The sequence below is a fragment of the Lygodium microphyllum genome, chromosome 12 (assembly GCF_053477565.2).
Source record: "Lygodium microphyllum isolate KBCC chromosome 12, Lygodium_microphyllum_v1.1.10, whole genome shotgun sequence".
Classification (NCBI taxonomy): Eukaryota; Viridiplantae; Streptophyta; class Polypodiopsida; order Schizaeales; family Lygodiaceae; genus Lygodium; species Lygodium microphyllum.
Genome location: NC_141146.1, coordinates 90215424 through 90359602, shown reverse-complemented (window position 1 = coordinate 90359602; position 144179 = coordinate 90215424). Strand labels below are relative to the sequence as shown.

At 42.5% G+C, this 144179-nt stretch overlaps 1 protein-coding gene and 3 pseudogenes across 7 annotated transcripts; all 4 read left to right on the top strand.

The window, feature by feature from the left end:
• The first annotated feature begins 26621 nt into the window (after positions 1-26621).
• Positions 26622-141674, top strand: LOC148028027 (alpha-taxilin-like protein). 7 transcript variants are annotated; one of them, XM_087689723.1, is made up of 15 exons: positions 26622-26779; positions 27004-27224; positions 27336-27410; positions 27513-27593; positions 62486-62592; positions 76733-76838; positions 76945-77033; positions 77117-77194; positions 77474-77538; positions 87738-87804; positions 87900-88082; positions 120806-120862; positions 131388-131483; positions 140766-140942; positions 141043-141674. In XM_087689723.1, the coding sequence occupies exons 2-15, from the start codon at positions 27011-27013 to the stop codon at positions 141049-141051; spliced, it is 1404 nt and encodes a 467-aa protein (XP_087545849.1). In that variant the 5' UTR covers positions 26622-26779; positions 27004-27010; the 3' UTR covers positions 141052-141674. The 7 variants fall into 7 exon arrangements, with proteins under 7 accessions (XP_087545849.1, XP_087545846.1, XP_087545848.1 ...); XM_087689722.1 differs by having other exon boundaries at positions 26623-26779; positions 27495-27593; XM_087689720.1 differs by having other exon boundaries at positions 27004-27410.
• On the top strand, positions 68142-70148 carry LOC148028030 (uncharacterized; annotated as a pseudogene).
• On the top strand, positions 93490-105065 carry LOC148028029 (uncharacterized; annotated as a pseudogene).
• LOC148028028 (uncharacterized) lies at positions 114530-116767 on the top strand (annotated as a pseudogene).
• Positions 141675-144179: the final 2505 nt, after the last annotated feature.

Below are 144179 nucleotides of genomic sequence, written 5' to 3'. Positions count from 1 at the left end.
TTTCTTGGCAGTGATTGTGATGCAGAGGTATGCAGGTTCCACGGTTTCCTCATTTTCATCGCCAATCTCTATGATTGTGGCTACCCGTACAGCAATTCTAACATTGGTGGTTCGTACAAGGAATGAGTGGGGGGATAATACTTCTTGATGCGACTACTACCATTGAAGAAGCCTACGCCCTCGCCTTCCAAAGTCTTGAGTTCAACATTGCTGGTTCGGGTGATGATATGAACCTTGAAGGGCCCTAGACCTTTAAACTTCATTTTCTGTTTATGCCCCTTAACGGAGTACGCAAGCACTAAGTCGCCTTGTTCAAAGTCACGCTGTTTGACATGCTTGTCAAACCATCTTTTGAGTCGTGCTTTCTTGCATATGAGTGCATGGGTAGCTAGGAAGCGAGTTTTCAAGAGGCGTTCGAGTTCAATTAGACGTTTTGTCCATGCTTCCTTCCCTTCCCATATTTCATGAAGTATGATCCTCAGGCTAGGAATGAAGAACTCTACATGTAGAATTGCTTCAGTTCCATAGGTCAACCTAAAGGGTGTCTAGCCTACAATCATTTTGTAGGCTGTGCAGTAAGCCCACAAGGCTGCCATCAGCTTGTTATCCCAGTCACTGCACGAAGCAGAGACTACCTTGGTCATGACATTTACTAGACTTTTATTGGTGGATTCCACCTGGCCATTTGCCTGAGGATAGTATGGCGGGAGGATTTCCGATGGATAATTAGAAAGGTGGATAGAAGATGCACGATCACTTCATCAATGAAGTGTGTGCCTTGGTCGCTAACCAGTTCGATGGGGCAGTCAAATCGTGAGATTACCTACTCCCATAGGAACGTGGTAGTTGTTCTCGCATCATTCTTTCTCGTAGCCCTTGCCTTTGCCCATTTTGTTAGATAGTCAGTGGCTACAATGATATAATTGGCATGAAAGTATTATGCCGCAGGACTAATAGATCCTACAAAGTCAATTCCCCACTTCTTGACGGGTTGTCATGCAATTATCAGGGTAAGCTCCATCTGATCCTTGCGAATCGGGACCTTTATCCATTGGCACTCGTCACTGTGCTTAACAAATTGTGTTGCATCGTGAAACAGTGTGGGCCACCACAGTTGCGATTGCAGCACTTATGGGCTATTGTTTCTCCACTGAAATGTCCTTCAATGAGTCCACTGTGTGCTTCGAGGAGCACCCCGTGCATCTCGTACTCACATATGCATCTGCGCAACAATCCGTCTTACCCTAGCCTATAGAGCTGACCTGCTATCAACTGATAGAGTTGGATCTTGAGGATGAGCCATCTAAGTCAGGCTTTCTCTATTGGTCGTTCAGGTAATCCATGCTCAAGCACTTGGACTATGTTGTTTTCTCAATATGGCTTCAAGTTGGCTTGAAATAAATCTCTCTCGCTAGACAGGCAAAACAAGTGAGGGTCTAGCAATTCATCCACAATGCCTCGCCAAGCGGCCTCTCCCATGGGGATGCATGACATGTGGTCGGCCATGTAGTGATGTTTCCCTTTTCATACAACCACGGAGAAATCGAATTCCAAAAGCAGTAGGAGCCATCGAGCTATGCGGCTTATAGCACAAGGTTTGTTTACTAAATATAGCAAGGCTTGATGATCCACAAAGAAGGTGAAAGGAGTGGCTAACAAATAATGTTGAATTTCCTTCACGAAAAATACCATGGCCAGACCTTCTCTTTCTATTGTCGAGTAGTTCATCTTTGTACAAAGGTCTAGCAATCAATGCATAATTCAGCACAAACCGTTGATAATACCCTGTATGGCCTAAGAAGCATTGCATTCCCTTATAGTTGGTTGGGGTGGAATATCAACAATAACCCTGACTTTCAAAAAGTCCATGGCAATGCTGTTTTTTGACACCACGTGCCCTAGGATACATCCGTGGTTTACCCAGAACTGGCACTTTAAGGGATTCAGAGAGAGCTGATATAGGCGACACCGTTCAAAGACTGCTCGGAGTCTGTCTAAATATTCTCTCCAGGTTGAGTAAACACACACATTGTCTATGATGGCCTCTAACTCTTTCCTGAGCATGTCTTTAAATATAGTGCACATAAGGCGTTGGAAGGTGGCTGGAGTGTTTGTCAACCCGAAGGGCATGACTATGTAGGCAAAGACACCCCACTCAGTGGCAAATGCAATCTTATGTCTATCGTCAGGATGCACCTACACCTGATTGTATCCAGAGAAGCCGTCTAGAAAACTGTAGGCCTCTTTGCCCGCTACTCTCTTGAGCATGTGCTCAGTGTACGGCAATGGGTAGTTGTCCCTCTTAGTTGCAGCATTCACCTTCTTGTAATTGACACACACCCTGATCTTTCCGTTCTTCTTCATCACAATGACTATGGGTGATACCCACTCTGTGTGCTCAATTTCGTAGATAAACCCTGCTCTCATCAGCTTGTTGATCTTTTCCTTGATTCCATGAGTGTGTTTTGGATTCATGGGGTACGGTCTCTACTTTGGCCCGGTATTGCATCTGGCATCATGGGTATGTTATGTGCCACTACACTTGGATCTACCCCCTTTCTTCTAAGGACTTGGCGAATACGTCTATATACTCTCAGAAGAGGACAACGAGATGTGTCTCCTCCTCCTTTGTCAGGTCATCGGCAATAAAGATAGGTCGGGGTGTCTCCCCTTCTTGGGCTAGGTTCACCTCCTTGACCTTGGCGGGTCCCTCGATGGGTTCACTTCTTCGCCCTTGACGTTTGGCACCTAGCAAGATCACTACCCTATCGCCCTTTTTAAACTTCGTAAATCTCTTGGGGAGGTCATGTGGTTTTCGTTGTTCATCTGCTATTGCATCCTTAGACTATTCCGTCCCTTTCTTCTTTCAAGTGTCTATGCCTCAAGTGGATGGGAAGGTCTCCCTTGGTGCGTCTAGTCATGGGATGCCTTAGTATTTCTGGGTCACTTTCTAAACTCACTTCCGACGTAGAATCGAACTCCCCATGTTCTCTAGATAAGATAGTCTCCCCTAGTGGTCGCAGCTCAGAGGGTGACTCTATTCTAAACACTGGCATGTTACTTAGTTGGGGTAAGCCTGCTTGCTTCATATCTATGGCTCTTACCCATTCCAACCAAGCATAGTCACAATTCACCTGCATGACCCTTTGCTCTATCTTGAAGGTGTTCTTTCTCTTTAGCTTAGAATCTGCCTGTATGTGCTCTATCACTCGTCCTTCGGTGTCATATTCTATGGTATCTATCTCATCCTCACTCTCATCACTGCAACAGCGGCAATCCTTGTATTCATCATTGGAAGCATCTTTGTCTGACCACTCATCGTTTCCTAGGTCTTGGTATGTCTCGTGTATTTGATCGGGGACCAAGGCCCAATTGTATCTGAGGTTTAGGTCATGCACCCTGGCCCATTGCCACCTTGGTTCATTTAAGAGATCTTGGAGTGGCTTGAAGTTTGCTACTGGATTGCCTGCTAGCTTGCCAGTCAAATACTCTAAAATCCCCTCGAGCTCCCTCTAGTTGGTCAGCACTTGGAAGGTGACAGGGTTGGGTCTTTTGCAGAAGTTTCCTACCATCATGCAGATCATACTGAGGGTGCACCCTTGGGCTCGCCGATCATCTTAATGGCTTGTTCGTACTCCTCATCATCCGAGAACGATAGGTCAATGGTAGCAAGGACATGCATCCAGTCTTGCTCATCTTTAGGACATGGGATATACTTAGTTAGGGGCCCATAGGATTTCTTGATCTGGGTATCACCCTTGAGCATCGCAGAGATGGCATCGAGGTCAACTAGTGCAGTTTTCCAGGAGTCCATCTCTACTCTTATGGCTTCTGTTCTATTTCCTAGGAAGATGAGACCATTTCCCTAATCTTTGATCACTCTGGCATTGCGCATACAGGATCGGCCCAATAGGACATCGTAGTCCACTCCGTTCATGACTATAAAGTCAATTGAGAATTGGACTCTAGCAAATTTCACTGGTCAATTTTTTAGCACCCCAAATGGCTTCACTTTCATTCCGTTAGCTAATGTGACATTGAACCTAGCAGTCTCGACAGGTGGGTTGCCCCAAGTCTGGAGCACTGCATGGCTCAGTACACTAACTCCCACCCATGCGTCTATAATCCCTTTCCTTGTTGTGTCATCTAGGGCTACCGGTAAGACCGCGTGCATCTCGATGCCTTTCCAAAAAGCATTAACGTGCAAGGATTTAGTCATGGAGTGCAACGTCAAACTCGATATCTACGTCTCTGCATCATGTTCTTGCAGCCCTGGAGCAGCTTGCTCTTGTGACCCTTTAACCCACTACTTCAAGTCCCGCCATAGGATCGGATGCTTCCTAAGCAGATCTCCCAGTCTTAACGTCACCGAGGTGGTCACTAGAGTGGTAAGGAGGTCGTCGACTGCTCATTTTTCTCCTGTTTCGGATTGTCCTAGCCAGTGGTCCTAACTGGGTTGTTGGCCTGCAGAGTTAAGGCTTTGCCTAAGCGATACTACTTGTGGCACAGTCGCATCTCTGGATTTCGATAAAGGGGGTGAGAGTGGCATGCCGATGCTGGAGAGATCCTCAATCTCATCCTCTAAGATGGGATCAACATCTTTTAGGTGTTCCTGAGCCTCCTTTACCCACTCCTTCACCTTCTCGATGGCCTCTAGTTGGCACTTTGGATTGGGGTACTCCCCTATCCTAGCACTTTCCTTTTCAACTGTCTTTGGAGCTGATGTCTCTGCCTCAGCGTCTGTGACTTCCTTTCCAGTAGGTAGCATTGTGGCACTCTCAGTTTTAAGCACGACTTTAGCTTTGGGTCTCTTCTTACTTCGTCTATGGCTCTTATTCCATCTCGAGGTTGCATCAAGATTGCTAGGACCTGGCAGTGATATGCCGGCCCGCTTCATTTGTGCACGGGTCATGACATCCAATGGGATAGGTGTAGCCTCCCCGTCCAAATTCTCGACATCGAATAGCCCCAATGGGACGGATAGCACATTGGCTGAGCTCGAGGATGGTTTCTTCTTTGGTGAGTCAACGAAGAGATGAGTGATTCCACACTTAGGACACCTTAGGTCAGTCTTGTCTCTATTTTCTTGCTCCCTTTCGGGACAGTGTGATGAGATGTATCCCGAGTGACTACAAGTCCAACACATGATTGGATCTTGGGTCTGCCCTCCTAGGCCTCTACCTCATCCCCTACCTAACGCCATCACTGATACTGGTCGGTAGTCCATAAGGATTGTATTGCCCTCATCGTCGTAAGAGATGTAAGGGTATATGTAAGGCTCTTTCTCATTTGGCTCTTCCACGTAGTGGATTGGAGCATTGCTGGAGGATGTGTCACATAAGGACCAGGTGGTCTGGGTATTCCAGTAGGATTTATATCCATTTTGGGAATAGCCGACTTAGCATCGTTTGACGCAGGCAGGGCCAATGGCGCTACCCTTCTGAAGAATTATTGCAGCATGTTCGCCAAGTAAGGTTGACTATATAGTTGTGAATACGGAAGTCTCCTAGGAAGTCTACAATGTGCACCATCATGACCAAACCTACCGCAATTAGCACAAGGTCGTGACTTGGGGTCTTGACACTCAGCCGGCCAGGTGGTTCCCTCCACAATACATGCATTGGACATGTGGTCACATTGGTCGTCTTAGCATTTCCTGCATCTTGGTTATTTCCATTTTCATGTCAGCCAATTCCTGGTTGGTGTCTGCAGCCTTTCCCTTATCTTGGGTATTTGCACCGAGCTGGATGCTAAAGCTCTCTTCGAACTTCTTGAGTTGGTCTCTTCTTGGTTCGAGTTCCTAGAGCTCCTCTCCTTCAAGTGGTTGTCAACTCAAATGGCCTCTTCGAACGCCCTAGCTAGCACATCTTGCTGCAAGCTCCAGTTGCCTGCCAAGGCTTTATAAAGCTCCTCATTTCGTATTCCACTAATGAATACCGTCAATACTGCTCTTTTGGTCGGTCATTTGCCTGTCGGGATTCTCTTGAAGAGACTCCTCACGTGGGTCACATAGTCGCGGATGTCCTCTTTTTCCTTTTGCTTGATGTTCATAAGTCATACTAGCAGGTTATCAAAGTATTTGGACTCAAAAAATCTCTTAATGAAGAGGTTTTTCAGTCCATTGAAGTTCGCTCACTCTGTGGCATCTAGACTTGTGTACCAAGTCCGACCCTTGTCATCAAAGTAAAGCCCAAATGCTTGAGGGTGTTGAGTCAAGTCAATGAGACCGTTGACCTCGCAGACTTGCTCAAACTACTCTATAAAAATGTGCAGATCGTCTTGGGGCTACTTAGCCACAACTAGTATCTTAGGTTGGCTCTTGGAGCCTTGGTTCACCCCTAACCCTACTAGTAGTGACGTGACTAATGCTGCAATGCTCTGCTCTGCTGCCATGTTGTCTAGCAATCTCTTCATGAGAAGCTCACTTAGCATCAAGTCTCCTTCTAGCGCTCTCTGATGGTTAGTTTGATTCCTGCCCTCTAGGTTCAGCACTCGTTGTATCTCTCACATCTCTTTGTTCTACCTCAGGCTCCTAGTTTGCTGGTCTTGGTTGTATTCCACTATGCCTTGCAGTGCTTTGTGGGCTAGTTTCCTTTCCTCCTCTAGGTCAGCTATGATGGCTTCCACCACTCTACCGCGGTGCTCATACCGAGTGTGAGAGTCGTAACTACTCACCAACTGCTGGATTGCTTCTGGAAAAACTCCTAAATCAAATTCCTCGTTCTCCCTGCGGTTTGAGCTTTCCTCCAACATGGTTGTGTTCTCTTGCTCCACCAAGCTATCGATAAGGTTAAGAAGGTCAAGTAGATCCACGTCTCTATTGCTATTCGCTTAGTCCTACATTGGGCTCCACTTGCCCATCTATGTCTTGGGGTCTCCTCCTATTGCTGGGTTCCTTCACATTCTTTTATCTGAGCGAGTTCCTTAATTATTGCATACAATCCTCAAGTTACCTCCACTTAGTAAGTGTGTTCTTTTCCGTGCACTTGTGCTCAATCAGGCTTTCGGCTATTTTTAGGTCTACTTCAAGTGTTCGAAGTCAAGGTGAGTGCGAAGAGCAAGTGTCTAAGCGGCCTGTGCACTCTCATCTTGTCTTAGGCCTAGTGGGCTTGTTCGATCAATTTCCAGCCGTCTTGGTAGGTTTTAGGGTTTCTTGATGTGCGGTCTTACTCGGTTTAGGTCCATTTAGGGTCTAGGTCTCCACTAGTTGTCATTAAGGCATTGACTCTCTCGACAACCTACCCAAGCTGCTAAGCAACCGTGTCTTGCAAATTTGCCTATTCCCTGCGCTAGAGTTATGGGTGTCAAGACGGCTCACAAAGGTTGGCACCGTTGAGATCTAGCTGGGTTTGGTGCAACTTTCACAAAATTCACAAAAGTCTAACTCGGCCCACTCGTCCGAATTGCAGGGGCCGAGTGCCAAGTTGGGCCGAATATTAAGTTCCTCCAAGTGGTCGATTCAGACGGGCCGAGCGATGGGTGTCTGAGTCAAGTGGTCAGAGTGTCAAGTGGTCCGATTTTGGGACTCGGCCCAAAACCAAGCCACTCGGACGAGCTGAGTCACACTCGATGACAGCCGCGTTGGGGATGATCTCATTGAATCCAATGATCCACGCAATCATCAAGCACGCGGACTTCCAGATCACAGCAAATACATAGGAGGAAGATTCTGATATACGTGAATCGTGCGACGAACTCCCCAATGGCAAGATCGAACCGAATCAATGATGGAAACTCTCTCTCTCTCTCTCTCTCTCTCTCTCTCTCTCTCTCTCTCTCTCTCTCTCTCTCTCTCTCTCTCTCTCTCTCTCTCTCTCTCTCTTTGCTAGGGTGAAAAATGAGCTCTTCTATGGTCTCCTGGCCCTAAAACCCCTTCCAAGCAAGGTCTTGCTTTCCCCAATCACTCGCTTGCCAGCATTAATCATTCCAACCACTCTTTTTTCCCATTTACCCCGACTTGTGCCTGTTTTACCCTATTTCACAACAGTAAACTCTATGCTTTTCCAATCTGATTTCTTAATCCTAACCTATGCTAAATGCAACAAGAATCAAAAGCAAATAATTGAAATGATCTCCCCTTATTTCCCAATTACTAAACAACCAAAATACTTACTTGTATCGAAGATCAAAAGCCCTAACTTCCTACTTATCTCAAGCTCCAGTTCAAGGATGAATCCCTTATTTCGATGCTCGATATGAGGTGCCCAAGTGCTCAAGCTTGAATCTGTTGGTCCCAGCAAGCAATGGAACCAAAATGTAGAGGCAATCAACCACCAAGATCCATGGATTGTTTATTGCTTCAAGCGTTCCAAGTCGAGCACTAATGGCTACCTCTCACATAGCCGATGCGCCCTCGAACCTACAAATGTAGTGAGCTTACCTCGATGTCGAAATGAGTTGCATCTCCCTTCACACACGTCGGTCCTAGATGCTAGCTCAAGCCTCCTCCATCAAGCTCCACCCTTCATAATCGTATGAGTGCAAGAAAAGAGAAGAGAAGAGAAGAAGAGGAGAGGAGATGGTGAAGAGATTCACCCTCTTAATCCCTCACTCCCACACTTTCACTCCCTCACACTCTCACACTCCCTCTCTCAAGAGCACACACAAAAACAAAGAGAAGAGAAGAAGAGAGGTCTCTTATTAGCCACACACCAAAGAATGAGCTTCCATTCACTTTTTGAACTTTATATACAAGCCCTAGATTTCCATGGGCGCCCATCCCTTTTTATATGACCAACCTTTGTGGCAAGGTCCTTTTTCCTATTTCCCTTTTCTTGCCTCATGCCTTAAGCCTACACTTGTCTATTCCTTTACAAGTAAAGACGATATGTTGTAGTGCCAAGCCATATAGACATGGAATATAGACACCATGTCTAATGTAGATCATTACTTAAGTTTCTTGCTTAATTTCATGGTTCTCATTAAAATGTTAGTTATCTTATTTTCTAAACAAAATGATTCCTCAAATACTTAAATGTAGCATTATAACAAAGATGGACTAGATTTTGAACTTTGTAGATGGTGCAACTATTGCTAGATACATGTTAAAACTCTATTGCTAGATGCATCTATTACATGAGAAAAAATACACCACGTTATTTCATTTTCTATCAATAAAACTAGTATTTCAAGGAAGAATATATATATATATATATATATATATATAAACAAGAAAGAAACACAAAAATTTACCTTTATATCCATATTAGATTTCTTCGCTTAGAATCCATATTTAATAAATATCTATATACCAATGCCAACCTTTCTAATTACAATATAAACTATTTACACACCAATGCCAACCTCTCTAGTTACAATATAATATTGCTACAAGTAAGCATTCTATTGTATATATTTATGGCAACTAGCCTAGATGACAAGAACTAAGAACATCAAAGCATTTTGAATATAGATATGCATATGGCCATAACCAAAGGGTCATGGACTTCGTCACCTTTAAGTTTGGGATAGTTAGGATAAGAACAACTAAAAGCCTTGAAACATTGATAATAGAGACATTTTGTTCTAGCCCAACTAACTATGCATGTGTGGTAGCTAAGCAAATTTATAACAACTATACAAATGTGGTACCTAGGCTAGGCTAGGTTATAACAACTAGAGTCTTAAAAGCAATATCAATAGAGACTAAAATAAGGCACATAATGAGCTTCAATTTTACCATTAAGAGTTTCTTTGTCTTAAGGAGCATTGAGGGTCACCACCCTTGAGTGGGAAGGAATAGAATAAGACACTGAACTCAAGACCATAAACTAGCATTGGCATTCTATTGACCACTAGGAGTTTCTCTAAAGTATATATGCCAACATACACAAGCGAAATCTCCATCTCAATAACAAAATTTTAGTTAATGACATCAATTCAAAATTCTCAAGCAAGAAAGAACCATTCATACATAATGAGATGCACAATGCACATGCTTAACCTCAACTTCAGTACTACATGTACACTAGTATTGGAGGAAAGGTGGATCTTGCAATAAGAAGTAAATTGCACTATACATTTCATGTCCATACCAATCACAATTGCAACAAAGGTTAAAGATATATGAAAAAACAAACCTAGTTGAGTCAAGTATGAGATCATTAAAAACATCTTGTTTTCTTCATATCAAATTCAAGCAATTCTAAAGCACTGCAATGAAGGGTGCCATCCTTGAATGGCAATGCAACAAAGAAAACAAAAAACTCTAAATCCTAACATATCATGCACACCTGGTTGACAACCAATAGATTCTCTAACTCAAAGAGAAGTGAGGGGAATCACCCTTGACAACAAACATATAAAAGAATCTACCAACTAAGATCATAAATTAACATGACCACTAAGATTTTCTCTAAAGCATTCATACAAGTTCAAAGAGAAATATTGAGATACAATTTTCATGTCAATCATAAAATGGTGGCTAATAACTATGATTTAAGAGACACACCACATGCACATGCTTAAACACAAGCTCACATATGCACTAATTTAGAAGTTGAGGTGGATCTTGCAATAAGAATTAAATAGTACTATACCTTTCATGCCATCCTAATAATAAAGGTTAAATATATAAACAGAAATAAACCCAGTTCAAGTAAGTATGACATCATAAAGAAATCTCATTTTCTCTTAACCCAGTTGTGGGCTAGAACACTACATGAGGGAAACCAATGAACCAATGAGCTATTACAATGTCATTCGAGACTATGATCCTTAGATTAGGACAAGCTTGGTAGGAAATGAGGAGAAATTTGGAAAGGTGGTTCTCACTTCCAATTTGATAAAGCAAGCTTTAGGTCTTCACCAAAGGGAGGGGAAATACGTGCACATCTTCAAAGACTCCATTGTTGGTAGCCCAAAAAACTGTCTTAAAATCATGAGGGATTACTTTTTAGGGAAATACAAGATGAAGAATTGTTGATCATGGCACAAGTGTGTCATTACTTGTTCACTTACAACAAAACTAGTACCTAGCCATTAGACTACCAAAAGGTCTCAGGGAGGAGATCCTTTTAGAGGATATTGTCAATCAAAACTTGAATGATTTGTTGATGGAAATAGTATGTGAGCCTCTTGGCAAGGCTCATAAGGCACTTCATAGGGCCTTGAAGAGAAACCTTATGTGGCTAAGCCAAAGGAGAGCATAGTTAGCTATGATAGTGCACTATCTAAACTAATTGTTGAGGATCTAGGACTTACAAAACATGCCATTGGTGTAGTGGAAATCATAGCAACTCCTACCAATCTCATTTAGTAATGCAAGCAAGTTCCATCTAGAGCTGAGATTCTATCACCACAGAGTAGATTGGTGGCACCTAAGTTTCAACTAAAGATGATGGTCATGCACACAATAATGGAAGGCAACAGTATAGTTGAGGATAGTGGCAGAATGATTTCAAGGCACCATAGACAAAAGGTTATATAAGGAGCAGTATAGTCAAGGATAGTGGTAGAATGATTTCAAGGCACCATGGGCAAAAGGTTATATAAGGAGCAGAGAGGAATAGTGAGGTTTAGGGATAGATAGTTACCAAGTTACAAAAGTACACACAAATAGTTACATTATCACGTTGTTATTGCAACATTAGTTATCTAGCTTGAGCCTTGTATCTTGGAGTAGTACTCTATATGGTTCTTATGGTCAACCCTTGTATGTATTCATTGGTCTGAGTCTTGCCCGTTTCAAGTGATTTCATATTAGTACGACTTACATTGTAATGAGTGGCACCATCCTTGAATAGCAAGGGAGCAAAGAAAGAAAAACACTCAAGACCATTAAAACCTGGCTATGGGGCGTGTACATCGTATGGAGCATTAGGGACTTGGGCCACTGGAGCATCAACCCAATGCAAGCTCTCTATGTGGCTATACAATAGCATGAGGCTCCTCCTAAAATATCACCCTTCATACTTCAACAACATACTTAAGATGCTTATGCATTTTCTCCTCACCGAAAATAACATCATGGCTGCAAATAACCTTTTGAGCTTGTGAATCCCATAGGAGATAGCACATCTCACGTGCATCCCCATAACCAAGAAAGACACATTTCCTAGATTTAGGATCTAGCTTATTACGCTTGTCCTTGGGTACATGGCAAAAAGCCTCACAACCAAAGACATGTAAATGAGCATATGAGGGGGGTTTTCCATACCATACCTCTTTTGCAACCTGATAGTCAAGAGCAGTGCATAGGGACTCCTGATTTATCAAGTGTATGGTAGTAGTAACTACCTCAACCCAAAAATGTTGTGGTAAGTCTGCTTGGCTAAGCATACTGCGACTCACTATTGAATTGTCATATTCATGCGCTCAACCATACCATCTGGGGTAGGGTGTATAGGGTGGTCGAATGACATTTAATACCCCTCTCATCGCAAAACTTCTCAAAGGCTAACCGATTTATCAAGTGCATGGTAGCAGTAATTGCCTCAACCCAAAAATGTTGCGGTAAGGCTGCTTGGCTAAGCATGTTGCGGACTCACTCTTGAATTGTCATATTCATGTGCTTAGCCATACCATTCTAGGGTGGGGTGTATAATAAGGAGGTCAATTAACACATAATATCCCTCTCATCACAAAATTTACCAAAGGCTTTAGAGACAATTCACCCCCATTGTCTAACCTTAGGTATTTTAGCCTATACTAAGATTAGTTCTTAACCAAAACAAGCCAACATTGAAATGTAGCTAAGACTTTCGATTTCTACTTAATAGGACATGGTTAAACCTTATGCATATAATCATCAATGAAAGTAATGAAATACTTCACACCACCTAACGACTAGTAGGGCATGGGACCATATACATCTGAATGAACAAGAGCCAAAGGCTTGCACATGCGTATCAAACCACACTTTTTATGCATATTGCATGTTTGCCTACTATATAAAAAAGGATCACAAGACTCAAAACATTTATAGTTAAGGAGTAGAAGATATAAGTGCTACCTCAATTGTTCGATGTCTCACATGTTACAAAGAGGTTTGCAAAATCTCAAGTGTATCTCTTCATCTCAACAACAGTTCCTCTAGCATCAAGGCTGGTGACATAATCATCTCTGTAATATCCATTCTTCATAGCCTTTGGATCCCAACATTTCTCAATCCAAATGAAAGGCTAATAGCCTCAATGTATGGCATTGATTGTATTCATTTTTTCCACCAAAAAAAAAGAAAAAAAAAGAGAAAAAAAAGAAGGAAAAAAAAAAGCACACACGATCATAGCACCGCACCTAGGGGTCCTCAAATTAGGTACGTCCAGTGACCTTGGTCGGATGGCTCCGTCCCTAATCCCCTAGCCCTTTGTACATCCCCCACAATTGTTTAGGGCACATCAAGGGCAGGACATACCTAGGGAGCTTGCCTCGCCTATGGTTAGACCTGTCACCCTGAACCACTTGCACAATTCTTTTGCACTCCATCTCAATGCCATTACAATCAGCAGTGGTAAGCAAGGCATGAAAGACAATGGAAAAGTACACCATACTTTTCAAGCACTACAAGTAGCCACTAGCTACCAAAAGCTAAGACATCAAGGAGCTCAATTATGCTACATTGCATCGACAAGACCATAATGATGTCTCAAGCAATCTTCAAGTGTACTCCTCGTCTTCATCGACAAATTTTTCCATCAACTTAGCCCCTTGCTTCACTGACCCATTGCTTTACAAGGAACCAGGCCGACAGTCTTCTAACTAAGTAATACCTAAATACGCACGTGTACTCACTTAATATTCACACTATAACCTATACACGGTTTGGGTCCTCAAGTGCAGGACAATACTCTAGGCTTGCTTAGAGTTCGACTTGTCTCCCAAACTAATCAAAATATGTCTCGTGCACGATAAGAAGACTAGCAGTACCCCTTAGGGAGAGACCACATAAGAGGTTTTCCAATTGCAAGTATTAAAGACTCCAACGAAAGCGCCGTCAACTCTACATCAACACTCAACTCTAAACTCTTGTCCTTTACTTCATCATGCAAGACCACCAGAGAATCATCACGAGCAAAATCCACCATGAGCATCCCAAGAACACCAACACCCGTGCCAACTATGAGTGACCATTCCCAACAAAGAGTAGCCCTATCGCCACCTACAACAATCATATCACTAGCCAATCAAAATACCAAAGTGCCACCAACGACCTTCATCCGCACCAACATCAGAACTCCTCCAAGGCAAACCATAGTAGTCCCTTTCACCTACGTCTTCGGTGCAAGCTCTGCATGCTACCTTTGACGCAAAGTGCCATGGGACTGGCACTCATCTAGGGGGGGAGGGGGGGTAATGTTAACCCCAACACGAAGAAAGAAAAAGGAAATAAAAAAGACGTAGGGCAAAGGTGGAAAAAAGGTAGCCCGACTGAAGAAAGAAGGGGAGAAAAGGCCAAAAGCGCAAGGGCAACCTTAAAAGTCCAAGGCAAATGCAAAAGGGGAAAGGTGCATTTTAAAATACAAAGGCGCACCTTGAAATCTTGTAAAAGAGTGCGAGGCTCTCTCCTGTGCAAATTGTAAAGATAGACGAGCAGTGGAAAAGAAGCAAGAATGATAGGAAGGAAATAGGAAAAGAGGGCCAATGGCCGGTCATGTAAAAAGGGAATGACCGCCCAAGGAGGAGTAGGGCATGTATAAAAGCCAAAAAGTGGAATGAGAAGCTCATTCTTGTGTGTGGCCAAAAGTAGCTCTCCTCTTCTTCTTCTTCTTCTTCTTCTTGCTTGCTTGAGCTTGTGCTTGAGAAAGGGAGTGTGAGGGAGTGAGTGTGTGAGGGTGAGGGACCTTGGGGTGGAGAAGCTCTCCATCTTCTCCTCTCTTCTTCTCTTCTCTTATCTTGCTCGCAGCGATGGAGCTTGGAGCTTGGAGCGGGAGAATCGAGCTTTCTTGAAGCTTGCACTTGGATCGTGGAGTTACCGGACTGTGCGGGAGAGGATGCAACTCGATTGGCATGAAGGTAAGCTCACTACACCCGGTAGGCATGAGAGCGTGTAGGCTATGTGAGAGGTAGCCATTAGCATTCGACTTGAAACGCTTGAAGCAATAAGCAGTTCGTGGGTCTTGGCAGTTGAGCGTGAGCTCCCACTACAATTGTTGTTGTCCTATGAAAAAGGTAAACAAAGAAGAGACGAGACACTTCCACTACAAGTGGAAGCAATATTAGCTTGAAGGGAAAAAGGGAGGAAACATGCAGCACCAACAAGGGGAAGGAGAAGATAGTTGAAAATCCACCAATGACTGATCAAGGAGCCTTTCAATAGCTAGTTGCAAAAATCCAAAACATGTAGACCAAGTTCTTGGAGCTAGGAAGAATAAAAATCATAGAGGAGTTCACCATCACTTCATAAGGAGATAGGAAACACCCTACTAAGTCTACCATGGGCCCATAGGAGTACAATTTAGTGCCAAGTATAGTAGGTGGCTTGAATGCCCTAAAACAACTACATGTGAAGAGCTTTGTCAAGACAAGATCAAAGCAATTTAGGGTAAGCAAGAACTCCATGTATAATTGGATGAGACCCAAGAGGTCAACACAATATTTATATGATAATCCAACCAACAAATATACGACCTCCAAGCACCGTTAAAGGAACACGGCCCGAAAATGAAATTAAAGAGGCAAAAAATAGAACTATCAAAAACAATGCGAGGAAATTAAAGCCCAATTGACAGACCTTATAGTCCCGTTAGAGCAAAAGAGGTCCAAGAATACAACTCTCTAAAGAAGAGAACTCCAAGAAAATTGACAAGCTCAAGGACAACTAAGAGTAGCCTACATAGGTCTACAATCTACAACAAACTACTGAACCAAGTCTGATTAGAGCTATCAATTTTGTAGAAAGTGAAACTAAAAGAACTTTTGGAGAAGAACAAATGATACTAGCTGATGACTTGGCAACATCACTACATAGACAAAGTCAACAACTCAAGGCTCATGTGGACATTTATAAATATATGATTGCATTGCAAAGTTCTATAGAAAGGCCATCCTAATATCTTTCACTACTAGTACTAAGGATGTAGTAGAATTGAAGGCTTGATTAGGTTTGGCCATCATCATATTAGAAGTCTAGAACAAGGCCAAGAACTAAATCTCTTGACTCCTACGCCAACAAAAGCAGCTCTCGTATATCACTTACAAGGTATCAACTACAATGACTAGGATTTAGAAGTAGAGGGACTCTAGTAATCAGAGCTTCCTAAACAAGCACAATCTACATATTTGGAGCCACCAAAAATCATGGCAACTATGGCAGACTATGCAAATCCCCTAGAGTGTAATATTTCCACTCAATTAAAATTTAGTTGGTTAGTTCAAAAGTTAGTTAGTCAATTAATAAGCTAGTAAGATTAACTAACATTAATAATTAATGCTTTTTATTTAATTAAAATATATATATTTTAAAAATCAAGATTCATAATCCAATATTTTTCTCGGATTGACAAGGACTGCAGCCACCCTTCACGGAAGTTACAACATGAATGAGAGATATGAACCATATTAATCACTACTGTTAATGTGTATAGTATGAATGGTCCAAAAATATTAGATTTTCGGGTAAAAACTAGCATATTTTAGATATTTTAGATATTATCCTAAAAAGATATGGAGATTTCTAGAACTAGATGTCCTTTTTTTTAAAAAGGCAAGTGATGTTTAAGTTAGGTTTGGGGATTTTATTTTTTTTAAAAGAGAGAAATTGGCAAAATCGTGCATGCCGTGATCGCAATTTGCAGGCAGTAGAGAACACTTCAAACATGGAGAAAAAGAAGGAGTAATCTAAAAGATTTCTAACCAAGTGTCTTGGAGTTTTACCGCCCTATAGAAGTTTTACTCCCCTTTTGCAGCCAATGGAACCATCAAATTTATGATTTGAGCATCAGATCACTAATTTTTCCAAGATCCTCTCCACTAAGGGCTCTTTTTCTCAGCCACAGCTCCTCTTCTCTAATTCACTATAAATATGAGGCATGGGGAAGCACAAGGAGACCCCAAGAGGCAGAGGCACAGGCACAGGCACAGGCACAGAGAGAGAGAGAGAGAGAGAGAGAGAGAGAGAGAGAGAGAGAGAGAGAGACCCTGAGAGGCTTCAAGGGAGAGAGTTAGCTCAATTCTCCCTATCCTGATCTTCACTATCTTCTCTTATGCTCTTTCATCTCAAAATCCATTCCTTCCTTATCTCTCGAATCTACTTACAAATGATGGCCCCAAGCAAAGAATGTTGCATGCGGATGGCAATCCTACAACTAGCAAACAAAGCTTTGAGCGAAGGCATTACAATCAATCCAACCGCAGTACCGGTCGTAAGTAATGTATTTTCAAATTGATAGATGCTTGCTTTGATTCTCGCATGAGATACGTTAGGCTCCGTACTTTGCCGTGCTAGAATAGGTAATTGAAAAAGATAAATCACATCTCAAATATTCAAAGATGAAGTTGTGAAGTGCTTGTATCAAGGGAAGTTAATTGCACCTAGTTGCATATGTTTTATTCGTTGACAGAGCAATTACAAAGAAGAATCGATCAAGGGTTATGAATGGCATAATCATAAAAAGAATGACATTAAAAATTGTGCATACAAGTGTTAAGTAAAATTTTCATAGAATCGCTCTTTGATCCCAAGGGAGAGAGCGAATATGCGATGGAACTGTTATCGCATCTATTCTTGTATTGTTTGGAAAAAATACAATTGGTTTTTGTTGGTTGATTGAACAACTCCCTGGATACTTGTACATTCAACTGATTGTTGGATTGTGGTTTGGATGATTACTCCAAGTGCTTGTGATTGATCGTAAATTCATGGCGGGGGTCTGTGATGACAATTTGCCATGGGGAATAAAAAATGTTTTCTTGGAAGATGATATTAGGGCTGAATGCCTTGATTGTGCTTGATTTTTAATTGGATTAATTAAGGAATGATATTTTGGGCGGGTGGATCATCTCCAAGGTCACGCTGCATTTCAACTCGAGAGGGCATTGCTCGATTCACAGGCCGAATGTCGAGTGGTGAAATGGCCAACCACGGAAGTTGTGTCTCACTCTTAGGTCGCTTGGGGTCAGTGGAGCTCTGGGCAACCCTTGCCTAGACCAGAACGAAGTTGTAGACTACTGTGAGCCCAACCTTTGTGGCATTGGAAGATCCTATTCTAGATAAATTATAGAATTTGCGGTGCCATGTAATTTGGACCAGTTACTTCTGCAGGGCCAAAAGGGGTACTTCTGTTGGACAGAAGGGCATATATAATTCTCTTGTATGGGCAAGAGACAAAGATTAACTTGAGATAATTTAAGAAACTTTTTTAAACTTGTTTGTCAAAGGACTGCTTGCTCTATATTCATATATGTGCCATAAATTATGCAAACGAGCCCCACTCCCTAAAAGGCCTAATTAAGAAAGTTGATTTTGAATGTCACACATAAATGTGATAAGACCTAATTAGAAAACTAAAGCTATCAAGGGAAGCAGGTGGGTAGAATCCCCGATGGGTCCATCCTATGGCAGGGTGGTCCCAAAGAACTGGGAGGCTTCTCACAAGGTTTTACGGTCATTTGAACTTTCGGTATTATTAAGTTAAAACCCGATTCATACCATTTTAGGGAACCATAATGGGACTATGCCCTACGCAGAGAGGCCGGGCAGTGCATCCCTCTTGTTTTCCATTCTCCTTGATCCAAGTGCAGCATGGGTCTGCTTTGGCTTGGGTATCTCTGTGTAAAGTAGGATGTCTAGGACCCGACACTAGATTACTGTCATGAGACCTTGCCCACTAAAATCCCAGATTTCAGGTCGATCCTAGTGGATTCAGCCACGAACGTTCCGTTGCGAGGTGGACTCAAGAAACCCTAGGTAACAAACCCCGGAACATTCCATGGGAGTACCGGGAAGCAATGCTTAGATTCGTTTCTCGATGGACCGCTAAAACATGCTTGAACAGCCGATAGGTGGGCACATTACAGTTGGTATCAGAGCGAAACTTTGTAATGATATGGGATTGATTTATGTATGGTTCGTAGACATATCTTAAATAGAATAACCTAAATGGTGTGGCTTAACTGTCAGGCACCTTTTGCACCCACGAATGCTGACATGCAAGAGAACAAATTCCTTCTCAAACAAATTAAGGCACCCGAGTTTGATGGAGAAGGGATAGACATCGTAGCAGAGGTGGAGATATGGATTGAATAGATGGATGATTATTTTTGTGCTCCAAGAATCACTTTTTTCCATCAAGTAATGATAGCCAAAACTAAGTTAGTTGACTAGGCTCGAATATGGTGGAAGAAATGGTGCAAAGATGTTTCTAAAGCTACTATCACTTGGACTCAACTGAAAGATATTGTACGCAAACAATACCTTCCACCACCCTACCAGACTTTGAGGATGAATGAATTCTTCAAGCTCAAGCAACTGGAATCAACCTTGGAAGCCTACTACTTAAAGTTCATAACGCTACTAAAATATGCACCACCTATGGATATTGCGCAGCAAGTATCCAAGTTTTGCCATGGCTTGAACACTCCTCTGAACCACCATCTTGAAGCAATGTGTCCAACAGACTTGCAAGATGCATTACTTCGAGCAAAGCCAATCGTCCAAGAACTTAATTCAAGCAATTGTGACAAAGACGATTCCCGAGATTAGAATAAGAGATGCCACATATGCAGAGAGATATGGCACATTCGTAGGAGATGTCCCTACCGTCAATGCTTCCATTGCAATAAGCTAGGACATGTCCAAGCAAATGGCTCTAACCTAAGTTCAGAAGATATTGAGCCTCTAAGAAAATGAAGCTATACAAGCAAAGTCTATGGATATATAGAGGAATCAGATGAGGACGAAGACTTAGAACATATTATATACCTCTTTAGGATGATTAGGAATCCTAGAAATTCTATCAACATATAATACAACTTGTATTGGGATAAACCTTACTCTTGTAACTACAGTTAGCTCGAGTAATATGACTTGCATCAATTTTGAGCCTAGAACTTACAAGTGATCAATGATACTTTAGCAAGGAATGACAATTATAACTTACAATGAATTTCTCTTAAGTTGTTTCTTCTCAACTAATATAGATTGGATCTTACCAGAATGTTGAAGTTTTGGAAGTATTCTTTAATGTTATAAGCAAAGCCGATTGACCATGGACCTCAGTCCAGATCTAAAAAGAGAACAATTTGAAAACAAAGTTTTCACGATAAAGGACCACTTCAATCTACTGAAAGGATCTTAGGACAATTTGGTTTAAAGAAGAAAGTCCTACCAAAGATGACCAGGAATCTTCTGACTCCAAGTGATAAAGCTTTGTGTTGTTTCTATTGCAAGGAGTTAGGTCATTTCAAAAGGAAATGTCCAAAACACCCTAAACACCGGTGCTCCGAGTGCCACAACATTGGATATATCCGCAACTCAAAGAGAACTTGAACTTACAAAGAATGAAATCGTACAAGCTCTAGTGATCCAGAATATACCAGATACTTAGGAAAAACCTAGAGGATATCCATGAGATATAACTATAATAAACTTTTCTCTTGTAATCCAGACTCGGATATATCAAATACAATAAGTTGTTGTTTTAAAAGACCGCATGCTTATGAGTGATCAGAGCGTCACAACGAATGCGTGATGGGTCTTACCCCATAGGTTCCAGAATGAAACCCCCAGTTTCTTTCTAGATGAAGATATCTCGATTTCTCTAAGGGGAGGAGGATGTAATATTTTCACACAATTAAAATTTAGTTGGTTAGTTCAAAAGTTAGTTAGTCAATTAACAAGTTAGTAAGATTACTAACTAAAGACTAACTAAAGTAAAAACTAACTAACGTTAATAATTAATGATCTTTATTTGATTTAAAAATATAGATTTAAAAAAAACCGAGAGTCGTAATCCGATATTTTTCTTAGATTGACAAGGACCGTACCCACCCTTCACGGAAGTTACAACGTGAACGAGAGTTATGAGCCATATTAATCACTAATGTTAATATGTATAATATGAATGGTCCAAAAATATTAGATTTTTGGGTAAAAACTAGAATATTTTATTATCCTAAAAAGATATGGAGATTTCTAGAACTAGATGTCATTTTTAAAAAAAAAGCCAAGTGGTATTTTAGTTAAATTTGGAGATTTTATAAAGAGAGAGAGAGAGAGAGAGAGAGAGAGAGAGAGAGAAGGCAAAATTGTGCGCACCGCGATCGCAGTTTGCAAGCAGTAGAGAACACTTCGAACATGGAGAAAAAGGAGTGATTTGAAAGATTTCTAATCAAGTGTTTTGGAGTTTTACCCCACTTTTGGAGCCAATGGAACCATCAGATTTATGATTTGAGCATCAGATCACTGATTTTTTCGAGATTCCTTCTACCAAGAGCTCTTTTTCTCAACCACAACCCCTTTTCTCTAATTCACTATAAAAATGAGGCATGGGGAGGCACAAGGAAGCACGAGGAGACCTCGAGAGGTTGAGAGAGAGAGAGAGAGAAAGAGAGAGAGAGAGAGAGAGAGAGAGAGAGAGAGAGAGAGAGAGAGAGAGAGAGAGAGAGAGAGAGAGAGAGAGAGAGACTCTGAGAGGCTTCAAGGGAGAGAGTTAGCCCAATTCCCCCTATCCCGATCTTTGCCATCTTCTCTTATGCTCTTCCATCTCAAAATCCATTCCATCCTTATCTCTCGAATCTACTTATAGATGATGGCCCCCAAGCAAAGAATGTTGCATGCAGATGGCAATCCTACAACCAGCAAACGAAGCTTCAGGCAAAGGCATCACAGTCAATCCAATCGCAGTACCGGTCGTAAGTAATGTATTTCCAAATTGATAAATGCTTGCTTTGATTCTCGCATGAGATACGTTAGGCTCCGTACTTTGCCATGCTAGAATAGGTAATTGAAAAGGATAAATCGCAGCTCAAATATTAAAAGATGAAGTTGCAAAGTGCTTGTATCAAGGGAAGTTAATTGCACCTAGTTGCATATGGCTTACTCGTTGATAGAGCAATTACAAGGAAGAATCGGTCTGGGGTTATGAATGGCATAATCGTAAAAAGAATGACATTAAAAATTGTGCATACAAGTGTTAAGTAAATTTTGCATAAAATCAATCTTTGATCCCAAGGGGGAGAGTGAATATGCGATGGAATTGTTATCACGTCTATTCTTGTATTGTTTGGAAAAAATACAATTGGTTTTTGTTGGTTGATTGAACAACTCCCTGGATGCTTGTACATTCAACTGATTATTGGATTGTGGTTTGGATAATTACTCCAAATGCTTGTGATTTATGGTAAATTCATGGTGGGGGTCAGTGATGACAATTTGCCATGGGGAATAAAGAAATGTTTTCTTGGGAGATGATATTAGGGCTGAATGCCTTGATTGTGCTTGATTTTTAATTGGATTAGTTAAGGAATGATATTTTGGGCGAGTGGATCATCTCCAAGGACATACCGCGTTTCAACTCAAGAGGGCATTGCTCGATTCACGTGCCAATGGTCGAGTGGTGAAAAGGGTAACCATAGAAGTTGTGTCTCACTCCTAGGTCGCTTGGGGTCAGTGGAGCTCTAGACAACCCTTGCCTAGACCAGAATGAAGTTGTAGACTGCTGTGAGCCCAATGTCTGTGGTGTTGGAAGATCCTATTCTAGATAAATGATAGAATTTGTGGTGCCATGTGATTTGGACTAGTTACTTCTGCAGGGCAAAAGGGGTACTTCTGTTGGACAGAAGGGGATATATAATTCTCCTGAATGGGCAAGAGACAAAGATTAACTTGAGATAAGTTAAGGAACTTGTTTGAACTTGTTTGTTAAAGGACTGCTTGCTCTGTATTCATATCTATGCCATAAATTACGCAAACGAACCCCATTCCCTAAAAGGCCTAATTAAGGAAGTTGATTTTGAATGTTACACATAAATGTGATAGGACCTAATTAGAAAACTAAAGCTATCAAGGGAAGCGAGTGGGCGGAATCCCCGATGGGTCTGTTCTATGGCAAGGTGGTCCCAGAGAAATGGGAGGCTTCTCACAAGGTTTTAGATCGTTTGACCTTTCAGTATTGTTAAGTTAGAACTCGATTCATGCCGTTTTAGGGGACCAAAATGGGACTATGCCTTATGGACAAAGAAGTTGAGTGGCGCATCCCTCTTGTTTCCCATTCTTCTTGAACCAAGTGCGGCATGGGTTTGCTTCGGCTTGGGTATCTGTATGTAAAGTAGGATGTCTAGGACCCAACGCTAGATTGCTGTCAGGAGACCTTGACCACTAGGAACCTAGATTTCAGGTCACTTCTAGTGGGTTCTGGTTGCGAACGTTCTGTTGCGAGGCGGACTTGAGAAACCCTAGGTGACAAACCCTGGAACATTCCATGGGAGTGTCGGACAATGACGCTTAGATTTCTTTCTCGATGGACCGCTAAAACATGCTTGGACATGCAATAGGTGGACATGCTACATAGAGTTTGATGAGCCTAGAGAGGAGTGTGAGCTTGAACTTGAGCTTCTATTAGACAACTCTAAGAGACTAGTGTTCAATATGGTCCAAAGGCTCAACTCACCTCAATCTTGGATCTGCTTAGTCAAGTACTTCATTGATCAATGCAAAATATAGGCTAAAGATTGAGTTGTATTGGAAAGACAAGTTCTTTGGCACTATAGCCAAGCTACTAAATCAATCGCTTGGAGCTAGTTAAGGAAATGGTAGATCGTTGGGGGAAAGTTATTGGTGAAGCTAACTAGTTGGGTGCCAATAAGGCAATCCTTCTTTGCTACAAATAATCCATACCCAACATTCTACTTTTGATGGAGATTATCCCTTGTTGATGGCAAGTAATCCTTGCATGGCGCCTAGGGTTACTAGCAAAGGTGTGCACCATTGGCTAGATTTGTGGTGTGCACCACTAGCTGGATTTGTGGGATCAATGCCAGCTTGATTAGAAACCTTGAGAGCAAGTTTGAGAGGTGTTCCATCTAATTGCAAAAGATCATGTGACTAGTTGCAACTTTTTTTAAGTAGAAGTGAACTAAATGGCCCAATTGCCTTTCATGATCAAGTGCTACTTGATGAAAAGTTGGGTGTGTTGCACTAGACTAAGCTACCAAAGGCATAAAAGAGGAGGTGTTTCCCTTCTTAAAGTAGTGAGTTTATTGAGAAGGCTAAAAGAAGTTGGAACAAATACTTCCCAGCTGATATGGTTCTAGTGTAGAGGAAGTAATATCTTAAGGTGGGGAAGGCCATACCCTCCAATAGATTGAACTTGTTGCTCTAGAGTGTCCTATTTCAAAAGCTCTCTATAAGGACAATTTGGAAAACTTGCAATGTGGACCCTTTATGCTCCTTTTGTGGCAAGTGGAAGGATCTTAAGGCCATACTCAGATATAATAAATGATGTAGCCATATTTATAAGGTAGTGCCTCATACTTTGATGAAGTTTTGATCTACTCTTGGATGTTGTCAATATTTACTCATATAATATAAGACAAGTGTTTGCATTTTAGAAAAAATGCTAGATTTTAGTTTCAAAACACATTCCTTAGGCTAAGACCAATTGCTCAAGTGGTAGTGAGATGGTATGTGAAACCCATGTGTATAGTAAAAAGTGATTATAACTCCACTTGGCTTATCACCAAGATGGATCTTGTAGTTGGATCACATGTTGAGTTGGTAAAGGGTTTAGGTAGCCCTCCATTACAAGTATCCATGTAAGCCCTCACATATTTTTTTAAATGTGTGCCATTTTAGGCTCTTTCGAAAAGTGTGAAAGTAGATTGATCTTACTATCAAAAGAGAGTTCACATTTGCATCATAAAGGATAAGCCTTTAGAAGATAACATGTCTAAGGAACTTATAGCTAACCTTGTAAATATGATCTTTTTTTTTTTTTGAGTCTCTTGAGTAGACCACACACCTCCCTAACTAACTATTTCTAAAAAGGGCTTGAGTAGCTAGTCTAACTGCCTTGGCCATTATAATAGTGTTTCTATTTTGTCGCAAAGCTCTAAGGGCTATTGCCCTAATTAGGTTCTAGAGCTTTAGACTTTCCTCATCTAACTTTCCTTTATCTCCAAAAAGAGTGGCTTTCACCTTAACCTTCGCATAGAGTCTAACTGTGTGGACTTACTCCTTAACTTTCTTCCAAATGGCTTGAGCCACACTACAATGCCATAAGACGTGAGGGATAGACTCACTAGCCTTGAAGTACATTAGGCACTTCCTCACAGCCTTTAAGAATTTGGCAATTTTGTCTTTGGTGGCTAGCTTATTGGTGCATATATTCCAACATAGTATGTAGAGCTTTCTATGAGGTGTTGCCTTCCATACCCATTTGTTTTTGTAGCTCCAACTCTTCCATTTTTCATGCGGGAAGGTCTTCTTCTATTCCTCTTGAATATGATGATAGAAGGCATGAGAATTTGATTCAAAATCCCTTTTGCCTTTCATTTCCCATGCCTTCTTCCCTTCTAAGTAGTTAGAATTTTCAAAGGGTGGTGAACTAGGGGGACCATGGCTATTGGCCAGCAATGCCTCTTAGGATTTAGCACCTCCTTAATCCACTTTGCCTCATTGTGCTCTAGGTTGAATGCCCTAGCTATTGACTTCGCATCCAACAATTCACCTCTCTAGGTGTCCCAAAGATCCTCCCACCTCCAAATCCCCTTCTTGGGTAGGGCTTTGTGGGACTTCCTCGAATTCTTGTTCATTGGAGCAACATTGTTAGAGAAGGTAAAGGAGGACATCCAAATATGGCTTTTGATTGAACAATCACCCCCTTGGTTTCTCTACTCCAACCACGGTAGTTCCTTAACTTATTTCTCTCGGGTCTTTAGTATGGTGTTTGTTGTGTGTGACTACTTGACTTTAAGTCCAAATCCACACAAAGGATATCTTGCCATTGCAATCCCTCCCACTTGCCTTTAGATGGGCCAGGACCATCCAATCCCTCATTAGAATCACCTGTGGAAGGTTGTTGCTACCAAGTCTGCATGCCAATTTGAAGATTGGCCTCCCCAGCCTTCTCCTTCGTTGTTTCAACTCCTAGGCCTCCATTAGCCCTTGAGAGGCAAAGTACCTCCCAAGCTATGGAGTGCTAGCTTTGCTTCCCTCCATAGGACTATATAAAGTCTTTGCATTGCTTTTCCATTTTGTTCCAACATGTCTTGGAAAAGGTGTTGACTCTAAAGAAGAAGGCGATCACTAGATTAATGATGGAGTTGACCACTGCTGATCTTCCATTGATGCCAATGGGTAGCTTCTAGAACTTGGCTATCTTAGCCTCAACCTTCCCCAAGAGCTAGTCAAATCTTTGTTTCTTAGTAACCCCTCGGCCCTATGCCCATAGGGCAACCAAGGTGTTTGAATATCTGTCAAATCCTAATGAGCTTGAAACCCAACAGCTCTAGGTCCTCCCTATCCTGGCTTGAAGAGATATGTAGCATCTTCATCTTTTTCTTGCTGATCTAAGAGCCCGAGATGATGCTAATAGATGTCCAATAAGGCCTCTACATTTTAGGCTTTTGTATTTGGGCCATTTCAAAATGTATTCCTTAGTATCTAGGAATAAGTTGTAAGTGCGCTTCTTATACGATTATGCAAAATATAACCGGTAAACAGGGTACCGCACCACACTTGTCGTCTGCAAGTTAATCAAGAATCATAAGGCATCACACACACACACACACACACACACACACACACACTCTCTCTCTCTCTCTCTCTCTCTCCATCCATCCATCCATCCATCCACGCGCGCTCAGGCAGCTTGATTTCTATAGCATACATAATAGCCCTCAGGCAGGTGACCTTTCACTGCTCAGTGTTGAATTTTGTCTTAATGTCTAAAAGCCTACAATTTGAATTTCGACTATGCCTCAATATACTTCCGATTAAGCCTTTCCTGTTTGGCATGGGCTTCCGTTTCGATCGGATTTTGTAATGGTCTGCGCCTTCATATGCTCCTATTATTTTTGATGGTGTGTTTTGCTTGCATGCCATTCGCTGTGTTTGCATTTTACCAGGAAAATCATGGCTTTTAGTCCCGAGAAGCAGACTTCTGATGTATCTGCAGAACACGAGTCCTTGCAAGATCTTGCAAGAAAATTACCTGAAGGGGATGCCCTGCCTGATGGATTTTCGGAGGGATTCACAGAGGAGTCTGAACATGATAATTCTGCCACTAACCTCTCCAAAGACTACTCGAATGGGCCTCAAGATGTTGGCACAAGTGAGGCTGATTCAGGTGCTTTGGAGACGCTGTCAGACAAGATTCCTGAACGCCTGAAGTTCTCTTCTGGCTCACCTGAAGTATCAGTGGATTCGAATGATGGATCTCCATGTGTTTCTCCTTCAGGCTTGAAGAAAGTGCGGCGTTTTCCTGTTCAACTTTCCGACAAGGATTCTCTCGATCATCTAGATGAGAAGCTTGGTAAGGAGTAAACCATTATGTCGCGTGTGCTCTTACATGAATACGTTTTGACATAGTGAGCCTCTGGATAATGCTGTTTACCAGGATCCTGTACAATATCAGGTGCAGAAGGTGCGACAAATTCAGAGGTGGCACTTAATGACAAGGGTGTTTGTGTTGCTCAAGGTGCTGATGATGGAGAAGGTAATCTAAAGCTGCACATCCTTTCAAGGCAGCATATTCGTTGCCACAAGGAGAGTTCAGTTTAGCTGGAAGCCACTTGAATGTGTGTAGTTTCAGATTCTGAAGCTTTAAGCTTATATTCCGGATTCCCTTTGCGTTTCTGCCCTTTCACATGTGTGCAGTATGATGGGAATGTCAAAGTTTTCTGCAGCTGAATGAGAGGCACGATCGGTGTTTGAAATGCATAAACGTAGTACACATGTAAGAGCGCAAAAATACAGTCACCTAAGAGCAAGTACTCATTAGATTTATGAACACATATTTAGGAGTGGAGAACATGAACGTTGAAACTTTTCTGATGCTGGTGGGGGCACTACTGTAAATTGGATGGTGATGACTACTTGACTTCCCCTTCATACTGGGAAATCTCCTGATTTTGTGGCAGACATGATGCTTGATCGTATTCATCAGGAGAAAATGATAAAACTGCCTATGGATGTGTTGATCTTCCCTCTCTTACCTACCCAACCCCAGATAACAACATGCAAACAAGTTTTCTGAGTCGAGAACTTGCTGTGTTGCCAGAATTAAAGCTTGCAATAGGCTACACTTTAAACAACTAAACGAGGACATGTACAACTTGAAGTCAAAGTGACTTTTTGATCCTGTGCACGCCAGAATCAATGCTCTCAATGAAGTACATCTCCCACAGGGTGCGAAGTTATGAATTGGATGTACATGGATGGCAAGGCCAGACAATATGTCTCTAAAGGCAGGAAGGAGCTAATGATACTTTACCTCTTGCTCCAGGTGCTGCTAATCACACTTGATTTTCTTGGCTTCCATTTCTTTGTTTTTCCATACTCTTTGAGGCTTCTTGATTTTCAAGCTTTTGCATCATTCAGGTGTCCTTTTATTCCAGTAAGAACAAGCCAAAGAATTGACATCAGAGAGTGGAGCCAAGGGCTAAGTGGCTTGTGTTTGGAGTTCAAAGACCTTCCTGCTGAGCCCTTAATCTGTGAGCTTTTTTCTTAATGTGTTTGTTCGCACTCCTTGACCTCTGAGATGAATAGTGAGAATTGTTGTGACAAAGGAAACATTGGATGGGATGTGGCATATTTTGAGATGTTTCTCCCTGTATTTGGCTGTTGTCAACTTGTGGAGCTGACATGGTGCACTTTCTTGGGGGTTGTCTTTCCTGTACATTGCTTTCCTCTTTCTTGAAATCTAGGCCTCCCCATAAGGCCAATTTATGCCATCTTGATCTAGGTCTTCATAGGAAAGCCCCATTTCTTTGATCATCTGACCAAGCGAAGTAGTGAGACAGTTTAGAATCTTGACTCCTTGGGTGGGGATTAAGTGGCGTATATTAAGATGTTTCTCTTCGTATCTTGTAACAACTTCTAGGGCTGACATGTTGCTCTTTTTGGGGGTTAGCATAAAGCACTCATGAAAAGTAATAAGACTTACCTGTACTGCTTTCCTATGATTTGTGCCTCGATGGAACCTTCTGTGACCAGCATGTTGTCCCAAAGTGCTCGTTTTAACGTATGACTTGGGAGGATCAGTCAGTTGTCATTGCTGTGAATTTTAGTACAGAATTTTGTTGGTAAAACTTTACATAGATATGACATTTTGGTATCAGAGCATATTTTCATAGCTACGAAGTTGCATGTCTTCTGGGCAGTTTTTGAGAGCAGTTGTGCTCTTTGAGAGATGGGGGTCTTAGATGTCTTCTCAAATGGCAGAGTTTGAGTCTTGGTTGGATCATCCACACCTGCTTCACCTTCTCAAATTCCCATCTTAGTCCTTCTAGTTACATGGAAGGGTTCTTGGGTCAAGAATCCTCCTAACTGTATGCCCAACAATATTTTAGGAGCAATACCTAGGGGCATTTCTACATGGGATAGTTGCAGGGTATCCTGTATGGCTGCGGATGGCCTTCTCAGTAGCAATCTTGAGGTTTTGGGATCTAGCATGTGACCATTCCTGATTTTTGACTTCTCACGAATCCTCCACCCTCAATACTTCTTAGGGTATGAGGGCTCTCTAATTCATGTTTGGGTGTATGAGACATATTGCATCCTTCTCATATTGAATTTGCTTCTCATTCAACCTCAAGGATTCAACTCATAGTACACTATTGATGAATTGTCTTGTTTAGAACATCGTGGAACCCTTCTTTTGCAGCTTTTTGTCCTTCATTTAGAAGTCCCATTCCTCAAAAACATGAGTATATGTATTTTGTATAGTAGCAAGTTCCTAAAGTTTTTCCTTTAGGTGTCCTCTCCTCTTCAATAGCATGAGTATGTATATAGGTTTTAGCCTGTAGTCTTTCATCTATTTTCTTGTCTCAGTTTCTCCATTTAGCTACCGTTGAGTACACTTTTATTTCTTTTGCACCTATTTGCAAGCCCACTCTAGTACAAGCAACAACTTCAAGATGCATTATAGCATATTGTTGTGTCTATTAAACAACATTTTGGATGGTATGACCTATAATCACACGAGGCATTGTTTGTAGATGGGAAAGCCTAGTGGGCAATTTGGTCTCTTTGGTGTGGTTGTAATGAGAAGCTTCCAAATTCATAAATTCAAAACTGAAATTAAGTTATTTTGAATATAGGGTGATTCCCTTCTCTTCCATCTTTTCTAGGTTTTGTGATCCTAGTATCTAGTTTTTTGCTATAAACTGCACTTTTTGAGCACCTCCTCCTTTTTTTTGAGACTAGTACCCAATGTTACCTTTCATTTAGCTTGATTCATAGGTACTAGGAAGGTGAAATAAAAATGATGAATTGAAAAAGTTAAAGAATGGCCATTCCTTTTCACTTTGTACACTATTTAGCAAAATGGAACGAGAGTGGGAACAGGAGGAATTTGACATTCTAAGGCTGAAAGTTACAGTTTCTTGTCTCTCTTGCGGGATCCCTCTCTGTTGATCTAGATAAGGAGCTTGGTTAGTTGTAAATTTTAATAGTCCAAATTTTGAGTGCATGGGAGAATCCTATCCTCTACATCTTTAGTCGTTTCCACAGGCCCCCCTTTGTATGTGAATTGTGGTATTGATTGCAAGTTTTGAAGACTTCACTTTGGGTTTCCATAGGTTCTTATCAAGAGGTTGGTTCTTTAGAAGCCCTATGCGGTATTCGAGTGTGGAATTGTAACGCGAGGGTTGTCTCATAAAGTGCTTTTAGTTCTACATGTCCTTGTCACTCTAGTGCCCTCCACATGAAAAATCTAGGCCATGCAAAAGTGATGCCCTAGTAGGTTTATGTGGTGACATGCTCCATTGGTTTCAAAAGGCTCACTTTGATGTCCCATCCTCTTAAAATCTTTGTAATGTTTCTAGTTGGGCTGCAATTTTGTAGCCTCTCTAGTGAGTTGGAGTCAAGGAGAATATCGTTAGTGTATGTCATGGACATGCTAGTCTGTTGTGAAAAAAAGGTGGGGTTTGTAGTGGAGACGACAAAGTGTAGGACAAACACTTATAGGTGAATGAACTTAGAAACAAAGAGAATAAAAGAATGATGAATTCCAAGTGGTTTGAGCATTTGGGTGTGTGCATGGGTGTGTGAGTTCAAACCTCGGACACATCTTTGAGGCATATTTCATAGTCCAATGTGTTGAGGATTAGGAATGAAAAAATGTTAGATTTTAGTAACACCTTGGTGTTAGTTTGCAGGCATTGTGCTCCAATGTGTTTAGGGTTTAGAGTTGAATATGTGTTAGGATAGTAACATGTTTAGGGTTTAGGGTCAAATATACATTCTATACCAATTTGTTTAAGATTAGAAAAAATATATCGTAAGGTAATAGGAAAGATCTTAGATTGGTGCAATTTGCTTGCACCTTGCACATGTAAAGAACCATGATGGCTTGTATAGGTGTTTTTAATTGTAGTAATATTGATCATGATTTTAACATTAATCGTTACGTTTTGATAAACTCGTGGCTAACCAACAAAATAGAAATTAAATGATGATACAAGGGCCTCATGCCTCCATGTCCCTAGATTGGGGCTAAGGTGTGAGCCGAGGAGTTTGGAGTTGACAGAGTGGCTTTGAGATGATTGCACTATCCTGGCTAGTCAATGTGGCAATACTTGTCCTAGGAATGTGCAATGTGAGGGAGTAAAATGTAGTCCTTTGGGTAGATGTTGAAGAAGACACTAGAGGAATGTGGACAGTGGTGAAAGAAGTGAAACACAATCCTTCGAACCAGCAGCATGCCCATGAGTTTGGGCAGGAAAATGCAAGTTCTACTGGCTGAAAACACAAACTCCATGTGTAGTTGATGAAGATGATGATGTCCGTCAGATGGCAGTTCAATAGAGCAGCAAAGCAGGCTGCTGGAGCAAAATGCAGTTAGTAGAGTGATGATTTTGATGATGCCAGCAGTAGTCATCATTCTGAATGGATTGGTGGCCATGGAGATCAGCTGGGCGGCAGCTGGGTGGCTGCTATAGCAGCTGGTGATACCCGAAAATGCAGGATATGGCAGGTGATGAAGAGGGGGAACACTTGGAGGAGAGGAGAGAACAATTGAGTGAATGATTTGAGTGAGAGCAAGTAATGGGATGCCCACAACATGTGCTTTCATATACATATGATTTTTGGGCATTTGTTGTAATGTGTACAAATAAAGCCTTTTAATGTAAATAAAGCTCTTTGGACCGTTTCCAAGGAGCAAAATCAGATATTAATGCATGGCAATTAAATGTTAATGCAAGCCTTGACTTCGATGGCTCTCTTAGGCCCAAAAAGGTACCCACGATGTAGAGAGAGTCATACTCCAAATTTGCTTATCAACTGCAAAGATGTAAGGTAATAAAGAGACAATAGGATCCCCCATTAAGAATAATTAATGTGGCAAGGGTAGTGTTGACGAGGATTATTAGCAATTGAGATGAGAGTGAAATGCAATCCACCCTATCATCTGAGAGAGAAGATTGAAATAGAAGCACATGTAATCCAAGAATAGGAAGCTGCACCAAAGATGAAATGTGTGAGGAAGAATTGTAGCTAGGTTTATAGTTGAAGGGGGTTATAGTTGAAGGTGCCTAAAACTTGACCTTGGGAGAGAAGGTATTAGCTCTATCCCGTGTTGGTAAGAATACAAAAGCATGCCTGGGCCTTGAGAGAGAACACTATCTCCATCTCCTTGCTTGACAAGATTTAAAGGCACCCCCACCAAGGCATGGCTGAAAATCCAAGATTCTAGCTTAGGTAGAACTTGTAGATCCAAGGTGTTGATGCCGAAAAAGGTAAATGGAAGGGCCAAGATTCATCCAAGGTGTGTGAATGCATGCATTTGGAGGGAGCAAAATGTAGTTTGGTGATGGATGATCACAGGGGACATGGAGCCTCTTTGAAGTTCCCTTTGAATCCCCCTCGAAAAGAGAGAGGGAATCTAGAAATCCCCTTTTTGAAGCTCCCTTTGTATCCCCCTTGAAAGGAGATAGGGAATCAAAAAATTCATGAACGATAGCTCTTCGGTAGTTGGAAGAAGGGGATAAAACCAAGAGAGTTTGAAGTGCTCTAGAAGCTCCCTCCTCTTCTTAGGTGTAACATTAGGGTAAAATGCTCCACCTCCCTATGCTTGTGAGGGTTGCATTCTTGACAAAATGCATAGGTTTGCCTTTCAGAAGGATAGGCCATGCATGCTGTCTGGAAATTACAGCTTATACATAGCGATGTATATAGTTCCATGCGGACTCATGCTCTTGGGGGTCATCTTTATTTCGTCACATTTAGTGATGACTACTCTAGTGCACTTGCCATTATGACTTGAAGGCCAAATCAGATGTATTTATGTATTTCAGTCATTTGGTTGCCAAATTGGAAATTGAAACTGGTTTGAAAGTACCAAAGGAGGTAGAGCATCAACCATCTGACACCTTTGAAGAGTCATGAGATTGCCAAAATTTATGTGCCTATATCTAGCATGCCATAACTTCACATTTTCATTGCAAGAGTGGGTGTCTCAACTAAAAATGCATTGTCGGATTTTGTTACATAATCATCCAAAAGAAAGAGACCTGTGTATGAAGTGCCAGAAAGCCTTTATGCATAATCAAGCTCTCTATCCATGAACAATTCATTTGTTATCCTCAAAGATGACCTGAAATCCACTTTGTTAAACGCAAATAACACTGAAAGCAAGTTCTTGGTAATTTTGGGCACATACAAAACATCCAAAAGTTGAAAATTTGGGCCATCTGCTGCTGTAATCAGCACCTCACAAATACCACAAAGTTCATGATGTGTGGTGATATGGCATGATGCACCATTGTTAAATACGAAGCATGTTGAGTTTCTCTTGCATTAGAGGCTGACCCATCCATCAAAGAATCATAATTGCATGTAAGAAAAGCATAGTCCTCCTCTACAAGGTTGGCTGAAATATCACAATCGGTCATGCAAGTGGTTGATGTTTCTTGGTTAGCCATACTAGAGTCCTTTTTCTTCTCTTTTGCAAGCCTTATTCTTCATTCTTCAATATAATGACCTAGCGTTTTCCTCTACAAGGTTGGCTGAAATATCACAATCGGTCATGCAAGTGGTTGATGTTTCTTGGTTAGCCATACTAGAGTCCTTTTTCTTCTCTTTTGCAAGCCTTATTCTTCATTCTTCAATATAATGACCTAGCGTTTTACAATAGTGGCATTTTCCCTTCTTCTTAGACTTATCTGTATCATCGTGCTACCCTTATTTGAAAACTGCCCAACATCAACCTTGGGCTAATTTGTATTTTGCTTCCCTTTTCATGAATGTGAGGGGCTCAGCTGCCCCCCTCAATGACAAATTCAGTGAAGTGTGAAAACCAAGGTATGACGCTAGAAGAGAGTTCAAAATGATGTTTACCATTCCACCATCTTCAATCGCCTCATCAATTCTAAGTAGTTGCTCATACAAATTTTGAATGTATATGATGTGATTTGCCATAGAATCACCTTCATTCACGTGAGCATTGGCCAACTCTCTACATAAGAAGATGTTGAGCTCATTCCCAGTTGTGCAAACATATGCTGGATGTGAGGATTTGCAAGACCGAATGTGTGATATGATGGCTCTTTTCATTGATAGAGTTATTGAAGATGAAGGTTGTGCATAATCCCATCTCTTCTGGTCAAGTATAACAACATTGGGGGCAATATTAGGCTGTCCTCCACCTCTCCCTTGCGTGGGAGGTGTGCTAGCCTCTAGGAGTAATGCTTGCAAGTTGAACTTCATCACCTACGACATAATCCCATAAATTTTTGGCCACAAGGAGTTTTCGAATCATGAAACTCTAGAGGGAGTAATTTGTACCATCCAATTTATCCTCATTGTTGAGGATGCCAAGAACATCATTATTATTCCTTGCCATAGCTGAATTAAATCGAATGGAAGGTTGTAACCAAAACTTCCAACAAAAAGGGGTGTAAATGACCAAAATCCTCTTCAGGATGCCAATGCAAAAAAAGTACTTGCTGTACCAAAATATCAAAGAGCTGAATCACTGTTGTATAGCCAAACAATGGCGGTGAATGTCTTGATTTCTATGCCCAAACTAATCAAAATAGCACTTGAATGCTGTACCATCACTTGTTGTGTGCCTTTGAAGCCATGATAGTGAAAAGCCCTAAATTTTTCTCGTAAATTTTGAGAAATTGCAGAAATTCAGAATTACTTACAGCCAATGACCAATGTCGATGACGAATCGTGAGATTTCAGCGTCAATGGGAATCGATTTCAGCCAAAGCTCAAATTTTTTGATTTCAGGAATTAAGTCAATCAGTTGAAACCTCCAAATTTCTTTGCAGTGGGTGTGAGAAATTAAAAACTTCTTTGAAGTTTAGGGTGTGATTGCAAGATGTACGAGAAATTGCAAAAAATTCCAAAAAGCCCCAAATTCTAAAATTAGGGTTTTTGCACTTTAAGGATTTTGGAGTATTTTTCCTTGCTCAAACAGCCATGAAATCTGTCGCCTATAGCTTAGGACCACCAAAAATGTTATTGCCCCCTCTTCTATGATGCCACTTGCACTAAAAGGACCTTGGCTGTTGTCACTTGCACCTATAGGCCTCCGAACTATTGCTGCTTGTTGTAGGATTGGTCCTGTGGGTTCTACATTGTGAAATAATTCACTTGCACCTCACATGTGTAAGTCCCATTAGCACATTTGAGTAACTTTTAATTGAATGATAAGCAAAGCAATAAAATTTCACGTCCTCATGGCAATGAATCTCCTTCCCGCAATGTGTGCATCTAGGCTTCTCTAAATTTGTGTTAGAGAATGAAGATCTCTCCTATTTTTCTTTCTTGCTTAAGGGGGAGGTAGCAATTGCACTCTTCTAGTGATGGATAGCTCATGTATATAGTGGATCTTGGATGTATTTGGCATGCATCCAAGATACTGTGTGTTGATACTAGATAGTATGTTTGCCAAGAGGTCAATATTTAGTGTACTAGTCATTGCAATTGGTATGCTAATAGATACAATTTTTACCATGGATCTAAAACTATACATTTGCATTAGATTATGAGCATTAGAGATTGATTATCAATTGCTGGTTTTCTATGGATGAACATTAGTTATCAGTGGTATTCAACTAGTTTTTATGGACAGCAAAGTCTTATTAGATGCCATTTGTGGAGCTAAAATATGCATTACATGTTGAATTAGCTTCTTAACCAGCCCCAAAAATAATTCATTATGTAAAAACTCTTAAACGGGGAGTGGTTTGAGAGAGTTAAAATGGGAGAGGTTTGAGCTCCCAAAACTTTCTATAAATAGGTAGGTTGCCATCCATTCAACCAATCCCATTTTTGCAAGTTTTAGGCGCTTTAGCTTTGAACGTAGCTGGGGGAGGAGAGACAAAACAGTAAACAAAGGCTGCACGAGAGAGAAAACAACAACGATAGATTGAGGAGATGATGGCGATAGCAGGAGAGAGAAAATCTACAGGGCGGCAGGTGGGGCTTGCAAATGCAGCAATATGCCGATGTGGCCGGCTGTGAGATAGCTGGATGATAGACAATAGTAGTTGCCTGGCTGGAAACAACAACAAATTGATGATGGAGGGCTAGAAACTGATACCAGATGAGTGAAGATTGCAACAAACAGCTTGGATTACGATGTCCTTTGTGAACGGGGTGTGGGCAATAGGCTGAAAACACCTGAAACTTGCAAACATGAGATTAAGGCTGAATGGAGGGCAACATACCTATTTATAGAAAGTTTGGGTCCTTCCAAGTGGATTTGTGCGTATGGGATATAGACACTCTCTGGGAACGCATTTAAGATTAAGGCTGAATGGAGGGCAGCATACCTATTTATAGAAAGTTTGGGCCCTCCCAAGTGGGTTTCTGCTTATGGGATATAGACACTCTCTAGGAACGAATTTGTTTTAAATGAACAAGGTTTCTTTCTTAATTAAGCATGTTTTGGGACCGTTTAAGTGAAGCTAATGCATTTTTAGCTCAACACCCCCTCTCAAGCTCAACAATGGTGCCACGAAAAGTAGGCTAGCCAAGCTCCTTTTTTGTTAAAAAAAAATAAAATTTTTTACCCAAGGTGTCCCATCCCAAAGCAACTAAAGCATTGGACAAAGGGTATGCGTCGGTTGCCCAGTGGCCAGTGGCCTACTAAGACTACAGAGGCGATGGTCATCTTATCAAGGGAGCCCAAGTGATCAACCTAGAGAGGCCAGGACATCGGACAAAGGGTGCATGTTGGCTGCCCAATGGCCTACCAAGTCTTGCAAAGGTAGATGAAATCGGGTATGTATTTGTTTTTTTTTTTTTTTGGAGGGCTTTGTAGTTTTGATAGATTTAACATTAAGTGAGGGTTTCAAATCATGGTTTGTCCTATTGAGTATCCGTGCCCCAAATGGGAGAGTAATAAGAGATGGTCAGTCCCAAGACCTTCACAAAACACGCACACTATTCCTACCATTATTGGGTGGTCAGTGAAGAAGGAGAATGGCTAAGGTGTGGGTGACACAAATATACAAAGATCTGAAGCAAGCAAGCAAGTTAGAGAGAACTGCCTTAGAGATTGCCATGTGCAATGCCACGAATATGGTGAATTAGAATCAACCACGCCAAAAGACCAAAAAGGGATAAATGCGCATAAATGCATGTTTACATGAACAGAATGCCAATGCATGGGGTAATGCAAAGGGAGATGCAAGATGTCATACTCACGCAAAATGCAATGCAATGGTGCCACTTGGACAGTGTCCTCGTAGGGGAATTGTTCACTTGCCCAAGTGCCCTTTTACAATCATGTCATCCTGATATTGCGGATGAAGTTACAAATGTCAATAAATATAATACAAAAGCGCATAAATGCATGTTTACATGAACAGAATGCCAATGCATGGGGTAATGCAAAGGGAGATGCAAGATGTCATACTCACACAAAATGCAATGCAATGGTGCCACTTGGACAGTGTCCTCGTAGGGGAATTGTTCACTTGCCCAAGTGCCCTTTTACAATCATGTCATCCTGATATTGCGGATGAAGTTACAAATGTCAATAAATATAATACAAAAGAATGAATGAATGAATGTCTAAAAGCTGTAAGCATTATCATTGTCACTATCAAGAGAAGTAGCCGACCCCTCTCAAACTAGAAGAGAAAGCAAGAGAGAAGCACCTCTCCTTGTCAATTTGAAGAAGTAGGGGAGGGTGTATCTAAGCCGATCCTGGGTAGAAGGTATCGAAGAACCGGCCGGTTGACCGCTTTGGTCAAAATGTTTGCAAAATTGTCTAATGAAGGCATAAACTCTAGGTGGATAGTACCTAGCTCAACCTGTGCTCTGGAAAAGTGGAAGTGGACTTCCACATGCTGCGTCCGTGGTGTAATGATCGGATTTCTTGCAAGGGCAATGACACTCTAGTTGTCGCAGTAGATAACAGTGGGAGAGTCACAAGGGAAGTGAAGCGTTGCCAGTAAGCTCCTTAGGTAGATGGTCTTGGTGGTGCTATCAAAGAGAGCCCTATACTCAATCTCGGTCGTGGAAGTCGCCACCATCTCTTGCTTATGACTGGACCAAGAAATAGCAGTCATGCGCCCAAGGTGAAGAGGTAGCCACCATTAGAATGTCGGATGTCATGATTTCTTGTCCAATTAGAACCAATATCAGTGTATCCTTGCAAACATAAATCAAACCCATAAGTGAGGCCATAAGAATAAGTACATCATAAATCATGCAACACTCGAAGTTCAATGTGACATCATAGGTGTTGTGAAATATTGACTAAGAATGCTGATTAAGTAAGCTAAGTTTGGCCTAATATGAATTAACCAAAGTAGTTTCCCTACAATAAACCTATAGGTATGTGCATTGAAGGGTTGACCTAGGGTATACTTCGACAAGTGGACAGTAGGATTGAGAGGCGTTGCCATTGGCCGTGTCTGATCTGTAGTGAACCATTCCATGAGCTGAAGTGTATACTTTTGCTGTGACACAAAAATACAACCCCTAGATCAAACTATCTTCATCCCCAAGAAGTAAGACAATAAACCGAGATCTGTTATCTCAAATGTAGCACTGAGCTTTGCCTTGATTTCCGCTATGGCAGCAGAATCTGAGCCTATGATGAGTAAGTCATCAATATATAGCAGGATGTAGTTGAGCTCCTTGTAGTAGGTCAAACATATAAGTTTGGGTTATAAGGGGTATAATGATATGAGTAAGTCATCAATATATAGCAAGATGTAGTTGAGTCCCTTGTAGTAGGTTAAACATATAAGTTCAGGTTATAAGGGGTATAGTGATATCTGTGAGTCTGTAAGATCTTGTCCATTCTATGAAACCAAGACCGCGGTGCTTGCTTCAGCCCATAAAGAGCTTTCTGCAAGCAAAATACCTTATCCCTCGGGTTCGCAAAAGGAAATCTTGGCGGATGCTCCACATAGACTTTCTCCTCTAGATAACCATTCAGGAAGGCACTCTTAACATCCATATGATGCATCAGCCAACCATGATGAGCGGCTAGTGTGAGTAATAATCGAAAAGAAGTCAATTGCGTAGCAGGTGCAAAGGTCTCTTCATAATCAATACTATGCTTCTGTCGTCGAAACCCTTGCACGACAAGGCGAGCCTTGTACTTGTCTAAAGTCCCATTAGCCTTTATCTTAGTCCTAAAAATCCACTTTGTTACGATGACATTCTTGTGGCTCTGACGATCCACCAAAGTCCAAGTCTCATTTTGGTGAATACTTTCTAGTTCCTTCTCCATGGCCTCTTACTACCATTGAGGATGTTGAAGAGCCTCTTGCCATGTATCCGGTTCAGAATGCGCTATATAATTAGTTGTAACAACGATGCAAATGATACTTGAGGTGCAAGTTGGGCAGATCTTCTGGGTTCCTTCCGGAGTGGAATCTGGTGGTAAGATCCTTGAATCTCGCATGGCTGGTTGGTACTAGTGAGGTAATGGGTCTCGTAAAGGAGGCCTAGAAGCTGAAGAATCCTTAGGTAGGTCAGGAGTTTTCTATTTTATAATCAGGTGTATGTGTGTATACTTTCTAGTTCCTTCTCCATGGCCTCTTACTACCATTGAGGATGTTGAAGAGCCTCTTGCCATGTATCCGGTTCAGAATGCGCTATATAATTAGTTGTAACAACGATGCAAATGATACTTGAGGTGCAAGTTGGGCAGATCTTCTGGGTTCCTTCCGGAGTGGAATCTGGTGGTAAGATCCTTGAATCTCGCATGGCTGGTTGGTACTAGTGAGGTAATGGGTCTCGTAAAGGAGGCCTAGAAGCTGAAGAATCCTTAGGTAGGTCAGGAGTTTTCTATTTTATAATCAGGTGTATGTGTGTATACACGACATGCGAAGACTCTGAAGTGGGATATGAGAGGCCGAGAGCGAAAGAATGCCTCATATGGGATCTTCTGAGGAAGAGCTGCAGTCAAGCACTGATTGAGGATGTACACCACAGTGTTAGCAGTCTCAACCCAAAGGTGCTCAAGGAGCTCTGCTGCGAACAACACAGAGCATGCCATTCAATGACTGTCTAGTTTCTACGCTCTATGATTCCATTTTGAGAGGGGGAGTTGGTAGAGGTGAGTTAGCAAGAGATGCCATGTTGCTGTAGAAACTTGGAAAACTTGTGGGAGATGAACTCACTACTGCTATCATTGCTCATGCAACCAACACGACGACTCGTCTGGTAATGAACCAGTAGTATCCAAGTAGAGAAATATATAAAGCATCAGACTTATGCCTGAGGAAGTATACCCACATGTATCTCGAATGATCATCCACTATAAAAAAGAAGTATAACGTGTTGTTCAAGGCGGCAGTGGTTGTGGGCCCACAAAGATCAACGTGAATCCATCTAAGATGCATCTCAGCTCTATGTGTAGATTGATGAGGGAATGGGATATGGTGCTACTTCCTGAGCTGAGATGCTTTATTGACATCTCGAGCTAGCGTTAGGCGAGGAAGGCTCTCAACCATCTCATGACGAGACAACTCATAAAGAGAGTCATTGTTAAGATGCTCTAGGCGGAAATGCTAAAGACGCTTATTGTTTGTAGGCTCCCAAGATGTGGCTAATGCCTGGAAGCTATGGAACATGGAGCCCTCAGATGTTGGCTCAGAAAGAAATGGGTCATGTGATATAGGCCATTAGGTTGTGCCTCACTGCGAGCAATCATTAAACCAGTTTGAGAGTCAAGGATCTCGATTGTGGTTGTTGTAAAGAAAACTGCTCGTCCTAATCGGCAAAGTTACTGAATAGATAACTAGTTCACCCCAAGCTGAGGGATGTGGTATACATTGCCCAATGAAGCCAGATCCGAATCTTTGTCAGTGGCAAAACTGACGCAACCTTGAGTCTGGATCTTGATTAAGGAGTTGTTTCCTACACATACCCGCTCAGTTGCAGGGGCTTGGGTACAGAAGATGTTCTCTATAGGAGTCATGTGATGTGTAGCTCCATTGTCCACAATCCAAACATGTGCTGATGTGCTCGGTTGTGATGAGTGGGCCTCCGTGGTAACTTCGTTGGGAGGCAACTCACAGATGTGGGCAGACTAGTCAGACAAGTCCTCTAGAGTTAAGAATGCTGTCGACTGAGATGGTTGACTGGTGGCAGTGTGAGTATGACCTTTCCATTGTCCCTTTTCATCACTTTGTCTCCCTTGAGGGGGGTTGCCCAACTGAGGGGCGGGGGTTTGTGACTTGGGTTTTGATGTTGTGCCTCTTGCCTTTGATCAATACTCGTCAGCAAATTGGCCAGCCTTTTGACAACGTCGACAATACCTATTCTTCTTAGGTACATTCTGCCACTTGGGTTTGAGTTGAGATTGGAAGTTTCCTCGTGATTTCTCAGCTTTTTTTTTAAATTTTGATTTGAAGTTTGATTTTATTTACCCTTCCCTTGTTGCCCCTTTTGAGAATGAGCAACAAGAGCCCTCCTCTAAGGGATTATTGAAATGAAACTAATTGAATAGCCGTGTATAACGCAATATTTGACACTCAAATTCATAGAATGTGGATAACCTAGGTCGAGAAACCACTTGCTGTACAAAATTGAAGTATTTACGTGGTAGCTTGTTAAGAAACAATGTGACGTGATCATCAAAGGACTTAGGAGTCCCTATAGTGGAGAATTCGGCAAGGAGACACCGATACTCAGCTAACTTGACATTCAAGTCATCTCGGCTAGAGATTTTGAAGTTCTAAAGCTCATGGTCAAGATTTATTCGACGGGTGCTATCTCGAGATGCATAGTGGTCAGTCAAGTGTGCCCATTGCTCTGACGCTAAGTCAAAATGCTTTAGCTGAGAATGAAACTCAGGCAATAAGCCATGCATCAGCTCAACAATAGCGGAGGCATTCCCGACCTTCCATAAGCGGATGATCTCATGTGGAGCAAGTATGGAATCGGGTTGGGGTTCCAACCCCTACATAGGATCCCATAGGTTTTGTGAGTCAAGGACATATCTCATCAAGTTTGACTAAGTTGTAAAGTTTGACCCATTAAAACGAGTCTTGTTATTTAATGCATGCTTGGCAAAAGATGAGGTAGAACCATGAGGTGTCGGGAATGTGGGGTAAGATGGATGTGGAGGATAAGATGGTGGTGGTGGTGGTGGTGGGGGAGGTGTCTGATAAGGAGGAGGAGGGGGAAGAGGTGGGTAGGCAGAAATAGGTAGTGAGTGTCCAATGAATGTCGATTGATGCGAAGGCATTGGAACACGAATGTTTCTATAAGGTGCCGCTAGAGTTGGAGGCATTGGGCCATGTAAGCCCTGCCCAAATGACGTCTAGACACAGCATAATGACCAGAGGGTCCACTAAGTAATGCCATGGAGGCAAATTGTGGCACCAATTGATTCACACTCAGGAGAGATTGGGAGGAATGCCCAAGCTGCAATGATATCGAAAGTGTGAGAAAAAGGTGGAACACCTCCTAGCTGAGGAAGAGATGAGGTTTTAACGGCTGTGCCTAAGTTTGAAAAACCCCCCGCGGTGTGGTGAATGAAAATACATGTGATCCTACATGAGATGCAACATGCGTTGCAATTAATGGAGGCTAAAAGGATGTGGCAATAGAATAAGAGGGTGGGATGGTAGGGAGATTAAATGGATTTGTGATAGATGTAGATGTGGAAAATAATGTGGGTTTCTTTTGTCCATTAAATGCATTAAATCGAAATGATGATGATGAAGATGTAGTTACTTCATTTTGACCTTTGAAAACAAAATTGTTTGATGGAAAAGAAGGGGAAGGAGTACTCACAGTTTCTTGTTTCAACTGCTTACCTAGGCTTGAGTTCATAAAGAAATATCTGTCTTCCTCATTACTTATAAACTAGAAATTGTTTTGCATAGGTCCTTCATCATGAAAATCATCCATATTGATAAGAGAAGGGAATCATTGTTAACAGAATCTAGCACCGGAGAGAATAAGTATGAAGGCAATGGAGTGTACTCTATGCCAGTTTCCACTTGCGGGTGGCCAATCCTAAGTGGTGATTTTGCCCTTCCTGCATGGTTAGTAGATCGGTGCACCAAATCTAAAGGGTGAAATTCAGACTTACCTTATCTGCTGTTGGGCTCTATACATCAAAATGAGATGGTACTCAGTTGTAGTGATCTCGTAAGGTCATGGAACTCCATGGTAGTCCAATGTTTGCCCGGCCACGTTGGGAGCTTGTGAACCAAGGTGTGAGGCCCACTCTGACTCGTTCCTCAATGGATTTAGCTCGTATGTGAGGAGTGGTGCGGAATTAGTATTCGAAGTCATCTGCCCTTCTGTTGTTCCCGCTTCTTATGTAGAGCTTTCAAATCAAGGCCTAGGTTTATCTCAGAGAACTCGGCTCTAATATCATATGCAGAAAATACCCTTACACAAATACAAATAACACTGTACGATAAAGCACATATTGATAGAAGAACATAGTTAGGGTTAGGGTAACTCAGAGACAATGAACATAGAGAATGAATGAAGTGATATGACTATTGAATATACAATGCTTATGCAGCATATGCAGCAAACACACTATGCAGTGAATGAATACTATACCTCGAACCCCTGTATCTCAAGGATCAGGGCAGGGGTCATGAGTTAGAGAGTGTGTCATACCTCAAATGGTTCCCGAATCGCAGCAAGGCAGTTAGTGGATGCCAAACACTAGCAAATGCAGCCAAGGAAGACTGAATTTGATGCAAACAACTGTGCAAGAGAGAGAAAGACTAAAAACGTAGGTGAGGAGAGAGAAAACAGTGAATGCTGGGAGGAGAGAGAAAAAAGAAAATGTAGGTTGTAGGAGAGAGAAAACAACACTGACAGGTTGAGGAGATGACGGCGATAGCTAGAGGAGAGAGAAAATATGTAAGGCGGCAGAGCCGGGGATTGCAAATGTAGTAGTATGTTGATGCGGCAGGCTGTAAGACAGCTGGATGATGGACATCAGCAGTTGCTTGCTTGGAAATAGCAGCAAATTGATGATGGAGGGCCGGAAATAGGTGCCATATGAGTGAAGACTGCAATGGACAGCTTGGATTGTGATGTCCTCCATGAACGGGGTGTGGGTAGCAAGCTCAAAGCACCTGAAACCTGCAAAAATGAGATTAAGGCTGAATGGAGGACAGTAAGTTTGGCCCTTGCCAAGTGGATTTGTGCTTATGGGATATAGACACTCTCTAAGAACGCATTTCTTTAAAAAAATAAGTTTTTTTTCTTAATTAAGCATGTTATTTATTTTGAGCTTGTTGATTTGTGCTCGCAACTCTCATGAATATCAAAGAGGTGTTGAGCTAAGTTTGTAGCATTTGGATTCTTCTCTTGTGATCATACATTATTGTCTGACCTTGGGTGTCAACCAAAAATAGCAAAGAATTGTGTGAATTGGGTGGATGTATTGGAGGATATACTGTATGCAAACTTAGCAAGGGGTAATAGATCCACCCAATTGTCTTGATGATAGTTGATTGTGTATCTAAGGTATTGCTCCAAGACTTGATTTACTCTTTTTGTTTGTCCATCACTCCATGGGTGATTTACTAAAGAAAGTTTCACTTGTACTCCTAGAAGTTTAAAGAGGCTTCTCGAAAACCCAAATATAGATTGGGGGACTGTGATCATATACAATATCATTAAGTAACCCATGGTGCTTATATACTTGTTCCAAGAAGAGCCTTGCTGTCCCTTCTCCATTGATACTCTCGGTGGTTGGGACAAAGTGTGCCATTTTTGTGAATTGATCAACTACCACCAAGATGAAATCATATCCTCTAGAAGGAGGTGTTGAGCTAAAATATGCATTACTTGCTGATTAGCCTCTTAAACAGCCCCAAAACACACTAAAAATGCTCTTTTAGAGTAAAATCCTAAAACGGGGAGCGATTCGGGAGAGTTCAGTGGAAACCCTAAAACAGGGAGCGGTTCGAGAAAGTTTAGTGGAAACCCTAATTTTTGGGGCGCCCTTCCACATCTATAAATAGATAGGCTAGCCCCATTCAGCAATCATCCTTGTTTGCAGGTTACACTAGCCCACACACCCTCTGCTGTTGTTGGCGCCTAGTTTCCAACCTGCTGCCCACCTCCATCTGCTGTCCAGCCATCATCGACTGTAGCCACATCATCTTCAGCCTGTCCATTGCTGTAGGCGACAACTCTTAGCTGCTGGCGAGTGCTCCAAACTGTCCCAGACTGCTGTTCAGCCTGCTTTCCATCATCTCCAGGGTTAGCCAGCCTGCGTTTTCAGCATTGCAAGCCCTGACACTCTCAGACACTGTTTCAGCCTGCTGTTTACAGCAGACTGTGCACAGTTTCCGGCTCCGGATCAGTGGTACACTGCTGTGTTTACCAGTTTCCAGCCTCCAGACTGCTGCGTTTTGGTGACCAGCCTGCTGCCATTCACCATTCAGCACTCCTACACTCTGACTGGTGGTCACAGACTTGGGATCCGTCTTCGGTGGACGTCACACTCCGACATTGCTCTGCCCTTGAGCACACTGTACTCTCTTACATTCATTTACAACATTCATTCACTTCAGAGTTGTGTTCTCTCTCTCCCTTCTTCTGTTTGTGTTTGAGTTTTGAGTTTTGCGTTTAGGGTTTGAGTTTTGCCCTCTGTGTCTGTGTCTGTGTCTTTGTGTTTCTATCGTGGTCGTACACTCTGTGTGTCCTCAGTGCAAACTCTAGCGGTCTTTTTAATAGGAGGTAGTTCAACAATGAAGTCCATGGATAAAGATGACCGTGGCTTACTTGGAATAGATAATGGTTGAAGAAGGCCAGGAGGTTGATGACGAGGGACTTTAGCTTGATTGCATGTGGCACAAGAGTGCACAAAGTCCTTGACTATTTTTCACATTTGCTGTTGGGATGTAAAGGTTCTTTATTCACCTCCGTGTATTTTACACGTGTATTGTTATGTTGTACATGTGAATGCACCCTTATGGGCCCTAAGTATAAATACATTTTATTCTTTGTGTACCAATAGATTGTTGGTACACCCAAATCAGTTCGTCACTCTTACTCTCACTCACCTGCTCACTTCCTCTGCTGCAAATCTTCACGCTTCCGCTACCCGCGCACTCCAACAACTGGTATCAGAGCTTTGGCTAAGGTTTGCGTGCTTCCCGGAGCCCGTGCGAGACATCGCCAGTGTTTCACTCGCAAGAAATCAGCAAGTCGTCGTCATCTCTGTTGGTCAAGCGAGAGCACGCGAGAAACAGGCGACAGTGCTCTAGGCTCGTTTTTGCTCAGTCTGCAACCAGACAGGTCAGGCACAGCCATTCAAGGTCAGCACAGGTCAGGTCGTCATTGTTCTCAGCCACGTTTCTGTTCAGGACAGCCAGGCGACAGCTCGTGCAGCAAGCGACAGGTCAGTTCGTCACTTCTCCAGTAGGCGACAGCTCGTGCAGCAGGCGACAGTTAGCGATAGGCTGCGTGGCATCAGGCGACAGCGACAGGCTGCGTGGCATCAGGCGACGGGCTGACGGGCAGGCGCAAGGTCAACGGCTGCAGATTCGTCACATTTTCTTTCAGAAAAATTTTAAATTTTTCTAAGGTTTACTGCAAGCAGCCCCTTTGCCACTGACGGGAGTTCGTGCGCAAGCACAGCTCTCAGATTTGGGCAAATTTGAGCCTGGAAATTTGGGGCTTTTCCAGATTTGATGCTGTTTATGCTTGACAGTGACATCTATGTCAAAAATTGCAGACATTGTGCTCATTGACCTCAATTAAATTGGGGATTTTTCCAAATTTGTTGAAATTTTGCTCATCGGAGTAAAATTTCTTGACATTGGACCAAGAAAAGTTGGGGCTTTTCATGTATTGATGTAATTTTGCTCAGCTGAGTCAGTTTGGCTGACATTTGGACCTGGAATTTTGGGATTTTATGCAGAATTTGATAAATTTCTGCATTATTTGCCTGTGCAGTGGCTGGTTTATGTAAACACAGCAGAGGATTATTGCTGGTTATGCAAGAACAGCAGTGTATTTGCTGATTTAGCTTGTGCTCTTGCAGTTCAGTGCATTTACACTTGTACTTGTGATAAAAATGGCTGCAACTTCTTCCAGTTCTGACATTAAAAGTTTGATGGACATCAAGCGATTTGATGGTCAGGGCTTTGATCTTTGGAAAGATCGTATGCAGGGCATACTGTTCTTAAAGGATTGTGAGGATGCTTTGCAAAAGGATAAACCCGCACAAATGTCTGAGGCGGATTGGGCCAAAGTCAATAAAAAGGCTGTGGCTTATATAAAGATGGGTGTCACTGATGACATTTTGACAGACATTAAGGGTTTAGACACTGGTCATGCAATATGGGAGAAGTTGAAAACTACCTATGAGATCACCACACCTGTTAATCAGGTGCATTTAATGCGCAAGTTGGTGAATATGCGGCTGGATGAGTCCAAGCCTGCAGCTGAGCACTTGAGTGCATTTACTGGCATTTTAAATCAGCTCAAGGATGCAAGTTTGGATTTTGATGATAAGTTGAGGGCGATCTTTTTGATCATGACATTGCCTGACTCTTGGGAGACTTTGGTTGTTTCTCTCAGTAATAACCCCAATCTCACATATGATGGTGTGAGGGGTTCGATCTTGAATGAAGAAATTAGACGTAAGTCTAGTGGAGAAGGCAGCAACTCAGCTTATAATGTTAGAGGCAAGGCTGGAAAGAAAAATGCAAATGCTGGACAGAGAAGCAGGAGCAAGAGCAAAGGAAAAGAAAAGAGTGATGTTACATGCTATCAGTGTGGTCGGAAGGGCCACAAGAAGCCTGATTGCAGGTATTACAAGAAGGAACAATAGAGAAAGAAGAATGCAGGAGACAAAAAGAAGAAAGAGGAAAAGACAGATGCATCTGAGGCAGGCAAAGGCAAGGAAAAGGCCAATGTGGCCTCCAGTGTTGTCATAGAGGAGCTCTCGGATGCAGAGGCTGATGCATTATGTGCAGTGGATTATGATGCCCTTGTATGTCACATGCAGGATATGTAGATCACCAAGGCTGATGTGATTGATGCACTTTTGTCAGTTGATGATGGTGTCACTCAGACTTGGATTGTAGACTCTGGTGCCTCTTTCCATGTGACTCCATGCTTGGAGTGCTTTGCTACTTTTGATACAGGCTGTTATGGCAAGGTTTACCTTGGAAATAATCATGCTTGCAGCATTGATGGGATTGGCACCATACACTTGTCTTTGGATAATGGGCAAGAACTTGTGTTGAAAGATGTCAGATATGTGCCTGGCATCAAGAAGAGTTTACTATCTGTTGGACAGCTTGACTTGCATGGTTACACCACACTGTTTGGTGGTGGTTTGTGGAAATTAAAAAGGGGTTCCATGCTAATTGCTAAAGGAACCAAGAAGGGCACTTTGTATTGTTTGCACTGTAAAGCTTTGAATGGCAAGTTTCTTGCAGTTGCTGAAATTGGTTGTCATTTGGAGTTATGGCATAAGAGATTAGGCCATATGAGCCAGAAAGGACTTGATGTCCTTACCTCTTTGAAGAGGGTTGATGGAAAAGGCTCTAAACTTGATTTTTGTAATGACTGTCAGTTTGGAAAGCAAATGAAAAATTCCTTTTACTCTGGTGTCTCCCGTAAGTCAAATGTCTTGGACTTAGTGCATTCTGATGTATGTAGCATGCCTTTGAAATCGTTGGGTGGTGCTGCATACTTTGTCTCTTTTATTGATGATTGTTCCAGGAAGATTTGGGTTTATTTGTTGAAAAAGAAAAGTGAAGTGTTTGCTGTTTTTAAAACTTTTCATGCATTCGTGACCACTTAGACAGGTAGAAAGTTGAAATGCTTGAGAACTGATAATGGTGGTGAGTTCACATCTAATGAATTTAAGTCCTTTTGTGACTTGCATGGGATCAAGAGGGAGCTTACAGCCCCTTACAACCCTTCTTCAAATGGTGTGGTTGAAAGATACAATAGGACCCTATGTGAGAGAGTGCGGTGCATGCTGTCCACTGCTAATCTCCCTAATGAATTTTGGGGAGAGGCACTTAAAACCGCGGTTCACATTTTCAACCGCTCTCCAAACAGGTCCTTAAATAATGGCATCCTTGAGGAGGTTTGGTCTGGCAAACCGGCCTCATATGACCATTTACGAATATTTGGTTGTGATGCTTTTGTGCATGTTAGAGATGAGCTGAGGAATAAACTTGACCCGAAATCCACCAAAGGCATTTTCATGGGCTATGGTGATGAGGGTGAATTTGGCTATAGAGTGTGGCTACCTCAGTCCAAGAAAATTGTTCGCAGCCGTAATGTTGTGTTTAATGAGGCAAAGTTGCTGAAAAGTACTTTAGCCTCTGATGAAGACATGAAAAAGGTCAAATTTCAGAATTTGCAGCCACCTATTACTTCAAATGATGAGCCTCATGGTGCTGTACCACAGGCTGAAACTGATGATCAGCTGGTTATCTTTGAGCCAGATGATGATGGACAGCAAATAGAAGCACAGGGAGGTCATGGACAGCAAGATAGACTTGCTGATTATGAAAATGCAGGTGCTGGAGATGAAAATGAAGGTGCTGTACAGCATGAACAGCATGCTGAAAATGGCTTACAGCAGCCAATAAATGCTGAAAATAACATGCCTTCAGATGTAGATCCGATTCCTGAGAATGTAGATCATTGGGTACGCAGGTCTACACGCCTAAGAAGGCAGCCACATAGGTATGACCCCTCTTTGCATTATGTGATGTTTACTGATGAGGGTGAGCCTCTGAGATATAAAGAGGCCGAGTCATGCAAATTCAGCAATAAGTGGGAGCTAGCTATGCAGGCAGAGATTAAATCTCTGTATGCTAATGATACTTGGGATCTTGTGTCGTTGCCCAAAGGAAGAAAGCCTCTTCCAAACAAATGGTTTTACAAAGTAAAGACAGTTGATGGGAAACCCAAGTACAAGGCAAGATTGGTTACCAAAGGGTATGCACAGAAGGAAGGGATTGACTTCCAAGAGGTCTTCTCACCTGTCGTGAAGATGACCACACTACGTGTGCTTTTTGCTCTCACTGCTGTATTGGATTTAGAGCTGTACCAAATGGATGTGAAAACAACTTTTCTGCATGGTGACATTGATGAGGAGATCTACATGAAACAGCCCAAGGGTTTTGTAGTTCCTGGAAAAGAGCAGTTGGTGTGTAAACTAAAACGCAGCTTATATGGGCTGAAACAAGCACCACGGCAGTGGTACAAAAAGTTTGACACTTTTATGCTCTCTCATGGGTTTACACGCAGCCATGCAGATCATTGTTTGTATATGAAAAAGGATACAGATGGCAGCCCTATCATACTTGTTTTATATGTGGATGATATGTTGCTAGCTGGGAAGAGAAAGACTAGCTTGGATGCTCTCAAAGATCAGCTGAAATCAGCTTTTTCCATGAAAGATTTGGGGAATGCAGAGCATATATTGGGCATGAGGATTTGTAGGGATAGAATGCAGAAATTGTTGTTCTTATCTGAAGAAAAGTACATTGAAAAGGTACTGGACAGATTTAACATGGCTGAAGCTAAGCCTCTCGGAGTACCCTTACCTCCATACCTTAAGCTTAGTAAAGCCAACAACCCAAAAGATCACATGGAAGCCAATGCTATGAAGGGAGTCCCTTATGCATCAGCTTGTGGCTCTCTTATGTATGCTATGGTGGCTACTCGTCCAGACATTGCGCATGTAGTGGGAGTTGTCAGCAGGTTTATGTCAAATCCTGGCAAACCACATTGGGAGGCTGTCAAGTGTATTCTTAGATATCTGAAGGGTACACAAAGAAAGTGTATTTGCTATGGGTAGGGTGCACTTAATCTGTAGGGTTATTGTGATGCAGACATGGCAGGTGACTTAGACACTCGCAGGTCCACTAGCGGATATGTCTTTACAGTTGCTGGAGGGGCCGTCTCTTGGTGCTCCAGGTTGCAGAACATCGTAGCACATATCAGCTACTGAAGCGTCTAAGGAAGCTATATGGTTGAGCAGACTCGCAGAGGATCTCGGCATGTCTATGAGTACTCCAGTGTTGGGATTTGATAGCCAGAGTGCTGTGTATCTGGCTAAGAATGCCATGTATCATTCACGCACAAAGCATATTGATGTGCTATATCACTTTATTAGACAGATCCTGGAAGATGGTTTAATCACATTGACCAAGATCAAAACACAGGACAACCCTGCAGATGTTCTCACTAAAAGACTAGGCAAGGCTCAGCATGAGCATTGCATACGACTAGTGGGAGTTGGTTAAAGGTTCACTCCGGACCTTTAAGTGGGAGGTTGTTGGATTGTAAAGGTCCTTTATTCACCTCCGTGTATTTTACACTTGTATTGTTATGTTGTACATGTGAATGCACCCTTACGGGCCCTAAGTATAAATACATTTTATTCTTTGTGTACCAACACATTGTTGGTACACCCAAATCAGTTCGTCACTCTTACTCTCACTCACCTGCTCACTTCCTCTGCTGCAAATCTTCACGCTTCCGCTACCCGCGCACTCCAACATTTGCTGCCACTTAAAATCCCTTGAAATCAGCTCGATTGTCTTGTTAACCCCAAAATGCCGTGTTGAGGGGAGATCATGTCTTCTTTTGAGTATATCCACTTGCAAAGGACTGGGAGAAATATAGAGGAGTTCTTTATAATAGTGCAGCCCATCAATGTCTTGGAAATCCCTTTGAGTTTGTTCTTGGCCTTGATGTAATTGCCTCCTTAGGTCCTTGGCAAATGAGTCTTTTGTAATTTCCTTCTTGACCTTTGATAAGAATTCAAAATCTTCTAGGGCTTTGTTGATAACTACCCTTAACTTCAATTGCTTAGGTTTCAAGATCACTGAATGCTGTTTTTCATGGGCTTCATTGCCTTGTTTTGGTGCCAGGTAGGATCTTGGAGATAAAGCATCTGGCTTTTCTTGTTGGTGGCTAGGCCTATAGGTAATGACAAAGTCAAATCTGGATAGGAAACCACTCCATCTTGATTGCGACAATTCAAGACCTGTAAAGTCATAAAATATACCAGATTCTTGTGGTCTGTATAGATAGTGATCTTATGAGGGGGCCCTTCAAGTAGGTGTCGCCAGGTCTCCAAGGAGTCCATAATAGCTAGAAGTTATTTATAATGAATTTCATAGCAGAGAATTTTCTGGAGTGGAAAGTGATTGAATGAACTTGTTTGTTATCACCGATCTAGGATAGAATAGATTTGAGTGCAAAATTTGAGGTATTTGTCTCCATAATAAAGAGTATCAATGGATTTGTATGGATGAGAATGGGTGCTGAGGTGAAGGCTTACTTTAATCATTGAAAAGCTTGTTTAGCCTTTTGATCCCATACAAACTTGTCCTTTCCAATTAGGTTGGTTTAAAGACTATTTTGACACGATGCTCATACTCCTTTTGATTCTTGAAAAAGATCAAGATGTTATGCAAATAGATCACAATAGTCGTCCAAGTATTCTCAAAAGATATCATTCATCATATGTTGAAAAATTGTTGGAGCATTTGTGAGGCCAAATGGAATGACAACATGTTCAAAATGCCCATATCTTGTGCGAAAAGTCGTCTTCCATTCATCACCTTTCTTTATTTTGACAAGATTGTAAGCACCACAAAGATCTATTGTGGTGAAGACTTTGGCTTTCCGAAGTTGTTCAAGGAGTTTTGAAATCAAGGGAAGAGGGTAGCGATTCTTGATAGTAATCTTGTTGAGCCCTCTATAATCCACACACATACGGAGGGATCCATCTTTTTTCTCGACGAATAGAATTGGAGCACTTGTTCAAGATTTTGAATGACGTATGAATCGCTTGGCGAGATTCTCGTCAATATATTTCCTGAGCTCTATTAATTCATCTTGGGATAGCTTATAGATGGGGGCCGAAAGGAGGGTGAGCTTCTCCTTGTAAATCTATTGCACAATCATAAGGTTGGTATTCTAGTAGTATGTTTGCATTCTTCTTTTCAAACACATCCTTGAACTTTGCATATTGAGCCCCGACTTTCGTCTTTTGACTTTTCCATTGGAATGGCATAAAAGGCTCCAATTGATGTTGGGGTTATGTAATTCTAGCCAGAGTATCCCAATAACAACGGGACTATTTGAGCAATGGAGAATGTTGAAGGCTGCATCCAATATAAGACTCCTTAGTGTAACTTTTATGGGTTGAGTCTCATACCTGACATCTTTGGAAGCAAGAGGTCGACCATTAATTACTTTTGCACATATTGGCTTTGCTATCCTCAATAGCTGTATACTATGTTGCTTTTTAAATTTCTCATTCATGAAGCATGCTGTGGCTCCATAGTCTAATAAAGCTTGTACGACTATTTGTCTTCCCTCCAAGTGAATGTTCGATTTGCATATAGAAGGAGACTTTCTTTTGGGTTTTTTGAAGTTGGACATCCAGCCTTATGGTCTTTATTGAGGCTGTACATCAATGTTTCTTGATAGTGATGGAATAGTGGCGCCATGAATTCTCATCCTTCCTTTGTTAGGACAATATTTAGTTGTGTTCTGATTGGCCGCAATACATGCATAATCCATTAATGTGACGCCTTTGTTTTTCTTGAGTTGTCAATGGCTTGAACCGCATCATATCAATTTGCATAGGCTCTACGTCAAATACTTGGTTTTCTTGGACAGTTAGGTCTTCAAAAGTCTTCATCATGCTTGAATCCAAATCAGCTCCTCGACATCTTTTTTGTCTTCTCTCAAACAGGCGGTTGTCACATTCAATTGCTTGAGAGAGAAATTCACCAAGTGTATGCACCTTTGGCATGGTGAGCAAAAGATCTTTAACATTATGTTTCAATCCCCAATGGAATTGACTAATAAAATAGTCCTCATGCCATGTTAAATTGCATGTGAGTTGCTGAAATTTTGATGTATATATTGAGGCGGGTCTTAACCCTTGGCGTAGATTTCTAATCTTTGTTTTAGCTACTCTTGCTTTGTCTACTTCTCCAAATGTGGCAGATAACTTTTGAACAAAGGCCTCAAAATTATATAGCAATGGGGATTCCTTTTCAAACAAGGGGGCAAATCAAGAGAGAGTTGTACTTGAGAGAAGGGTTTCTACGAGGCCCGACTCGAGCAGCATTATTTGGGTAACGATCTGGTTGCATGTGTATAAATATTGGAGGAAACCTTTGAATTTTGAGATTGTGCTATCAAATTTCTTTGGAAGACTGGCCTTTGTTTTTTTCCTATGTTGATCTTGAAGGTTACTAGTAGTAGCTGACCGACCTCTAGCCTGATCTAGGCTTCTCTCTCGAATTTCTTCTTGCGTAGCTAAGCCAGCTTATGGTTGCTCTGGTTATAGATTTGCATTACTTTCTTGAAGCTCTTGGATGCTTTGTGAAGAAGCAACGATACCTTCCATCATGGACTCCATTACGACTAGGCAAGATTGTGGTAGGAGAGTCTTGCCAAATTGTTATGAGCACGATAAGTGCTCTTTGAGAGCAAGGAGATTGCTCTCACAACTTACAAGAGAAGAACTTAAAAGAGAAATTGAACTAGAACTTGATTGTGAGATAACTCGATTACAAGAGATTGCTCACAAGAGCGTGGCTTGATTACAAGACAAGACTCCATACAAGACAAAACTAGAATAAGACGAAATGGAAGAGAGCTTACCTCACAAGAGCCTCACAACTAGTGTTGGCAAGATTGAAGGGCTTATAGCCCATGACCCCTATTTATACTATAGCCTAGGAAGATTAAGGAGAACACATGTCATTACAAGAGGATACCACATGGAAACGATGACATAAGTGATAATGAAAACATGTTCTAGATGTTGAGAAACCCTTCACCCTTCACTCGAAGTTTGCGTTTTTGTGTTTTGCGTTTAGGGTTTGCAGCCCCAAAAAGAGGCGCCATCCTAGACTAACTGTGCCTATTTATAGGCCACTCTCTCATTCATTCCTCACGGTTGATTCATTTAGTCCGTCACCTCTTCTCTCGAGCCTCTCCACTACCCTTACACCCCTTCAAGAGGACATTGCGGTTCATGGTTCGTGGCTGTCTTGATCATCTTCCTTGTGCTACGGCACCCTTGTTTCCTTGTATTACATTCACTCCATGATTTAGAACTTCATCATTCCTCCCACTGGCAGCTCACTTCCAGCCCTTCCACTACCCTCCCATCCCTTGAGGCGGACATTGCGGTTCGTGCTTCACACTGCCCTCACACCCCTTGAGGCGGACATTGTTGTTCATGGTTCATGGTGGCTGAACTTTTCCTTCTTCAGCAAGGCACACTGGTATCCATGGCTTCTTTATCAATATATGTGTAGACTTCTAGGTGCTCCTACTGTGGCATTATCGGATACACCACCGATGCTTGCCGACTTCGACCTTTGCTCCCCACCCCCTCGGAGTATATGCGTCTTCCACCAGGCACTCCTTGTGCCACCTCTCCTTTCTCGGTCACAGAGAACGTTCTGCATCGGCTATCAGAGTACTATGCTCAAGGCAATAAGACGCATCCGATGCGCACTAAGTCCCTTCGAGCACATGGAGGATCGATTGGCGCTATGACCTCCTGGAGATTGTCGCAATGCTAGCGGCCGTCTTCTCCCACCTATTTTCGGGTATAGTGGCTACTACGGCCGCAGTTCTGCAATCCGTTCTATTGAGAGACAGTGATTGTTTTATACTGTCTCCTCGTCAGTCTGCTCCTTCGAGAGACAGTAGCTACTCGACTCCTTCCTCTTCTTCGACTACCGAGTCTGCTCCTCTGAGAGAGAGCGACTGTTGCCCACCTCTTGCTCATTTTGAGCCCCACCCTTCCCCACCCTCGACTACTCAGGTTCGAGAGGCTACCTCTGGGAGCTCTTCGGCACCCCAGATACCTTCTTCGGCCCGACCGGTGATACTTCCTTCGTCATCAGACATTTCAGAGTCCGTGATCCATGAGTTTTTGGATTCCCTATCTACGTCAGAGGGGGATTCAGAGGGGGATGTTATTTCTTTGCCCTCAGAGGGGGCATGTACTTCTTCTTCGACTTCAGCGGGGGCCCCTCCACCTCCCACCTCAGAGGGGAAACCTACTCCACATGAAGTTCTTCACCCATCCTCTACTTTCTTCGGGTGGTTGTCTTTGACCAGTCATCTCTTCTACTGATACCCAGGATCTTCAGGTACCACCTAGATCGGGACTTCAGAGGTTCAGCCGCGACTTGGTGACGAGGCCTTTGTATTCCTTCTAGGATGGATGGACGGGGCTAGTGGCTTCTCTCCCGAGATTGTATTTCGGGTTCTCTAGTTCACTTTGTCTACTGGTCTTTACTGCAGGTTCCCTTTCAGGTGGAAATCTTGGATCTTAGGGATTCTCTACCTCCTATGCATTGCATGTTTTCTTCATCTTTGTACTAGGGCGCTTGGGCAAGTGAACGATTTCCCCACGAGGGACACTGTCCAAGTGGCACCTGTTGCATGAGCATTCTTCAGCATGTAGCATTGCATCTCCACCTCACTCTTCTCTTGTTTCCCTTTTTGGTCCTGAGAGGGGGTGTTGAGAAGTCACCCGCAGTTTGCGTTTTTGCGTTTTTGCGTTTTCCATTTAGGGCTTGCGTTTAGGGTTTGCAGCTCCAAAAAGGGACGCCATCCTAGACTGATTGTGCCTATTTATAGGCCACTCTCTCATTCATTCCTCATGGCTGATTCATTCAGTCCGTCACCTCTTCTCTCCAGTCTCTCCATTACCCTCACACCCCTTCAAGAGGACATTGCGGTTCGTGGTTCGTGGCTGTCTTCACCATCTTCCTTGTGCTATGGCACCCTTGTTCCCTTGTATCACATTCACTCCATGATTCAGAACTTCATTATTTCATTCATCAGAGTTTCTTTTCTTCTCTTCTCTTCTCCATGTTTGCCGAGTTCACTCCTTGTTTCTCCCTGCCAACCCTACTATCTCGCTGGGACGTCATCTTTTGACACTAGAATCTTCTAGAAACTTCATGAAACCACGGGCTATACTTGCTTGCATATGAACCAAGGGCTCTCCGTGCTTGAGCGTCTATTACACTAAGTTATCCTAACCCTAAGTATGTTATGTTGAGTTTATGCTTTGTCGTACGCTTTCAATTGTGTTTTTGTGTTAAGGTATTTTTTTACATTGTATTACAGCTAGGATCTCTCTGAAGAAACCTAGGCCTTTGATTTGAAAGCCCTTCGCAAGAAACATGAACCATAGGAGGGTAAGGTGACTTTGAACACATCTTTACTACATCATGATGCTCCCGAGTCTAGCATATTGAGAAACGAGATAGAGTGGGCCTTACAACTTACTTCTCCAACTTTCAACATGATCGAAGAGACTTTAGACTACCATGGAGTCCATAGACCATACGAGATCTCATGAGCCGAATACGATCTCATCTTCATGTATTGGGCTTAACAACAGATTGAAGGTAAATTTGAGTTTTTCCCTTTAGTTTCAGTGCACCAGTGTAATGATTTTATAGGAAGGATGGAAGCTCCACAACGGATTGACCATTGTGACGTGGAAATTGGCATGGAGTACAAACCCTTTTTCTCTCTATCCATTCCATCTACATCTACACCCTATTTTTCTTTATTTACTCCTATGTTAGGTACACAAAATGATACTTCTCAATCTTTTGAATGGACTTTCTCTTTTCCGCAAGATATTGGAGATGCCAAGATGAAGAATCTCTTCAAACCAAGTATTGGTTCGTAAGCTCTTCTGATCATTTTTCTTGTGCCCCAGCTGACAGTTGGACAAGGCTTACATGTCCCAGTGCCTCTAGCTCTGCTGGCACTTTATGGAAACTTTTATGTTCTAGTGCCTTCGTATCAATGGGCACAGCCTCTAGCTCCACTGGCACTTTATGGAAACATTTATGTTCTAGTGTCTTTGTATCAATGGGCACCCACACAGGGAGAGGTTCAAGGTCTTGAAACTTTCTATAAATAGGTAGGCTGCCCTCCATTCAGCCAATCTCATTTTTGTAGGTTTAAGGCACTCTAGCCAAAGCCCACATCTTGTTTGCAGAGGACATCTTAGCCAAAGTTGCCCATCATTGTCTACCATACTTTGGTGCTTGTTTCCAACCTTCCCTTTATAGACTGCAGTCTACTCTCCTTGGAGATGGTGCCTCCTGTCCTTTACTCTTCAGGTGGCTGTGCATCAGCCTGACTTCCTACTGCCTTGCATTTATTGCTTTGATCAGCTTGGCAATTGCCCACATTGTTGCGTTTGGCCCTTATAGCCGCTCCCTTGCACTTTGCTGTCTTCACACTGCTATGTTTGGTCATCCTTGCTGTTGAGAAACCACTTCTTCAGTTTACACACTTTATTTAGGGTTTCACAATAACAATCCCAAAAAGGATTGTGTCTACATTTTGGCCATTTTTTCAGTGGGCGCCCACACAGTGGTGCGTTACTCTAGACAACTTATTCCTGTAAATAGTCAGTTACTTCATTCATTCTAGATGACCCCACCACTCTTCAGTCATTCTTCACCCCTCTTCCTTTGTCATCAGACACCTTTCCCTTCTCTCATTAGCCCCTTCCATTGCTCTTACACCCTTTTAGGAGGACATTGCAGTTCGAGGCTTGTGGTTGCTTTCACCCTTTCTCTTTTGCTTCAGGCGCCCTGTTTCAGTATCAAGCTTTGCGTTTGGAGTATCTTCCACCTGGCGTCACCATCATGTGCTTGGCGTTAGTACCCTTCTCCTCCTTCAAGCTCTGCCTTCAATTGCGTTTTTTTAGTTTGGAGGCCTTCTCCTTGCTTGGCGTCATCATCTCCAGCTTGGCGTTAGCATCCTAGCCTCTGGCGATAGTCTCCATCACTGAGCGTTTGTGATTTCATCACTTGTTTATCATAGGGGCTGCTGCGACCTGTGTTTTTGCAGCCTGGCTCCTCCATCACTTGGCGTCATTTATCTATCATGGGGGTGTTGGGACTTGTGATTTTGCAGTCTGGCTTCTTCTTCATCACCTGGTGTTACTCTTCTATTACAGAGGTTGCTGGGACTTGAGTTTTTGCAACCCGACTCATCCTCCATTATCTAATATTATCATTATTCACCTGGCATCAACATCTGAACTGCTCTCCCTACGTTTGACAGCTTTGACACTTTGGGATTTACATTTTGTTGCCTAGGTCACTCCTTGGCATCAAAAGAACTGCGGCCCGCTTCCTCGATAGTTGCCGATCATCTTCCACATCTCTGATAGCACCAGAGGAGTGCGGTTTGCTCCCTCGATAGTTGTCCTTTACCTTCCAGTGATTACTTTGATAGCCCACTGCCTGGAGGACTGCATTTCACTCCCTTCATTATGTAGATTTCCCATAGGTGCTGCTATATGATTCAGACAGGACATTGCAATTATCTTTTGAGTTTCGGTTCCTTTGTATCAACGTTTCTTCTCATAGCATGATTCAGTGTATCATCACTATGTTCTTGTGTTTCAGAGTTTCTCTTCTCTCTCAGTGTTTGTTATATACACTGTGTTACTCTCTGCAAATCCTGCTGTATCTCTCCATTGTCGCTTATTTTGACATGTTACAGAGCATACTTGTAATTTTTGACACTTACTGTTGCCTAAGCTCTTGCTACTCTCTGGAGGTTGTGTTTTGTAGATTTCATACTTTTCTATTTGTCCCACGATATTACTATTTGTTGCGTTTTCTATCTATAGGAAACACATACCAATAACAAATCCAATAACTTTAATCCTATACCAATATAAGGTAAATAAATACCATGGGATCGGGAGTTGTTGGGGCTAATTGGGTGTCGGCTATCCAAGATTAAGCAGTAAAGTGTGTTGTCATGAGGACATGTATTTTTGAAACTTCACTTAATATGTGGATTAATTTTTAATCACTTGGTTAAGTAAATGTTGCACATGTGAGGTGTAACTGGGATTAGAGTAAATTTACGAGCTCGAGACTTGAGGAAATCACGGGATGTCAAAGGCAAAAGTTGCTATAAGTTATGCCGCACAAGTACTTGTGGTATTTGGTGCCAATTGTTGGCCTAGGTCATTCATTTGGCCATAAGTGTCAATTGGTGACGCTAGGAAAGTGGCGTTTAATGGTACCTAACGCCAATTTGATGGTGTAGAGATACTGGGAAATGGAAGTTGCCCAGCCAATTTAATTATTGGCCAGTCAGATTAATTTTTAGGGCACGGAAATAATTATTAGATTAATTTTTAGTATTTAAAGACTGAAAATGAATATTTGATTATGGATAATGTTGGAAAAACCATGAAGACTGAAAAACGTCTTTAGAGGCTAGAGAGAGGCATTTTTAGTGTGTTTAACTTATTAGAGAGAGGAAGGAGATGTTGCTGGTCTGATTTGCAGCCATTGGAGGACCTTTTGAGGTAGTGAGGGATAGAAGAAGACCAATCAACAGTAGGTGACAACATCTACAGGCTGTTGAGATAGGGCAGCAGTAGTAAATGATTGATTTTCTTCAGTTCTTTGCATCTACAAGCTATTGAGATAGAGTAACAACAGTAAGTGACAGTTTTTCTTCAGTTCTTGGCAAAGAAAGTATGACTTTTCTCTCTCAGCATTTTCTCTCATCTCCCAGCCTTTTTACAACCTTGCTTCAAAGATTACAGCATTGAGATCACGAGAGGCTGAGAAATTTCAGATTTCTCTGCTGTAAACGCGAATTTGCAGTAGAAATTAGGGTTTAGCAGCAACCTCATGAAGCGTGCCAGAAATTGGAAGCTCCAAGACTTGGATTCAACAGAACTGAAGCTGTTTCTAGCCTATTCAAGTGGAGGGACTAGCAAATCATTGAATTTGGGGCATTTGCCATCTACATCAAAGCGGTTGAAGGCCAATTGATTGTACAAATCAAGGGGCAAGTTAGATTGAAGACTTGCTGGTCATTTTGGACAGCAAAGGGAGTTGGAATATTGAAAGGGATTGCGAGAATCCCATTGTACATCAACTTCTTCTTCAACTAAGTTAAATAAATACCGAAAGGAGCGCTAGTTTTGGGGCCAATAGGGTGTCCAATGTGTAAGATTATACGGTAAAGTGTGAATTTCAGTTTTTTGAATTTGTTAATTGCTGTAAATAGTGCTTAATCCGGTTATTTACCACCCTATCTAAGGAGGAAGGTTGGTTACATGTGTATTTTTTGATCTGTGTATTTTAATGCTTACTGTAATTGGAGTTAAATCAGGTTATCACCACCCTTGCCAAGAATGAAGGCTGGTTTCAATAACAAGTCAATATTTTAATAGTTAGACATACTTCGTTTGTTTCTGTGTGTTGTGTCTTGGATTATCATGGAGCATGGTAAGTATGTGTGGTTTGCTGCTACTCCTGTTCTGTGTAGGCAGTGTTCTAGAGGGAGGAGGAAGGGAGTGGTATTTGTGGTGTGTAGGGTGTGTTCTGCAATGTATGACCCTTTTTTGGTTCATGATGGAGATTAATAGGTATCCATGAACTGCTGCAACTGCTGTGTTCTGTAGCTACTATTGGTGAATGGGTGGCACGAGGGTCCCTTTGTACTGATTGATAGAATGATTAGCCTTCCTATATTCTCTTGGGCCATGCCATTTTGAAATCAAGCACATTTTTCTTGTGCACAAGAGAGGTGAGTATATGTCTGTTTGTATAAAGCTTTGGATGTTCACTCCTGTGGAATCCATAGGCCTTTTGATGAGATGGTTAATTCTATCGCTCCTTTTTTCCTTGTTATACATGGGCTCATGTGTTAGTTGGTCAGAGAAATTGGTGCTAAAGGTTTGATAGCTTCTACATGGAATAATCTTGCATGTTAGTCACTGAGTTTCTAATTTGAAGGATTGTTTTGGAAATTTGCAAGGCATTGTTTATAGCAAAATTATATGCAGCTAAAGTATGCACACCATTTTTTTTGTTGTGCTCATTGGTTAGAGTGGTTTGTCCTTCATTTATTTAGGCAGGATGGTTACTGGAGAACAACTGGAATTTGAGATGATGTCATCTGGTAAAAAGGAGCCATTTTCCTGCAAAACTGTAGATTTGACAGAGCCAAATTCATCGAAGGTAATCAGCCAAGGGATGCCTGCTTGAGCTTACTGTTATGCAGATTGATACGAAGAGATTTGCAAGTGAAGGTTTTAAAAGTACAAGAAAGTGTTGATGGGAAAGATACTTTCTGTAGAGACAACATTTTGTTTCTTTTGGCTTTGTTTGGACCTTGGTACTTTTGGTGATTGGATGAATTGCGTCGCATGTTCTTTAAATGTGTTTTAACAATTTTCAGAATTTTAGGAGTGTGATTGTCTCTTTTCTAAACAAAGTCGAAATTTTCTGTGCAACCAATGTAACTGCCTTTCAAGAGACTTGAGTTTTCTCTTACAAGAAACATGGCGCTGTGCAATCAATAGTTTTCCTAGTTCCTATGCCAAGTAGCTCTTGCATTGGTGAAACCCGTAATATCATATTGAAACATTGTTGCTAGTCATTGCTAGGCCGTATTAGAAATACGGTTGTCTGCACCTTTTCCCATAAGCCTCACACTTAGAGAGGTAGGAAATGGGGCTAAAGCCCAAGTTTCAATGAGTCTAGGATACCAAGCTAGCAATTCACATTTGCCCCATTAGCTTGTGTGCACTTGTGTAATACATCTTAATTGCTGTGCCAAGTCTATTGGGCCATATAACTTACTACATTTAGTCATGCGTTTGCTAAATTGGTCAAATAAGTTCCTTTACTTCCTATTTTCTCATACTCCATGCAAGTTTGCAGTTGTGGGCTATGCCCTGTCCCTTTGGGCATGTATGTGTGTTTGTGTTCTACTAATTGTATTAGAAAGAAATGTCGGCTGCACAAGCAGCCTTTTAGCCCACATGCAAAACTTATGCAATCTATATGAAAGCCCTAAACCAGGCAAGAGAGCTATGTTGAGCAAGTAAATGACAAAAACAGCCGCAAAAACAATTATTTATAAAAAAGGCTTTTATTATTGGACAATAGGACAAATGCCCAAAAGTCTTCTTTGAAAGGACATGTTGTGGGCATCCCTCCTTTATCCCTCATCATTATTATCACCTTTGAAAGGACATGTTGTGGGCATCCCTCATTTATCCCTCATCATTATTATCACCTTGCTCCAGCCATCAGCCACTCTTATCTTCCCTTGCTGTTCACATTCTGGAGGTGCTGCCCACTACTTGATGGCACTGCCCCGTCTGGCTGCTGCTGCCAGCCTGTTGGAGCTGCTGCCCTGCCCAGGTGAGCTGTCGTGTTATGTCCTTCTCTGCTGCTTGCTTTCCCAACTAGTTGCTTACCATTTCCTCATCATCTTTAGCAGACGGAGCTGCTTCCTGCTTCCTGCTCAGCAGGCTGCATTTCTAGCTATGAGGACTCTTGATGTTGTCATCATCTTCATCATGTGATCGAGATTGGACTGTGTTTCAGTGTGCAAACCTGTTTTTTGATATCGCGGAGTCTTCATTGACATCCTGCTGCTTGGAAGACTGCAATTCACTTTCTCCACTCTTGCTTACATCGTCATTGTTCCCGATGGACTCATGTTGCTGTCTTTTTGGGTCTGTCTTGAGTACGACACATTCTTGGAGCTGTTCTCAACATGTGTGACACCAATTTGAGCTCGCCTTTGCTCCAGTCCTAGAGACATGAAGGTTCAGGCCCCTTGTATCATTCTTCCTCTTTCTATACACCATCTTCATTGAGCATTTATCAAATTGTGTTTATCATGTATTGTAGATTTGTGTTCATAAGTGTTTGCCATAGCGTTTACTTACATGGTATCAAAGGTAGGTGCTCTTGACTGACATGTGAACTACTTTCTCCCAATCACATCGCATTGGGGTCCCTATTTCTTTAGGCACATACCCCATACGTTGTATTTCTATTCCTCAGCCAGGTGGTGGATGTGCAATGATGTGGGAGGTCCACTCCTAAACGAAGCACCCTTAAGAGCTCACATGGAAGGGTATCCATTTCGTGCATATCAAGCCCTAAACATTACTTAGGTGGCCACGCATTTTGCATACATGCCAATTCCTAGTGGGCCATCTTCTTTGTTTAGAAGGAAAATCCTGTGAGAGTGCATAACAGAAAAGAACAAGAACTTGGAGTGAGAAGAGAAGATGGGGAGAAGAGAAATATAGTGGAATTGGAGGACAAGCTGACTGAAGACCAAGATACAAGGTTGCAATCTATCAGCCCCTACATGCAGCATGGAGTGTAAGTGAGCCTTGAGGGCACGTGGCACAAGGCAGAAGAATGGATGATAAAATGATGAGGAAGGCTGGATAGAATGATGACTAAAACAGGGGTATGGAGGACAACAATAAATAGCTGATATGCAAGAGAAATGCACTGACCTGCATTCAATGGAGGTTGGGATGATTGAAAACAGCCACTTAGCCTGAAAATGGACGCCTTGCATTGTTCACCTATTGAGAGAATGTTTGCCCTGCCGAGTGGCAGTGCTACTTGCCCGAAACATGGTGAAACAAGCTGCCTAGTGTTGCCGTTCATCATTGGCATGCACATGGGCTGAGGGAATGACATTGACAAAAAACCTCCACCAAAGACGTGTGGGAGAGATGAGCTGATGGACAAAAATTGTGTAAGAGCTCCTAATTTCTTCATTTGACTTAGATTGAGGCTCATATGCAGGGGATACAAGATACATGTTTGCTAACACTCCTTCTCAGACCTTATGAGGTGGTGGAAGGCCAAAGGAGAAGAAATGGATTTGTGTTAGCATTAGAGTCATCCCCTGGACAGGCTGTGTTAGGGTTTCTGCACAGTTAGGGTTTGGTACAGCAGACAGATTACAGAGCCACATCAGCAGCAGACAGAGTACAGTGCCATGTGAGCAGTCAGCCACGTCAGCAGACTGCGCAGGTGCCACGTGGCAGCCTGCAGTGCAGTCGGACAGTATTTGGCATTATTTTATTGCAGTCGGCTGCAGCCGACCTGTTTATTTTTATGCCTTTTATTTCTGCTTTATATAGCAGTCCTCTAGCACATTGTTGACACATTATTCAGTGATTTCAGATTCTGATCTTGAGATCTGTTGGCTGAGACAGACTGTGCTCGGGCTGACGGAGATCGAGGTCATCAAGTCGGATACATACGCAGATATTTCCTCTGCCCCCTTATGTATTTCTGCACTCGTATACAACATACTACACCGCAGATTTTCTGCGTTTACACTGTCTCCTTTTCTCTCTCTTCTCTAAGTGTTCACTCTCTCTCAGTCTTTGTCCTACGCTTCCGCATCGCTGCACTTTGACATGGTATCAGAGCGATGAAGACGGACTGATTGAGGGTTGAACCTATTTGAAGAGGAGATTTCAGCACGACACAGGGTTGCGTTTCCAGGATTCGAGGGCAAGAGGGAGGGCTGCGTATCGGATCAAGGCTGAAGTGAGCGTGGGCGTGCGGGAAAGGCGTGCGGGAAAGGAGTCTAATCGGTGAATTTGCTGCAGGTTATTGCTGTTCGAAGGGGAGGAAGGCTGCATTTGAGGCCTTTCATTGCAGATTTTACCTTTTCATCGCCTTCGGTGGGTGAAGAAGGTTTGGGCAGTGGAGGAACCAGCCCTAGAAGGTTGCGTTTTCACAATCAGAGGGGGCTGATTTTGCGTTTGTGCAGGTATTGCAGGTTAACATGTCGAGTTGAGTTGTTCGTCGATTGTGATGGCTTATCGGTGGCAGTGTGGGTCTAGCCTTGCCACTGCCCTTGGTGGGGTTGCCACCACCTTGCTTCCCCTGTTGGGGGTTACCCGACTGGGGTGCGGGGGTTTGATTCTTGGATTTCGGCTGTGTATCTCTTGCCTTAGATCGATACTCGTCTTCATAATGGCTAGCCTTTTGATAATGCTAACAATGCCTATTTTTCTTAGGTACATTCTGCCATCGAGATTTGAGAGCTGATTGTGTAGTTCCTTGGGATTCATTAGCCTTGTTTTGATTTTGATTTTGATTTGAAGTTTGTTTTGCCTTGCCCTACTACCCGTTCCGAGAAGATGCAACAAGAGCCCCCTCTATCGAGGACGTGCTATGAAATTGATCGAACAACCATGCATAGTGCAATAGTTTACACTCAAACTTGTAAAATGTAGGCATATGAGATTGTGAAATCACTTGCTATACAAAATCGAAATATTTTCTTGGTAGCTTGTTAAGGAATAGGGTAACATGATCGTCATAGGACTTAGGAGCCTCGGTGTTTGAGAATTCAGTGAGGAGATGCCGATAGCCAGCCAACTTGTCTTTCAAGTTATCCTTGTTCGTGATTTTAAAATTTTGAAGCTCATGATCCAAATTGATGCGACGGGTCCTATCCCGAGCCGTGTAGCTATCAGTGAAGTGTGCCCAATGCTCGGATGCTAAGTCTTGCATAAGCTTGGTAATAGTGGAGGTGTTAGGAGCCTTCCATGAGCAAATGACCTCGTATGGAACAAGTGTGGGATGAGCTTGGGGTTCCAATCCTTGCACTAAATCCCATAGGTTCTAAGAGTCTAAGACATGCCTTATCAAGTTTGACCAAGTGGTGTAGTTTGACTCATTGAAACAAGTCTTATTACTAAAAGCATACTTGGTGGATGAGGAGCTAGAACCATGAGGTGTTAGTGAAGATGGAGAGGTGGGGTAGGGTGGAGGATAAGATGGTGGTGGTGGTAGTGGAGAAGGGGGAGGGGGTAATTGTGGATAGGCAGAAATATATTGTTGATACCGATTGATGTGGAGGTACTAAAACTGCCATAGGTCCATATGGTACCGTAGGTGAAGGTGGAGGCATTTGAACACGAGAGCCTTGTTCAAACGTCGGTTGGGGCACAACATAATGATAAAATGGTCCATTAGGTAAGACCATAGAGGCAAACTTTGGTATCAAACGATCCACACTTGAGTATGTTTGTGATACACTCTCAGAGGGATAACCCGAAAGTGTGTGGGAGATCAAGCCTTTGTCACAGGTACACCATTCGAAAACAAGTATAGAGGTCCTAAAGGTTATGCCTAAGTGGGCAGAACCCCCTGGTGTGGTGTGTGATGGTAAAATGTGGTGCACTTAATAGAAGCGGAAAGGAAGGTGTAATGGAAGATGAGGGAGGGATGGGTGGGAGTCCAAATGGATTAGTGATAGATGTTGTTTTGGGAAACACGGTTGGTTCCCTTTGTCCATTAAATGCATTAGATGGAGATGCACTACTCTAAATCAAGGTTGGAGCTGTACGTACGTACGGATCGATCCGTACATTTATTTTTTTTGAAAACCCCTTTTTGACCTTCAACGTACGAATTTGGGCTTATTTCGGAATTTCGCCTGCAGCGCTCAATTTTGCTCTGTCTTTGCACACTGTGCATGTTGCAACCAGGTAATTCTCAAGCTCTCTCTCGCTCATGGCCTTGGTCCCTCATGATGCATCTCTGTCTCGTACTGTACTCTCTCTCTCTCTCTCTCTCTCGCAACCGCGAGTGGCCAATGTACTACATGATTAATCTCGTCTCTCTTGCTCCCTTCGGAGTCTCTCTCCCTCTCTCTCTCTCTCTTTCTTCCTTTGGAGTATGCTCTAAGCTCTGTCTCTCTCTTTCTTTGTGTCACACAACTTCCAGGATCCAATATGCCGTAGCCGTGCAACCCCTATTGGCAGGAGCACACCAATGTCATCCGTGTTATTAATACACCGACCCAAGCTGGTTCTGGCACGCGTAGATGGCAGTGCAAGTATTGCAACTTTGAGCTCACGAGCACAATTTCTCGTGTCGTGATACACTTGACAGGTATTGGCACCATCGGCAATTGTGGTGGGTGCAAGCAGGTGCCGCAGGATATCAAAGACAAGCTTATTGCTGAGAATTCATCAACAGCAAAGGATTCAAAGAAGGTAAGGGGCAGCCAACACACTCAAGATGCACTTGTGGGGGAGATGGGTGATTCTTCCACACAAGATAGCCAGCCTACAGGCGGCAAAAAGAGGGCCGGTGTCATGTAGGAGGTTGATGAGGATGATGATGCACATGTTCTGAGACAGAGTACTTTGCCTTCATGTGTGTCATCTCTTTCGTGGGTGAAAGAGAGACAAAAAGTGGCTGAGATGGAGATTGCTCGCACTCTTGTGGAGTGCAACATCTCCTTCAATGTACTGAGGACTGATCAATGGAAGAGAATGGTGAGGGCCATAGCAGAGGTTGGCCACACAGACTCATGGTCCGGGGTGGAGTATAACAAAATGAGTACCACAATGCTTGAAGAGCAGAAAGCCTTGACAGACAAGGCATTGGTACCTGTCAAGGCAGGATGGCAGTCTTTTGGGTGCACCATCATATCTGATGGTTGGAGTGATATGCGTAGATGACACATTATCAATATTTTGGTGTCCTCATGTCTTGGCACATACTTCTTGCGGGCTGTGGATGCAAGAAAGGCAGGAGAATCCATCAGTGCTAAGTTTATTTATCACCACATCAGACATGCAATTTTGGATGCTGGGCGAGAGAATGCGGTCCAAGTGGTGACAGACAATGCTTCAAATTGCAAGCGTATGGGTGAATTGGTCGAGGTAGAGTTTCCTCGCATTGCTTGGACTTGCTGATGGAGGATATTGGAAAGTTGCGATGGGTGCAACCTCACGCTGCAAATGCCATGAAGATTACTACATTTTTCTGAAAAAAACATCAGGCTTTGGCCATCTTTAGGAGCCATAGTGCACTTGATATGGTGCGACCCTCGAAGACCAGGTTTTCTTATATGTTCGTGGTCTTGCAAAGGCTTTTTAGATTGTGGGACCTAGTACTACAGATTGTTGTGGACCCGAAATGGAGGTTTATGCACCATGTGTAGATAGAGGCCACTAGATACATTCAACGGAAAGTGCTTGACGAGGCCGTTTGGACAGAGGTACAGAGCTTGATAGTGGCATTGCAGCCTATCCATGTCCTCCTCCGAGTCACAGATATGGAGGGCTCTACTCTTGGACTGGTCTATCTTCTCTTCATGGAGATGAAGCGCCATATTGCCGCTTGTATGACATTGACGGAGTCTTGGTGAGTGTACACTTGGATATTGTTCTTGGCTGATTATATTAATATTAAATAATATGCACATTGCAAGAATATGTTTAAAGTTATATTATATAATGATTGTTGGAATGTTGGCTTGTCAATTTGTCTATTGTAGAGCGGCGATGGATGTTTATGAGCCGTCCCATTCATGGGATGGCTGCATTGCTTCATGCCTTCTACAAAAAGCTAGAGCTGTTTAGTGAGAGCACGGTGCTCACGCAGAAAGACTAGTGCATCAACATAATGTATGACGAGGATGAGCAACTTGAGGTTGATGCAGAGATGGTAAGTTTTATGAACAATCTAGGACCATCCTTTGCTAGAGTGGTGGTTTTGAGAGAGGAGGGGACGGAATTTCCTCTCATGTGGTGGTAGAGCTATGGAAGACAAGGTCTTCCAAACCTGACTCATCTTGCTCTCCAAATCCTCTCGCAGGTACTCTTGACTCTTTCACAATTGCATCCATCTTTAAAGTTTAATTCATTAAGGGTTTTGACTCCAAAATTGTATCGTGATTCGTGATCATAGGATTGTTCTGTTGGTGCTTGTGAGCGCAATTGGAGCGCCTACTCCTTGGTTCACATGAAGATCGGCAATTGACTTAGTACCGCTCAGTTGGAGCAATTGGTATATTGCTGAGCTAACATTAAGCTCGTGCGAGATTATCATGCTTTGGGGACACCCAAGGAGGTGTTGGGTATTTCACTCAAGCCTCACTTACGCCTACGCTCACATAGGAGAGTCGGTGATTAGTAGGACACTGGGGCACTTTTTACTCTCGGTAGGAGAGGTTTTTTCCCCCAGACTTATGGTATTATTTCGTATGTGCTTCTTCGAGCCACCTAGCTAGACGCCAGCTGTCCCATTAGTCACAGTACCCTACTCGTCATGCCCAACACCAGTGCCCCGCCAGTATTCAACTGCTTGCGCAACCCCTAAGCCGCCCGTTCGCTATCTGCCACACCAGTCTAGTTTGCCCCGTGCACAATGGGCACCTTGGCGTGCTTCACTTCAGCCACTTCCCCAAAGAACAGCAGCTCAAAAAGCATGGGATACATGGGATGCACAGGATTTGTCGCTGATTGCATTGGCAGTTCAGCGGCCAATCATCCCCACATTTGTTTAGTAGCTTCTTCACGAGAAGCTTGGCTAACTTTGGAGTAGATGTTTGCAGGCAAGAATGAGACTCGCATCTCTTTCTTAAAGAAAGAGCTAGAGACATTGAAAATGGATGAAGGTGATTCTATTCAGGATCACTTGAACAAAATTCAGGATTTGCGCGAGCAACTCATGAATGTTGATGAGTACTATTCGGATGCACAGATGATATCTACCACTTTGAACTCTTTATCTCCTTCGTACTTGGCTTTTCATACGGCCTTAAATCTCATGATAAGGATTGTCCCATAGCCAATCACTGTTCTTCAGTTGGTGAGTTTGCTTCTAGAGGAGGAGCAAATAAGAAGAAATAGTGGTGTGGATGCCATAGCCTTTGGGCAAGCTTTTATGGATAGATAGAAAGGCAAAGGCAGCCAAGTAAAGAATGCTTTGCAGAGTTCCGGGACTTTTGGCATATCACAGGCAAGTAAAAGACAAGGGGGCACGCAAGCCAAAAAGGGCAAATGCCATTATTGCAAGAAGCCAGGCCACCACATTACTGAGTGCAAAAAGCGCATTGCCAAGGAGAAGAAGAAGGAGTTAGGAATGTCTGTTTCAGATGCTCCTTCCACTGCTACTGAGTCTGCGTCTTTTGTTGTAGACAGGGACTATTGCTTTTACACATGTTCTTATGACACTTCTTGGGCTGATCGGGCATTTAGCTCTAGTGAGGATGCAGACACTTGTTTTTTGATAGTGGCGCTTCTAGGCACATCACATCTTGCAGAGATTTATTTGCTTCTGTTGGTGCAGCTCCAGTTGGCAAGTCTGTACAGTGTGCCAACATTGCATCATACCCTGTTAGAGGTATCGGGGAGATTGTGCTCACAAACATTGTCGGCTGTATTCTCCGCCTACAGGATGCTTTATTTGTGCCAGGCACAAAGAAGAATCTGCTCTCTATTTCTTCTTTGGCACGTTGTGGATAGCAGGTCACATTTGGTGATGACAGATGCATGGTGAGAGACAAAGAACACACGAATTTGGTCTTGACAGGCACTTTATGTCATGGGTTATATGACTTGGATGCTCTTTCAGTTGATCACTCAGCGTACTTGGCATCCACTCTTACTCGTGCTATGATACAGGCAGAGTTATGGTATGCTAGGATCGGGCATGCGAACTTTGGCAGCTCGATGCTCTTAGAGTGTACATAGATGCTAGATGGATTACCTCTAGTGGAGAGACCTCTTGAGCACTTGTGCGAAGGGTGTATTTTGGGAAAAATGCATCGCTTTTCGTTTCGCCGTGATGTTGCTTTTAGAGCAACAGTCAGGTTGCAGTTAGTGCATTCAGATGTATGTGGGCCTATCCGGACAAAGTCATTGGGAGAAAGTTACTATTTTGTGACTTTTATTGATGACTTTACTCGATTTTGCTAGGTCTACTCTTTGATAAGAAAGTCAGAAGTGTATGATGCATTCTTGGCTTTTATTGCACTTGTTGAAAACCTCTCTGGTTGTAAAATTAAGACTCTCCATTCGGACTGAGGGGGGGAATACATGTCCTGTATGCTGAATTCTTTTCTGAAGTAGAAGGGCATTGTCCATCAATATACTATTGCTTATACTCCACAGTAGAATGGGGTTGCAGAGAGGAAGAATCGGTCACTCATGGAGATGGCCAGATGTATGCTGAAGGCAAAGAGCTTGCCACACAGTTTTTGGATGGAAGACGTCATGTGTGCTTGCCATGTTTTGAACAAATGCCCCACCAAAGCTTTGAAGAAAATTACACCTTTTGAGGCTTGGAACAGCCGGAAACCTTTTGTTGGACACTTTCGTACCTTTGGGTGCCTTGCATATGCACACATTCCATAGGTACTCAAAAAAAAAGTTGAATAACAAGTTTGTCAAATGCATTTTTTTGGGTTATAGCAGTGAAAGCAAAGGCTACAGACTCTATGATCCTGTTTCTAAAAAGGTGTTTGTCAGTAGGGATGTACTATTTGATGAAAAATCAGAATTGTCCCTGGCTGGTTTAGACATATATCACGCTGTCCGTGATGTATTTGAAGGGCTGCTGCCCATTACATTTGGTGATTCAACTGGAGTTTCAGCAAGTGAACTCAATGTTCAGCCAGCTGCTCCTTTGGAAAATGCAGAGAATCAGCCATTGGCTGATCTGAATATTTAGCAAAGTGCTAAAACTGAAATTCAGCAAGAGCTTATGCACAGTTAGGAGGCATGCCAAATGCCTAGATGGTATTTGCAGACTATGAAAGATAGTCATCTGGATGCACCCATGGCTGGTCGTACTAGAAGGCAAGCTCGTATGCATGATAGTACACATACCATGGAGTTTGTATGGCAGCAAGCATCCTTGATGAGGATGAGCCCGAATGTTTTGAGTATGCACAACAAAGTGTGCATTGGATGGTAGCAATGAAAGCTCAATTGGATTCTATCACTAAGAATCAAACATGGGTTTTGGTGTCTTTGCCATTTGGGAAATAAGCCATTGTAACAAAATGAGTCTATAAGCTGAAATGGAATGCAAATGGATCCATTGACAAATACAAGGCAAGGCTTGTAGGTAAAGGCTATGCATAGAAGAAAGGCATTGACTATGAGGAGACATTTGCTCCTACTTCCCACATGATGACCATCAGGTCTATGGTTGCTTTGGTTGCTCATTATGGATTGATTGTGCATCAGTTGGTTATTAAAACTGCATTTTTACATGGTGAACTTCATGAGGAAGTATATGTAGAGGAGCCCATTGGTTTTGCAGTTGAGGGCTTGGAACACTTGGTTTGCAAGCTGAAAAAGGCTTTGTATAGTTTGAAATAAGCTCCTAGAGCGTGATATGGAAACATAGATGGTTTCTTGCTTAGCCAAGGATTCATAAACAGCTCATTTGAGTCTACCCTTTACGTATGTAAAGAGGGGGGATCAATGCTGATCATTTGTCTTTATGTTGATGATCTCTTGCTTATAGGGACACATGTTGATCTTATTTCAGCATTTAAACAAAATTTGCAGCAAACTTTTGATATGTCATAGACTTGGGGTCTTTGCATTATTTCTTTGGCATTCAGTTCATACATGATGCTAGAGGTATTGGGTTATCACAGTCAAGATACATTGGTAAACTTTTTGAGAAGTTTGGCTTACAACATTGCAAGCGAGTGTGTACATCAATGGAACCTGGACTAAAGCTGTCGTTACATGATGATAGTGATTTGTTTGATATACACACATATGCTGGAGCAGTTGGATGTCTTATTTACTTATGTAACACTAGGCCGGACATACAGTTTGCAGTCTGAGCCTTGAGCAGATATATGCATCAGACGTATGTCACATTGGCAAGCTATTAGGCGTGTCTTCCGTTACTTGCAAATACTAGATCTCTTGGATTGCTTTACGCCAAGGGGGGACCAGTGCGGTTACATGCTTACAGTGATTCTGATTGGGTTGGTGATTATGATTCATGTCACTCCGCTAGTGGGAATTGTTTCTTTCTTGGCTCGTCTTGCATATCTTGGCTTAGCAAGAAACAATTCACTGTTGCCACATTGTCATGTGAAGCTGAATACAAGGTAGCTTTCACTACCACAGTTGAATGCGTATGGATTAGACGCTTGCTAGCTGATCTGGATGTATCTGTTACGGAGCCTACTACTTTGTTCAATGATAGTCAAAGTGTCATTGTAGTGGCACGGAACCTAGTGTTTCATACACACACGAAACACATTGAGATACATTATCACTTTGTTAGAGAGAGGCTACATGCAGGTGATATCAGCCTTGTTTATTGTCCTACCACCAGTAATGTGGCAGACATCTTCACCAAGGCTCTTCCTAGTGAGAAATTTGAAGCATTTCAAGATACTTTAAATTTGATCTCCTTTGGTGGCGGATGATCCTTGCACTCTTGATGAACTTTAAATTGCATTGGATTCTCTCGCTCACACCTTTTTTTTTTGGGTGAAGTGAGTCGAATCTATAAGGTTAATGTACCATAGACGTTGTGCCGAGTGAGAACATAACACACATCGAAAGCAGTGAGAAAGAATTTGGTGGTCATCTCATGTAGAGAGAGAAAATCAAACAAAGACTACTCGAGTGATCTTTGAAAAAGGTGTAAGTTCAAAATATGGCTCTCCAAAAATGGCATGATTACAAGAATGTCAAACTACCTACAATGCCAAGTATCTAATGCAATCAAAGAAGTATATGTAAGATCTCAAGGTAATAGGAACAACGCGAAAGAGGTAGATGCACCTTCCAAAAGCGCTAGTGGAAAAGAGAGCTCTCAAATATACTAAAATATGAGTGAGGAGGGACTGAGAGGCCAGGAAGCCCAAGGGAACGCTCCAATTGAGGTAATGTGCAAGTTATTTTCTTTGCCCATGCAATTTGTTATGATCGTTAGGTGCCCTTTGATCAAGAATTTCATTTCCTTGACATATCTCATGAAGTTGTGTTGATTGCTATGGTGCATGGTGCTTTTTAGGGAGGGTGTGGGATTGCTCCAACCTTTGAAGAAGTCTTTGCTTCCGTTACTATGGGGCCAAGTGGTAGTCATGCACATGAAAGACAAAGAGAAGGAATGGTGTGAGACGGTGTCGGATTTGAAGAGAAGGAAGATGTGGAAAACATGGTCATGCTTGTTGAGACACTAGATCATGTGGAGGTCTATATCATCTTGGTTCACTTGTGACTTTAGGTCTGTCGATGGCTCCTCAACTCTATTGATGCTCGACACCCTCACATGCTTTTGGCCAAAAAGGGGCAAGGGCAAGGATGGAGAGGGAACTCACTAATGTTTTTTCTTGTTTTGTGGATTTTATTGAGCCCACATGTTTTGGCAACTCCAAACCTTAGACTAGTGAGTCCAAAAGCCACATCCATGATGGGATGTATGACATCATGTATTCGTGTGGTCTCACACGAGGAGACCTTGAATGAATGCTTATGCTCAAGTGTAGGAATCATGTTATGATGAGCTACCTATGGAGGTCGTGGCTACAAGAGGCACACAATGGTTAACTTGCTTACTTCGACTTCAAAGAGGGGTTGTGGAATTGAGCTTCTTCAAGGTGCTTCCTTATTGAGGTGCATCTAGTAGAGTGCGCATGGATAGAGCATCCACGGCTTATCTTCGGTGATCTTGTTTCTTGCTTATTTATGTGTGCTCTGAGAGAGGGTGTTGAGAGTGGTTGTTTCACAGGTCCATGTGCGCCTAAACCCTAATTCACAGGTGGCTTTTCTGGAGTCTCGACTGACCTAGTTCTCATAGGTCTTCTTTCCTTTTTGCCTCTAAAAGGAGGGTGTGTGGCTACATTCGTACACTTGTGCTCATTCCGACACATGTCACATGGCAGAGTGGATCTGATCCTCCCAACTGGTAGACTATGATGCATTGCTCACCCCTTTGGCAGTCATAAAGGCATCCATTAACACGGAGGTGAGTATGTTCTACTGCTATCCTCAGCTAAGCCTTTGGTCACCAATGCTAGATATTCTAGGTAAACAGCCAATCACCAGCGCTCCCATCTTTTGACAATAAAATGGCAATTGGAGAACTCCAGTTTTGCATGTAAGTCAAGTTCTTCTGTTTTGCGAATGAAAGGCTAGTTTTTCCCCCCCTTGAAAAGAAAAAAAACTTTAAAGAACTCTTCTCAAGGTGTTACCTCACAATGTGTCTAGTGATTCAAAATTAAAAGGTCTCCCTTTTTCAGATTGTTATTTCTCAAATTCGTGAAAATGCTCCTGAAATAATGTAATCATAAATCAAGTGCTTGGAGCAGCAATTTCATATCCAGTGGTAGTAATGTAGAGATCTTTGTAGGTATATTGTATGTAGCTATATAACAAGTGAAATTAGGCTAACGAGATCAGTACATACAAGTTGGTATGTGCTGTTTCTAAATGTATGCTGTTTTGTATCGTCAATGTGATTAAAACCCATCAGTGGTGGTACCAGGATTCTATAGATAAGAAGACACTACACTTGCTGTTGTTTGCAGGATACTTGTTTTGAGTCAGAGGTTAAGCTTCATGCTACATTGTTAGAGGATGAACTCATGGACTTGCGGAAGCAGAATAAAGAGTTGGAAAATGAGAAACTGTCTGGTATGCCACATTATCAAATTCCAGAAAATATTTTTCCTTTTTCTTTTTCTGCGATAATTAACCGTTTGCCAAACACTATGTAAGTTCTAGTTGCTTTGGTGTTCAGCTACAAATGAGCTTGCAAAGAATCTATTGGTTCGGGAAAGACTTGAGTCTCTATGCAGGGAACTGCAACGACAAAACAAGCAGCTTACTGTAAGATGTCCTTCTACACATTGATTAGTTTGGACTCATCAAGGTGGAAGTTCTTTTAAGGACAATATTCATATTTTACCCAGGATGAATGCAAGCGGATTGCTTCTGAAGAGCAACAGAAGCGTCTAGATTTGTCTACCAGATTCCATGATGCTATTAAGGTATACTTTTATTTGTGGGGTTGGTTTGTGCCAAATCTTGAGATATCTTTCTTATGGGAATGGAAACTCACAAGAAGAAATTTCTTTAATGCTTTTTGAGATACATAAGCTTTGGTGGGCCTTGTAGTACATCTATGTAGAGGGATCTTTAAAAAATATTTAATTCGTTGATTGGTTTAAAACTATGCTTATTATTCACAGGGCCTTGCTGCACATCAATATAGAGGCATGTTCTTGGAATAACTCTTTTTTTGATTCTGTAATTGGTACTTGAATCAGGACGTGACTGCTAAGCTGGAAGAACAAGGAGATGAACGGTTGCGCCACATAAAGGAGAATGAACTGTATGTGTACCTCTTTGCAGCTAATTATGCTACCTAATATTGAGATTTCCTGGTAATCTTGTGAACTTGTAAAAACTCTAAGCTAGCAAAAGAATCAAAGCTAATTGAGTTTTTGTTTTCATGTTTCTGGAAGGCTGGTTTTTAATGGGGCTGAGTAACAATGAGGATTTGAATTATGAGCATGAGCTAGACATCAGTTATTTCCTTTGGAATCCTCCATTTTTCTTTATGGTTAGGATTACCTGTGGCAAATAGACTGGCAGCATAAACATACACTGAGTTGCATTTGCACATTTTGACAAGATTTTTGCTCATGAGATTGATGTTATATATAGAGCATATCTTAGACGTGGTATAGCTCAAGGTCCAGTCTTTTCAACAATTTCAATGCTCTATCCAAGCATTGGTCAAGTTAAACATTAAACGATGAGGCTAAGCAGGGTGATAGGGGTGATTGTTCTTGCAAGCAATGAGTTATTGTTTATGCACGATCCTTTACATGTACCTTCCCAATTGTCAGTTTGTTTTCCAACAGCTGTCGTCCCCATTCTCATGCACTACACCCTTGGGCAAGAGCCAATTTTTATTGAGAGGACCCATGTTGTGGATGACTGCACACACCAAATGGCAACCTCCCTAGGAAACTGTAGAAGATGGGTAACATGTCATCCCCACAAGGACAAGAATTGACAAATAGTTTCTTGTCTTGTGACATAGAGGATTATTTCAGTTTGAAAGTCATGGTTAGATAAGTGAGCATGAATCTTCTCATACCAAGATAAAGGAGCTGGCTTAAGGCCCTACAATAATTTTTTTCCATCTGCATAAAGATAAGTTTCCTTCAACATGCTAAGAATACCACTTGTTTAGATCATGATTACGAGAAACACAACCATTTCTAAGATATCTTTCTTTGGTGCTTGTTGACTCATTCACTCACTAGCTTTGTCAAGTTACGTCAATGTGCTTTTCAGAGTTTACCCTTTAATGGTGTAGTGAAGAGGTTTTCATGTTGGTGGGTCTCTGACACTTGAGTGCAGACTCTCCAGCAATCCACATGAAGAAAGAAAGGCTAAGGGCCTATTAGCTCCAGTGATAAGTATGGTTCAAAATCAGATCCCTTGGTTAAGCTTGAGGTCTTAACCCCAGCCCAACAACCAAAATACTGTCCACGCAAGAACTCTCTCCAATCTCAATCTTCTTATGTGAGGACCTCTTTGCCCTCTACTGAATTGTCATTCACAAACCAACAGCAATCCAAAAGCACCCTTGGTCTCAAATCCTGATACATGTTTGTCTTGTGGTTATTTGATCGCTCTTCTGATTGCAACACATTGGCTGCAGCTTCTTGCTAGACCCTTAAAGCCTCTTTATTCATTGGCTCAATTTGAATACAAATCGAGTGCTTTATTCTCATTATTTGTCTATTCCCAAAGGAGCTTATTTCTTTACCTAGATGAACCCTAGACACCTCTTTTCCATATACTTCTCTTTTCATTTAGATTTTCATGTCATGATGTCTGAGATAGCATATCAAGTTGGGCAAATCTCAAGCTAGGCTTAGTGCAAAAGATAAAATCATGTGGGGCTGCTTAATTCTGAAATTACCACTGTTTTTTGTTTGTTTGTTTTTTTTGATTGTTTGCCTACAACAAATATGTGTTTTCTACTTTGATTCTTGTGGAATCGAAATGGTGAAACATGTCGAGGATATGTGTACAACTGTTCTGTATTCTTTCAAATTAATAGCAGCTAGCCTGAGGGGGGGTTTTTCATGACTGGAGCCCTTCATATGGTGTCAGTTATGACTCCTTTTTGTGCATTTTAGATTTTCCATTGTGATATTATAGCTTTTGTGTTTTTTAGAAAATGTTATATTATTTTGAATGTTTGATTTGAGTTGTTTTTCAGTTACGAGATCTTGGATACATTGAATGGATGAAGTAATTTCAGCAAATAATTGAAACTAATAATTTGTTTCGATGTTGGTTTATGGATTTGTTAAGATGAAAGATTTATAAGATGAAAGATTTATATAAGATGAAAGAGGTTTTCATGTTGGTGGGTCATGCCATAGAGACTATGTAAGGGATTGATTTATCTCATTCCCAAGGTTAGGAGTGACAGATTGGAGATGACAGAGTGAGACCACTTGTTGGGAACTTCTGATAACATCCTAAGGAAGGCAATTAGTTTCAGGTTCTCTCCAATGATGCCAAATATTATCCATCCAAATAAGAGTTGATTTATTTGAGAATATAGCATCTTTGCACGATATATTCAATTTTTGAGAGACTACAACCTTGGCTAGAGCTAGGAGGAAAGGTCTTATGGATTGGAGGGCACGATGCTCAGAATGGGATTTTGAGAATGGAGGACAAGATTTTGAGAATGCGGTATGGATTGGAGGGCATGATGCTCAGAAGGGGGTTCCTAGAGCAGTTGATCAGAGGTGTTTCAACTCTTTTAACTCCTTACCATGCATTGTGCAAGCATGTGGTGGTCATGTTACTGAAGGAAAGAGATTCAACAAGCAAATATTAGTTAGTCTTCTGTTTAGTGGTAAAGGCTATGATTGCTGACGAATAGATAGACAGGTCTTAACAACACCAGAGTAATAAGGAGACTTCACATGTTTTCCATTTATGCAATCATTACAAAAGTTGACTCCAGAGCCTTTTACATCAAATCTACTTGAAGAGGAGAGAACTTAAAGGCCTTTTTGGCTCATATGACCAAGTCTTTTGTGCCAAAGTTCCATCTGTGAATGAACTTCAGCTACAGCCAAATGAAAGATGTTGGTTTATGGATTTGTTAAGATGAAAGATGTTGGTTTATAGGAGACTTCACATGTTTTCCATATATGCAATCATTACAAAAGTTGAGTCCAGAGCCTTTTACATCAAATCTCCTTGAAGAGGAGAGAAGTTAAAGGCCTTTTTGGCCCATATGACCAAGCCTTTTGTGCCAAAGTTCCATCTGTGAATGAACTTCAGCTACAGCCAAAAACTTGCCAAGTAGTGCTTTACAATGCAAATCATACAAAGTCCCTTTTTTGCTGCCTTTAACAATTAGCATAGAGCCCTTGTGGACCTTCCAAGATCCACCACCAAAGGTAGTAAAATACCCTCTTGCATCAAGCTGCCCAACTGATAGTAGACTTTTCTTTATGCTAGGTACATATCTGACATCATGCAAAATCAGCTCTTGATCATTTTCAAGGGCCAAGTGAATGGTACCTACACCCTCTATTTCACATGCATAATTGTTGCCCAAGTAAACCTTGCCTAGACAACTTGAAGTGTATTCAAAAAATGACTCCAAAGAGGGAGTGACATGAAAAGAGGCATCGCTGTCCACTATCCATGATTGAGACAGTCCATCATGAGCTGAAAGTAAGACATCAATCACCTCCTTTTTAGTGATGTGCATATCACTTGCTGCTGCCATAATATTTGCATCATTACATTAGGCTGCAACAAGTATCTCTCCAGTGTTAGAGAGTTCTTCAATAACCACACTGGATGCAACATTTACTTTTGTAACTTTTGAGGGAGAGCTATCATCATCTTTCTTGTCATCCTTCTTTTTCTTTCCTTGCTGTTTCCTTCTTTCTTGCTCTTTCTTGTAGTGGCGACAATTGGGCTTTTTATGCCCTTTAAGTCCACATTGATAGCAAGTGACATCCTGTTGTTTGCCCTTGATTTTACTCATGCTTTTGCCTTTATTTCTTGCATTATCCCTATTTTCTGACCTGCCTCTCAGATGATTAGCTGAGCGAGTGTTTTCTCCATTGGACTTTCTTCTAATCTCGTCATTGAGAATAGAGTCTCTAACACCATCGAAGGTTAAAGCAAGATTGTTGCTCAATGAAACAACCAAAGACTCCCAGCTATCAGGTAGAGTCATCAACAAGAAAATGGCCTTTAATTTATCATTGAAGGGTTGCAAATCAGTCCTGTAATTGGCTCAAAATCCCTGTGAAAGCACACTCAGATGCTTTGATGCGGGCTTAGACTATCCAACTCCATGTTTACTAGCTTGCGCATAAGGTGAACTTGATTTACTGGAGTTGTATTTTCATAAGTGTCCATCAACTTTTTCTATATGGCATAAGCTATATCAAGACGCTTAATGTCCGTAAGTACATCATCAGATACAACCATTTTAATGTATGCAATGGCCTTCTTGTTGAGTCTAGCTCAATCCTCATCTATCATAGCTGCAGGCTTGACTTCCAAAAGAGCATCATCACACTCCTTGAGAAACAAAATGCCTTGCATCCTGTCCTTCCAGAAGTCAAAACCAGTGCCATCAAATCTCTCGATTTCAAGAAGAGATTTAGTGTCACTACTGCTTGAAGCATTTGCAGCCATTGTTCAGCAATGTACCCAAGAAAAAATATTGCAATTTATAACAGCAAACAATGAGTTGAATGTTCGCTTAATATCAGCCCAAATTTTCAAGCAATGAGAGCAAGGTTTAGTCCAAGTACATGTACAGCAGTGGAACTGATTACTTTCAGTAGTATAACTGAAATTTCAGCATATACGCAAAGTATACATCACTACCAGGTGACTCCCACTTCAGCAATATCACCAAAAGTACATTTGCAATCCCAGATCTGCAAATGATCACTAAGACTGCTGCAAAATAATTGTTCAGCAATACATCAACTCAATGGAAGCTACCCAACATATGCATTGCTGCGTGTGTGACCAAGTACTTCTGATACACAAAAGAAACCAAGATTCTCTGCAATTTCTTCAATGTTTCAGAAGTGGGGAATGAATCTCACTGCTTATAGCACCAAGATTGCATCAACAAATTTTCCAATGTACATTTCAGACATTATTTTTGCCAGAATTTTCAAATTTCAGCAAAACCCCCAAAATTTTCATGACAAATCTGAACTGATTGCATCGATACATCTTCCTGAGCATCAAGTTTGGACAAATGTTGCGGAAATTTCATGAATTCTGTAAAAGCCCCAAATTTCGGGGTCTAGAAGTGCACATATTTCGAAGAAATTGGCTCAATCAAGCAAAAATCTCACTTACATCTGAAAGTCCCCAAAATTTTCAAGACCCGTGCACTCAATGTCTGCAATTTATGGATCAGGAATCATTGAAACATGTGTCCGACACCAAATCTGAGGAAAGCCCCAAATTTTAAGAAGCAGATTTGCATAGATTTGTGTTTGGTGCTTGCTCGCGTGGACATTTAGAAGAGAGTGAATAAATCAAATTGAAGATTTTAATTTTTTTAAAAAAATTGGGGGAGGACCATTGACTTGCCAGTCGGGCTCCTGTCAGCTTGGCCTGACATGTGTTGTGTGAGCTGTCTGACCACTGTTTGCCGTCGTCCACCACACGTAGCCTCCATCTGTTGCCCAGGCGTTGGTCTTCAGCCCGCCGTTGTTTGCCTCCTTCTCCCATCTATGACCCGCACATTGGTTGTCAACTCGTTGTTGGTCGTCAGCCCGTTGACTGCCTCCGTCTCCTATCTGTCGCGTTTCAGCCCAGCCCCACATGCTTGTCCTATCCTGCAGACTTCGACTGACCTATAGTTGTGTCGCCTTCTCTTCAACAACTTGCCAGACTGTTACGCCCGCAGTAGGCGTTACCTCAGTTGTCGACTATTGGTCCCAACGATGAAGAGAGAGCATTGTTTCCAGTGACTACCGCCTTGCACGGTCGAGCTTTGATACCAGTTTGTTGCACTTGAGTGCTGACCATAATGTGAGCTTGGAGTGAGCAGAGAGCAGAGAGAATCGAGTAAGAGTGTACCAGTGTTTTGCCTGGTACACAAAGAATAGAAATGCATTTATATGTTAGGGTACAAGTAAAGGGTGTGTTCACACTTGTAAGTTTATACACATGGGATAAATGGGAGCTTACACCCGAAGGGGATTTACACCCAACATGGTGTTGTGCACCATGCCTCTGAGCGACATTGACTTTGGATTAGCCTTTGAACCATGCACATACACCTCTTAACCATGTCCTTGAGCTCATCGGTAGACCATGTCACGAACTAGTCTATGTTTCACCTCTCTTGTTTATGTATCTCCTCTTCAGGATTTATTGTACAAGATCTGACGCTATCTCTATTTGAGGTAAGACCTTCCTATCAGTATTTTTCTTTTCCTTATGTTTCATGTCTTGGGTTGAGCCACCCATTACTTAAAAGGAGGTTTGTTGGTTATATCTACTACCTTTGTGTGTGAGCACACGTCAATGTGTGTTAGTGCGCAAACTTGCTTCAGTGTATGCATGTGAGCCTAGGGCTAGGGTTTCCCAAGGCTAAGAATAATCCCTTATGCTTGTACTTTCATATCATCAACTACCCATGTCAATCTTTCTACATTTGTTTGTGCAAGAGTTGTAACTTCTTTCTTTCTTTTCTTTTCTCTTTTCTCTTTTCTCTCCACCTTAGCCACTCCTCTCACATTAGGATCCACACAATCCTACAAGCATTATTAAGAACATAATCAACAAAATTATATGATACCGTGTGTGGGCCATTCCATCCTAGATTGCCACAATGAACAACCCATAAGAATGGCACATGAAATATGTAAGAGAAGGAAGAGATTGAAGCTCAGCTGAGAGTACAGTAGACAGTGTAGAGTGTGAGAGCACGGCACCCAATGCAATAATTTGAAGTGTGTACAACCCTTAAACCTTAGGGTGCCCATTGTCCTATTGAAGATCACGGTCTCTCCTGTGTGAGCGTAGGCGTGAGTCAAACCCAACAAACTCCCTTGGAGTAAAGAGTGATCCAAATACAAGGGTCATCCACTAGAGGAGATTAAATTTCAAGCATTGCGAAATGCTTCAAATTTGTCACAGGAAGAGCTTTGGTGAAGATGTCGGCCCCATTATTGGTGGTAGGGCAGTAGACAAGGCTGATATCACCTTCATGTAGCCTCTCTCTGACAAAGTGATAATGGATCTCAATGTGTTTCGTGCGTGCATGAAACATTGGGTTTCGTGCCACTACAATGGCATTCTGACTTTCAACGAACAAAGGAGTAGGCTTCGTGATAGATACATCCAAATCAGCTAACAAGCGTCTAAGCCATACGCATTCAACTGTGGTAGTGAAAGCTGCCTTGTATTCAGGTTCACATGATGATGTGGCAACAACGGATTGTTTCTTGCTAAGCTAAGAGATGCAAGATGAGCCAAGAAAGAAACAATTGCCACTAGTGGAGTGACGAGAATCATAATCACCAACCCAATCAGAATCACTGTAAGCATGTAAATGCAGTAGTCTCCCCTTGGCATATAGCAATCGAAGAGTCCTAGTACCGTGCAAGTAATGGAAAACATGCTTGACAGCTTGCCAATGTGACATGCATGGCTGATGCATATATCTGCTCAGGGCTGAAACTACAAACTATATGTCCGCTCTTGTGTTGCATAGGTAGATAAGACATCCAAGTGCTGGAGCATATGTATGGATATCAAACAAGTCACTATCATCATGCAATGACAACTTCAGTCCAGGTTCAATTGGTGTACAAACTGGCTTGCAATTGGGTCAGCCAAACCTCTCAAGAAGTTTACCAATGCTTCTAGCATCATGAATGAATTGAATGCCCAAGTAATAGTGCAAAGGCCCCAAATTTGACATTTTAAAAGTTTGCTGCAAATTTTGTTTGAATGCTGAAATCTGATTAGCATGTGTCCCTGTAAGGAAAAGATCATCAACATATAGACATATGACCATCAAGGATCCCCCGCTCTTTACATACGTAAAGGGTAGACGCTGATGAGCTAATTATGAACCTTTGGCAGAGTAAAAAAGCATCAATCTTTGCATATCAAGCTCGAGGAGCTTGTTTCAAACCATATAAAGCCTGTTTCAACTTATAGACCAAGTGTTCGGATCTCTTACCTGCAAAACCAGTGGGCTAGTGTACATACACTTCTTGAAGTTCCCTATGTAAAAATACAGTCTTTATATCAAGCTGATGCATAGTCCATCCATAATGGGCAGCCAAAGCAACCATAGACCTAATGGTAGTCATGCGGGAGGTAGGAGCAAATGTCTCCTCATAGTCAATGCCTTTCTTCTGTTCGTAGCCCTTGGCCACAAGCTTGGCCTTATATTTGTCAATGGATTTGTCCGCATTCCTTTTGAGCTTATAGACCCACTTTGTACCAATGGCTTTCTTTGCAACAGGCAAATACACTAAATCCCATACTTGATTCTTTATGATGGAATCAAATTGAGCTTGTATTGCTGCCATCCAATGCACACTATGTTGTGCATCCTCGAAACATTCAAGCTCCTCATCATCAAATGTATCTACTGCCATAACAAACTCCATGGTATATGCACCATCATGCATATGAGCTTGCCTTCTAGTACGACCAGCAATAGGAGCATCCAAATGACTATCTTTCATAGTATGCAAATACCATCTAGGCATTTGTCTAGACTCTTGACTGTGAACAAGCTGTTGTTGAATTTCAAATTCAGCACCTTGCTGAATATTCAGATCAGCCATGGCTTGATTTCCGGCATTACCCAATGCAGCAGCTGGCTGAACATTAAGTTCACTTGCTGAAGCTACAGCTGTATCACGGAAAGAAATGGGCAACAACCCTTGAAATACATCATTGGCAGTCTCATACGTGTCAAAAATAGCAAGAGATAATTTTGATTTTTCATTGAAAACCACATCCTTGCTAACAAATATCCTTTTGGAGATAGGATCATATAACCTATATCCTTTGCTCTCATTGGTATACCCCATAAAAATGCATTTAATAGCCTTATTATCCAACTTCTTCGTGAGTACCTTGGGAATGTGTATATGCAAGACATCCAAAGGTACGAAAATACCCAATAGAAGGTTTTCGGCAGTTCCAAGCCTCAAAAGGCGTGACATTCTTCAATGCCTTGGTGGAGCACCTATTCAAGACATGGGAAGCACACATAATTGCTTCCATCCAAAAACTATGTGGCAAGCTCTTGGCTGTGCAGGTAGTAGTTGGAGGTCGAGAGTTGGATTGGAAGGCGTAGTTGGTGGTGGACAGAAGCAGGTGGCCGTCAGGGTTGGGAGGTAGCAGTGATGGGAGCTGTAGGTGAGTGTCGTTGAAAGACTTGCTGGCAGCAACTAGAGCTGCAGGTGCGCGGTGCAGATAGGGTCTAGCACATGTGCAAATGTGTAGGGAGTTGAGTATTGGTGTAGGGGGCGGGCGCTTGTGGCATTGGGGCGGGAGACTGTAAGTGGTGCAGGCAGCAGGCTTGCCTGGAGGTGATGTTGAAGGCCGATGGGCGGCACCACTAGCACTGTGGAGTCTTGGCGATGCTGGCCAGGAGGGCTTTGGAGACCCGTGGACTAGTTGGATGGAGCTGGAGCTATGAGATGGTGGCTTAGCTTGCGGTGGAGCTGTTGATGAAGACCAAGGAGCTGCTGATGATGATTGAGAGGTTAGTTGAGCTGAAGCTGAGCTTTGATACCAAATGTGAGAGCAAGATGAGATTGAAGCTCAGCTGAGAATACAATAGATAGTGTAGAGTGTGAGAGCACGACACCCAATGCAATAATATGAAGTGTGTACAACCCTTAAACCTTAGGGTTGTAAGAGGGTGTTCACACCCGAAGAGTGTGAAACACGATAAGTGCCTAGAATTGTGCAACATAGGCACATACCGTCACTCTTGTGTGAGCATAGGTGTGAGTCGAGCCCAACAAAATATCGCTATTAAGAGTGTTGGAGAGAAGGAACTGGACCACATTCTTGGTGCTAGGGCCTTGCAGGTGCTCTTCATGATAGTAAGTATAAGCATTTATTTTGAAATTTTGAATGGTTTACAGGTAATTGTTTTTTAAATGGAAAGACCTGCAAGAATAAATTTGAAACCTAAAAGAGAATGTTTATATCTATCACGCACAATCATGTGCTTTACTGCAGGTCTACGTTTTTTCCCCTCAGTATCTGAAACTTTTTCTGTCGTTGTTTCTCCCAAATATGATACTTTCTGTTCTTGTATCTCTCTATTTGGGAGAATGGAGAGTTGTGGTTGCTTGTGTAGTCCCATTTCCTTTGATCTTTGTGGCTACTACACATTATTTCTGAAATTTTATATAAACTTGATTTTTGGTATATGCATGGAGAGCTATCATTTGTTGGTTAGTCTTGTGTCTCCTGATTTTTTGTTGCCAATAACTGTCTTAGGCTTCAGGAGAAGTTGAAAACCTTTGCTCAGCAGTATGAATTTCGAGAGCAGCAGTATGCCCAGCAGGTATGCCGAAGTGTACATTTTTCAAGCTGTGAAAATGATGCAGTTGATTGGTTCAAACATCCTTTGCCAAGTCATAATACACATCGTACATGCAGCTTCGAACAAAAACTCTTGAACAACAACTCCTCGAAGTGAAGTTAAAACAGCAAGAAGAATTGAACAAGCAGGGGGAGGCAAAAATTGAACTTTATACAGAACAGGTTGCTCAACTTCTGAAAACTGAGCAAGACTTAAGAGGACGGCTTGCACTTTATGGCGACAAGTTCGAACAATTTCAGGTAGGACCCATTCTTTATGTCACAACACTTTAGCCATCTCTTTATGTCTTAACACTTCATGTCTAGACTCTACCTTAGCCCACTTCTCTTAATTTTAGCTTATTCTTTATGTCTAACATTTTAGTTTTGTTCTAGTTGTGTCTTTTTGTCTAAGGCTTTCATCTTTGTTGTAGTCATCCCTGCATGTCTATCACTTCAACTTTCTTTTAGCACATTCTTTATGTCTTAATAGTCCATATCCTCCCAAGCAAAGAAATGCCTGTAAAAGGCTCATGCTGGCTGAAAAGCCAAGGGAAAATCACAAGGCAGAACCCATATTAAAAGAATAAAATATGGTCAGTCTCTCAAGGCGACTGTTCTCAAGGAAGAACATCGTGAACAATGGACCAAGTGAAAATTCATTTGGAAGGAGTATATTGGCAAGACACGTGACAGTTGGGGTTGAATCATATTGGTAGGCTATGTTGAAATGAAGGTAGGCATTATTTGCAGCTATTGCAGTGGATGTGGGGAAATTCTAAAAGGCTGTATATGTGATATGAGAGGTAAGGATCCTAATATACAATCCACTGGACTCATTTCCAACCTTTCTGTGGATCTTGTAAAGGGGCCCTCTCTTGCCAAGTTAGATGCATGCTTGTATGGAAAGCATGTGAGAGCATTTGATCTTGGCCATTTAGCTAGGCCATTAGGAATGGCTAGTCCTACTCTATCTAACCCAAAGGTTAGATCCACAAAGGTTACCTTTTTGCCATCTAGTCACATGGACCTCATTTGACATACAAATGAGGACTTGGGCTCACACATGGCTTCTCCTTATAATAATGGGGGACTTACAACTTAGAGCACCATGGATCATTGGTGACATCTTACGAGGGTGGGGCATGGAGCATATCTAACATCCTAGCTCAATGTCTACCCATAGGTGAACTACATCCTTGGCCCAATGGAACTACATCCTTGGCCCAATGTGGAGTCTATGAAGATGAAGTCAAAGTAGATCCTTCATAGGAGCTTTGGTGAAGATATTTGCTTCATGTTAGTTTGCCAATTATTTGGACTAGTGAGCTTGATCATCGTGCTAGTTATTACTGCATTGGTGTTGCAGATTATCTATCCAAATAAACCTTTCAAGGTTCATGTGAACACGAGTGATTGGTGCTATTCTTTTATCAAGATGGTAGATCTATCTCATTTGAGAGTCATAAGCTCATGGATGTCAAAATACATTATACCACTCAAGAGAAGGAACTATTGGTGGTCATCCATGTGTTAAAATTTTGTCATTATTTGTATAGTGCTCGGTTCATTATTTGGACTGACTACCATTTGTTAAAGTACCTTTGTGATTAGCAAGATCTCCATGGTTATAAGGCGAGATGGATAGAGATTATGTAGGAGTTTGAGTTTGAGATCCGTTATTAGAAGGGTGCAACTAATATGATCACGATTCCCTTAGTCAAATCCCTAAAGTTGATGTCTTTTCTTTATCCAAATTTTGGACTCATTTCTATCTTTCTTTCAAAGGGTAGATTATGTAGGAGTTTGAGTTGAGATCTGTTATTAGAAGGGTGCAACTAATATGATTACGATACCCTTAGTCAAATCCCTAAAGCGATGCCTTTTCTTTCTCCAAATTTTGGACTCATTTCTATATTTCTTTCAAAGGGTGTTACCAAAGCAATCCTCACTTTGCTAGGATCTAGCAATTAGTCCAAGAGTGGAAAAGTATTTTATTGTAATGGATTACTATTTAAGCCAGACACAGTGTGTACGTTCAATGATGAGGATATCTGCAGAAAGATTTCATATGAGTGTCATGATGTGTTGAGCGTGGGACACCGTGGCATACATTGGATTTTGCCGTACTTTAATTGGCTGCACATGAAAACTTTGGTTCAGTCTTACATGCACGATTGCCCATAGTTTCGACTTAATAAGGCCGAATGGCACAAGTAGGCAGGGACGCTACATGCTTTACAAAGTTTCAATAAGAAGTGGAGTAGCTTTATGGTTTTTGTAGTAGGATTATCCCATAAGGATCTAGGTCATGATGCAATTTGGATTGTGGTTGACTAATTGTCAACCATGGCTCAATTCATTTCGACAAAGACGACTGCTAAAAGCCACAAATTGGTTAGTCCCTTTGTCAAGCATTTACATAGAATTTATGGTTTTCCCAATGAGATAATAACTACTAATGATCCTAAGTTTATTGGCCATTTTTGGCAAAAGATCTTTCAAAAATTGAATACCCAATTGTCCATGTTGCCCTAAGAGCATCATTAAATTGGTGCAGAGATCGAGAGGGTAGGCGAAAGGGCAGTAGGTTGAATGAGGCGCTTGATGGATGGAAGCTAAGAAGAATTGGGGTAACTTGCAAAACAAGAGATAATTTGAATGGCTAGACAACCTTCTATTTATAGATGTGGATCCTCCTAAAGTTTGGGTGTTTGCTTATGGGACACAAACTTTGGTTCAGTGACCTCTGACTTGAACATTGTGAGAAGAAGGCAGGATCAAAGCTCAACACAGAAAACAGTAAACAGTGTGAGAGTGAAGCACGACACCCAATGCAATAGACTGAAGAGTGTTAATTGAAAGTACAAGGTACAACCCTTAAAACTTAGGGTTGTAGGGGGTGTTCACACCCGAACACGGTAAGTGCCTGTAAGTGTGTGTCATAAGCACATATGAAAAAATACCATAAGTCTCAGGGAAAAAATCTCTCTTACCAAGAGTAAAAAGTGTCCCAGTGTCCTACTGATCACCGACACTCCTATGTGAGCGTAGGCATAAGTGAGGCGTGAGTGAAATACCCAAGCCAATCAGAATCATTGTAAGCATGTAATTGTTGTGGTCCCTCCTTGGCATAAAGCAATCCAAGAGATCTAGTACCCTGCAAGTAACGAAAGACATGCTTAACAGCTTGGCAATGTGACATACGTGGCTGATGCATATATCTTCTCGCGGATGAAACTGCAAACTGTATGTTCGGCCTAGTGTTACATAGGTAAATAAGACATCCAACTGTTGGAGCATGTGTGTGTATATCAAACAAATCACTGTCATCATGTAACGACAGTTTTAGTCGAGGTTCCATTGGTGTATCGATTGGCTTGCAATCCTATAAGCCAAACTTCTCAAGAAGTTTACCAACGTATCTTGACTCTCATAAACCAATACCTCTAGCATCATGTATGAACTGAATGTCCAAGTAATAATGCAAAGACCCGAAGTCTGACATCTCAAAAGTTTGCTGCAAATTTTCTTTGAATGCTGAAATCTGATCAGCATGTGTCCCTATAAGCAAAAGATCATCAACATATAGACAAATGATCAGCATGGATCCCCCCTTTTTACATACGTAAAGGGTAAACTCAAATGAGCTGTTTATAAAACCTTGACTGAGCAAAAAGACATCTATCTTTGCATACCAAGCTCTAGAAGCTTGTTTCAAACCATAGAAAGCCTTTTTCAGCTTGCAAACCAAGTGTTCAAATCCCTCAACTGCGAAACCAATGGGCTCCTCTACATATACTTTCTCATGAAGTTTCCCATGTAAAAATGCAGTTTTAATAACCAATTGATGCACAATCAATCCATAATGAGCAGCCAAAGCAACCATAGACCCAATGGTCGTCATGCGGGAAGTAGGAGCAAATGTCTCCTCATAGTCAATGCCTTTCTTCTGTGCATAGCCTTTAGCTACAAGCCTTTCCTTATATTTGTCAATGGATCCATCTGCATTCCGTTTCAGCTTGTAGACCCATTTTGTTCCAATGGCTTTTTTCCGAAATGGCAAAGACACCAAATCCTATGCTTGACTCTTAGTGATAGAATCCAATTGAGCTTTCATTGCTGCCATCCAATGCACACTCTGTTGTGTATCCTCAAAACATTCAGGCTCATTATCATCAAGGGTAGTTGTTGCCATAACGAACTCCATGGTATGTGCAGTATCATACATACGAGCTTGCCTTCTAGTACGACCAGCCATGGGTGCATCCAGATGACTATCTTTCATAGTCTGTAAATACCATCTAGGCATTTGGCTTGCCTCTTGACTGTGCATAAGCTCTTGCTGAATTTCAATTTTAGCACTTTGTTGAATATTCAGATCAGCCAATGGCTGATTCTCTGCATTTTTCAAAGGAGCAGCTGGCTGAACATTGAGTTCACTTGCTGAAACTCCAGTTGAATCACCGAATGTAATGGGCAGCAACCCTTCAAATACATCACGGATAGCCTGATATGTGGCTAAATCAGCCAGGGACAATTCTGATTTTTCATCAAATAGTACATCCCTACTGACAAACACCTTTTTAGAAACAGGATCATAGAGTCTGTAGCCTTTGCTTTCACTGCTATAACCCAAAAAAATGCATTTGACAGACTTGTTATCCAACTTTTTTTTGAGTACCTGTGGAATGTGTGCATATGCAAGACACCCAAAGGTACGAAAGTGTCCAATAGAAGGTTTCCGGCTGTTGCAAGCCTCAAAAGGTGTAATTTTCTTCAAAGCTTTGGTGGGGCATTTGTTCAAAACATGGCAAGCACACATGACGGCTTCCATCCAAAAACTGTGTGACAAGCTCTTTGCTTTTAGCATACATCTGGCCATCTCCATAAGCGACCGATTCTTTCTCTCTACAACTCCATTCTACTGTGGAGTATAAGCAATAGTGTATTGATGGACAATGCCTTTCTGCTTTCAAAAAGAATTCAGCATAGAGGACATGTATTCCCCCCCTCGATCCGAACGAAGAGTCTTAATTTTATAACTAGACTGGTTTTCAAAAAGTGCAATAAAAGCCAAGAATTCATCATGAACTTCTGACTTTTTGACCAAAGAGTAGACCCAGCACAATCGAGTAAACTCATCAATAAAAGTCAGAAAATAGTAACATCCTCCCAATGACTTTGTCTGCATAGACCCACATACATCTGAATACACTAATTGCAACTTGGCTGTTGCTCTAAAAGCAACATCATAGGGAAACGCAAAATGATGATTTTCCCCAAAATACATCCTTCGCAGAAGTGCTCAATAGGTCTCTCTAGTAGAGGTAATCCATCTAGCATCTGTGTATGCTGTAAGAGCATCGAGTTACCAAAGTTCACATGCCCCATCCTAGCATGCCATAACTCTGCCTGTATCATAGCAAGAGTAAGAGTAGATGCCAAGTACGCTGAGTGATCAACTGAAAGAGCATCCAACTCATATAACCCATGACATAAAGGGCGTGTCAAAACCAAAGTCGTGTGTTCTTTGTCTCTCACCATGCATCTGTCATCATCAAATGTAACTTGCAATCCACAGTGTGCCAAATAAGAAATAGAGAGCAGATTCTTCTTTATGCCTGGCAGAAATAAAGCATCCTGTAGGGGGAGAATATAGGCGTCAATGGCTGTGAGCACAATCTTCCCAATATCTCTAAGAGGGCATGATTTAATGTTGGCACAGTGTACAGACTTGCCAACTGGAGCTGCATCAACTGAAGCAAATAAATCTCTGCGAGATGTGATGTGCCTAGAAGCACCACTGTGAAAAAACCAAGTGCTTGCATCCTCAGTAGAGCTAAATGCTCGATCAGCCCAAGAAGTGTCATAAGTGCATGTGCAAAAGCAATAGTTGCTGTCTACAACAGAGGATGCAGACTCAGTAGCAGTGAAAGGAGCATCCGAAACAGACATTCTTGACTCCTCCTTGGCAATGCGTTTTTTGCACTCAGTAATGTAGTAGCTTGGCTTCTTGCAATAATGGCATTTGCCCTTTTTGGCTTGCGTGCCCCTTTGTTTTTTACTTGCCTATGATGTGCCAAAAGTCTCAGAACTTTGCAAAGCATTCTTTCGTTGGCTGCCTTTGCCTTTCTGTCTAGCCATAAAAGCCTGCTCAGAGGCTATGCCATCCACACCACTGTTTCTTCTTGTTTGCTCCTCCTCTATAAGCAAACTTACTAACTGAAGAAGAGTGATTGGCTGTGCGACAATCCTTGTGGTGAGATTTAAGGCCGTATGAAAAGCCATGTATGAAGGAGGTAATGAGTTTAAAGTGGTAGATATCATCTGTGCATCCGAATAGTAGTCATCAACATTCATGAGTTGCTCACGCAAGTCCTTAATTTTTTTCAAGTGATCGTGTATAGAATTACCTTCATCCATTTTCAGTGTCTCTAGCTCTTTCTTTAAGAAAGAGATGCGAGTGTCATTCTTGCTTGCAAACATTTGCCTCAAAGTTAGCCAAGCTTCTCGTGACGAAGCTGCTAAACAAATGTGGGGGATGATTGACCGCTGAACTGCCAATGCAATCAGTGACAAAGCCTATGCATCCGGTGTATCCCATGCTTTTTGAGCTGCTGTTCTTTGTGGAAGTGGCTGAAGTGGAGAAGGCTGAGGTGCCCGTTGTCCACATCCTCCTGGAGGAGGAGTAGCTGGAGCCACAACTCCAGACCTAAGTTCTTCTCCACTGACATAATTCGAAAGATTTTTCGCCACAAGCACATTCTTCATCATGAAGGACCAAAGTGAATGGTTATTTCCATCGAATCTATCCTTTTTGGATACATAGGTGAAGATATCTCCTCCCTGATTTGCCATGATAATCAATTACCAAAAGAGACAAAAGAGCAATGTCGAAGCGGGACCAAACTGGAAATCTTAAAATTTTCAAAAATTGTAGGAAATAACTTTCTACAATGAGTATACAGAGGTGCACTCTGTCAAAACTATCTTTAATGCACGTTGTCCAAGGTGCAATCAGAGTTCAGTAACACTGTATCAGCAAAATCCCCAAAATTTCTTACCCCAGATTTGTTCAAAACAATCTATCAATGACCGTAACTTACAGTACATGTGCCAATGTCCTAAAAAAAATAAAAGCCCCAAAATTTTTAATGAATGTGCCTAGAAATTTGCATCCAATGTGTCCTAGATACGTTTCTTGAATTCTGTACCTACTGCGTAGGAATCCCCTCTTCTAGAAATTTATTCTGGAATAAAAATATAAAAAAAAAGACGTGGAGAGGGCGGACTGGATGTTGTAGGCGATGTTAGAGTCGGGCTGGACTTTGTAGGTTAAAGGGGTAGTCAGCATGGTGCTGACGGGTGACGGAAGGCGCAGCGGGTACCTCACGGCACAATCGACACGTCAGACGAAACAGAGCCAATGTTGCTGTGATACCAAATGTGAGAAGAAGGCAAGATCGGCAGAGAAAAGAATAGATAGTGTGAGAGTGAAGCACGGCACCCAATGCAATAGATTGAAGAGTGGTAACTGAAAGTACAAGGTACAACCCTAAAACCTTACGGTTGTAGGGGGTGTTGACACCCGAACACGGTAAGTGCCCATAAGTGTGTGTCATAAGCACACACGAAATAATACTATAACTCTGGGGGGAAAAACCTCTCCTATCGAGAGTAAAAAGTACCCCAGTGTCCTACTGATCAGTGACACTCCTATGTGAGTGTAGGCGTAAGTGAGGCGCGAGTGAAATGCCCAACAAACACCACTGAGACAGCAGACCACCCAGGTCTCTTTCTCTTTGAGTAGTATACTACAGTATCCAGTCGCAGCTCTCTCTCTTTTGTTTTCATACAACTCTGTGTGTGTACGTGTGTGTGTAATTAAGTGCAGTCTTTATTCCGAAATCTGCGGCATATACTGCTGTACCACACAAGATCTCTCTCTCTCTCTCTCTCTCTCTCTCACATCGCATGCAGACTTTACTCTTGATTCTTGAATCTGCAGTATATATTGACTGCTGTTATACAAGATCATGATGGACTAGTAGCTGAGCACTTGATCCATGCTAGAGATTTGGTGGCAGGATTCCTAGCTTACATGTCTAACAGAGCCATGTGTGAAGGCCTACCAGAAAGCTGGAGCATGAACACTATTGTGCCTATCCTCAAGTCAAGGGACCCTACTCTACCGAACTATCATGGTTGGGCAGACATTGGCTAAGCTATATGCTTCTATCCTTGATCATGAGTTAAGCAGGTGGGCAGAGATGTGGGGTCTTAGAGCACAGGGACATGTTGGCTTTAGGAGAGGCTTCTCCACGTTGGATCACATCCTCACACTTCGAGCGATCATTGAGGAGGGAAGGTCCCATGGTCGACAGACCTACTGCTACTTTGTGAAATTCCACAAAGCCTTTGACACAGTACCGAGAGACAGGCTGATACATAGATTACATGACATGGGAGTACTGAAAGAGCTCGGTTGGGGTATTTTGGCACTGTATGAGAGAGTTGTGGGCAGAGTCTAGACACTTGAGGGCGTTTCAGCACCTATTTACTCCACCATTGGGGTGAAGCAGGGATGCCCCGACATTATTTGGCCTGTACATTGATGGGATTGCTGATTATATTTCACAGGAAGGAGATAGAGGAGCTCCACTAGCTGGCACTTGGATACCTCTCCTATTGTATGCAGATGATATTGTATTGATAACTGACTCTCTAGAGGGTCTACAGAGACACTTGGATGCATTACACTCCTATACTTTGGATAGTGGGCTTTCAATGAACCTTGGTAAAACCAAGGTGATGGTATTTAATACTACACCACAGTGGGCCAAGAGATCAGCACCTAAATTCACATATGGATCTTAGGAGCTGGAGTATGTGGATTCTTATACATACCTGGGAGTCTTATTCACAGGGCCCACCTTTTCTATGCGAGAGGCAGCAGACACTAGAATGACTCACGCATACACAGCACTAGGTGGTTTGGAGAGGATGTGCTCACAGGTGCAATTCCAAGAACCCCGCACCAAGCTATGGCTCTTCGATACATTGGTCACATCCACACTACTTTATGGAGTACAGATATGGGGGCCCAGTCTTGACCACCGTAGCAGATCAAGGCGCACTTATGACGGATGGAGGTCGATGGAGAAACCCCTAGTGTCCATGATATCCAGGATGATCAGATGTAAGGCCTCAGTGCCACATGAGATCATCAGAGCCGAGCTAGCAGCTACACCGATTGTGGAAGAGGCCCTCACCCGATCGGTCGCATACATACATAGCCTATGGGACTTACCCAGACACAGATATGCACGGTTGGCCTTTGAGTCCTCGAGGTAGCTTGCCAGAGAGGGTGATACTTCATGCTGGTATGCACAGATGTTGGCCTGGTTTGAGCTGCATGGCTTTAGCATGGACAAGTTACCTCCCTTCCAATACTCCCTTGATGCACCATCTCTTGATCTGAGTAGGTTAGAGATTCGCAAGATCATCAGGATGGATCTTACCCAGTTGGATATTAGGCGGACATGGTTGATGCCAGGGCAGGAGCTAGGGACAAAGATGGCTTTCTACCGCGAGCATTTGCTTCATACCACAGACGATGGATTTATTGTTCGCTCGAGATACATGGACACACACCTTTCCCATGGGATCAAATGTACTATTGGCCAGTTGCGCACCTCCTCACATCAGCTAGAAATTGAGATTGGCAGATATAGATCCATCCCACCAAAGGAGCGTATATGCCAAATATGCGCTCCTCTGGTGGGATATAGATCCATCCCACCAGAGGAGCACGTATGCCAAATATGCCAATTAGAGCCAGAGACAGAGAAGCATTATATTTGCCATTGCCCAGCGTATTATGAGGTCCGTGGTCGTTTCTACTGTCTCTTTAGAGACGGATTTGGACCACTATCCAGAGTCATGGATTTTGCCGATCAGCGATGCCTTGGCCTCTTTCTTCTTGAGATACAACGGCTTCGTGATATGCGCCTCAGGAGTACAACTGCTCGAGGACACTGAGGCCCTTCACAAAGGCAGCTCACAGACTTCTTTGCAAAGGAGACTCAGAAGACTTCAATAGAGTTACAGCCACAGTCCACACGAGAGCCTCTCTCACCGCCACAGTCCACACACAGACAAGGAGTACTGAGTGATCGAGCCGTTTAGCTTAGCCGATCCAGATGTCCCAGGTCTCGACACAGACACCGACGACACCTTCATATGCGGATACAGGGGATTATTGCTCGGGCTAGAGCTAGGCCCTCCATACCCACATGAGATTGTACCATTTTGGAGCTCATTGTTACTAGATAGAGCTCTATGTTTTACACATAGCCATAGTTAGTTTTTTTCCTTATTTTGCTTGTGCTACATATTTTGCCTAGACAGTTGTACCATCATATACATGATTGTAACTCATGGTCTCATAGGTCATTTTGGCCTTTTGTAGACATTAATATATCATTTCATTTCATTTCATTTCATTTCTCTCTATCAGTGTGAGTAATTGACTGCAGTCTGGATTGTGCGGTGCTGTAGAGAGCAGATCCCTCTCTCTTTCTCTCTTTGTGAGTAATTGACTAGTCTGGACTTTGAATTCCAATATCTATATCTGAGTAATTGATTGAGTCTGGATTTTGCACTGCTGTAGAGAGCAGACCTCTCTCTCTCTCTTTTTTTTTCCGTAAAAGGTAATTGTATTAATTACAAAAAAAGGGTACAAGTTTTCATGATTACAAGATACACGAGGGCTCTAAGCCAACGTGTGTAAGATCCCAGTACTAAGCCACACAAAAGTTACACAAGTCATGGCAAAGACCCAGAGGAAATTGCCATATGCCAGGGAAGCAAGTCCTCCCGAGGGAGCAAGTCCGAGTGCCGAATGAGATCTATTTGCCAATGCAAGAGACCTTTAAGCCGGGCAATGTGTTTCGGTACATTAGAGGCAGAATAAAAAAGAAAGGCATTCCGAGTGGTCCAATTGTGCCAGCATCCCCAGAATCGGAAAAAGTGAAACAAGATCTTCATATGCAATTGTGGCGGTGTGGGTATTTTGGTTGCACAAAAACCCAATCGAAAGGGGTTAGAGAGGACCCCACCACTGTACGCCAAACCTGTGACAAGAGCGACCAGATCTTCTTGGCCAGCGGGCAAGAAATAAATCGATGCCGGGCCGATTCCACGGTAGTGGTACAGAAGAAACAATTGCCATTCGAGATTCGATGCTTGGAAAGGGCCGAGGCAAGAGGAAGACCACCAATCATCACCCACCAAAGAAAGACCTTACATTTGAACGGAGTCTTATTCAACCAGCCCTCCATCACCATTGCCTTCCACCATGACTGAGATTTCCGCAAACCCCATACAGAATTAGCTTTAACACCCAGCCATTGATGATCTTTAATCAGAAGATGATACACCTGACTAGCAAAGGCCTTTTCCAGACCCAACTGGCCTGCAAGGTCCCAGTCCTGCCAAGGATGATCCACCGCAAGGGCAGGAAAAGGTTGCGTGCCTTGAAGTACCAACAAAAGTTGCTCCTATAAGTCATGGTATCCACACGGGATTTTGAAAAGTCTCCTGGCCGTACGAAACGATGCGAAGACATTACGACTGGTAAGGGTGGCGTCCGCAACTGAAGTCACACCCAGACGGGCCATGCGGTTAAATTTTGGTCGAAGCTCATGTTTGTCTTCCCATGAAAGTAATCTTGAGACTGCCAACAATTCCTGTTGAAAGGAGTTAGTATGCAAGCGGTCCTCCGCTGGATGCTAACTCGCCTTTTGGAGCACCACTTTCCAGAAGCCGACCAAATGCAATAATAGAGAAGAGGAGGGGCTGGAAAACCAAGAGTCTGCATTAAGGACATGCCACCAGGAGCCCCGAATTTGTGTATTGCCATGTCGAAGCCTGTTGTCCTCCAGAAAATAACGGGCTATAATGGTCCACGGGTGATGATCCACGCACATAGCACGAAAAAGTAACCAACGAAGGGCCAACATATGAGTTTCAGCATCCAAAATAGCCCCACCACCCAGGCGTTTTGGGGTACATATATGTGACCACGAAATCCACGAAATACCTGCGTGCAATGAATCCTTCTTTCATAACATGAAATGAATAGGGCGAGTGAGAGCCTTCAAAGTAGTAGGAGTCCAGGGCAGCAATGGCAAGAAATATGTGAGCATTGGCAGCATAATTGTCTGCGCCACTTTGAGGCGGACATGAAAGGGCCACGCTTGCGACTTCCAATACATAAACTTGGCTGTCAGTTTCTGTGAAATCCACTCCAGTAGCTGCTTTGGCCGAACATCAACACCCAACGGGTACCCAAGATGCCTGACAATGGAGCCACGGGGAACAATCTGACCCTTCCAGCCCAATGACTGTAAATCCGACTCCGTGCAGCTGAGAATGGCTGATTTGAAGGCATTGATGCGAAGACCCGAAGCATGACCAAAGAGTGTCCAAACATCTAATGCCTTGCGAATGTTGTCCTTGTCTGCACGCAAAACCATAAAGCTATCTTTAGCCAAAGATTGGCTAATGAAGTGCTGCCCCAAAGGAAGAGACAATCCGGCCAGCTGATCAGAAGCTGCCATTGAAGATAACATTGAAAGAACTGGGTGAGTCTCCAGGGCAAATAAGAGAGGACTCAAAGGGCAACCCTGTCTCACCGAGCATGCAAGGACAAATGGCTCTGTAACCCCACCATTGAGCATAACACGCGAAGAAGCCTCAGCACTAATGGTGTAGATCAATCGGGACATCCGAGCACCCAAACCCATAGCAGACATAAGTTCAGCAATAAAAGACCAATCTAAATAGTCAAAGGCCTTTTCCAGATCCAATTGAATCAATACCACTTCGTGGCTAGAGTGCCTTGCATAGTCAATGGCCATTTGCACATTTAAGATATTATCCAGAATGTTGCGGCCCTTAATGAAACCATATTGAAGAGGATGCACAATAGCTGGAAGGTGCTTGTGGAGCCTATTCGCCAGGACTTTGGAAAAGATTTTATACAGCGAGCCCATCAATGAAATTGGTCTCCACTGTTGCAACATTGACGGCGAAGGAACCTTTGGAAGCAATTTGATAAGGCCTTCTTTCCATGAGGAAGGCATGACCCCTGTTTCCCAAACCTGCTGAAACATAGCCACCAATGGCTTCACCAGTTGGGTAGCCGAGCTCTCAAAGAATTCATTGGTGAGGCCATCCTAGCCAGGGCTTTTATCCTTAGGCAGATGTAACAAAACATCTATAACCTCCTCCTCACAAATATCTGCCTCCAAAGTAGCTTGCATATCAAGCTGAACTTGATGGCGGACCCGACCATAGAAGACTGAACGTGCATACGTAACCTGGTCAGAAGGCGACGAAGAAGAACCAAGAAGATCCCGAAAATAATTCCTGCACGTATCGACAATGGTGTGCGGATCAGTGACCATGCGACCTTCTGAATCCTGAAGTCTGGTCATATTTTCTCGAGCAGGAGAAGCATGCAAGGCGTGAAAGAACTTATGAGTCTGACAAGCATTATCTTGTAAATTGTCAGTCAAATTGTGTAATTTGGCCTGCTGATAGGATTTCAACTGAAATTCTTTAATAAGATCGGCCAAACGCTGCTCCAGTGATAACAGAAAATCATCATCTGGGGTATCCACCAGTAGCGAACGAACCAAAGCCAGTAAGCCTTCCGCTGCATGTTGACGCCGCCGACAAAGAGAGGCATGATGTGTCCCATACTGGCGAGCGATCCGTTGCACATTAGAGACCAGTCGTTCAAAAGAAATTGTGCCCTCAAAGGCAAAGTCCAATAAAAATCTCTCAATCAATTGCTGCATATAGCCTTGAAAGATTGAATGCTTCAAATAAGAGGAGTTGAAACGTAAAGGGAGTCTATCCAACAACTGCATAAAAGGTGCAATGGGTTGTGCCAATATCTCAAGCTGGAGAGGGAAATGGTCAGACAAGGCATATTGCTGCAAGACTTTCATTTCCAGCATCTCAGGAAGAAAATCATCATCCTGCATGATGTACATTCGGTCCAACCACAACCATGTAGATGCATACTGTGCGGAATGAAAAGTAAACCCTAGAGAGGAAGGTTGTAACCAAGACCATAGATCTTGCTTAAGAGCCGCAAGAGCAAAGGCATTCCTCGCCCGACTTTCCGGAGCATCCATCACCGAATGCCCTGAAGTGGACTGTGAAGAGTCAACACACATATTGAAATCTCCCATCAAGAAACCCCTTCTGCCAAGTGACATGGAGCTCTGCAAAGTCTTCCAAAGATCCCGGCGAGATAAAGGGTCATTCGGAGCATAGAGGCCCAGCAACCATAAGATCTCTCCTTCAAATAAATTTCAATTACCACAAAGCGGCCCTGTACATCATTTTTAATAAGAATAGGCCGATATTTCTCATGGACAATCATAAGCACACAAAATAATGCACAGCATGTGTCCCTGCATAAAACAAGCAAAAACCATGGCAATCCACCACTTTTCCTGCTTCACCGTGACTCTTGTGCTCCACCGCACACAAGGCATCCCAATGATTCTCATGCAAGACAGTCCACATGGCATGTTGCTTATGGCGAGAACAAATGCCTCGCACATTCCACGTGGCTATCTTCATATATTTGTAAAAAGAAAAATCAGGAAGGAGGCACCGCTTGCCTCGATTTCACCTTGTCTGCTAGAATGTCAAGGACACCATCATCCAGAAAATCAGCTAAGACTGCAAAAGAATTCGGCCGGCCAACTTTAGAGGTAGATGGGATATCCACTGTCTTGGGGATGGAGCGGGGATAACGACGATCCCAGGGTATAATCACATTGCCTTTAGAATCAAATGCCAACTTAGCAGGCGGGCCCTTGGGACCGTCTGTATATACTTTCCTCGTAGACTGATTACGGGGAGCAGAAGGAACCATAGTACGCGCAACATGCTGTGAAGAGAACATTTCTTTCATGCGCATGTACGTGCTTATTGAATCCTGTGACACAGTAGGCCCAGAATCCGGCAAAGCAGCATCCAATTTCTTACCTTTTTTGGGATGTGCCTCTATCCATTCATTGCTACGAGAATCCAAACCCAAAACCTGTTGTTTTCCAAAACACTGGATGGCTGGGTTTCCTCCTGTGAGGGAGCATCAAGCACCATGTCATCCCTGGGCGGCACAACATGCACATTATATGAAGACGGTTGCCTCTCTGGGCATTCGGCCATAAAGTGTCTCAATTTACCACACGAAAAGCAGTGTCCCGCAAAGTTACCCCATTTCAAGCGAAAATGCAAAGGATGCATGCCAGAGCAATTAAGGTGCAGCCACGCAGGCCTCTTCTTGGTAGTGTCCCATAACATACACAAACGGTTTCTATTCATTGCCCTTAGGCTTGGGGGGACCAGGACCGTTCCCACCACGGCCATGGCATCCTTTAACAATGGCCAATAAACAGCCGGGCAATTTTCCACCTCAACCCACACCGGGCATTCGCGTTGAAGCAGGCGCTGAAAGTCTGCCATAGAGTGCCATGGCACGACATGGACCAAACGGCGATCAAAGAATAATGGTAGTTTGGACAGGAGCTCAGCCCGATGCTTGTCTGAGTTCAGCAGTACGTCATAGAAGCCTCGAGGTCCAACAAAAATCTCCTCAACACTCCCCTTGCAGTAAATGGTGCAGCCACTGGCGAATATGGAAAAGCACTGGGATCCTGCCAGTGAAGAAGAGTATAACTGCACGGTCATAAAACACTGAAAAAGAGTGCAGGACCGTTTTCGGATCCACCGTTGCCTCCAGAACCTCTTCAGTGCCCGCGTCAGAAAAAGCTTCATGATTATGCTGGACATAGTCGCCAAGCAACGTATTGGCAAACTCGAGCAAATGCTCCCAGTCAATCTCCTGGGAATCCACAGAGTCAGAGGCCACCTGAGCATAAGAACGATCCTGATGACCGATTATCTCTTCGGGCGTATGCTTGGAGTGTTTACCTGCAGGCTGAAAGTCAGGAGCAGGCGGCATCTCCTCTGTACACGGCACCATATCCTCTGGTTCCTTTGCATCAGAATCCGGACCAAGAGTGGCCACCGTTTGTTCAATAAAAGCCATGTCTAGGCCCGCCATGCTTCTCTCTGAGCAGAGGCGGGACTGCAAAATTAGTGCACCACCCGGCTGCAGCAACAGGACTGCAACGGAGAACAGGACTGACACGCGCAGGTGAACTGGGGTGCCGGGCAACGGGTCAAACACGGGTGTGGCTTACACGCGGCTGCGGCAGGCCTGCACGCTGACGCAGAGCAGTCAACGGGGCAGGCGCCAAGGGAACAGGCACAGGCGGTGCAGAGTGGCAGGGCGCTGCAGGTACCTGCGACGGGCAGCGATTGACAGGCGGGACAGATGTCAGGCGGGAGGCGGGGCAGGCGTCAGGTGTGAAACGGGGCAGACGTCAGATGTCAGGCGCTGCAGGTACAGGCGACGGGGCGCGTTTGTCAGGCGGGGCAGACGTCAGCATTGGACGAAGGCGGGCAGACGCTGGGCGTGGATGAAGGGGAGCGCCAGGACAGACGATGTGCCAAGCTCGACCTGCGCAGGAACAGATGGACGACGGCTGCTGCGACAGGCATACGACGGACAGGTGCAGACGGGCGCAGGGATAAACGGGCGCAGGCCGTCGGGTTCAACGGCTGCACAGAGGCGACGACCTGGACGCTAGGTCACGGGGTCTGCCATCTCCTCTCTCTCTCTCTCTCTCTCTTGCTACGCCTCTCTCTCTCTCTCAGAACTCTCTCTCTCTCTCTCTCTCTCTTCTCTCTCTCTCTCGTAAAATCTCTCTCTCTCTCTCTCTCTCTCTCTCTCCACACCTCTCTCTCTCTCTCTCTCTCTCTCTCTCTCTCTCTTGTAATTGACTGGTCTGAAATCTGAAATCTGAAATCTGTAGTAAATATTGCAGTCCGCTGTAAACAGTGCCCCTCCACCCCCAGCGCCCCCGCCCGGTGGTCTGAATTCTGCAGTAAATACTGCAGTCGGATATTGACCACAGTCTGCAGTCAGAAGTCTGGACTCTGAACTCTCCAGTAAGTACTGCTGTAGAGAGCAAGGCGTTGTCTCTCTTTCTGATAAAGTGTTGTGTTTTACAGATTGCTGGAGATTACAGCAGCAACTTGCCAGCTTACAAGTTCAGGAATCACCATGCCTTGAAAGTTGGATAATCTTTGGAGCGATGTCGCCTGGTTGGGAAAGTTTGCTGGTTCCAGCACATCAAAGCGGCTGTGCAAGTATGAATTAGTTCTTAAGCTCAAAATCAAGGTTGATATGCCAAGTATGATCTTGTGCCATATAGTGGGCAATGAGATGACTTGACTCCAACACTCAAATGGAGGGGGAAATGCTATAACTGGGTGAAATCTGAGAAGCAACCCCTTCATAAGCTCAACATTCACTGTGGCATCACGGGCTCTCCATTGATGGATGTGATTAGGGTGAACTAATCAAGGGTTGGGCATAGGCTCTAGACAAACTATGAGATTCCAAAGGCTCTGAGATTGAAGTACTTGTTGCATGAAGTTCGACCAAGTAGTGAAATTCAACCCGTTAACATGAGTCTTATGCATGAAGGCATTCTTGGCGATGGATAAGATGTGTAATGGGGGTAGGGTGAATAGGGTGTGTAGGATGGGGGAGTATACACTTGGGAATTAATCCCAGAGTGCCTACCATGCATGTGATAAGTGTGCGTAGTGGTTTCGAAGGTGGAAATGGACTGATTAGGCATGGGTATCGTGACTGCATGAGTAGCCTGTAGAGGAGGGATAGGGACATGGGGGGCAGAGGATGGAAATCCTTGCGTGGGAGTGATCCATGGAGTGTGTGACGATGCAACATAAGTAGAGGATGGAAATTCGTGCATGTTTGAGAGGCCGATAGATGAGGTGAGTGTTTGGGGGAAGTGCGGGGGATACTCATCACCACCATCTCAGGGTGAAAAGAAGTGCTCACTTGTGGGTATGTGGAAAGCACAATGTTAAAGGATGGCTTGGTATTAGGCTTGAGTGAAATTGTGTGTGAGGACTTGTGGGGTACCCCTTTAAGATCTGAGTGGTTCCAAGCGAAAATGTCTTGGTATTTCTTTAGCAAGTCCACAAGCTGTACTTCATCCTCTTTATTGAGGTCTTCGACGATGTATACAAGCTTAGGGAATTCCCCATGCTCTACAATATTCACCTCTTTGACCTTTGCAAACTCCTCAATGGATTCATTGGATATGCCTTCGTGCTTTGCCCCGAGCAATATGACTATCCGATCTCTCTTCTTGAACTTTGTGAAGTGTGGGGTAAGTCATGTGGTTTTTTCAACTTCGACATTTGGACTCAGTATTGCGTGTGCCACTTTTCAAGTGTTTTCTTTGTAGATGGATAACTGCAGATGGATAGGGAGTTTGGTTTTAGTTTTTACAGATTGGGATGGTTGGAAAATTTCTGGGTTAGAATTGCTATCTCCATCTATATCAAAGTACGAACTTGTTTTGATATTCTCTTGAACTTTGTCTTGGTCATTCTCGGTTAGGAATATCTTAGGATTTGGATACAGATCATTGGTCTGATGTCTTATTTGTTTGTAGTCAAGAACCTTGAGATAATCAAGCCATTCCAATTCTAAGGTCACTTTTAGAATTCTAGGATCAATGAGCGGTCTCTCAAGTGGAGAGGGTTTTGGATCTAGGTAGATTTGCTCAATGGTGCGGTCATCAGTGTCATAGCCCACGGAATTTGACTCAGAGTTCTCATTGTCATGAATTGACAAGTAGTTCTCAGAGTCACTCATTTCCTCAGTATCTATGCCCTAGTCTTGCTTTTGTGAGGCAAAGAGATCATTGTGAAAATGAAACAAGACTTGGTGTAAGCTCATCCATTGCCATGTGGGGTTGCTCAAGAGTTCTTCAAGGATGGTTAGGTTAGTATTTGAGTGGTTCTGAAAATGTGATCTCCATTGGCTAAGGATCTTATGCAAATCAAGCCTATCTTTTGGCATTAGATAGCCCTAGAATCTGATGGTGGTTGAGTCAAGGGCCATCATGAAGAGAGACATTGAAATGGATTCAACAGGAGGTTCAAGGATGAGAGCTATAGTGTTTAGGGCATTTGACAGACTCATGTATTCATGGGCTGAAATGATACTCCGACTGTTCCATGGGATCCAACTCCTAGCGTGTTGGATGCGGAAGTGGAGTACAATTGGAAGTTTTGGAATGAAGAAGAGAGGAAAACGAGGTGTGAATTAGAAGAGGGTGGGATGGGAGGAATTTGAGTAGATTGGTTTCCATGCTCAAATGTGTTGGGTTTTCACTTATGCCTCACTTACATCTATGCTCACATAGGGGTGCTGGTGATCAATAGGACATTGGGGCACTTTTTACTCTTGGTACGAGAGGCTTTTTCCCCTAGACTTATTGTCTTATTTCGTATGTGCTTATGTCACACACTTACGGGCACTTATTGTGTTCGGGTATGAACACCCCCTACAACGCTAAAGTTTAAGGGTTGTACTTTGTACTTTTAGATTACACTCTTTCAGTCTATTGCATTGGGTGTTGTGCTTCACTCTCCACACTGTCTATTGCACTCCGAGTTGAGCTTTGATTCTCTCTCCATCTCACATTTGGTAAGAGAGATGAGTTTAGCTCAGCTTAGCTCAACTTTGCTCAGTTCAACTCTGTTCAGCATTCAGGAGTGCCCATGAGTTCCAAAGGTCTATAGCTCCACCTGCTGTGCTCTCAGCACCTGCAGAGTGCCGCCCTGTGGTGCTCTTTCGGGAGCCTCCCAGCCAGCAGAAGGTCATCCTGCACCACCGACTAGTTTGCCAGCTCGCCTAGGAGCACTGCCTGTCCGCTTGCACCTCCCCTGTACCATGCCCGACAGTAGCGCCGCTTTCGCTTGTACTTGCGCCACTTGTCCCCGCTTGCCAACTGATGAACCTGCACCTCCCCTGTACCACGCCCGCCAGCAACGTCAGTCCATCTCCTGCTCCCGCCCACTTGTGCAGCGCTGCCTAAACCTGTGACATACCCCTCGCATTGCTGAGCCATTTCTCAGCAATGCATGACCACACTAGCTACACACGAGGCCATTGGCGCCTATCTCTGTATTGACTTCCTCTAGCTCAACATTTCAGAGGTATTAAAAAAAATTATTTTTTAATTCTAGATTCATCTTTGGAAAAGAGGGCTTCTGCCCGGGCAAGCATAGAATTTTGAGTACGTGTTTGGGACATGGTTGATGCAAATTTCTTGTGAAATTTATTAGAAATTTTGGGGCTTTTAAGGTTTTTGAAGCTATTGGCACATGTATTGCAGTCTTAGTCCGTGATAGACTGTTTTGGACAATTTTGGAGCAAGACAATGTTGCTGAACACTGAATGCACCTTGGATTGCGTGCATTAGAGACAATTTTGACAGTGTACCTGATTGTACTAATTGCAACAAGCTATTTGCTGTAATTTTTGGAAATTTTGAGATTTCCAGGTTGGTCCAGCTTGGACATTGCTCTTTCGCTTCTTTTGGCATTGATTATCATGGCGAATCAGGGACGTGATGTCTTTACCTATGTATCTAAGGAGGACAGATTGGATGGTAACAACTACTCACTTTGGTCCTTCATGATGAAGAATGTGCTTGTGGCGAAAAATCTTTGGGATTATGTCAGTGGAGAAGAACTTAGGTCCGGAGTTGTGGCTCCAGCTACTCTTCCTCCAGGAGGATGTGGACAACGGGCACTTCAGCCTATTCAGCTTGCTCCACTTCAGCCACTTCCCCAAAGATTTACAGTTCAAAAAGCATGGGATACAGGGGATGCACAGGCTTTGCCGCTGATTGCATTGGCAATTCAACGGTCCATCATCCCTCACATTCGTTCGGCAGCTTCTTCACGAGAAGCTTGGCTAACTTTGGAGCAGATGTTTGCTGGTAAGAATGAGACCCACATCTCTTTCTTAAAGAAAGAGCTTGAGACATTGAAGATGGATGAGGGTGATTCTATGTAGGATCACTTGAACAAAATTCAAGACTTGCGTGAGCAACTTATGAATGTCGATGAGTACTATTCAGATGCACATATGATATCTACTACATTGAACTCATTACCTCCTTCGTACTTGGCTTTTTATATGGCCTTAAACCTCACCATGAGGATTGCCGCAGAGCCGATTACTTTTCTTCAGTTAGTCAGCTTGCTTCTAGAAGAGGAGCAAACAAGAAGAAATAGTGGTGTGGATGTTATAGCCTCTAAGCAGGCTTTTATGGCTAGACAGAAGGGCAAAGGCAGCCAAGTAAAGAATGCTTCGCAAAGCTTTGGGACTTCAAGCACCTCACAAGGAAGTGAAAAACAAGGGGGCACGCAAGCCAAAAAGGGCAAATGCCATTATTGCAAGAAGCCAAGCCACTACATCACTGAGTGTAGAAAGCACATCACCAAGGAGAAAGAGTTAGGAATGTCTGTTTTTGATGCTCCTTCCACTGCTATTGAGTCCGCGTCCTTTGTTGTAGATAGAGACTATTGGTTTTATACATGCAGTTTTGACACTTCTTGGGCTGATCGAGCATTTTGGTCTATAGAGGATTCACTTGGTTTTTTGATAGTGGTGCTTCTAGGCACATCAGATCTCGCAAAGATTTATTTGCTTTTGTTGGTGCAACTCCAGTTGGCAAGTCTGTACAGTGTGCCAACAATGCATCATACCTTGTTAGAGGTATTGGGGAGATTGTGCTCACAACCATTGATGGCTTTATTCTCCGCCTACAAGATGCTTTGTTTGTGCCCGGTATAAAGAATAATCTGCTCTCTATTTCTTCTTTGGCACGTTGTGGATTGCAGGTTGCATTTGAAGATGACAGATGCATGGTGGGAGACAAAGAACACATAACTTTGGTCTTGACTAACACTTAATGTCATGGGTTATATGAGTTGACTGCTCTTTTAGTTAATCAGTCAGCGTACTTGGCATCCACTGTTACTTCTGTATGATACAGACAGAGTTATGGCATGCTCGGATGGGACATGTGAACTTTGGGAGCTTGATGCTCTTACATCGTATACAGATAGTAGATGGATTATCTCTTCTGGAGAGACCTCTTGAGCACTTGTGCGAAGGATATATTTTGGGGAAAATGCATATGTTTTCGTTTCCCTGTGATGTTGCTTTTAGAGCCACAATGAAGTTTCAATTAGTGCATTTAGATGTATGTGGGTTTATGCAAATAAAGTGATTGGGAGGATGTTACTATTTTGTGACTTTTATTGATGACTTTACTTGATTCTGCTGGGTCTATTCTTTGGTAAAAAAGTCAAAAGTGTATGATGCATTTTTAGCCTTCGTTGTACTTGTTGAGAACCAATCTGGTTGTAGAACAAAGACTCTCTGTTCAGATTGAGGGGGGGAATATATGTTCTCTATGCTGAATTCTTTTTTGAAGTAGAAGGACGTTGTCCATCAGTTCACTACTGCTTATATTGCACAAGAGAATAGGGTTGCAAAGATGAAGAATTGGTCACTCATGGAGATGGCTAAATGTATGCTGAAAGCAAAGAGCTTGCCACAAAATTTTTGGATGGGAGCCGTTTTGTTTGCTTGCCATGTTTTGAACAGACGCCCGATCAATGCATTAAAGAAAATTACACCTTTTGAGGCTTGGAGCAGCCGGAAACCTTTTGTTGGACACTTTCCTACCTTTGGGTGTCTTGCATATGCACACATTTGCCGGGTACTTAGAAAAAAGTTGGATAACAAGGCTCTCAAATGCATTTTTGTGGGATATAGTAGTAATAGCAAAGGCTACAAACTCTATGATTCTCTCTCTAAAAAGGTGTTTGTTAGTAGGGATGTACTATTTGATGAAAAATCAGAATTGTCCCTTGCTGGTTTAGACACATATCAGGCTGCCCGTCATGTATTTGATGGGCTACTGCCCATTACGTTTGGTGATTCAGCTGGAGTTTTAGCAAGTGAACTGAATGTTCAGCCAGCTGCTCTATTGGAAAATGCAGCAAATCAGCCATTGGCTGATTTGAATACTCAGCAAAGTGTTGAAACTGAAATTTAGCAAGAGCTTATGTACAGTCAGGGGGCAAGACAAATGCCTAGATGGTACTTACAGACTATGAAAGATTGTCATCTTGGTGCACCTATGGCTGGTTGTACTAGAAGGCAAGCTCGTAGGCATGATACTGTACATACCATGGAGTTTGTTATGACAGCAAGCACGTTTGATGATGAGGAGCCTGAATATTTTGAGGATACACAACAAAGTGTGCATTGGATGGTAGCAATGCAAGATGAATTGGATTGTATCACTAAGAATCAAACATGGGATTTAGTGTCTTTGCCCTTTGGGAAGAAAGCCACTGGAACAAATGGGTTTACAAGCTGAAATGGAATGCAGATGGATCCATTGACAAATATAAGGAAAGACTTGTAGCTAAAGGCTATGCACAGAAGAAAGGCATTGACTATGAGGAGACATTTGCTGCTACTTCCCGTATGACGACCATCAGGTCTATGGTTGCTTTGGCTGCCCATTATGGATGGACTGTGTATCGGTTGGATATTAAAATTGCATTTTTACATGGGGAACTTTATGAGGAAGTATATGTAGAGGAGCCCATTGGTTTTGCAATTGAGGGATGTGAACACTTGGTTTGCAAGCTGGAAAAGGCTTTATATGGTTTGAAACAAGCTCCTAGAGCTTGGTATGCAAAGATAGATGCCTTTTTGCTCAGCCAAGGTTTAATAAACAGCTCATTTGAATCTACCCTTTACGTATGTAAAGAGGGGGGATCCATGCTGATCATTTGTCTATACGTTGATGATCTTTTGCTTATAGGGACACATGCTGATCAGATTTCAGCATTCAAACAGAATTTGCAGCAAACTTTTGAGATGTCAGACTTGGGGTCTTTGCATTATTACTTGGACATTCAGTTCATACATGATGCTAGAGGTATTGGTTTATGAGAGTCAAGATACGTTGGTAAACTTCTTGAGAAGTTTGGCTTACAGGATTGCAAGCCAGTCTATATACCAATGGAACCTGGACTAAAGCTGTCGTTTCATGATGACAGTGATTTGTTTGATATACACACACATGCTCCAGCAGTTGGATGTCTTATTTACCTATACAATACTAGGCCGGACATAGAGTTTGCAGTTTCATCCGTGAGCAGATATATGCATCAGCCATGTATGTCACATTGGCAAGCTGTTAAGCATGTCTTTCGTTACTTGCAAGGTACTAGATCTCTCGGATTGCTTTATGCCAAGGGGGGTCCACAACAGTTACATGCTTACAATGATTCTGATTGGGCTGGTGATTATGAATCAGGTCACTCCACTAGTGGTAATTGTTTCTTTGTTAGCTCATCTTGTGTATCTTGGCTTAGTAAGAAACAATCCACTGTTGCCACATCGTCATGTGAAGCCGAGTACAAGGCAGCTTTCACCACCACAGTTGAATGCATATGGATTAGACGCTTGCTAGCTGATGTGGATGTATCTGGTACGGAGCCTACTTCTTTGTTCGCTGATAGTCAGAATGCCATTGTAGTGGCATGGAACCTAGTGTTTCATGCACGCACGAAACACATTGAGATACATTATCACTTTGTTAGAGAGAGTCTACATGCAGGTGATATCAGCCTTGTCTATTGTCCTACCACCAATAATGTGGCAGACATCTTCACCAAAGCTCTTCCTTGTGACAAATTTGAAGCATTTCGCAATGCTTTAAATTTGAGCTCCTTTGGTGGTGGATGATCCTTGTACTCTTAATCATTGTTCACTCCAGGGGGGTTTGTTGGGTTTTCACTTACGCCTCACTTACGCCTACTCTCACATAGGAGTGTGGGTGATCAGTAGGACACTGGGGCACTTTTTTACTCTTGGCACGAGAGGTTTTTTCCCCCAAGACTTATTGTCTTATTTCGTATGTGCTTATGTCACACACTTACAGGCACTTATTGTGTTTGGGTGTGAACACCCCCTACAATCCCAAGGTTTAAGGGTTGTACTTTGTACTCTTAGATTACACTCTTTTAGTCTATTGTACTGGGTGTCGTGTTTCACTTTCCACACTATCTACTGCACTTTGAGTTGAGCTTCGTTCCCCTCTCCATCTCCCAAAATGAAACAAACGATGTGGATATATTTGATGAAGGATGTCTACTTCGAGAGTCTTCTCTATTGAAGTTTAAATACTTCAAATTATCATGATCCTACACATCAAAAGGAGAATCAAGGTAGGGTTTTGATTCATGTAACTCAAAGGGGTTATATGAACTTGACATTGAGCCCTGTGGAGATAAGGAAGATGGTTCGCGTGTTGTCCCAAATGTCATATGTCCTTGATTGGAGAAGTGGCTAGCCTCACCTAGTCCGAATATAGTAGCAAAGTTGGTCGGAGGGGTATAAGCTCGACTATACATGATGTGCAAGTACTCTTCAAACTCCTCTGTTATGTGATTGAAATTAGGAACGTGAGAAGAAAAAGTAGGTGAAGGTGAAGGTGGGGTGTTGTTTTCCTTGCCAAGTCCATAATGCTTGCTTAGGGTCTCCAATGATGGAGAAGCTTGATAAGAGATCGTGGAATCCCGAGAAGAAGGTATTTGAGACATTATGAATTAGTTATTGTCATTCATGTATCTCACACAAACCAAGCATCCACAATATTGTTAGGATACTCTTTACAAGAGCATCTGCTTTGAAACCATGTTAAGATATGCTAGGGTTTGCACTGAGGAAACATAGAAGGTATGAAATGCTGATCATCTTGGCAGTAGGCAGCCATGCAACAACAAGAGGAGGTGTCCGATGATCATAGTGACAGGAAACGGCCGGAACGGCCCCCCGGCATGCAGAATCGCCGTCCCCGGCATGTTTCCGGCTCGGACCGCGTTTCCAAAAAATGGAACGTTCCCTGTCCCGTTTCAGACAGGGAACGTAGCAGGGAACGCATGTTTCCGGCTCGGACCGCGTTTCCAAAAAATGGAACGTTCCCTGTCCCGTTTCAGACAGGGAACGCCACGTGGCAAGTGACCTGCGCCCAGTTTTCGCCCGCGCCTAGTTTTCGTTTTCGCCCTGTTCTTTTTCGTTCCGCCTGCTCCTGCCTGCATCCCGTTTGCTCCCGCCTGCTCCTGCCTGCACCCGCCTGGCCCATTTCTCTTGCTCCCGCCTCAGCCTGGCCCAGTTCTCCTGCCCCTAGGCCCAGCCACCTTCTTCCTTCTCTTCCCTCTCTTCCTTCTTCTTCTTTCTCTTCTTTCTCCTCCCACCTCCAACCTCTTCCTTCTCTTCCTTCTTTTTCTTTCTCTTCTTATTCTTTCTTCTCTTCCTTCTCTTCTTCCTTCTACCTTCTCTTCTTCCTTCTACCTTCTCTTCACTTCTCCCTTCTCTTCTTCCTTCTTCCATGAACCTTCTTCTTCTTCTCCCTTCTCTCCCTTTCCCTTCTCTCTCGACTCTTGAGTGAGTCTTGACTCTTGAGCCTTCTCCCTTCTCTCGAGCCTTCAATAATCAATTTTCAGCCTTCAAATTTTCCTTCTTCTCTCGAGCCTTCAATAATCAATTTTCAGCCTTCAAATTTTCCTTCTCTCGACTCTTGAACCTAAGGCCTTCAATTTTCAGCCTGAAATCATAAATGGCTTCATCTTCCCGCCCCGCTCGTCGGGTTGGTGGTCGAGGAAGAAGGTCTGATGATTGGTCATGGTGGGAAGAAGTAAATGCTGACTGCCCTTTGAGTGGTGGAGGATCTCGACCATGGACTTGCAAGCTTTGCCCATACAAGCGAACTAGTGGAGCAAACAAGGTAATCCATTGAGCCGAGCACTTGTATTTCAAATTTTTATTGATTTTAATTTTTCAAAGTTACTTAAATATTAGAATATTCAATATGGACTACCAATTGCCACTTGTTCCATTTTAAATTTTAATATTTATGCATAATCAGGTCCGAGCTCATCTCCTACATGAGCCAAATTCAGAGGTGCAGTTTTGTCCAAATGTGACCTTGGAGAAGCAAAGGGAGCTTCGTGACCGTGTAGCAGGTCAACAAGCTTATCTTGCATCTAGACCACGACGTGTTGCAGTTGACCCTGCAACTTTTGTGACACCATCCCCATCAGATGTATCTAGAGCAGGGTCAGTATCAGGAAGTGCTACCTCCACACCTACTACATGTATTGCATCGGCCATGGCATCAACAACGCCACATGTTGCACGTAGACAAAGCACACTTGATGCTAGTTGGGATCCCAAGAAGAAGGAAGAGGTGGATACATCAGTGGCACGCTTTTTTTATCATGACCACTTTCAATTTCGTGCAGCCAGGTCAGAGTATTTTAAATTGATGTGCAAAAAGATTGGTGAGTATGGCCCTTCGTATGTACCTCCATCATCAGAGACCTTACGCACCACTTTGCTCGATAAGGAAAAGCGCCTTGTTGAGCAAGCAGCAGTGACTAGAAAGAGCACGTGGGCTAAAAATGGAGTTTCCTTGATTGCTGATGGTTGGAGTGATACACGCAAGCGATCCATTCATGGTATGGTTGCTTATTCTCATGGGGAAATGTATTTTATATCTTCACATGATGCATCGGGGACAGGAAAGTCAGCAGATGTACTTGCAGCAGAGTGGGTTACAGGTGTTGAGCTTATTGGCCCAGAGCATGTTGTGGGATTTGTTGCAGATGGAGAGCCTGCAAATAGGGCAGCAGGTGCTATTATTCAGGGATATTATCCACATATCACAGTTTCATATTGTATGGCTCATTGCTTGAACAACCTACTAAAGGATATTGGTAACCTGTCATGGATTGCACCTGTCATAGAGTAAGGAGCTCAAGTGGTTAGCTTTGTTTTGAATCACCAATTTCTTCGCCATCACTTTTCTTTGCGGTCGAAGAAGACAGTTTTAAAATACTCTGATACCAGATTTGCCTTTAACTTCTTGATGCTAGGCAGGTTAAGAGAATGCAGTGGTGCCTTGAGGCAGTTATTTCTTAGTGATGAGTTTACCTCATTAACATTGGCAGATACTCCTACAGGTATCTTATGCTTGGAGAAAGCAAATAACTCCACTTTTTGGGATGATGTAAAGCTGATAGATGCTATGGTATCACCCATTGTACATTTATTGAGGGTTATGGATGCTATGCAACCTTGCATTGGCAAGGTATATGAGGCTATGGACAGATTGAATGAAAAGTTGTAGGAGTTGGTACCAAATGATGAGGCGTATGAGGAAATACACCATTTAGTTGTGACGAGATGGAACTCCTATAGCTCACCCATGCATGCAGCTGCATTTGTTGTGGATCCTGAGTTCCAGGGCAAGGGTCAAGAGAATGACAGTGAGGTTATGGATGCATGGAGACTTATATTGTCTCGTCTAGTGCCTGATCATGGCACTAGATGAAAGATCAGAGATCAGCTTTCATGTTATAGGACCTTTCGGGGTTCTTTTGGTTGTGGGGATGCACAGGAGGATCGCTGTAAGATTGGGGCAGCTTTGTGGTGGGAGGACTATGGTTCGGATGGTCCTGAGTTGCAGCAACTAGCCATCCGTATTTTGAGTCAGTCAGTTAGCTCCTCTTGTTTGGAGCAATTGTGGAGTACCTACGCTCACATTGCTTCAAAGAAGAGGAACCGTCTTGGTGTGGAGAGGGCAAACGATCTAGTATTCGTTAGTGCTAATTTGAGGATGTTATGTAACAATATGACAACAAAGCCTGATCCATTCACAGAGTGGGAGATGCAGCAAGAAGAGAAGACACATGCTGATGTTGAGGGAGATGCAGCAATTCATGGTACACATGATGATGAGGCTGGCACTTCAGGAGTGGCTAGAGCACCCTCAGAGCCCCATCATGATCTTTGATTTAGCTTACTTATCACGAGTCTCATGATACATGACACATTTACATTATATATGATATTATGATCATTGATGACACTGTGACACTTGGGTTGTTGACAGTTGTGCCATGTCGATATTATACTTGTACTTGAGTCTTGTAGTCTTGCAGTTGCCCTTTGGGCTATTTTGGCATGCGGCATGCCGCATTTTGCTTTAGTCTAGAGATTAGACTTTATATTTGCAATCTTTTTTGGGGCAATGAGCATGTTCTTTCAAAGATTAGACTTCAATTTCATATTTGTAATCTTTAAGTTTTTTGGCAATGGTACCATAGGCATGTTCTTTTAGCTTAGACTTTTAAGTTTAGTTCATTGTTCATTGTTTTATCATTTATGATTTTTGGCATATGTATTATGGATTTTATTATTTATAATTGAATAGCTTACCTCTTGAGCCTTGTAAGTTGCAATTCAATTTCTAATGAGTAGTTTTAGAATAATGCATGATATCTTAAAGTTAAAACTTAAAATGATTTGTCCTTGTGGATTATATACCTTGGTTTTAAGTTTTAACACTCCAGACTCCCAGAGTCCACATGGATTATGAGTGAAATATTAATTTTTTTTCATGAATTTTGATTTTTTAAATGCCGTTCCCGTTCCCACGTCCCCGTTCCCTAGGTTTGGCGTTCCCGTCTCCGTCCCCGTTCCCGTTCCATGTTTCTATGCCGATGATGAAGGGAGCAGCAATCCTGCAAAATGCAGCAGCTGATGGAGTGTTGGATGATGTGTTGAGGCTTGTATTGCAAAACTCAGCTTGTTTGATGTCGAGCAGATGCCTCACAGCAGGGCAGCCACCCTGATCAGCAAAGGCAGTAGTTTGGATGGCTGATGATGATATGGCAGCAGTTTGGAGGGGCCGGAGTGCCACGCAAAGAAGACCGATGACTGAAATCTGCACATGGAAGTGAGAAACCTGCACAGAAGTATGGGGCTGTGAATGATGGGCAGCCTATATATTTATAGCGTAGAAGGATCCTCCCAAATTAGGGTTTTGCATGTGGTACACAATCTCTCTAGAATCGCTCTCCATTTAATGATACTTTTGGTAATTTGCATGTTTTGGGGCTGTTTTAAAGAGCTAATCAAAATGAAAAGGATAGGCAGTAGTAGTATTGGTCATAGTGGTTATAAAGTGATTGAGTGTGAACGTACTAAGAGCAATTTAGAGTTAGGGTAGTGGAGTTCTATTTATAGGACTCACGGCTTATTGTGCACATCATTTTGTGTTTGACACTCTTGGAATCTTGGCCTATAGGTCGACGTATTTGTAGACTGGGATGATGTGGGCTAGTGATACGAGTCACTAGCTCTTGGGATGTGATTGTGACTTGATTTGTCGCTACCTCCTAGGTTTTGGGGTGAGCCCATTTAGCTATATGGTTGGGAAGTGAGTTTGCTATCCACTCCTCTTATGTTTGTGGATATAGCTTGTCTTGTGTATCGTGTGTAGGTTTGTACTGAAGTGGATGTTTCACATGTGCTCCTCCTAGACTTAGTATGTGATCTCCATAGTTTGACTGGTTTGTATCTTGGGAGATCCTACAAAGTTCCTATTTTATCCTATTTTATATGTGCATTAAAGTATCTTTTCGATAGTACATCCCGAATGCAAAAGGGATATGCTGTAGCCCTAACATGGCTCATTTTGATTGGTTGAGATATTCTCATATAGTGGTAACTCCCTCTTTACATGGATGGCTTAAGGAGACCTTTAGGAGTGAAATAGCATATGGCCACATACACATTACGCGGGCAGTTAGTGTGTATGCAGATCCACATAAAGTGAGCCTCTTCATCTCTCATCGTGACCCACACAAGAAGTAGATATCCTTGTAAAGGATCATGACTACTCAAAAGCCCCTAGTACCTCTTGTGACTAAGGTTGAGAGGGGCAAGTGGAATCCCGTATGTAACCTCTCACTTCTTATAGGCAGGTCCATTACAGTTTGACATTTCAAGTTATAGGCATGTCTAAAAGTTATGCATACCTTTTGTAATGATCATTTGGTTATTTTTTGTAAACTGGCCACTTGTCCTCCGCCATATTGGCCTTTGTGATCTTTGGCACAATACAACTTGATTTAAAAAAACATTTTGCAGAAAAGAATTAATAGTAGGATTAACAGGACCAGTGCTCAAAACTTGATCCAAGCAAAAAAGTAAGAGAATCCCCTCAAGGTGATTCCAAACATCTAAATTTTTTTGCCAAACCTATGAGAAAATAACCGCATGACCTATGCATACAAACACAGGAACAAGGGAAAAATTGCAAAATATGTGGAACTGTTTTCCTTGTAATAGTGCAACATCCACAAACAGAACTTGAAATCCTAATATGAAAATCCATAATATTAAGATGATGCATTTGGAGAGCTTAAATTTACAACAGCCAATGGTCTAATACCTTTCTTCATTGGCTTGGTTTTCTAGAAGATCTCAATTGCTGTGAACTTGAAATCGTAGTATGAAAATCCATAATATTAAGATGATGCAATTTTGGAGAGGTTAAATTCACTACAGCCAATTGTCTGATACCTTTCTTCATTGGCTTGGTTTTCCAGAAGACCTCAATTGCCATGTACACGGGTTTCATTTGAGCCTCCAACTGTGCTTCCACTTGTCCCCTTTTATAAAAAGTAGCTGGATAGTTGTTCCTTTCAGTCATTTTTCCTTGGAGGCTGGTACCCTTGTTTCCCCTTTATACAATTCTTTTCTTTCAACTTGCAAAATGACATAACTGCTGAAAAGCAATCTCCTTCTCGTTGTATATTAGGTTGAAGAAGTCTACATCACTCTGTTTCATTTATCACTGGTTTCACTTAATATTCCAACTCACTTTTTCCTGTTTTCTCCTTTCTTTTTTAACAATCGCCACCTTCTGACGTATCTGGAACTCCAATTCTGCTAGAGAATTCAGCCCTCAACTTCTCTCTTTTCTCCCTCTAGGATGTGAGTTGGTCACATAAGTGATGAAAGTGAAGGCCAGTTCTCTTTCTCCATCTTCCAACATATTGCTGTATTGTAAAGATTTTACATTTGCTGGACATACATTTTTAGACAACTTAGATGCAATACTCTCAGGTCATTTGTATTCGAGCTCGGTCTTTACGCTAGGTTAAGTGGTTTCCCATCTTTGATTCTCCACATTTCTCCATCTCTTCTCATGTGTCAATGGCTGTAATGATTCTTAATATTGTGTACTTTATGCCATCAACGTTTGTTCTCTCTGTCTCACACGTGACACCTGCATATTTTCCTTCATCATGGAAGTAACCAAATAATCTGCATTATTAAGCATTATTGCATTGTATAGGATACTCAGATTGGCTCAGTAGTTAGGCCAGCCCAACTACATACTAGTTGTACTAGTTTTCTATGGAGGGATGACGAAGGTCTATAAGGCTCTTGATTTGTGTGATGTGTCTATTATTTGCCCATTTTGTAGGGTTAGTGTGCGCTGTGGACTCATCATTCATGTACCTTGCTAATGTGCAGCACACTCGGATCTTTTTTATCACCAGAGAGTCTGTGTGAGGCTACAGAATGAATGAAAGCATCTAAATATCGTGTTGGTTCATACTGTTACAATGTTTGTACAAAAGTTAGAAAAAGAAGCACACTTGACTTAAGGCATGTGCTGAAAGGTATAATATCACTAAATCTCGCATTTGTCCAAATTACTCAAGGCAGGAGATATTACTAGACAAATTTGCATTTGGCTTTTTTAGGAAAGCTCTTGAGAGAGGCTAAAGAAATAATGAGGTAACATTATACAGGTATAATAACTAGATCACTAAATCTCACATTTGTCCAAATTACTAAAGGCAGGAGATATTACTAGACAACTTTGCATTTGGCTTTTTTGGGAAAGCTCTTGAGAGAGGTCACAGGAGAGATTAACTAAGACGGTTAATTACGATTGTTGAACAGAGTTATTCATAAGGTAGAATGCCTCTTGTTGTCTCACAGGCACTAACCAGTTTTTGCTGTTTCGCAGGACACTTTGACAAAGAGTAATGAGGTATTCACTTCATTCAAAACGCAAATGGAGAAGGTACTTTCTAGCTTGCAGAGATGAATGAGAAAACTCCCTAAGATTGTGACGTTGCTGACTGATAGGAGAGTTTTTGATCCCAGAGTGGTGTTGTCTAGAAGTTATTCTTTACTATTCTTTTCCTTGCACATTTTGTGGATCTTGCCCAACTTCTGTTTTTACCTTAGATTGGCAGATATTGTGTTGATTTAGACAAATGTGACAATGCTTTTGGTCTGCACAGAGCATTCTCAGTTAATATTAAGCTAGGACCTTGCTGGACTTCTTCCAACTTCCTTGAAGAGGTTGATCTGCTTCCATTTCTGTTGCTTGCCTGAAGTTTGTAGCTTGCTTTTTCTAATTTGGTTCAGCAAAGGCTCACCTTGATCTTTGTTGTCCTGACACATTTGATAGTTCTTGGGTTGTTTATTTTAATTGAACCCATTAATTAAGACTTTAAGAGGCTTTTGAAGTCATTCAAACAGGCTAACTGGCTGTGTCTATCATGCAGAGTATGTACTCTAGGGACTTGGAGGTGTTAGAAACTGGCCTTTCTGATTAGAGATTCAAGACTCATCTTCCAAAGAAAAAGACACTTTCGGAAATTCTTTTTTGAATCCATCATGAATGCACACCTGCCAGTCCTCTCTTCATTGCCTGCAGCCCATGTTTATCTTCTTTTGCTTGTTTATCATGAGCTGCTGCTTGTTGCCTCCTTCCTGTGCAACCACTACCTTTTTCTTAGGTTTCTTATCCCCTCCTTGCAGCTTCTTCCTTGCCTATCTTCACTTTGCTGCTTCTCTCTTTTCCACAGTCTTGCATGTTGTATCCTGATCCTGAGGTTTTTCTCCTATGTTAGGTTACTCCTTGAAGTAAGTAAGTTGATACTCAATAACAGCCTCCTTGGCTTCTGTGATTGGCTTTTCTTTTTCAGGGAAAAGAAAGATTGAATCATACATTCCCTTGCAATGAAATATTACAAAGGCGAAGTGCAAATTAGCTCTGAAAAGGACTTCCGAAGAATAACATGTATAAAGCAAAAAGGGAAGTCTATTACAAGGCCTGATAGAATAACCAATCAGAAGGCTTATAATGACCGACCATGTGGCTGAAAATGAAAGAAAATGCTGTAATCGAAGTTCCTGAGAGAAGCATCTCCTTTACTGCATAGTCTTTAAGCCAGCTTGTAGCTTCTCCTCTCCCACGTCCAACAGGAGTGTTGACAAGCCTTGTCCAAATCATAGAGAATCTCTGCAGTTGATATATCCACCTACATCATTACTATATTTGGGTGGTCCAGATAAACTAGGCGAGGATGCTAGCTATTAGCTTCCATTTGTGACATTTCCCCTCGGTCCGCTTTGACCGTGAAAAATTTGGCATGCCTATCCTACTCAAGAGCTAACCTTATCAGCCTTGGGGCCCCAATCCGTTAGTGTATTTGACAAAGGGGACATTCATGGGTATCTATGCAAAGGGATCTCTACAAGACTTCTTCCTTGGGTCCCATTGTAATCTTTGGAGGGGCCTTCTCCAGTAAGTTCAATGCCTTCAACATTCTATCCTGCATGTCATTGGGTCTTGGTCTAAGTACCAAGTCCTGCCACTTTGAGCTGCCAGTCTAATCTTTTGATGAGAGCATCCTATAAACTCTGCTGAACCAAATTCTCTCTCTTGAGTTTTCCATCCTTGTGTATTGAAAAGGTGAAGAGAAAAGAAAACCACTTCCCCTTTGTAGAAGCTACCGAAGTAGGGAATCTCCCCCAAGAGATATGTTGAGAAGGGAGCTGTGGATAGCGGAAACATTCTCTACTACTTGTAGTCGAGATGTGAAGAGTGTCAGTAGTGAATAATGACCTTAGCACAAGGTTCGTTTTGGCTTGGAATCTAGGCACAACACCCAACAACAACCACATGGGGGCTCAAAGGAAATTGATAAGACACATGAACTTAGTAAAGCTCTACAATCACACACAAACAATTATTCACAACCCAATCAATGCCACTTTGACAAAGAAGAGCGTATACCACACATTTAACACCTCTACCACATCAACCTTTTATTCTTACTACATTTCTAGAGGTATAGAGAACGTAATGTAAAGTTTAGAATAATTTGAGATTGGGTGTCATGTAAGTACTGTTGTGGTGTGCTTATTGACCAATATGGGGAAATCTCTCAACTAAATGTTGTAGAAATCAAAAAGTATAATTGGATGATGATAGAGGGAGAGGCATTTCCAAAGCCTTAGAGGTTGCTTCAACTATGTGCACTAGTAATCTTCCTTGGCTATACACTAGTGAGCGTGCAATGGTTGATGTAAACTAAGGAAGCTTTAAATTTGTTTTAAGAATAAAGCTTTAGTGGCTGAAATATATTTAGTGTCAGTGTGGTAGAAAGTGCTATTATCTCTTGCAATCTAGAGCACCAAGAAATGGCCCCACTAGTCAAAGTAATTATATACCCGCTAGTAGACTTGCGAGTATCCAAGTTAGTGGCCATGTTTGCATCACAATATCCCTGTAGATGTGATGTACCCTTTCCATAGCAAATACATTTTCTTTGTGTGCCCTTAAGGTATTGGAAGATACATTTCATTTCTTTCCAATGTGCTTTGCTAGGATTTGAGATAAACCTGTTTACAACTCCCACTGCATGAGCAATGTTAGGTCAAGTGGCAACCATAGTATACATGAGTGACCCACAAGTTGAAGCATAGGGAACACCCTTAATTGAGCTAGCTACCTTATCATCTTTTGGGCAATCTACTTTGCTAAACTTAAGATATGGTGGTAAAGGAATACCAAGTGGCTTAGCATCTTCCATAGAGAAACGATCAAGTACTTTGTTGATGTACTTTTCTTGTGAGAGGAATAAGAGCTACTGCTCTCTATCTCTTGTCACATGTATGCACTGGATCCAAGTCCTTGATGGGAAGGGTAGATTCAGCTGTCTTTTTAGTGCATTAACTTGGCTTTTATGCTTACCAGCTTTAAGCATATCATCCACATAAAGCACAAGTATTAGAAGGCTTCCATCATTAGCCTTCTTTATATATAAGTAGTGATCTGCATTGCTTCTTTTAAACCCATGTGAGAGCATGAAGGCATCAAACTTTTTATTCCACCTTGTTTCAAACCATATAAATTTCTCTTAAGCCTACATGTCAAGTGCTCCTTGCATGGCATAACAACGCCTTTAGGTTGTTTCATGTAAAACTCTTCTTTTAAATCACCATTCAGAAATGTAGTTCTGACATCCATCTGATCAAGTTCAAGATCCATGGATACTACGATAACAAACAATATACGAAGAGTGATCATTTTGACAACAGGTAAAAAGACTTGCTAAAAGTCAATTCCTTCTTTTTACACTTGTTGACATAGGCGAGTTAATGGGTCCTTAAGTAGCTTCACATGGGCTGAAAACAAATCATTAGGAAGCCCATCCTAGCCGGGTCTTTTCCTTCAAGGCAAGTGGGACAACACTTCTTTCACTTCATCTTCTGAAATATCAACCTCCATTAAGTTCACCCATTCTGGTTTGAATTGATTACTAACCAAGTCGCAAATATATCTGCGAGCAAAGTGAATAGCATCGAAAAAAATCTATTGCGGACCCAACAAGGACCTATAGAAGTCTACACTCATCCGAATGATGGAGTCAAGATTAATCACCATAACACCTTGCCCATCCATTAAGTACACTATATTTTCCCAGGCATGTTTTTGGTGCAGACGAGCGAAGAATTGATGAGATTCATAGTTATTATTGTGTAAAGCTTCCGCTCTGGCCGGCGATTTTTTGTATTTTGCATATTCCTCTTTCTGAAGAGATTGAACCTTGCCTTTCAACCATTCAATGCATGTGAGCAAGTCATCATTGGAATCTCCTAACTGACACAGAGACAAGGAATGGGCTAATAAAGATTGGGCATGCTGCAATTCAGCTCGAAAAGAGGAAGCATGCGGAATACCATATTGTCGGGATAAAGCTAGCACATTATCCCTAAAAATTGGCCAAGCTTCCATCCCTCGAGATAGGACCCTCAAGCTAAACGAAGCGATCACTTGAACACATTCCACCCTCAAGCTAAACGAAGCGATCACTTGAACACATTCCAAAAACTGATTTTGCTATAGAAAAGATTGATTAGAATGAAGAGGCAAACGAGCAAGGAGAGGCTTAAATGCATAAACAGGTCTGTGGCTCATTTCCAATACCAAGGGGTAATGATATGATAAGACATGCTGTTGTTCGACCCACATATCAATGTCTGCAGGAAGAAAAGAATCACTCTGGCAAATATAGATCCTATCAAATTTGGCCTAGGTATTTGGATGTTGAAAAGAACAATAAGTATATTCGGGTAGTGATGGATACATCGAGGACTATATGTCTTGTTTCAAAGACACCGCTACGAGAGCATCCCAAGTTTGTCGCTCAGGACCATCCATAACCAAATGCAGAGAAGTCGCTTGATCCCCAGATACACATGCATTAAAGTCACCCATGACAAAGACTTGACGAGCCATGGCAAGGTAGTGCAGGTCGTCCCAAAGCTAATGACGTTTCAATGCAGTAGAAGGAGAATACATGCCCACGAGCCACAAAACCTCTCCCCCATAAAGTATTTCCAGAATCACAAATCGGCCGCGAGGGTGTTGAGAAACCAACGATGGTTGTAGGAAAGATTGACAGCCAACATAACTCTTAATTTATGCGGAGTTCGACCACTAAAGAAGACCGCATAATCCTTATATATATAAGAAGATCCAGCCAAAGCGTGTTGTTTATGCTCCATAGCACAAAAAACATCCCAATTTCCAGCTAACATAACTTTCCACAGCTGATACTGCTTGCTGCTCAAAGAAGTACCGTTCACATTCCAAAAAGCAATTTTCATGATCAATCACAAATGAGAAAAACTACTGAACCACCGCTTTCCCTTTTCCTTTTACATCAATCGCCCTAGCTGCCTGGAATCTCTCCATTTCACTTCGGATAACATCTACAAGATCTGCCCTTTGCAATCCTGCAATCGAAGCACAGGAAGGAAACTGTAGTTACTGGGAACGAAAAACATCTCGGAGAGGTACAAGTTCCACACGCATCAAAGCGTGAAGCAGAATTAGAAGTCCTTTTATCTTCCATGGCCGGAGTGTTTTATCTTCCATGGCCGGAGCACGCAAAGATTGAGATTCATATAAAATCCCCTACCTCTGCATTGAAAGGTATGAGTAATTAGGGGCGGTGGTGGATGGGCACAAACGAGAATCCTGCCTGGCCTTACGTTGAACCACAGTGACCCAAGAATCCTCTTGAGGAGACAAATTCAGCCCAACCGCAAGCGAAGCACGCTCGAGACCAACGTGGGAAACATCCTTCTTGCCATCATCACGACCATGTTGGGAGAGCTGCTCAGGATCAGCTATTGGTTGTTGAAGTATTTGCCGAGAATGGTGGTCTTGCATTTCCATGTCAGGATTCATAGAGCGTTGCATTACCTCAGGGGATTTTGTCGCATTCTGAAATGAAATGGCCCAATTGGCCACATCTGAAACAGTGTCCAACAAAAGTACCCCATTTCAACTCATACACTAACATTTACAACCCTCGAACCTCAAAATGAATTTTTGTTGGGCGAGGTTTCCTTGTGTCCCAAAGCATACATGCCCTATTCCTATTTGCGGGAAGCCAGCCGAGGTTCCACCAAAACCTTACCAAGGGTTCTCAAAACCAAAGGGAAAAGTCTCCAAAGATGTGCAGTAAAATCAACCACCTCCATCCAAATTGGGCATGCCTGTCTTAGCACCTCCTAAAACTTGGCCATGGGCCTCCAAGGGACCATATGAACTAGCTACCCATCCACAAACAAAGGAATGCGTTGCATAATAAGAGCCCGTACTTCCGCGGACCAAAAAAGAACCTAGAAGACCCCCCTCGGTCCATCATAAATCTCTTCAACCTGAGGGGCCTATATACGCCTTGAAGCATCATTTGGGCATTGTTCAATATTGACAAGCATAGATTGCAGCCAAGCACGAATTCTAGTGATCAAGGGAGTCCTTTCAGTAAAGTAAAACATGACTGCCCTCTCATGGAAAGCAGCAATCTATTGTAAGACCAGGTTAGTTCCCATGACTGCAGCTACTTGATCCCCATTCGGTAAAGAGTTAGCTTTACACTCATGAACATGGGCATAATTTGACATAAGATGATTGGCAGTGGCTAGCATGAATTGAGGTGTTACAACTCTATAGAAACAGAATTTGTATCCTTTTTCATTAATTTGTCTATATAATGATTTATTAAATTTGTTTCCTTTGCACTAATTATATATAAAGAAAAGTGCATTGGAGCTGGCCACTGATGAGTGGTCACAGGTTATGGTGGACCCACGCGGTGGGTTAGAGAAAAGATAGTTCACACTTCCACCTATATGGCTTGATTGGGCGCCTGTGACCAGAACTCACGCATATTAGGGTTAGACTCGCACACAGAAAGGATTGATGCCTTGAAGTGTGGGCTAGATCCGCCAGAACAGAGAGTTACAATCAACAAGATGGCATGATCATGAAATGCTTGTACAAAGTGCATGTGTGGGCTGAAAGCTTGAAATGCACATTTCTTTGCATAGGAAAGTCACATGAAGATTCTGATACCGTTTTTGCGATGTACACGGAAAAAGCTTTCATATGACACCCATATTGGGGGGTTCCTAAATTTTAGGAGGTCCCTAAATTTTAGGAGCCTTGAATTAGCCTAAAAATGCTAGTCCTAAAAAAATAGGGATGGCATTCTAAAAATAGTAAATTCTGTACTCTGACTGTGCTTACTAAATTTGGTTGTTTCTATTCTTGATAGTATTTAGCCCAAAAAGGAAGGCCATAGAGAAGAGACAAGTGTCGACACTTGTCACACGAGTTTCCAAGAGTCCCACCATTTGCCACATCTCATGACATGTGGCTGGACACTTGTCTTGTGCTACTCCACTTTCCCCTTTTGTACTAGCTCTTTTCTCTCCTATAAATAGAGCTCGTTTTTCTTCATTCAGCATCATTTTTCTTTGCTGTAAACTCATGTACAGCACCCACAGATAGCCAGAAACTGACCCATCCATCCCCATCATCATCCCCCACTTCTCCATTATCAAATTCTTCCATATTCCCTCTTCTATCACTGCTGTTTTATAGGACAGCAAGCCTGTAAATTCATTACAGCACCTCTTTCTTGAGCTCTTTCTTCCATTTTAGCAACAAGAAGCAAGGCCTATCTATGTACTGCTGATCAACGATGGAGAAAGGCTGATTTCCCCTCTTTCTTTTCTCATACTGTAAAGAAATCAGTTCTTATCATTGCATAATAGATAATGCATGTGTGTTTGTACATCATTGCATGATCTTGTGAGAGTGAGAATTACTTCTCCTCACTCTCAGGTTGATTGTAATTGAGCTCTTCCCTAAGGGACTTGGATTGAGCAGAGATACATTCCTTCGGGAGGGGGGGGGGGGGTTGCCCATCTTCAACCCTCAATCTTGTCTCCATTACTTTTACATTTTCATGGCTGTAATTTTGTGAGTAATTTTCATTTTCAGCTTTAAGTGTTCATTCTCTTTTATATTAAATCTCGAAAACAAGCGAATATCATAATTGTTAAGCATACTACGTTGTTCGGGGCGTTTACATGAGGAGACCCATTAGACTGTGAGCAAGAAATATGAACCTCTGGCTGAGGCCAATTTGGGGGGCCCAAGACCGGTTCTTCAACCGACATCCTACGAAGCTTGCCCATCTCATCACCGTCCAACAACGGCTCCAGTTCTTTAGTCGACGAATCACCATCCGAGTCTGCCAAATCTTTGTCATTCCCTTGCCCAATATGCTGATCAAGGAAGGCCATATTGATACCATTAGACTCCTGTAGATTTGCCATAGCAGAACCAAACTGACCACAAATGTCTATTTGAACCCTAACTGGAGAAGTCAGATCTGAGCAATGATTGACTCCTTCAGGCACTGCTTGGAAATTGTGTGTAGGTGCAGAAACAGTGGACAGTCTGTTTCTATCTTTCAGTCGGGCACCGCAGAAAGGAAGGAGGAATAGGCGTCAGGTCAACTGACCAGTGAAACCTTAGGGGAAGAACTCAGTGTGCAGGTAGGTCAGGCGTAACCCTGTGCTGGTTTGAAAAGGGGAAAGACAGAAGACAGCACGTGACCCTCCTTTGATTCAGTCACGCTCGTCCAGAGACTACTGCTGCCCACTCTCTCTCACTCACGCTCGTCCAGGTACTGCCACCGCCTTGCATGTTGGATCAGGGCTGGAAAACATAGGCGTGTAGGCCCTCACAAAGGGAGTGCGAATAGTCAGAACGCCACAATGGACACCATCTCCCATTCGCTCCTCTAGGTTGTCATCACTCATGACATCTCTCTCTCTCTCTCTCTCTCTCTCTCTCTCTCTATGTATCTATCTATCGATCTTCTAATTTTCATGGTGATAATTGATCGAGTTGGTTAAGTTCAAAGTATTGCCATTCTCACGCTCTTTCCCATTCTTATATCTCAAGCTTCTTTTCCATGCCCTCATGCCACTATGGATGCTTTAGACCTAGCCTACTCTTTGGCTTAGAGTGCACGCTATGTAATCTGCAGTAATGCCAGGCGCAAATGTAGCATAGTTGCTAGTTGGATAGATCTTTACGGGTCCTTTGGGATGGAATCTAGTGGAAGTATCGCTGAATTCTGTATGGTTTGTTGGTACCAAGAAGCAAACAAGTCTGTAAGAGGAGGCATGGGAGGGGAAGTCTTTGTAGGTGTGTAAGGAGTAGGTAGTAGACCCAACTGACATGACACTATCTCCGATGAAGTAGGTTGAGCAATCGCATGGGAGTGGAAGTCTTTGTAGGTTGGTGAGAAGTATATAGTAGTCCTAGCTAACATGACACTATCTCCGATGAAGTAGGTTGAGGAATCGGCTGGAAGGTTGGTGTAGTAAGGTGTACTATATCACTCTCATAAAAACTATATTTTCTTGAATAATCATCTTTTTTGTCCAAGGATCAAATAAGGGATAGGCTTTTTCCTCGGAGGAGTGTCTTACAAAAATCAAGAGATCGGCTTGGGGCTTTAGCTTTCCTATGTGATCATTAGGAGTGCGCATGTAAGCACAATGCTCGAAGACTCTGAAGGGGGAAATGAGAGATCGAGTGCCAAAGAATGCCTTGAAGGGGGCCTTTTGAGGGACCACCGTAGTTAGAGGTAGTTGAGGATTTACATTGATGTGTTAACAACCTTAAACCATACGTACTTGGGGAAGTATGCTGCGAATAACATAGAGCGTGGCATGTTTTATCACAGTTTGATTCCTACGCTCTACAACTCTATTCTAAGAGGGAGAGTTGGTAGAGGTGAGCTGGCAAGAGATACTGTGCTCATGTAGCAACTTGGAAAACTTGTGAGAGGTAAACTGACCACTGCTATCAGTGCTCATAGTTCTTATACGACGACCCATTTGAGACTATACAAGTCATACCCAAGTGGAGAAGTATGTGAAGGTGTCAGATTTATGCTTTAAGAAATATATCCACACATATCTTGAATAGTCATCCACAATAGAAAGGGACCACAATGTACCATTGATGGCGATAGTGGATGCTGGACCACAAAGATGAACGTGAATCAATCTAAGGGGCTCCTCTTCTTATGTTATCTTAAAGATACTAGTCTTTCAGGACTCACACTGTTGTGAATAGATGGAACAATACCTTCTTCCTCCTGATTAATATCAGAAACTTAAAGATGTAGGTGTGAAAGTGTGTAATGGAAGAGAATATGAACATGGAGAGAGAGAGAGAGAGAGAGAGAGAGAGAGAGAGAGAGAGAGAGAGAGAGAGATCTGCACTGAGTTTGGAATGAATGCTGAATACAATGGAGGACTGATCAGTCCTCGCACACAACCCAAAGCGTCAGTGAGGGCGCTTGATCAGTTTGGAAAATGTTGGCAGCAGCAGAGATGGAGATGGTGACCATGATGAAGAGGGAGTGTGCAGTCAGCAGCCCTCTCAAATGCTGAAGAAGAATGGCGAAGTTGGAGTGTGCACCGACAAGAACAAAAGAATGATCCACCCTAAGTGAAGGGCTGGCAATGTATCTTAAAAGCCACCGCCCAGCCCCGAACTGGCTGCTTTTTGCCTATCTTTCTTGCAGTGGCTTTTAATTGTTCTTTTGATGTATGAGAGATGCACTACAGAGAGGCCAGCCATGGGGGGCGGTCTCTACTTACCCTTACATGTCTTAACTTGAGTTTGTACTTGTGGATCAAAGCAGTATTTGTGTCATAATTACGAAGATAGTGTGAAGTTTTAATCTTTTTGTGTAATCTTACAAATCTTGCATTGACATGAGTTGCAAACATTATTTTCAGTTATTTCTCTTCTCAATTATGCTTATGATCTGGAGTGTAAGACCTGTGGACACTTCCTATGTAGGTCACAGCTATTTCTAAAGCTATGTGTCATGTGCGAATGCTTTTTGATGTATCAGATGTCAAAGACCATAAAGAAGCTTGAGAAAGAAAATTTCTCTCTGAAAAAAAAGTGCGAGAAGTCAGATGTTTCACTGATTGAGCTTGTTGAAGAGGTATGTCGGTAGACTCTGTCTAGTGCATCCACAAAATGACTGTCAGTGATATTTTAGAATTATTCCCTTCTTTCTCCTTTCTTTCTGTAGAAATGGCCCCTTCAATAAATGGGGGTTGGTGCAGGCTTTATTAGAATATAAGATAAATGTTTTTATATAGAGTCTGCGCTTATGGCAGTAGAGCACTTTCAGATGACTTGAGTCTTCTTTTAGGTTTATCTTGGAACAGTTGCATAAGGCCATGTGGAAGGCTCCACTAAAACCTCATAGAACATGGAAGGCTATAGCCAAATCATCCAAGCAATTTGTGATCTACATGTCAGTAATTGAAGTTTTGTTTTGCAGCACAGTTCATTGAAAAGATCAGGTAATTAGAGAATGGTGTTATTTTTCTTGCTGAAGACAAGCAAAGAGTAACCCTTTGTAATTTCAGTGATTATCTGATAGGTTATCTTTTATGCACATATATAAGCAGCATATTAGTAAATTTTTATGCATTGATAAAAGATCAGGGAATTAGATAATGACTTTGCACTTTTTCTTCCGAGAAGAACATCAGAGTAACCTTTCCAACTTAAGTTCAGCGATTATTTTTCTGATGGATCATTTCATGCGATGGTATCGAATATAGAGTGAGGTTTTAGTGATTTTGTATCTCAAGTGTGTATGCATGCGAACATTGTGGGCTTAGAGGATGGGGCTACTGATGGTGGATGAAGAGGCAGAGGTATGGAAGTAGGTCCATGCAGAGGAGGGCAACAACCACATCAAATAGAAGCCTGCATCTGATGGGCCATACGCTGGCCAGATGTGGCACCCTTGGAAGCCCCTCCCTTTTGATTGGGGCTATTGAGAGGCTCTTGATGCCTGACCCTTGCCAGGAAATGCGGAAACGTATGAATCCATGATCATCGATTGCAGGGTGGGCTGTGCATGTCAAGTGGTTTCCTGCTGGGCAGCAGGCTTGCACCATCTGCAGTCTATAGCTTGGTGTTTGAACTCATTGCACCATAGGCCTTGGTTGGGCTGCTGGATGACTACTACGTGGTGGTAAATTGTGTCCCTCCCTGTCTCTATCTAATGGTCATGGGGATTGTATGGGAGTCCAAGACTGCCACACAAATGTTCAGTACCCATGGACTCCTCACTGCATCTGTGAATGGAGATAGTAAAACTGTCCCAAGAACAGGTGACCAAAGATCCACCACTACGTGGCAAAAGTGCATGGCAATTCTTGGAAAAATGAGGGTGACTGGGTACTGGTGAAATTGCTGTACCACAGAACCATGTAAATGAATCCCTTTGCAAGACCACTGCGATATTGATGGGGTATCCCCCAAGGGGAGGCGAACCATGAAAATACCTATCCCTCTGTTGAACAATGTTGTCTCCTCATACTCCCGTGTTGCTTGAATGGACTGAAGCTGCTCCTTAAAAAGGACCACATGCAAAGTGGTTGTGCAATCTTGGACTAGAGGCTTCCATTGCACGTGCTTGAGGGGAAGTCCTGTGCCAAGAGCTTGCCTGTGAAAAAAGGGGTACTGCTGCAAGGGAGGGACTGGTGATGCAGGACAGCCAAGGGCAAAAAGAAAAGTGAGAAGGGGGGTGCAAGGCAGAATTGGAGGACAAAAGCAGGGGTAAGGCGCAGGCAGGGTAATGGGGGTGGACAGTAGCCAAAGTATATGGGGGGCAGACCCTAAAGGTAAAGAGCTGGGCAGAAGACATGAGATTATGCAGGTGCAGGTAAATGCGGAAGAAGATGGGTGGGAGGAGCAGAACTAGGGGGTAGATGGCTAGGGTAGGCAAATATTTTTTCAAGACTGTTTGTCAAAATCATAGCAAAGACTTTGTACAATGAACCTGTGGACTCTAGGTTCTCTTCCCCAGCAGGCCCGCAGGCCTCCTGGAAAAGAAAACTACCAGAGTGGAAAACTCCTTTGTTAATAGCTGAGTGTGCTGTGGAGAAGCCCAAGCTATCGAGGGTGAGTGGAACATCTCATTGGATGCAATTGACCACTAGGACAATGTTGTTGTGCAGGAGAGGTCATCCACAGTCTATGTATGTTATTGCCTCCAAGGGGGGAGTGGGGATGAGGTAACCAAGGGAGGATGGGAGGCGAAGGTGGGGGATGGGAGGACAGGTTGTGGCCTTTGGAGGGGGAGGCGGAAGAATAGAGCAATCCATGAGGATGATAATGGCAGATGAAAGGGCAGGAGTAGGGGACAGGGCAGGGGTGGAGGTGCATGCAGAGGAAGGTGACACCACAGGAAGGAGAAGCTTACCTTTGATGGGCTTTATCTCATTATGTTGGCTGGGCGTGGCCCTTTCAAGCCCTCAAAAGCTGCAAACACTTGGGATCCATCAGACATGATTTGGAGTATCTATCCACTAAATGAGAGGGTGATGGGTTGAGTGAAATGCTTGGGAGGACTCTCAAATGTGATCTCTAGCACCATGGATGTGAAGCAGGGCTGTCCTCTCTCTTCTACACTCTTTGGGCTCTAAATCGATGAGACAGAGGACCGCATCGGAGGATGTGGCAGTGATGGAGTGGACTTTGTAGGTATATTGTGTTGGGTATTTGACTCACGCCTTACTTACGCCTACGCTCATATGGGAGTGTCGGTGATCAGTAGGACACTGGGGCACTTTTTACTCTCGGTAGGAGAGGTTTTTTCCCCGAGACTTATGGTCTTATTGTCGTATGTACTTATGTGCTTATGTTACACACATTTGGGCACTTAGTGTGTGTTGGGTGTGAACACCCCCCTACAACCCTAAGGTTTAAGGGTTGTACTTTGTACTTTCAGGTTACACTCATTCAGTCTATTCTCTTGGGTGTCGTGCTTCAACTCTGTCTCTCACTCTCACACTGTCTACTGAATCCCAACTGTACCTCGATCCTCTGTTCTCACATTTGGTATCAGAGCTCAGCTCTGAACTCAGCTTCTGCCTGCAGTCTGCAGTCTGCAGTCCACGCCAGTTCTGCTCCAGCACCGCCTGACATTGCTCGCTAGTCCCCGTCAGGTTCTCTCTAAACTTCCTGGGCGGTCGCCAGCTTGTCTGGGCGCTCCAGCACGTCCGCCTCCAGCACGTTCACCAGTCGCCACCAGTCTGAAGGGCGACGCCAGCTCCAGCTCCACGTCAGCAGTCAGTCTGCCTGTCGTCAGTCTCGTCAGCAGTCAGTTTCGTCAGCACTCAGGCGTGCTGTTCACCAGCGCGCTGTTCCTCAGCGCTGCCTTCGTTCGACTGTCCGCCTGTCGTCCGCCCGTCATACGTTGGTCAGCTCCTCGTCAGACAGTCCGCCTGCCAGACGACCTGCCACTCGACTGTCCTGTGCCGCCTGTCCGCCCGCCTGTCAGACGTTGGCCATCTCCGTCAGACGTTAGCCAGTCCTGCCCGCCGTTTTGAAACCTCCACGTCAGCTCTGCTCGCAACTGTTCGCCCTCTTGTCTGACCAGCACACGCCACTCTGCTCGCCAGTCTGCTCCACGTCAGGTAAAATTTTAAACAAAACTTTTTAATTTCAGCCCAGAACACAGTTCTGGAAGAGGAGGTTCACACGCAGCAAGCACAGAACAAGTGGGGGATAAATTTCATGCAAATTTCTGGACTGGATCATCAGAAATTTTGGGGCTTTTGTGTATTTTATGGACAGTTGCATTCAAACTGCTGGTACAGTCACAGAAAGACTGTTTTGACAGAAATCTTGGCAAAAATTTTGGGGATTTTGAGATAACAATGTTGCAGTGCACTGTTTGCACCTTGGGAAGCGTGCATTAAAAGACAATTTTCTGACAGAGTACGCCCTTGCACATTAATTGCAGAAACGTGTTTGCTGCAATTTCTGGAAATTTGCAGGTTTCTAGTTCATACTGCTTTGACATTGCTCATTTTGTCTTTGGAAATTTGTCATCATGGCAAATCAGGGAGGTGATGTCTTTACGTATGTATCCAAGGAAGACAGACTGGACGGAAACAACTATTCCCTTTGGTCATTCATGATGAAGAATGTATTAGTGGCCAAGAATTTATGGGATTATGTCAGTGGAGAGGAAACTCGACCGGGAGTTGTAGCTCCCATTACTCCTCCTCCCCATGGCGCACGTGGACAGCGGGGACCTCAGCCCGCTCCACCTCAGCCACTTCCTCCAAGAACTGTAGCTCAAAAAGCTTGGGATACCCGTGATGCACAGGCCTTGTTGCTGATTGCTCTGGCAGTTCAGCGGTCCATCATACCTCATATCCGTTCGGCATCTTCTTCATGAGATGCATGGTTGATTTTGGAGCATATGTTTGCAGGAAAGAATGAGACTCGGATCTCTTTCTTGAAGAAAGAGTTGGAAACTCTGAAGATGCATAAAGGTGATTCTATGCAGGATCACTTAAATAAGATTCAGGACTTGAGGGAGTAGCTCATGAATGTAGATGAGTATTTTTCGGATGCACAGTTGATATCCACCACCTTGAATTCCTTACCTCCTTTGTACTTGTCTTTTTATACTGCATTGAACCTCACCATGAGGATTGCTGAGCACCCACTCACTTTTATTCAGCTGGTTAGTTTGCTTCTAGAGGAGGAGCAAACACGGAAAAATAGTGGTGTGGATGCTATAGTCTCTGAGCAGGCTTTTGTGGCAAGACAGAAAGGCAAGAACAACAAGGTGAAAAATGCTCCACAGAGTTCTGGCACTTCGGGCACATCGCAGAATCAGTCACAAGGGGGGACGCAAGCAAAGAAAGGAAAATGTTATTATTGTAAGAAGCCCGGCCACTATATCACTCCAAAGCCTTGAAGACCATCACACCATTTGAGGCTTGGAACAGCCGTAAACCTTCTGTTGGTCACTTTCGTACCTTTGGGTGTCTTGCCTATGTCCATATTCCACAGGTACTTAGAAGAAAATTGGACAACAAGGCTGTTAAGTGCATTTTTATGGAATATAGCAATGAGAGCAAAGGCTACAGACTCTATGATCCCGTTACAAAGAAGGTTTTTGTCAGCAGGGATGTTGTTTTTGATGAAAAATCAGAATTATCCTTGGCTGGTTTGGACATATATCAGGCTGCCCGTGATGTTTTTGAAGGGCTGCTGCCCATTACTTTTGGTGATTCAGCTGGAGGTTCAGAAAATGAACCTAATGTTCAGCCAGCTGCTCCTATGGAAAGTGCAGAAATTCAGCCATTGGCTGATCGAACTATTCAGCATCATGCTGAAACTGAAATTCAGCAAGAGCTTGCACACAGCCAGGATGCTAGACAGCTACCTAGATGGTATTTGCAGACTATGCAAGATAGTCCTTTGGATGCACCCATGGCTGGTCGTACTAGAAGGCAAACTCGTTTGCATGATTCAGCACATACCATGGAGTTTATTATGGCAGAAAGTACTTTTGATAATGAAGAGCCTGAATGTTATGAGGATGCACAACACAGTGTGCATTGGATGGTAGCTATGCAAGCTGAATTAGATTCTATTACTAAGAATCAAACTTAGGATTTGGTGTCCTTGCCATTTGGGAAGAAAGCCATTGGAACGAAATGGGTCTACAAATTGAAAAGAAAAGCAAATGGATCCATTGATAAATACAAGGCACGGCTGGTAGCTAAAGGCTACGCATGGAAAAAGGGCATTGATTATGAGGAGACATTTGCTCCTACTTCCCGTATGACGACCATCAGCTCTATGATTGCTTTGGCTGCACATTATGGTTGGACAGTATATCAGCTAGATATCAAGACTGCATTTTTACATGGGGAACTTCAGGAGGAAGTTTATGTACAGCAGCCCATTGGTTTTGCAGTTGAAGGCTCAGAACATTTGGTATGCAAGCTTAAAAAGGCACTATATGGTTTGAAAGAAGTTCCTAGAGCTTGGTATGAAAAAATAGATGCTTTCTTGCTTGATCAGGGGTTTCTAAACAGCTCATCTGAGTCTACCCTTTACGTATGTAAAGAAGGGAGATCTATGCTGATTTTATGTCTTTATGTTGATGACCTTTTGCTCACTGGAACACATGCTGATCAGATTTCAGCATTCAAACAAAATTTGCAGCAAACTTTTGACATGTCTGACTTGGGAGTTTTGCATTACTACTTGGGCATCCAGTTCATTCATAATGCTCGAGGTATTGGGTTATCACAGTCAAGGTATATTGGGCAGCTTCTTGAGAAGTTTGGCTTACAGGATTGCAAGCCAGTTTGTACTCCCATGGAACCTGGACTGAAACTGTCATTACATGATGACAGTGATTTGTTTGATATACATACATATGCTCCTGCAGTTGGATGTCTTATCTATCTATGCAATACTAGGCCGGACATATAGTTTGCAGTTTCAGCTTTGAGCAGGTATATGCATCAGCCACGTATGTCACATTGGCAAGCTGTCAAGCGTGTTTTTTGCTACTTGCAGGGTACTCGTTCTCTTGGGTTGCTTTATGCCAAGGGGGGACCACTGCAGTTACATGCTTACAGTGATTCTGATTGGGCTGGTGATTATGATACACGTCACTCCACTAGTGGCAATTGTTTCTTTCTTGGCTCTTCTTGCATTTCTTGGCTTAGCAAGAAACAATCCACTGTTGCCACATCGTCATGTGAAGCTGAATACAAGGCAGCTTTCACTACCACAGTTGAATGCGTATGGCTTAGACGCTTGCTAGCTGATTTGGATGTATCTGTTACTGAGCCTACTCCTTTGTTCACTGACAGTCAGAGTGCCATTGCAGTGGCACGGAACCCAGTGTTTCATGCTCGCACGAAACACATTGAGATTCACTATCACTTTGTCAGAGAGAGGCTACATGCAAGTGATATCAGCCTTGTCTATTGTCCTACCACCAGTAATGTGGCAGACATCTTCACCAAAGCTCTTCCTCGTGACAAATTTGAAGCATTTCGAGATGCTTTAAATTTGATATCCTTTGGTGGCGGATGATGCTTGTACTCTTGATCACTCTTCACTCCAGGGGGGTTTGTTGGGTATTTGACTCACGCCTTACTTACCCCTACGCTCATATGGGAGTGTCGGTGATTAGTAGGACACTGGGGCACTTTTTACTCTCGGTAGGAGAGGTTTTTTCCCCCATACTTATGGTCTTATTGTCGTATGTACTTATGTGCTTATTTTGGGCACTTAGTGTGTGTCGGGTGTGAACACCCCCCTACAACCCTAAGGTTTAAGGGTTGTACTTTGTACTTTCAGGTTACACTCATTCAGTCTATTCTCTTGGGTGTCGTGCTTCAACTCTGTCTCTCACTCTCACACTGTCTACTGAATCCCAGCTGTACCTCGATCCTCTGTTCTCACATATTGATCTCTATTATCATATTATGCTTTGTGCTGATGATATTGTCTCAATCTCTAAGTCATAGGATGGTGCCTATTGTGACATCAGCATGGTCCCCATGATTTGTACTCACTAAGGTTATTGACTGTGAATTTTGGAAGAACCAAGATTGAGATCTTTCACACATCAACCCTAGTATGGAGTACGTCCATTTTCACCCTAGGAGCGGGATAGGTGGATGTAGTGGACTCGTATTCTATTTGGACATTACATTTACCACTTATTCTAAGAGATTCATCATGTCACAAATAGCTAAAGATCGACTCACACAAGGATGTACAGCATTAACCATACTGGAGAGACCTGGCCATTAGGCACATTTCCATGAACCCTGCATGCGAATGTTGATACAATGGTTACACCAGTCGATGTATGGAGCAACTATTTGAACCCTTGGTTTGCCTATATCCTTATCAATGTAGATGTGGAGACTGTAGATTATCATGCTCTCATGGATGATCCATAGCAAACCATTAATACTACATGAGATCATTTGGAGCCGAGTTTGCAGCACCCCGTATGATGATGGATGCCCTCCTATGAGTTTATAGGCTGCTTTGGGACCACTTGACTTAAGAAGTGTGGAGTTTAGGCCCCATTCCTCCCCGTGATGAGTGGGAACCATAGAGTGATTGAAGTTCTAGGATTTGCAACCCCTTACAGAGATTTGCAAATGTGGCTTACCATTCATCATATGTTGATGTTTTCGGTTCCTGAGAAAAGAAACTAGATTTGAATGTGCAAATGTTGAGCACAGTATGGAAGAGTTCATTGCTGAATGTTTGGAGTGAGAAATTTCTTAAGAGTAAAGTGTTCTTGTGCAGACTTTTAGCTATGGTGGTTGTGTCTTTTACATTACTTGCATGGAGACTGTGGCAAGCGGGAATGAGAAATAAGAACTAGGAATGGGAATGGGAGAGTCTGACGACGACAATTCCATGTCTCTATGTATACTATGTAGAAACTAGCAACACATCCCTGCTCAAGTCATATAACTGAAAGTGTGTATCATTCCGTTCTTGTCCATGGGTGGCCCACCCTATTCTTTGACCACTCATTCCTAGACAGCTTTATTGCACAATCAAATGCAACTTCCAGTTAGAGGGAAACTTGAACTAATAGGCCATATCACTTGGCTTTGAGATACACGTCATGAAACAGTTCCATAGTTACCATGCAAAGAAATGGCTGATGCAGAATCAGGGCAATCCTTGTCAACCATATATGCCAGAAGTCCCACCATTGGAAATTTTGGAAAAGCATTTGATATTCCACATCCAAAGGCCCTCTACAAATGCATCCGAACATCTAGTCTCTAGGCTCTAAATGCTGATGCTCAGAGGCCTGCTATACAACAGATAGATAAGATTGGACCTTACAAGCTACTAGGTGTAACCTGAGTAAGTAGTCTCATAGCAACAAGAAATGGCCATTTTGAGCATTAGGAATGGAAGAAATGCTAATATCCTCCCGTTGCATGCAGGAAGGATCAATGCCACTAGTGCCTTGTAGCCCTTACTGTTCTTGAACACCTTGATTTGCACGCCGCACTGGCCCCTCACCCTTGGTCAATTTATATAGACCATTGAACTTCATGCCGGCACCCATCTCTATCTCACTCCTATCCACCCAGTTGGCTCAGCCTTGCATTGTGGTCACTCCTTGGAGACAATACCTTGTTGTTGAGGAAGGACCCATCCCTTTTTTGGCCCATAACTCTACCCCTTACAAAGTGCTCCAGCCTAAATAGCTCCACTCTGTATGTAATTTTCAAGTGGTTTCACTTCCACTAGTCTACTTTGATAATGCATTTATTCCTGAGAGATCTTTGGTTCTTGTCCCAATATTTTTGGAGCAGTTACTCTTATCTGGTATTTGTATTGTCAGGTGAAAGATTCTTATGCTTACCCTTCCTATTTAACTTTGCAGCGAACAAACTTGAAAAAGCAGTTGGAGACAACAAAGAACCAGAAGGAAAAACTTGAAGCTTTGTGCAGGTCTTTACAAGCAGAGCGTAAGCAACAAACACTAGCCATGGCTGGGGTTGCTGCTTCAGCTGCTGCGACTGGTGCTGTCTCTGTTGCAGCAGTTTTGAAATCTGAGCAGGTGTAGTATTGTGCATGTGGATTCTCTTTTTCACTTAAATCACCATGATTTATCAGCTTCTCTGTGCCAGAATTCATTTGCACCCTTGAATGTATTACAGGAGGAATGACTTCAAAAGCTGACAACTGGATAGTCCTGTCCCAATCAGGCAATACTGCATGAGCGAGTCTATCAAGTGATGGTAACATATTTGATATGCAGAGAGGATAAAATGAGGTGGGTTGGGTAGAAGCAGGCTGCATTCTTAGCTTGCAAGGATTTGATATATCGTAATCCTATCTCCTCAGCTTACATTCATGGCATGAAGAGATTTCTGTAAAAGAAAGGAATCAGTCTATGTAGCAAGGATGTAAATAGAAAACAGCTCCAGTGGAGTTTATTTTAAAAATTTGGGGGTATTTTAAAAATTTGGGGGAGTTTATTTTAAGAAGTTTGGTTGGAGAACTGTCTGAGGCATTGGTGAGGAAGCTTCAAGGTCATCAGAAATGAAGCCAACAGCCTGTAAGGTCGATCCATCCTTGGATCGAATGTCTCAAGCACAGGATGTGTGAGTTGGGCTCCCCCCTTTCCCCCTTTTCTTTTGGGGTGGGAGAGGGAGGGGAAGTGTAATTTTCTTGGAGACAAAAGGTGAGGTGATTTTGAAAAATAGAAATCTAAAAAACTTGTGATTTATAGGTTGAGTGATGACGCATGTAATATTGAGAAATGATAGGTTATCTTCTGATTTTTAAACGTTTATATTCTCTTATCAAGCCACGTTCCCGGAAAAAAAAAAGGTGGGCACGCAAGCACGCACACAAAAAAAGTGGGAAAGTGCAAAGTTAAAAGAAAGGCTTATAATCTATATACAAATGGATGCCTCATCCAATAGGGCTCCCCAAACATTGGACTATCTCGCTAGGACTCACTTCTCTTGAGCCAAATTCCTCGAGCAAGTTTTCTTCATTATTTAAGTGGATTCCTCATTTGCTTATTTTTTGTCATTCACAACATAACCTAAACAACCAAAAAAAAAAAAAACATAATTCTAGTTCTTTCAATAAACTAAGATACAAATGTACCTTTTTGTTTATATGTTTTCTAGACTCTCCTCCCTTGGCTAGCACTAGTGAAAGGGCTTTTTAAACCCCCTTGTACCACCAAAGCACTTATTTGCTTCATTCGTTTAGCTCACCATATATTTTCTACCTCTTTAATTTTGAAAGCTTTATTCTCCAACTTTTGTTAATGTCACACTAACATGCACATTGCATAATACAAGTTTCTCTATTCATATGCAAGTTTTGTTTTGTCAAGGAACCCCTTGCTTATACTATATAATTGTGGATCTATAATGTTGGTGAGGTCGCTTCCAAGTACCATACTTTTTTGCACGTAGCGTTGTAGGTGCACATGAACGAGAGTTTCTTCTACATATGTATGTAAATATATATGATATTAAGGCACTTGAAATTTTTTTTTTTCAAAAGAACCTAAGAAACAAGTTGAAGATTAAACTCGCTAGTAATGATATTGCTTATGTGCAATTTGAATCTCCCATTAGGGAACAATGCATGTCACCATTATTACTTATTTGTGGTGCATAAATGAAAAGATGGTAAAAAGGTGAAGGTGTAAGATAAGTGAAGAGCACTACTTAAAGAGATGAAGTTAAGAAAGGTTGAAGATAGATGCAACTACTAAAAATAATAGTTACAAAAAATAGCAAATGAAGTATCAAGTATGAGCAAAAGAATATTACATGTAATTCTTTGAAATTATTTAAGGTGGAAGACCAAACCAAATCCTATGTATATAAAATGTAAAATGTAAAGAGTCTTATTTTTGTACAAGCTTGTTGCTTCTAGTCTCCATCTTTTTCTTGTCTCTTTGTTCCATAGCCTCATCTTAAGTGAGGGAGTGTTCTTGATTGTTTCCATACGAGGAGCTTCTCCTCTTTTGAACTCTCCCTCATCTTACTTGCACATGGGACATTGAAGCTAACAATGGACGTGAATACAATTGTGAGTCATTTTTCAAACCTTTTTGCCTTCTTTGCAAGTGTAGCACATGAGTTCAACAAGAAAGAAAGGTATAGGATGGAATTCAGAGGAAATGTTTCTAATTCCATTTTGAAAACAAAAGCTTACAAGCTTATGAAGAAAAGTGTAGCATATGAGTTCAACAAGAAAGAAAGGTATAGGATCGAATTTATAAGAAATGTTTCTAATTCCACTTTGAAAACAAAAGCTTATAAGTTTATGAAGAAAAGGGATCATTTCGCTTTACCTATGTAAGCGTACGGCATTAAAAAATGCCCCTCAAATACACAAGGTATAGAGGATTTACTAGTAGTGAGCACCCTAGCTCTCTAGCTTGCATGAGAGAGAGAGAGAGAGAGAGAGAGAGAGAGAGAGAGAGAGAGAGAGAGAGAGAGTGTGTGTGTGTGTGTGTTTTTTTTTTAAAAAAAAAAGGCATTTGAGGCTAGTAACCTAGGAGCAAAAGCCAACGAAAAGTAGTCTGTTCTAGGAGAACATAATCATTTTGTAGGATAAAAATGAAACATTGCTCATTATTGGGAGCTCAAATTCATACAATTGTGATAGAATGAATTACTCCACAAGTGATTTCATTTCGAGGGTCATTACGCTCTAATTGGAGTACTTGAGGACCTAAAAAGCCCAACAATTTTTACATGCTTTCGAGATGGAGGATAGTATTTGGTTATATAGATTCCATACCTTAGGAACATAGTTTCTCATGCTCTTGTTCTCCAATTTCTTGATGTTCATTAGGCAAACAATAAGGTTATCCCCATAGTTAGTGTCCATGAAGTGCTTAATGAATAAATCCTTCAGTAGCACAAATGAAGCCTTCTCCATAGCATCAAGATTTAGCATCAAGATTGATGAACCAAGTTTGTCTCTTCTCTCTTAAACAAATACCGAACGCTTGAAGCCATGCGGCATTGCCTAGAAGTTTTAAACCTCACAAACTGGCTAGAATTGCTCCATAAAGATGTAAGGGTCATCTTTGATGCGATACTTCATTATCAAGCAATTTTGCCACTAAGGGAATATTCACCTAGTCTCTAGCACTTGGCAGTGTTTCCCATGAGTGGTATTTGCACCCCAAGGTAGCTTGTAGAGTGGTACAAGTGTACTATTACTTGTGGTTGGAAGACAATGCAAACTATCTCCATCCCTACTTGGTGGCTTTGGTTCATCTTAATGGTCATCTTGCAATTGAGAAAAGTGT

Bases quoted from the DNA above. Each gene is read 5' to 3' on its own strand.
- LOC148028027 (XM_087689718.1), top strand. From the start codon at position 27,011: ATGGCTTTTAGTCCCGAGAAGCAGACTTCTGATGTATCTGCAGAACAC. The intron at 76,839-76,944 runs GTATGCCACATT...TTTGGTGTTCAG, and splicing joins GGAAAATGAGAAACTGTCTG to CTACAAATGAGCTTGCAAAG. The intron at 131,484-140,765 runs GTATGTCGGTAG...TTAACTTTGCAG, and splicing joins TGATTGAGCTTGTTGAAGAG to CGAACAAACTTGAAAAAGCA.